Source organism: Oryctolagus cuniculus, chromosome 1, assembly GCF_051225735.1.
Source record: "Oryctolagus cuniculus isolate XC-2025 breed Fujian yellow rabbit chromosome 1, ASM5122573v1, whole genome shotgun sequence".
In the NCBI taxonomy this organism is placed as follows: Eukaryota; Metazoa; Chordata; class Mammalia; order Lagomorpha; family Leporidae; genus Oryctolagus; species Oryctolagus cuniculus.
This window is the reverse complement of record NC_142867.1, coordinates 230,525,743-230,665,485: the sequence shown is the minus strand read 5'-3', so window position 1 is coordinate 230,665,485 and position 139,743 is coordinate 230,525,743. Positions and strand designations below refer to the sequence as shown.

Sequence of the window (139,743 nt, the reverse complement as noted above, 5' to 3'; positions counted from 1 at the left end):
AAGCTGACACTGTGTGAGTCCCAGGCCCGGGCAGCGCCTGGCACGTGGGGAAACGCCTGGGCAAGTGGAGGGCGAGGACTCTCGTTTTCCCTTTGGTTCCTGCCGTCCCGGCCCCCAGGAACGGAGTGTGAGCTCCTGGCATGGGTACAGCCCGGACTTTTCTCTTGTGAGCAGGGTGCCTTGCCCTGGTGACAAGCGGCTCTTTCAAGCTCTTGGCTGCAGATGACAGCAGATGAGGGCTGTGAAGCACCTGTCTTGTCAGAACTGTCCTGTGACCCCTAGGGGCGAGCCCCCAGGCCCTGTGGCATGTGCACCGGGCAGAGCTGATGGCACCAGACTGGCCCCAGGAGCCAGGCTGGGCGGATCACAGTCTGTCTGTGCCGTTTGGAGCCCTGAACGAGAAACCAGCCTCAGCCGGCCTCTGAAGGGGTAACTTGTAACGGTAGGACATGCCCTGTGCTGTAGTGTCTGTGGTTGCCTTGATTAGGCTGTGAATCCCGTCTGCCACCATCTCCTTCCGGGGCAGAGTTGACCACGAGGGGAAGTGGGGTGTAGGAGGCGCGAGGGGGCGCAGGACCCACCGCCGCTCTCTCGTCCTCTGTGGTTGTGGGCGTGTGCTGAGGTGCCCAGCGGGTCCCAACCCGTCTTTTCTCTCTCCCCAGAGCAGCCCCAGACCCACCGAGAGAGGCTTAGCGGCAGACATCCGGAGGAGCAATGGCGTCCCGTGGACCGGTCTGGAAGGCCGCCCCTGCGGCTGGATGCGCGCGGCCCCCTCGATTCCACCCGGGCCATTGCATCGGAGCGCTGCTTCGTGACCTGGCCTCTGATCCCCCGGCCCGCTCTGGGCCCTCACTTCCCCGGCTCCACCCACAGCTGTGTCAAGCCTAATCCCCACAATAAATCTGCATCCCCTAGCGCTCCCGGTGGCCTTGCTGCCCTGACCACGTGCATTTGCAGTTCAGGTGTCGGTGCACTGCCAGGGGAAGAGAGCGTGGGGGACGGGAGCCCGGCGTGGACGTCCACTCTGAGCAGAGCTGGAGGAATGCAGGAAGCTGTTTCCAGGGGGTGAGACGAGACTTTGGTGCCCCAAGGAGCCCCTGCCGTAGAACTTCTCAGTGGACAGCTAAGGCACAAGGACCCAGGGGTTGCTGGCTTGCTTGGTTGGTTGCTTGCTTCCCGGTGCACTGGCAAATTTGGAGAAGGCAATGAGTTCGGGGCTTGAAATTCTCAGGTCGAGAACTGGGTAAAGAACCAGGAAGCGTTTACGCATGCCCAGAATAACTTACCCCCCAGAGCTGCCAGCTGTGGTTTCTGAAGATGAGACCCCAAATCCAGCCGCTGGGTGGCTGAGTTACAATGCCCGCGGATTCACTGCTGTGCAGAGGCGCGGTTCAGACATCGACAGGGAAGCAGCAGGACCCTCGAAACTGGGTGGGGGGCGAGAACCTGGAGCCCCAAGTCCTGCCGGCCTTTTTTGCCTCCTGAAGAGACCACCGACCCCTGGCCTGGAGACCCCCATCTCACGGCCTCTCCTGAGATGGTGGCCTTGCAGGGGAGCGGGGTCTTCCTCAAGACCCGCCCCTCCCCTCGCAGACACACTCGAGACCCACCGAACAGGGGTCGAGGACACAGAGAGACACAGGAGACCTGGTGCACCCCAGAAGGGCGTGCAAGGTGTCCCCAACTTCTCCCAACAAGAGGGTGGGCCCTGACGGCACCATGTCTGGGTTCTAAATGCATCGCGGTAGCTCAGGGGTCGGGAGTGGCTCTCACGGTTTTCTCAATTGATTGAAACCTGACTCTGAGTGTGGTCCACGCCGAACAAGGTTTTTAAATCGCTTCCTTGATATATCATGCGGGGAGGTATCTAAGGCTTAGGGAAATGTTGGAATGGATTTATTTATTTATGTTAAAGATTTTATTTATTTATTTGAGAGGTAGAGCCACAGACAGTGAGAGGGAAAGAAAGAGAGAAAGGTCTTCCTTCCGTTGGTTCACTCCCCAAATGGCCACAACAGCCGGGGCTGCACCGATCTGAAGCCAGGAGCTTTTTCCGGGTCTCCCACATGGGTGCAGGGGCCCAAGGACTTGAGACAACTTCCACTGCTTTCCCAGGCCACAGCAGAGCTGGATTGGAAGAGGAGCAGCCAGGACTAGAACTGGCGCCCATATGGGATGCTGGCGCCACAGGCGGAGGATTAACCCACTGCGCCACAGCGCCGGCCCTGGAATGGATTTACTATTTAAGGCCTGTATGGGGTGGGCCTTTGGCATAGTGAGTTAATTCGCTGCTTGGGATGCCTGCATCCTGAATCAGAGTGCCTGGTTCAAGTCCCAGCTCCTCTGTTTCTGATGCAGCTTCCTGCTAACGCGCATCCTGGGAGGAGCAGATGATGGCTCAAGTTCTTGGGTCCCTGCCGCCCATGTGGGAGACCCGGGTGGGGTTCTAGGCTCCTGACGTCGGCCCTGCCCAGCCCTGGCTGCTGTAGCCATTTGGGGAGTGAACCTGCAGGTGGAAGATCTCTGTCTGTCTCTCTAGTAACATGAAGATAAATAAATAAAAACAATTTTTTAAAAAAGACTTGCTCACCTATTCCTTTGCCACGTCCCCGGGGAGGGCCCAGAAGACCTTCTCACTGTGCTCTCTCTAGCACAGACTCTGCAGTACAAGGTCCTAAGCAACAGAGTGAAGCAGTCGTGTCCACAGCACCCACCTGGCACTGGGGGTTGTGAGTAACCTCGAGACAGTCTCCAGTGTGGAGGAGGAGGTGAGCGGGTGCCTTGCAAGCACGGCGCCACTGTACAGAAGGGGCTTGAGCATCTGCAGATCTGGAGGGCCCCGAGGGTCCTGGAACAGGTGAGGGAGGTCCAGCTGTGCAGGTTTGAGTCCCTGCTGGAGTGGGACAGGAAGCCATGGGACTGAGCTCCCTGGATTCAGGGGACCGCGGGACATGGGGGTGTTTCCCAGTGACCGGTTAGCCGAGGAGGGAAACATTCGGAGAGGAAAATTTGAGTTCTGTGTGCCATGCTGGACCCCCCTGGGGGTGACCCCTGCAGTGCCAAAGCCACACTTGGAGTGTTCTGGAGGGCGGAGGGAGAAGGGAAGGCTGCGTGTGTCCGGGTGAGCAGTGCAGCTCATCTCTCTTGTCTGGAGGGGCAGAATTCACAGAACGGAAGAGCCGTCGCAGGAAGCGGCTGATGGCCCCACTGCGTGGCCAGGGACTTGGGAAGAGCAAGATTGGAAAACCGATGGCAAAAAGGTCTAGGGAAGAAATATGTGAACAAATCTCTCCCAATTGTCACGCAGTGTGCAGAGTTTATGTCTCACACAGGTCTCGGCACAGAGCAACCTTAAGGGAGAGATGTTTTCCTTTAAAAATATTTATTTATTTATTTGAAAGAGTGACACAGAGAGGGAGAGAAGGAGAGAAATTTTTCGTCTACTATTCACTCCTCAAATGTTTGCAACAGCTAGGGCTGGAACTCCAGCCAGGTCTCCCACGTAGTTGGCACGGGCCCAAGCACGTGCATCGCTTCCCAAGGGCATTAGCAGGAACTGGGACCGTAAGCAGGGTAGCTGGGACTTGAACCGGCATCCACATATGGAACGAGGATGTCCCAGGAGGTGGCTGAAGCCACTGTGCCGCAGGGTTGGCCCCGGAGGAGGATCTGAGCACTCAGGCCGGGGACGGTCAGGACCCGTCCTGGGGGTTGCAGTCAACCTCACTCCACAGCTGCGCCTGCCTTTACTCAGTGGGATTGTGAACACGTGGCGTGGAGACGGGTGGAGGATAGTCACGCGCTCAGGGCGTGGTCTTCAACTTCCCCCAGCTGATCAGACTAAACCGCTGCTGAGTGAGTGCCCAGCCCGCCAACAGCAGAAACCAACACTGAGCCCTTGTGTGGCCCTGCTCCTAAGGGACCAGCCAGCCACGTGGCGGCAAGACGATCACGGGGCACCACTGCCGTCGCCGCGGGGGCTGCCTTCTGTCCTCCCGGGAATAGACGCGCACGGGCCAGACGTGGAGTCGCTTTTCTTGCTTCTAGCACTTCTAGAGAGACTGCCAGCCACAGCGAACCCACCGTTGTGGTATATCACATGGCATCGCTTCTGCCCCGAGATCTAACATCACAGCAAATGAAACGCGGGTGGCAGAAGGCTCACGGCTCGTGGAATTCACCACCCTTGGCATGCTCCCCGCTGCCCGGCAGCAGCTGGCCTGAGAAAAAAGAAAAAAGATGGCTGTTTGAAGACGAGAGTGTGACCCTGTGTAGGGTTATGGCAAAGTCTCCCAGCACTAACCAGTACGTGGGCTCATTTATTTCAGAAACAGGAGCCCAGTCCTGGAATCAGAAGGTGCGGAGGGGAGAGGCTCCATTCCCTGTTACCCGAAGGCTCACTAACTGAACTCTTGCTTCATGTCCCTGCGGACCTGGTTCCCAAGGGAGGGATGCCCCCACTAGTGGGCAAAGCTGCGGTCCCAGCAAACTGGAAGCTGAGCCCGCCCCCCGGCCACATGGGGTTCTTCATGCCCAACAAGTAACAGACAGGGAAGGATTTGCCACATGGTTGGACTGCATGATCCCAGAATCTACCAGGAATTTGGGTTTCTATGATGGGGTAGGAGGGAGTATACTGGCATACAGGAAGTATTTTTTTAAGTTTATTTATTTGAAATGCAGAGTGACAGAGAGGTCCGGACAGAGAAAGTGAGAAGTGATTCACTCCCCAAATGGCTGCAGCAGCCAGGGCTGGGTCAGGCCGAAGCCAGGAGCCTAGAACTCCATCCAGGTCTCCCAAGTGGGTGGGGTGGGGGGCCCAAGCACTTGGGTCATCTTCCATTGCTCTCCCAGGTGCATTAGCAGGGAGGTGGACCGGAAGTGGAGCATCCAGGACTCAAACCGGAGCCCATATGGGGTGCAGGTGTAACAGGTAGAGCTTGATCTGCTGTGTCACACGCTGGCTCCTGAATACAGGAGTCTCTGTGGGTACCTGTTATATGCTCATGTCTTCAAGTAAGTAAACAGCAACCTATACCATCCCAGTACAGCCCAGAAACGAAGGCTCCGCTCACCCTCCCAGGAAGGGAGCCGCAGCGGACGGGTGCTTGCTGAGGGCAGAGGGAATACGAGGATTTCCCGTCGCAGGAGTGAGGACTGGGGTGATTTGTGTATGTGAACACACACACATACTGACTGATTCTTCAGACGTGTTGTACCCTGTGAGGAAATCTTAGGAATGCACCAGGCTAATTTTGCTTGTATTTTCCTTTGATACATGCATAGCAATCATAAACATCTGTGTCAAAATGAGGCTCTCAAGGCCAGCGTTGTGGTGCAGTGGGTTGAGCTCCCACTTGGGACACCCCCGTCCCATATCCGGAGTGCAGTTAGGGTCCCAGCTGCTCTGCTTGGAATCCAGCTTCCCGCTGATGTATCTTGGAAGCAGCAGATGATGGTCCAAGTGCTTGGGTCCCTGTCACCCGTGTGGGGGACCCAGATGGAGTTCCTGGCCCCTGGCTGTTGTGCCCCTCTAGGGAGCAAGTCAGCAGATCGATTCTCCCTCCCCCTCCCCCTCCCCTCCCCTCTCCCTCTCCCTCCCCTCCCTCCCCTCCCCTCTCCCTCCCTCTCCCCCTCCCTCTCTCTCCCTCCCCTCCCCTCTCCCTTCCTCTCCCTCCCTCTCCCCCTCCCTCCCCTCCGCTCTCCCTTCCTCTCCCTCCCTCTCCCCCTCCCTTCCTCTCCCTCCCCTCCGCTCTCCCTTCCTCTCCCTCCCTCTCCCCCTCCCTTCCTCTCCCTTCCTCTCCCTCCCTCTCCCCCTCCCTTCCTCTCCCTCCCTCTCCCTCCCTCTCCCCCTCCCCTCCCCTCCTCTCTCCCTTCCTCTCCCCTCCCCTCTCCCTCCCCTCCCCCTCCCCCCTTCCCCCCTCTTTCTCTTTCTGCCTTTCAAACAATTTGAGTGAGTATTTTAGAATGCACTGGCAGCTTCACTCTTTCTTGTCAAATGCTTTTCTGTATTTATTGCTTGCATGGCTTTGTCTCTGAACATGGTGCATCACAGGGGCTGCTTGTCCTGTGCTGAGCCAACTTGCGTTCCTGCAATGTGACCCATTTGGTCGTGGTGCATAAACCTTTTCAAATGTCGCCAGAGTCGGTTTGTTAGCACGTTTATGTGTATACCGACAGGGGATCGGGGTGTTTTGCAGTGTTGTGTGATGCCTTTGTCTGATCTTGGTATCAGGATAGCATTAATTTCATAAAACACATGGGGATTGCTTTATTTTCTGGTTTTCAGAAGAGTTTGTGAAGAATTTGGGTGAATTCTACTTTAAACATTTGGTAGAATTCACCAGTGGAGCTGTCTAGTCCTAAGCTTTTCTTTCTGGATAGATTATTATTATTATTGTTATTAATTTGACCTCTTTAGTTGGTGTAGGTCTATTAAGATATTAAATTTTTATGTTCAGGTCTAGTAATTTGTGTCTTTCTAGGAATTTATCCATTTCATTTGTTTTTTCATTGTTTTGTTTGTTCACAATATTCCCTTAAAATCCTTTTTATTCTTGTGAGGTCAGTAGGACTCTCTCTTCTTTCCTCTCTGATTTTTGTAATTTGAGTCTTTTCTCTCTCTCTCTCTCACTCTCCATTAGTCTTGCTAAAAGTTGTCAATTTTGGTGATTTTTTAAAAATTTTGGTTTTGTTGAATTTTCTATATTTAAAAAAATTTTAAATTTGTGCTGTATTTATTTGAAAGGCAGAAAGGGAGAGAGATCCCCCATCTGCTGATGTCCTCCCCAAAATGCTTGCAACATCCAGGGCTGGGCCAGACAGAAGTCAGGAACCAGAAACTCAACCCAGGTGGCAGGCACCCAGGCACTTGATCCATGAGCTGCCGCCTCCCAGGGTGGGCGTCAGCGGAAGCAGGAGTGGACGACAGAGGCGGGACTTGACAGCGCTCTGCAGTGGGCTGTGGGCGTGCCTGGTGGAGGCTTCTCCGTGGCACCCAATGCCCCCTCCTCTGTTGTCTTCCTGTGCTTTGCTGCGTTGGTTTCATCTTCATTGTCAGTCTTTCTCTCCTTCTTGCTTTGGGTTTAGTTTGTCCTCTTCTGGTAGTTTATTAAGGTGGAAGATTAGGTTATTGATCTTTTACAGTTTATTTATTTATTTGAAAGTCAAAGCTAGAAAGAGGGAGGGGGAGACAGAGAGGTCTTCCATCCGCTGGTTCTCGCCCCAGATGGCCACAGCAGCCCAGACTGAGCCAAGCGGAAGCCAGGAGCCGGGAGCTTTATCCAGGTCTCCTGCGTGCATGGCAGGGACCCCAGGACTGAGCCACCTTCCGCTGCCTTTCCCAGAAGTGGAGCAGCCGGGACAGGGACTGGTTGCCCATGTGGGATGCCGGCATTGAAGGTGGCAGCTTTATCCACTGCACCACAAGGCCAGCCCCAGGTGATTGATTGAAGAGCTTTTTTCTTTTTTGATACAGGCATGGGCAGCTAGGAATTTCTCTCTTTGTATTGTTTTAACAAGTTTGGTGTGTGTGTGTTTCATTTTAATTAATCTCAAAGTCTTTTCTAATTTCCTTGTGATTCTTTGATCCACTTGTTATTTAGGATGGCGTTGTTGAATTCCACATCTTTGTGAATTTCCAAGCTTCCTTCTGTTGCTGACCTCTGATCTCATTCCACTCTGATTGGAGAAGAGGCTTTGTGTGATTCTGATGTGTTTAACACGTTCAGACCTTGGTGGCCTAACGCATGCTCTGCCCGGGGGAAGCCTCCAGGTGCACTGGCGAGGAGCGCGTGTTCTGCTGTGGTTGGCCGGAGTGTCCACTGATGCCTGTGAGAGCAGTTGGTGCCTCACGTTTTTCAGGTCTTGTTTCCTTGTTGGCCTGTGCAGATGTTCTAGCCACGACTACAAATGATGAAAAGTCTCCGACGATGATCGTCGGCTCGTCCATTTCTCTTTTCAATTCTGGTGCTTTTTGCATTTTGAGACTCTGTTGTGTGTTTACAACATATAATTTATATGTTTATAATAATTATAGCTCCTTAAAATAGTATACCTTTTTATTCTAAAATTTCATTTTTTGTCTCCAGTAACAATTTTTGTCCTAAAGACTGTTTTGACTAATGTTAGTTTACCTATGCCAGCTCTCTTTTGGTCATTATTTCTATAGTATATATTTTTCCAAGCTTCCACATTTAACCTATTTGTAGAAGTATACTTCCGAAAATAGAATTAAAAGATAAGTTTAGTTTGGTGCAAATATTTTTAAAAATCCATGCATTTGATCCAAAAGTTTTTGAAAAATGTTATGAAATAATAAAGATGTATATTATGAAAAACTACACATATACTTCAAATTTCCTGCACCAAAATAAATTTATATTTTAATTTTGTTTTCATGAACTTTTTGAAGTACCCTCATATATTTGAAACTAAAGGTTATCTCTTGTAGCCAGGATAGAGTTGAATCTTTTTTTTTTTTTAACATTTATTTATTTGAAAGGCAAACCGACAGAGAGAGGGAAGAGACAGACACACAGCGAGAGAGAGAGAGAGAGAGAGACAGAGAGAGAGAGAGGTCTTCCATCCTCTGGTTCACTCCCCAGACGGCCACACGGGCCAGGGCTGGGCCAGGCCAGAGCCAGGAGCCTGGAGCTCCATGTGCACCTCCCACACAAGTCTCAGGGGCCCGCGCACTTGGGCGCTCCTCTGCTGCTTTCCCTGTGCATCAGCAGGAAGCTGGACTGGAAGTGGAGCAGCACCCCAATATGGGATGCCAGCGTTGCAGCTTAGCCCCCTGGGTCACAATGCCAGCCCCCAACTCTTTTTGTTTTTTAAAAAAATCCATTCTCCCAATTTTCTGTTTCGATCGGAGCGTTTAAGCCACTTGCATCGCTGTAATTTCTGACAAGGTCACATTCACTCTGCAGTTCACCCGTGTTTCCTTTCTGATCCTGCATTTTTCTTTATCCCTCTATTACCGCCTTTTTCATGTGAAACATATTTTTTCTAGTACACCACTTTCATTCCCTTTATCACTTCATTTACTTATTTGAATTCTTTTCGTAGTGGTTACACTCAGGATTAGAATTAACATCTATCAGGGCCAGCGTTGTGGCGTAGTGGGTTGAGCCACCACCTGAGAGGCCAGCATCCCATATAGGCGCTGGTTCAAGTCCGGGCTGCTCCACTTCCGATCTGGCTCCCTGCTAATGCACCTGGGAAACCCGCAGAGGATGACCCAAGTGCTTGGGCTCCTGCCACCCACGTGGGAGACCTGGCTGAAGCTCCTGGCTGCTGGTTTCGGCCTGGCCCAGTGCTGGCCATGGCTGCCACGTGGGGAGGGACCCAGCAGATGGAAGACCTCGCTCTCTGTTTCTCCCTTTCTCTGTAGCTCTGATCTTCAAATAAATAAAATAAAAAAGAATTAGCATCTATCTTAACTTATAAAGATGTAGCTCACATTAATATCAATTTTAAATTATTATGCAAAAACTTTACCCCTACATAGCTCCATTCTTTTTTGCTTCTTTGTCCTGTTACTGTCATATAAATTACATTGGAAGTTGCCAACATAGATTTATAAAAATTATTGCTTTATGCAGCTGTCTTTTAAGTCATATAATAGAAAAATAGTTACAAACAAAAATACACTTATACTCTTTTATATTTACTTAATTTTTTACTCTACCTGTGATTTTTTAAAAAAGATTCATTTATTTATTTGAAACCCTAAGGCCAGAGCGGGGCGGGGCCAAAGCCAGGAGCCAGCAGCTTCATCTGGGTCTCCCACACGGATGCAGGGGTCCTTGGGCCATCTGCTGCTGCTTTCTCAGGTCATTAGCAGAGAGTTGGGGCAGCTGGGGCTTGAACCGGCGCCCATGCGGGATGCCAGTGTCACAGGTGGCAGCTTTACCTGCACGCCACAACGTGGTCAGCTACTGCTGACTGGCTAAGCAACACATTCTCTATTTGTTCTTTATGTGGGAATGTTTTAATTTCTTCATCGTATGTTATTTATTAAATTTTATTTATTTGAAAAGCAGAGAAAGAGGTGGAGACATCGTCCACCCTCAGGTTTACGCCCCAAATGCCCACAACAACCCCTGCCTGGGGCTGACCAGGAGCTGGCATCTCCATCCGGGTCCCACACGGGCGGCAGGAACGTCACTGCTCCTCTTAGAGTCCTTGTCGGCAGGAAGCCGGAACCAGCAGCCGCAGCTGCGACTCAGACCCAGCCCACAGGGAACGCGGGCATCTCCCCGACAGTCCACCGGCCAGGCCAGGCCAGGCCCCGCCATCTGTTTTTCTAGAATTTCTCTCTTCACCAACAGCCTCTATTTGCTAAGACACGATTCTCACACTCCCCTTCCGTTTCCCAGAGAGGGTTTCTTGGAGCTCCGTGAACACGCAGGCTGACTTTGATCTTCTCAGCAGCCCAGGCTCTGGGTCGACTGACCTCCTTCTTGTTTCTTTGCCCGTCCCAGGCCTGGACCCTGAAGGCTGCAAATGCTGTATTGCAGCAGCTCGGAAACTCCAGCCCCTCAGCCCCCTACCCCTCAACACCCCAGCCCCCCAGCCCCTCAGTCCCTCAGCCCCCCAGCCCCTCAGCCCCTCAGTCCCTCAGTCCCTCAGCCCCTCAGTCCCCCAGCCCCTCAGCCCCTCAGCCCCTCAGTCCCTCAGCCCCTCAGTCCCCCAGCCCCTCAGCCCCTCAGCCCCTCAGCCCCTCAGTCCCCCAGCCCCTCAGTCCCCCAGCCCCTCAGTCCCCCAGCCCCTCAGCCCCTCGTCCCCTCAGCCCCCAGCCCCTCGTCCCCTCAGCCCCCAAGCCCCTCAGCCCCCCAGCCCCTCAGCCCCTCAGCCCCTCAGCCCCCCAACCCCTCAGCCCCTCAGCCCCTCGTCCCCTCAGCCCCTCAGCCCCCCAGCCCCTCAGCCCCCCAGCCCCCCAGCCTCCCAGCCCCTCAGCACCTCAGCCCCCCAGCCCCTCAACACCTCAGCCCCCCAGCCCCTCAGCCCCCAGCCCCTCAGCCTCTCAGCCCCTTACCCTCTCAGCCCCCCAGCCCCCCAGTCCCCCCAGGCCCCCGGGTTTGCTGTGGTGGTCGTTTTCGTCGTCATTGTTTGTTTAGTGAGTTTTCAAAATGAATTCTGTAGTCGGCATTCTGTCACGGTGGCCACCGGAGTCTCTGCTTGGTCAGCTTACAGCTGGGCAGAAATGTCCTCATGTGTCCGCAACCAGTAAGTGTCCTGGTCCTTGCAGGGCCTGTGTGTGTGTGTGTGTGTGTACATGCATGCGTATGTGTGTGTATACCTGTGTATGTGTGTGTATGTATATTATATATGTGTGTCTGCATGGGTGTGTGCATGTGTGTATATATGTGTATATGTGCATGCATACGTATGTGTCTGCATGGGCGTGTACGTGTGTGCGTGTATGTATATATATGTGAACGTATGGGCACATTTGTGCATATCTGTGTGCATGCACATGTGTGTATGTGTGCACGTGCACATATGTGTCCGTGTATATGTGCACATGTGTGTATACGCATATTTGTGTGCATGTGTGTGCATGAATGTGAATATGTGTGCAGTGTGTGTGTGCACGTGTGTATATGTGCGTGTATATGTGTGAGTGTGTTGGGGGAGGGGAGGGACATGCCTCAACTCCCAGGTGGGCCGGCCACAGCTCCACCCTCACTTTCACCTTCACCCCCTGTTTGCACTGAGCCTCAAGGTCAGCCAGAGGGGAGAGCTGCAGGCCTCTCACACGGCCCTGAGCCTGTGCTCGTGTGTGCGTGTGCTCGTGTGTGTGCATGCGTGTGTGTGCACACCTCTGTGCATGGTCTTCGTGATTTCCTGGAGTGTGGCCATCCCGCTCCCCAGTGGGGCTCCTGCTGTCCCCATGCTCCTGCGGCCTCAGGCACCCCGTGTTCCACAGCTGCCTCCACTGGTCTGACCCCACCCTGGAGAGCGGCAGGTGGCAGCGAGTGAGCTCGGAGACCGTCAAACGGACAGCTTCGCGGGTGCCCGCGGAACCACGCCCCGGCAGGTGGTGACGGCTCGGCCATGGCCATCGGGGCCTCGAGGGCCACTCCCGTGCTGCCCCCGGGGCCCCAGCTGCAGGGGGCGGGGCTTCTGCAGACCTGGGAGCGGGGGATGGGGGCAGGGAGCCTTAAATGCCGCAAATCTTACTTTTACTGAGATTCGATTTTTTTTTTTTTTTAAATAAACACTCTCAAGATTGCTGCGAGCCTTTGAATCATTTCCAGGGCTCTGGGCCTATTTTTCTGAGGATTTTTTCCAGGCTTTTATTGCTTTGTTGGCGGAAGGCGTTTTCAGAGGTCCTTGCTCTGCCATTTTTGCTGATGTCACATGTTTTCTTCTCAGAGGTCCGTAAAATCATCGTGTTTCTTACAATCGATGACATCTTCGATTTGATAAAATACGGTAAGGCTGAGCTATGAAACATATTTAGCGGCTAATGGGAGAGTAAAAAATAAGGTGACGCTAAATGCTGGACCATAAAAATATAGGTGATGGGGCTGATGTAAGAATTAAATATCTTAGTCTTTCTACTTGGATTATTATGGAAAATGGTGTACACATGGATTATTAACTCTTTAATTTGCTGTACCAATTACATTAAAATGTAAGAATACTCAAGTAGCATAAATAGAATATAGAACTTATGAGCCAATAGAAGGGAAAAGGAAAATTGATTAATTTTTCAATAAAAGGCAAGAAAGAAGGAAGTAACGAACAAGAAAAAGCACAGATTTAAAAAAAAAATAGGGGGGGGCCCGCACTGTGGCGTAGTGGGGTAAAGCCGCCACCTGCAGTGCCGGCATCCCATATGGGCACCAGTTCAAGTCCTGGCTGCTCCACTTCCGATCCAGCTCCCTGCTATGGCCTGGGGAAGCAGTGGAAGATGGCCAAGTCCTTGGGCCTCTGCACCATGTGGGAGACCCGGAAGAAGCTCCTGGCTCCTGGCTTTGGATCGGCGCAGCTCCGGCCGTTTCAGCTATTTGGAGAGTGAACCAGCAGGTGGAAGATCTCTCTCTCTCTCTCTCTCCCTCCCTCTTTTTCACTCTCTATGTAACTCTGACTTTCAAATAAATAAATCTTAAAAAAAAAAAAAAAGGAGAAAGAAAGACATAGAAAGGAGACACAGGGTGACAAGAAATAGAATGTTGTAAATAATTCCAAATAAATTAGCAGTCACAATAAATGCAATCTGGTTGACCTCACCCGCTAAAAGACAGAGGTTTTAGATTGGTTACACTCAGGGCCCGAGCACTTGACCTATCATGGGCTGACCCCGGGGGTTCACACCAGCAGGAAGCTGGAATCAGGAGTGGAGCTGCGGCTTGAACCCAACCTGCTGGTGTAGGACGAGGGCATCCCAAGTGGGGCCTTGGTGCTCCTGCCCCCCCACCCCACCCCGGGCCGAGACAGCTGGGACACCAGCACTGGGAAAGTGGCGTGAGGAGCACACACGGCAGTCCCAGCCCACTTACCAGCACAGATGCGTGGATCACTGTAAAACGCTGGCAAAACAAATCTTCAATTTCATGTTACAAAACGAAATCCAGTTCCTTCCCGGAACACAAGGATGGCTTAATATTAGTAACTCTGTTGGTCCAGTGCATCGCATTAATACGGTAAAAATTAGAAATCCTTTAATCTCAGTAGATGGGAACACTTGAAATCACAACGCTTAGAAAACTGTGTAGTCATAGAAAAACTGATATTCAATGAAAACTTTTAACTAAGTGAACCTACAGAAAAACCTACCAAAAAGATTACCAGCGGTAGAATATTAGAAACAATCCCTTTGATTTTGCATTGAAACACACACACACACACACACACACACACACACAAAGGGACTAGAGATCAGAAAGGAATGAAATTGACTTAAAAAAAAAAACACGACTGACTGATCTAAGCACTGGGAATAAAACAAAGTTCCCACTCTTGAGGGGGCAGAAAAAAATAAAGGGGTAATTTGTAATACATCAGGTCCAAGAAGAAAGCCCAGGCTAAGGCGATAAAGAGTGTTGTATGTGTGGCATCCAGGTAGCCCTGGCTGGTTGTCCCGTGTTTTTACAGAGACCAGCAGGGTGCAGGGCACTGCACCTTGCACACGTCTAGGGCGGGCACAGGGTTCCGGGCGCAGGGAGAGGCATGCAGGGGCACCTCTGTTGCAATTTTCTATACTAAAGCTCCCAAACAACAGACCTTGTTGGAACTGAGAGGAGAGTGTTGCAAGGTTGCCAGACACAAAGTAAATAATCAAAAACCAGTGGGATCCCTACACAAGGGCAGAGTCAGGACAGATAATGGAGAAAAGAAAAAACATTTTATTCCCAATGGTGACAAAATCAACTAAACATGGACAGGCTTTGCAGCGAGGTGGGTTAAGCTGCCACCATAGTGCTGGCTCCTGAATTAATCTTTATAAAAAATATTTATTAGTCTGATAGGATCTAATATAATAAAGTAACAGCTGATAACATCTACATAAATGGACTGTTTAAGAAAGGAAGACCTTGGGGCTGGCGCTGTGGCACAGTAGGCTAAGCCTCTGCCTGTGTCACTGGCATCCCGTATGGATGTCCCGGCTGCTCCTCTTTTGATCGAGCTCTCTGCTATGGCCTTGGAAAGCAGTGCATGGGAGACTCAGAAGAAGCTCCCGGCTCCTGGCTTCAGATTGGTCCAGCTCCGACTGTTGTGGCCATTTTTGGAGTAAACCAGCAGATGGAAGATCTCTCTCTGTGTCTCTCCCTCTCTCTGTCTCCCAAATAAATAAATAAAAATTAAAAAAATATAAACCTCCATATTGCAAAGATGGTGAATCTCCAGAATTTTTTATTATGTTCAATATATTTTAATATACTGATTTTTTAACTTAAAGATTTATTTATTTGAAAGGTAGAGAAACAGAGAGAGAAGGAGAGACAAAAAGAGATCTTCCATCTGCTGCTTCACTCCCCACATGACCATGATGGCTGAGACTGGGCCAGGCCAAAGTGAGGAGCCTGGAACTCCATCTGTGTCTCCTGCGTGGGTGAGGGGGCCCATGCACTTGGGACAGCTTCTTCTGCCTTCCCAGGCACATTAGCAGGAAACTGAACTGGAAACGGAGCAGCCAGGACTCAAACTGGCGCTCTTACAGGATGCCAGTGACACGGGCAGCAGCTAAATGTTCAGAGCCCATTAGACTGATTTTTTTAGAGCACTTTTAGGGTCACAGCAAACGTGAGCAGAAGGCAAAGAGATTTCCTCCTCGCCCCTGCCCCGGCTCCGTCAACATGCCCCCCTACTCTGGGCGGCGTGAACCTGCGTGGACACAGCTGCCCCTCCTGCCGGGGTCTGCATTAAACGTCCCTCATGTGCGTCCTCTGGGGTTGGCCTAATGGAGAACGACACGTGTCCGTCATCAGAGGATCAGAGAGTGGACTCCCTGCGGCAGAACTCCGTGCTCCATCGCCTCGTTATATTCTGATGTAAAAAGAAATTAGCTCGTGGGGCTGGTATCCCGCGCCAGCATCTGTTTGGAGTCCTGACTGCTCTGCTTCTGATCCAGCTCCCTGCTGATGCACCTGGGAAGGCAGTGGAAGATGGCGCAAGCGCTTGGGCCTCTGCCACCCATGTGGGAGACCCTGGTGGAGTTCATGTCTCCTGGTTCCTGGCTTCGGCGTAGCCCAGCCCAGCCATTTGGGGAGTGAACCAGCTGGGAAGATCTTTCTCTCTCTCTCTCTCTCTCTCTCTCTCATAAGAATAAAAACAAACAAGCAAACAGGCATGAACAATGCCTGGTTTACATCACTTCCCTTCTCATCACTGGCCGGAACTCACATGACCACACCTACTTACGAGAGCAGCTGTGAGACAGAACCCAGCTGTGGCCCTGAGCGCAAGCGGAAACAGGTGCAGAGCACAGCTGGCCAGTCTCCGTCACACCTGCCTTCTATCAAGATTCCTTCCGCAGATGTAAGCCTCAGAACTGTGCGGTGGGGGCACGGGAGGACAGCAGACAGACCCAACAGAGCGCTGGAAACAGAACGCAGGCAGAGCGCGGGGCGGACTCCTATGTGAACGGTAAGACAGCGAGAGTGTCACCATGAGCAGGCAAACGGGGGCCCGAGGAACACACGGTGCTGGCCGAGTGGCTCTCAGGAGGAAAGCCAATGGAGACGGCCACGAATAAAAGTGCAGGCCAGGCCAGTAGGGGCTTTCATGTTACAAAGCCAAGATTTTAAATAATTAGAAGGAAGTATTAATACCTAAGATCCTGGCTAGGAGAGCTTGCTTTCTTTTTAAAAAAGAGATCAAACCTTTATTTAATTTTTAAAAAAATGTGTTTATGTAATTGGAAAGAGATGGGGAGAGAGAGAGAAAGAGAGAGAGAGAATCACCCATATGCTGATTCACTCCCCATATGCTTGCAACAGATGGGGCTGGACCAGGCTGAAACCGGGGCTGGCAGCTCAGTCCGGGTCTTCCCTGTGTGTGGCAGGGATTCCGCTCCTGGAGCCGTGACCCACCCTGTGCTGCTTCCTGGGAGTCAGGCTGGGATTGGGAGTGCGGCCTGGACTCAGACCACGGCACGTTGATATGAGACGCTGGCACCCCCGCAACATCTTAGTTCACCTGCAACTTCTGCTTGATGTCTACATATGTATCAACGTATCATCATCCTTGTTCTCATCCATGTACGTCATCTGCCATCTTTCTACCACCTATTATCTGTCTATACCTACCTACCTATCAGCGTTATCTATCATCCCTCTCTCTGTCTGTCTCTTTCTCTGTCTCAGCAGAGTGAGGATAGAGAGGCAGAGAGAGAGAGAGAGAAAGAGAGAGTGAGAGCGAATGAGCACTCATTGCTGGTCCACTTCCCAGACGTCCTCAAAGGCCAGGCCAAACCCGGGAGCTGGAACTCAAGCCAAGCCTCCGCGCGGGCGGCAGGGACCCATCCACTTGAGCCATTGCCTGCTGCCTCCCTGGGTATGCGTCAGCAGGAGCTTGACCACAGGTGCTCCAGCACGGATGTAAACGTCCCAATGCCACCCTAACTGATGGAACAAATGCTGCCACAGGAAAGCATTTCCTTTTTTTTAAAGATTTATTTATTTACTTGAAAGTCAGAGTTACACAAAGAGAGAAGGAGAGGCAGAGAGAAAGCGAAAGAGAGGTCTTCCATCTGCTGGTTCACTCCCCAGATGGCCACAATGGCCGGAGCTGCGCTGATCCGAAGCCAGGAGCCAGAAGCTTCTTCCAGGTCTCCCATGGGAGTTCAGGGGCCCAAGCACTTGGGCCATCTTCTTCTGCTTTCCCAGGCCATAGCAGAGAGCTGGATTGGAAGTGGAGCAGCCAGGACTTGAACTGGTATCCATGTGGGATGCTGGCCCTGCAGGCGGCAACTTCACCTGCTACGCCACAGCACCAGCCCCAGGAAAAAAAATTTCTTAAGCAAAGGAAAAGAGAACAAGAAAGAGAAAAAAAGAGATCAGAAGAGAGGGAGAAAAGTCCCAGCCGTGAAGAAGACGGAGCCCTGGACTGTGACTGTCGTCTGCTCCATTGTTTGGTCTTTCTCTTTGCAAAGCCATTATATTCAAAGAAGGAGATTGCAAATAAAAAAAAAAAAGACTTTGAATCAAAATTACTGAAGGAGTGGATTTTATTGTTCTCACCACAAAAAAGTATAAAGTGATAGAATTATCAATCAGCTGGATTTAATAATTATATAATGTAAACATATCAAGATATCACATGGTACCCCATAAGTACACACTATATACTATTTCTCATTTTAAAATGAAATTAAAATAAAACTGGAAATAGCAGTCTTCCAAAACGTTTTAAATGACAAAGCGGGAGAAAATATTTTCAAAGTACAGAACTGTAAAAGAACAATATTCAGATTACAGAAGAACTTATTAAACTCAATCAGATAAAAACAAGCAACAAGGACAAAGGATGTGAACAGCTCGGATGCAGAGGAGAGCACAGGGGTTTCTCATAAAGAAACGAGGAGATGCTCCGTGCGCTGGTAATCAGGGGAGACAGATGCGCAATGAGATACCATAGCACATCCTTCGTGGGCCACACCTAAAGCCTGGCCTTCACTCGGGCCTCGGCAGGATGTGCGGACACAACGGCCCTTGCACGCTGCCCGTGGGAGGCTGAATTAGCGCAGCTTTGGGGAACAATCCGGAAAGACAGCTTGACGACAGACACACCCCAGGCCCCAGCAATTCCACGCCTCAGTGTATGCGCCAGAGACATTTGGCTCCTGTACACAAAGAGACATTCACAAGGCGCTCACATGCAGGGTCACCTGCACTGCAGCGAAACCTGAAAACAGTCGCTATTTCTCCCAGAGCCGGACTACGTACAGAAATTACGGCGTTTTCACACGGTGGGCTATTCTTCATACGACCGGGGTCACGCCTATATCAACATGCACACAGCTCAGAAAAGGCTATTGGGTGAGAACAAGTTGAGAACCATCCCATACACACTTCATAGTACAGCTGGCCTTGCTGTCAGCATGAACAGAACGCAACAATTCAACCAGCCGAGGATCAAAAACATTCGAACAATAATTGCATCTGTGCTCAGCATGCACAGATAATTGTTCTCATCGCTGTGCCCTGAACAATGCCGTCTGACAGCCATCTACACCACATTCGGTGTTAGAAGTCATCTGTAGAGATTTAAAGCAAGGGGTGAGGAGCTGGCGCTGTGGCGTAGCGGGTGAAGCCGCTGCCTGCAGTGCCGGCATCCCATATGGGCACTGGTTCTAGTCCCGGCTGCTCCACTTCTGATCCAGCTCTCTGCTATGGCCCGGGAAAGCAGTGGAAGATGGCCCAAGTCCTTGGGCCCCTGCACCCGCATGGGAGACCCGGAAGACGCTCCTGGCTCCTGGTTTCAGATCAGCGCTGCTCTGGCCTTTGTGGCCATCTGGGGAGGGAACCAGCGAATGGAAGACCTTTCTCTGTCTGCCTCTCTGTAACTCTACTTTTCAAATGAATAAGAAAAGAATATTAAAATAAATAAAGCAAGGGGTGATGCCTGGAGGTCATAATTGTTCCGAAGGGGCTTGGGCATCCATGGGTTTTGGGAGTTGCAGGGACTCTGCCCCCCCCCCCCCCAAGGACACCTGTGTTGTTAACGGCTGCCCAAGGTGGTGTCAAACAGAAGGGTTTTGTTACATTCTTCTCTGTCTTCCCTGGGAACGGCCACTTTTGTAATGTGAGATGTCTCAAAATCTTAGGGAAGGGCTCTGATTAGCCTACTCTGGGCCACCTGCCTGTCTCTGAGCCAATCAACTGAGTGATACAAGAGCATGGACCGCTCTCTCCAGCCACGCCTGTGAAGTGGGCCGGCACCACGGCCAAGTGTCCTTGCGACAGGAAGGGGAGCTGCCCAGGCATGTAGGAGCCCAGATGGCAGGAAACGACTGGGGGTGCCTGCGACAGAATCCCTCGGGGGTTGCTGTCAGGACCCCGCCCCCCGAGGTCCTTGTTTCTACAAAGCCCCCCAGTGGGTTTGACAGGAAACCTCGGTTAGAGTCAGGTCACCTGGCCCAGGTACGGGGGCCAAGCCTTTAGCTGTGCAGCACGTGCAAGGGTAAGACCTGCCGGCCCCGCCTGCCCCACAGAGCACAGGCGACAGGGTCCCACGCTCCTGGATGTACATCCCCGGCCTTCGCCTCCCATGCTGGGTGAGGGAGTGAACCCTCCAGGTGTGGCCTCCAAAGGCAGAGGGGGAAGACAAGCACTGATTCTCCCACGCCCCTTTCCATGTGAAAAGTAGCAAGGCATTCCAAAGACTTCCTAAGGGGGCTCCACAGTGCAGGCTCCACGAACCCGAAGTGCCTGAGCCAGTGGATGGCACAGCAGGACTCGGGCAGAAGGTTCAACCCCCAGAAGCCAGGACTCCTGCTTCCTTTTCTTCCTTTTCCCTTTCTTTCTTCCTTTTCCCTTTCTTTCTTTCTTTCTTTCTTTCTTTCTTTCTTTCTTTCTTTCTTTCTTTCTTTCTTTCTTTCTTTCTTTCAGATTTATTTATTTATTTGAAAGTCAGAGTTAGAGAGAAAGGAAGTGGATGTTCCATCCACTGCTTCACTCCCCAGATGTCTGCAATGGCCAAGGCTAAACCAGGCCAAAGCCAGGAGCCAGGAGCCTCTTCTGAGTCTCCCACGGGGGTGGCAGAGGCCCAAGTCCTTGGGCCATCTTCCAATGCTTTTCCCAGGCACATTCGCAGGGAGATGCATGGGAAATGGAGCAACCGGGACACGAACCAGCACTCATAAAGGATGCTGGTGTCACAGGCAGTGGCTTAGCCTGCTACACCACCGCAGCCCCCAGAATCCCTGCTCTTAACCTCTTGCCATGGGGAATCTTGGTCATTCAAGACCCTTCCTGTTGGGCCCCATGGCTGCCTCTCCTTGCTGCCTGCCTGTGGCATCCAGAGTGCGCCCTTCTCTGAGCACACGGATCACCACCAGGAGGCGCTGCTGCTGCTGCTGGCTTCCTGTCTCTTCTGTGCCGCCCTACCTAGCGTCCAGATCATTCTTCCTGACCAGCCTCCACGTGGTAAGGCCTCACCGTTCTTCAGGGCTCTGCACAAAGTGCCCACTGGGGGTTGCTTATCTCCCCGCTCCCACAGATGGCATCCATCTTCCTCTGTATCCCCAGCTGATGAGAGTGAATACGCAGCAGGTGAACGAATGAATGGGAATGGCGATGAGAATCAAAACGTGGCGATGCGGCGCCTGTAACCATGGCAACGGTGATGGTGCAGTGATAGCGCTAGGGAGATGGTAACCATGGTAACACTGATGGCGAGGCTTGTTTGGACCGCGCTGGCCCCTCAGCTGCCCCTTGTCCGTGCCAAGCCTGGACTGTTACATGGCTAGGCAAGAGGGCGAGCACAATGAGCAGTTATTGTCCTGCTCCTTGTTCCAAGACCACCCCCACAGCCAGAGCTGAGCGGCTCAGTGGCCACGCCCTCTTCCTGAGTGACCCCTGAGGCTCGGGTGCTCAAAAAACTCATGGAAGATGGAATTGTTGTGGTGCGAAAAAATTGCGAAATCCATGCCTACTCGCATTGCGCAGGGGACTGGCAACCTGATGGGCAAATGGGTACCGACAGGTTGGTGCCCAGGGCAGGGTCCTGCTCGCGTCTGTGTCGAGGGAGGAGGGACCGTGGTGTGTGCGTGCCGGGGAGGGGTCAGGCCAGCCGTGGGGGGGGGAGGGGCGCGGTGCGGTGTGTGCCGGTCTGTGCGGGGTGTGCGGTGCGCGGCTCTCCGCGCGGGCAGGGTGGGGGCGCTCCGCCTCATCCATCAGGGCGCGCAGCGCGCAGGCGGATATCACGGTGTGGCGGGCGGCTGGGCTGGAAGATCTTATCCTCTTCATTTCCGCCCGCGCCGAGCCCGCCCGCGATGGCTCCCTGAAGGCTCCATCCATCATGGGGGGGAAGGCGGGGGCTGCTCGGGACTGGACGGGGAGGGGGGCTCCGACGACGCGGGGAGGGCGGGCGCGGACCCCGAGGGAGGCGTCAGAACCAGCGGGGTGGGGCGGGCTCGGGTTCCGCGTGGGCAGGCGGAGAGCGACAGGGACCGGCCTGCTGCGACCCAGCCCCTGCGGCTGCCCGGCCTCGCTCCCACGCTGAGGCGCGCGGGGAGGGGAGCCTGCCCCGGCCCCGGGGAGTCGGGCGTGGAGCGCGGGCCGCACCTGGCCCCTCCGGGTGACCCGGGGCGCGGGCGGCGGGCGCCCCGCAGGGAGGCCTTATTTCATTTCCCCGCGCTGCCGAGGCTCTGCGAAGTGTCTCTCTCACCTCTTTAAATTTTACTGCGCTTGGCCCGTGGCCGCCGGGCCCCGCCCCGGGGAGGAAGCGGGTGCCGGGTCTGGGAGCCTCCCCCGGCCGGCGAGGGGCTGCCCCACCAGGCAGGGCGCGGGTCAGGCCCCGGGTGCACGGCCTCTGCGGGGCGCCCAGATCGCGACCCCCTGGGCTTCCCTGGGTCCTTCCCGGAGGGGCCTGGGATGGGGCCCCAAGAGCAGGGCTTGCCTGGGGGGCATCTCAGCTCCCCGAAGAAGGTGGTGGGATGGGGGTGGGGAGGCCAGAAGAGGGAGTAGGGGGCAGAGATGCAGTGGGCCTTGGAGTCCCAGCTGACCTCTCCCCAACTCCTCCGGGGGCAGGAGACACCTGTCAGGGTCAAGTGTACCAGTCCAGCAGGGCAGACCAGCGAGGCCAGGTCACCTGATCCAGCTGCCCCGTCTGGCACCTGCCTGGAGAGCAGGTTGGGGGCTGGAGATGAAGGGAGGGGTCAGGGAGGTCTCTGGTGCCCAGTGTTGCTCCCTCAGGCACCTGTGGGGACTCTACCTGTCCAGTCTGGGGTCTGGGGGCAGGAGAGATGTAGGATCTGGAGGGAGTGAGAGAGGGAAGACAGGAGACCTGTGTGAGCTGGAGGGGCCTGGCGGGGGTGTGCACAGCAGAAGGCACTGGGGGCGGGGTGTGCAGGGGCGGCTGTGTGAGCAGAGGGTCTGGTGTTCCCGGGAGGCCCGGGGGGGGGGGGAGCGCTGCCCGACACACACTGCCAGCGGGGGCAGAGTCAGGATCTGAACTCAGCTCTGCAGGGTACTGGGTACTACTTCAGCACCCCCGAGGTCACACAGCCAAGGGGCCAGAGCTGGAAAACACCCACGTGGTGGTGGGCGCCTGCTGAGAGCCCCAGGCGGAAGAAGGCTCTGGAACATTCTTTATTGACCTGGAGAGGAAGTGTCCTGGCTATCTCCCCCACAGGGAGCAAAACCACAGGCATCCGCAGGAGGAAAAGCGGTCACCTCCACATGACCCAGCAGCCCCTCCCCCGCTCCCCCACCCCCTGCTGTGGTCCCTCACGGGTTAGAGCCATCCCTTCCACATCCACTGTCTAAGTCCTGACCATCTGCATTAAGACATCTCTCAGGGTCATCGCTCCCTCCAGCCCCGCCAGCACAGCTGGCCCGGGTACTGGGTTTATGGCAGCCTCCTTGCTGGGTGGGGACCCTGTCTCCCACCCATCCCTGGGGAACCGTGATGATAAGGGGGTTGCATCATGCCCCCGTATGACCGGTGGCCATGGGTGGTGGGGACCCGTCTGGGCCTGCCTGGACTGACCACTCACCCAGGGCAGGAGCCCTCGTCTATGAGAGGATCCTGGGAGCTGTGGGGGGAAGCATGGGCGGGGCCCAGGTCTGGAAGGAAAAGAAGAACACTGGGGTGGCTCGGGACTTGGCACTGGGCAGTCCCTGGCTTCTTTGTGGCCCCGGGACATAACCAAGGTATGGGAGAGAGGGAGCCAGGGAGTAGTCTGATGGCTCCTGCGAGTGTCACACACAGCCCCTGCCCTTCCAGCCCACCTCACGCCGTCCCCGAGGCTACGGGAGACGCACCTGCACTGCGGACTCAGCTCTCAGGAATGTGCCACGCACTGCCTGTAGTTGCTGCAACTCACAAGGCAGAGGGTGATTGGTTGTCATGGAAACCTGTGTGGGAAGCACCTGCTGGCTCCATCCCTGGGTGGCAGTGCGGGCGGGCTCCCCGCGGGGACTCTGTGCTGTGTGCTCACTGCTCCCCCACCAGAAGCTCCTGGGCTCCTTGCTGAGCCCTGGCGACGCCTGCTCCCCTCTGAACAAGTCTCTTCTCTGGTGAAACACCCAGACTCCGGAGTTAGAGAGCCCTGACGCTTCCACTGGTTGGCTGTGTGGTCTTGAGCAAGGTAGTTGATTTTCTGAGCCTCAGTTTCCTCATCTCGAAAATGGGGATTGGCCGGTGCCGCAGCTCACTAGGCTAATCCTCCGCCTGCGGCGCCGGCACACCGGGTTCTAGTCCCGGTCGGGGCGCCGGATTCTGTCCCGGTTGCCCCTCTTCCAGGCCAGCTCTCTGCTGTGGCCCGGGAGTGCAGTGGAGGATGGCCCAGGTGCTTGGGCCCTGCACCCCATGGGAGACCAGGAGAAGCACCTGGCTCCTGGCTCCTGCCATCGGATCAGCGCGGGGCGCCGGCTGCAGCGCGCCAGCCGCGGCAGCCATTGGAGGGTGAACCAACGGCAAAGGAAGACCTTTCTCTCTGTCTCTCTCTCACTGTCCACTCTGCCTGTCAAAAAAATAAAAAAAAATTAAATAAAAAAAAATGGGGATCACGACTGCATCATGAGGTGTCCACTTTGGGCCAAATGGCGGGACAGCACTCTGAAAGGCCCTCCCACTGGGTACCACTGGATGCTACGTGGATCGCAACAACAAGAGAAGCCGTCATCTCTCATGTGTTGCTGGCGCGCCAGAAAGGAAGGCAAAGCGCTAAGGACTACCTGCCTTCTGCAGCGACCGCCCTTCCCAGACACTGGGGAGCTGAAACCATACCCTGCCGTGTGACGACCAGGGGGGCGTGAAAGCCAGCCAGTGTGGCAGTAAGCACGGTCGTAGGCCACGGGAGGCTAGGGCAGCGCACGGTGAGAGACGGGACCCTGGAACCCCGGCACCGAGCCACAGTCTTAAAGAGGCTTACGGTAGTCCCAGCTTAATGGCAGCCCCTGGCTCTCGGCAGAAGCAGGTGCAAAGACCCTCGCCAGGGACACGCCTCCACCACGGCCCGCAGGAGTCCCACAGATTAAATTCTGCAAAACTTGAGCTCACAACCAGCAGTCGCCAAGCCACAGGGAAACAAGCGGCCGTGAGCGAGTCAGCCGTGAGACAGTCGACTTCGACATCGCCGAAGCTGCTGCGGTGACCAAACGCAGAATAAAGGAATCATGTATAAAGCGTCCAGAGAAGTGCCAGAGGGGGCCGGCTTTGTGGGGCAGGGGGCTAAGCCTGCTTGCTGGCAGCACCAGCATCTCCTAGCAGAATGTCAGCACCTGACAGTAGCTGACGTCAGTCCCTGGACCATTTGGGGAGCGAACCAGCAGATGGCAGATTTCTTTCTGTTTCTCCCTCTCTGTAACTCTGCCTCTCAGATAAATAAATAAATCTTTTAAAAGAAAAAGAAAGCACAAAGTTAGATGGCAGACACAAGTCCAAATTTGTCAAATCTATTGTTAAGAGCTGTAGCTATGCTAAACTCTCTAGTTGAAGGATAGAGATGATTTAACACAATACTTTAAAATGCAGCTGTCTGTTGTCTATAGGAACCAGTCCTAAAATACAAAGACTCCAAAAGGCTGAAAATAAAGCTATTCAAAGGGATATGACAGAAAAAATACCAACAAATTAAAATTAGAGTGGCTTAATTAATATAAGTGAGGAGTCATTAAGTCAAACATTATTGTAAGAGATACAGTTCCTAATGATAACAATTTAGCATACTGAGAATATATAACAATTCGACCAATAATATTGCCTCAAAATGTACAAAGGGAGGATGGATAGAACTACAGAGAAAAAGTGGTAGGTCTGTGCTTGTTATGGAAGATTTCCACATATCTCTTCCAGTTATTGGTATTTCAAGCAAAGAAAAATATTAAGATGGAGACGGTTTGGACTATGCAATTAACAAACGTGAACAAATGGACATACATAAACCCCAACCCTAACTCTGACAATTCAGAACACAAGTGCCTTCCGCGCACATGGGAGTTCATGGGAGGTGACTACGTCCCGCACACACGGGAGTTCCATGGGAGGTGACTACGTCCCACGCACACGGGAGTTCGTGGGAGGTGACCGCATATTAACAGAACGAAGCTCTCAACAATGATAACCACTGGTACCAAACAGCTCACGTTGTTGTCACCCCTTAAAATTTAGTGATAAAATAAGCAGCAAAAAAAAGTCATGGTTCATGTGTTTGTAGGTGAGAGACATCACACTGGAAATTTTAAAAGGACTTAGAAATGAATGAAAATATTACATATTAATCCTCTGCCTGAGGTGCTGGCACACCGGGTTCTAGTCCTGGTTGGGGCGCCGGGTTCTGTCCCAGATGCTCCTCTTCCAGTCCAGCTCTCTGCTGTGGCCTGGGAAGGCAGTGGAGGATGGCCCAAGTGCTTGGGCCCTGCACCCTCATGGGAGACCTGGAAGAAGCACCTGGCTCCTGGCTTTGGATCGGCGGAGCGCGCCTGCCGCAACAGCCATTTTGGGGGTGAACCAACAGAAGGAAGACCTTTCTCTGTGTCTCTCTCTCACTGCCTAACTCTGCCTGTCAAAAAATAAAAAATTAAAAAATTAAATTAAAAAAAGAAAATATTCCATATTAAAATTAATGGAGTGAAGCAAAAGTGGTAATTTGAGAAAAATTAAAGCTTTAAATGCTTACATTTAAAAAAGAAAATTTACCCAATAAACATAAAACATTTTTAAAAAATGGCCGTTGAGGCCATTTGGGGAGTGAAGCAATGGAAAGAAGACTTCTCTCTCTGTCTCTCCCTCTCACTGTAACTCTACTTCTCAAATAAATAAATAAAAACTTTTAAAAAATTTAGAATGTGAAAGGAAATATTGCTAGAGAGAGAGCAAAAATTAAAAAGGTTTTCAAGAAGAGAATACCCTGTAGTGCTTTGTATCAGTAAATTTAAAAACAAGCAGAATGAACACACCCCTTGAAACACATAACTTACGAAAACTGACTGCAGAAGAAATCAAAAGCCTGCGTGGTCTCAGGACCGTGAAGCCCAGCGGACGCGGTCGCTCGAGTGTCCACACAGCGGGCAGAGCCCAGGCGGCTGCCAGCCTTCGGAAGGCAGCCCCTCAACGCCAGACCCGTGCTTCGGGGGAGGCGGATGAGGGGGCGCTGGCTCAGCTCACGCTGTGAAGCCAGCTGAACCCCAGCCTGACCAGGACAGCCTCGGCACGGCAGCCAGCTCCAAACCCAGCGTCGACTGCTGGGGAGCTCAGCGCACGAGAATGCCCTTCAGTACCAGTGCTGTCACAGCATACAGATAGCTTCTAGTTATGTGACATACTAATATACAGTATATTTTATACGGTATAGCATGTTATATGCCATATAATCTATATATAAAATGTATAAATATACATGGTGACATTGACAGGTTAAAGGAGAAAATCTATGCAAAAGCACTTCATAAAAACCAATGTCTTGGGGCTGGCACTGTGGCGTAGCAGGTTAAACCACCACCTGCCTTGCTGGTATCCCATATGGGCACCAGTTCAAGTCCCGGCTGCTCCACTTCCCATCCAGCTCTCTGCTGTGGCCTGGGAGAGCAGTAGAAGATAGCCCAACTCCTTGGGCCCCGCACCCTCATGGGAAGACCCAGAGGAAGCTCCTGGCTCCTGGCTTCAGATCAGCACAGCTCCAGCTGTTGCAGCCATCTGGGGAGTGAACCAGCAGGTGGAGGACCTCTCTCTCTCTCTCTGCCTCTCCTTCTCTCTCTCCGTAACTCTGACTTTCAAATAAATTAATAAATCTTTTAAAAAAATTTTTCATGATTAAAATTCTTATTTTATAAGGAATACAAGGGGATCGTCTTAACTTGAAAAATTAAGCAAAATCATACTCAGTAGTCAGAGGTTACAAAGCGTTCTCTGTGACGGAATACGACAAGGGCCCCAGGTGACAGGAGCCTAATGAACATCCAAGCCCTAGCCAAGGTGTTTAAGACAAAGCGGAGGAGAGATGCAATGATTAGGAAGAAGCCAAATCATCATCATTTCTAGATGATGTGATTATGGGTACAGAAGAATCCACAAGAATCTACGAGAGATTATTAGAATTGATGAAAGGATATATCAAGGTAGCAGAATGGAAGATCAATATTCAAAACTAAATTGCTTTTCTCTACGCTAGCTTCTGAAAGTAAATAATCCAGGAAAATGAAATATTTAGAATAGTGACAGAAAGAAAAGAATCTAAAAATAAATGCAATAAAAGAGGAGTGAGGCCTGATGCAGCGAATGATACAACTTTATTGGAAAACATTAACAGCCTAAATAAACAGGGAGGCTGTTCCTGTTCAAGGAGAGAAAGACTTATTGCCTGCAATGTTATCAATTCTCCCTGCTGATCAAAAGAGTGATTTAATTCCGATCAAAAACCCACCAGGGGTTTTGTAAAGGAACTTTTCAGACCGATGCTACAGCCGGTGTGGACGCACAGAGGCCTGGGGCGTGACTCGGGGCCAGGTGGAGGCCTTGTCGAGAGCCAGTCACTGCCATCATGTGGCGCTGGCCCCAGGCGACGCCGACGGGCCCAGGGCTCAGGGCCCTGGCTGACCCGCGACAGCCCGGGCGACTCAGATCCTGGCCGCCAGGCACCGACTCTGGTGTAAGGGGGAGGACAGTCGGTGAGACCCTGAGTGCACCGTGTCCAAGAGGAAATCACTGATGGATTAAAGATTTGAATGTGGCCTGGCGGGCTAAGCCGCCACCTGTGAGTGACACCCGCATCCCGTATGGGAGCACCTGTTGGAGTCTCGGTTCTTCCGCTTCCAGTCCAGCTCCTTGCTAACAGCCTGGGAAGGCAGCAGAGGATGGCCCAAGCACTTGGGCCATTGTCACCCACGTGGGAGACCTGGATGGAGCACTGGACTCCTGGCTTGGGCCTGGCCCAGCGCCACCTGTTGGCCATTTGGGGAGTGAACCAGCAGATGAAAGTCTCTCTCTCTCTCTCTCTCTCTGTGTTGCTCTGCCTTTCAAATACAGAAATTAATAAATCTTTAAAAAATAAAAGTAGGCCGGCGCCGTGGCTCACTAGGCTAATCCTCCGCCTAGCGGCGCCGGCACACCGGGTTCTAGTCCCGGTCAGGGCGCCGGATTCTGTCCCGGTTGCCCCTCTTCCAGGCCAGCCCTCTGCTGTGGCCCGGGAGTGCAGTGGAGGATGGCCCAGGTGCTTGGGCCCTGCACCCCATGGGAGACTAGGATAAGTACCTGGCTCCTGCCATTGGATCAGCGCAGTGCGCCGGCCGCAGCGCGCCAGCCATGGCAGCCATTGGAGGGTGAACCAACGGCAAAGGAAGACTTTTCTCTCTGGCCCTGAGGCATCACCACCTTCCCCGGGAACTTGGAAAAGGCCCGAGGAGCACGGCCAGGTCCCCGGGGGCCCCACCTTGGCATTGTGCAGCCCCCCAGCCCAGCTCGGGCCCCTGTTCCCATGTCTGGACTCCCACGGTCCCCACTACTGCTCTATGTGGTTTTCTCCAACGTTCTAGGCTCCTGGTGTGGCCGACGCGTTTCCCCAGGGAGGCCTGTGTCAGGGAAACGTGGCTCTGCCCGGTGTCTCCAAACAGCACGAGGCCGTGTGAGAGGGCTGCAGGATGTGCCTGCGATGGCGGCGCTGTGCTCCCTGGCCACCGGTCCCCTCCTCTCCCTGTGTCGCTTGTGCTGTCCTGTCTGAACCAGCCCCCAGGCCAGGGCCCAGGGAGAAGCTCCGGATGGGCCACACCGTCAGCCCCCGAACCCTGGGAGGAGGTCCCCATCCTCTGGGAGGAGCTCCCGTCCCCTGGGAGGAGGTCCCCATCCTCTGGGAGGAGCCCCCATCCCCTGGGAGGAGGTCCCCATCCTCTGGGAGGAGCCCCCGTCCCCTGGGAGGAGGTCCCCATCCTCTGGGAGGAGCCCCCGTCCCCTGGGAGGAGGTCCCCATCCTCTGGGAGGAGCCCCCGTCCCCTGTCCCTCCCTGCCTTGGAGCCTGAGCTGCGGAAGCCCCCTGGCCGCTTACGAAGATCGGGGGACAGCGCCACCTCCACTCCGGGCGGAGCTGCTCGGCTGTCTGTTGCCGGGAGCCCGCTCCCTCCGTGGCCCTCAGCGACTTGCTTCCTCTCTCGGAGCCTCCGGGTCTTCAGCGGCAGGCTGGGGCGAGCAGTCCTTGAAGAGAGAACTCCAGTGGCTGACGCTCGGTGCGCCGGCCCAGGGTGCGTCCGGTGCTGGTGCTGGGTCGCCATGGTTACCCTCCGAGGCTGCCCGTCTTTCTTGCAGGGTGTCATTCCGGCTTCCCGCCCTTGTCACCATCACTCGGCTTGTGGACACTTTTGCGATGGGTATAACCTGATTACTTGCTTATTAGTAACTCAGCACCAGTAATTCACTGGCTCAGTTCTGCTGCACTGCCTGTCCCCGCGGCACAGCCTGCCGGCTCCAGCTGTGGCAGAGGCAGAAGGCTGCGCTCTGTGTGTGTGTGTGTGTGTGTGTGCGGTGGGGACAAGCCAGGGGCTCCACCCCAGGCAGGGGTCACAGCCACAAGGGCTGGGGTGCAGGAGCTGGCACCATCGACGTCCAGACCCGTCACCCTCGCCTCTGACAGCGTCCCGTAGGATGCGGTCTACTGAGAAAATGCCTCTCAAATGACATGTCTTAAACTCACTCAAACCCACTGCACCGGGTGGCGTCTGCACAGAGGACGTGCGGCCATGTCACAGGAGGGCGGAGGGGAGACGAGGTGCACAAGCCCCCGCTGGGCTCCTTGAGAATTAGCTCAGCTACTTTTTCTGTTGGGCACCGGTTTCTACGTCAGGAATCTGGAAATAGTTCATGGAGTCACGCAACGGCTCTGGGAGACAGTGGGGATTTCAGTCGGTGGTGACAAGTGACAGATTCAGAACAGCGTAAGTGATTGAGGGTTAGTTGGCTGTTTACTTGTCAGCCCTGCAACCGTGGACCCCATGGGGCCCTGGGGCTACCTCCCTGTGCACCTGTCCGCTTCCATTCCGGCTGTGAATTGGCCATGGCCTCTAGGGCTCCCCCTTGTGGTGAGGAGCAGGGATGTACATATCCCTGTTTGGGGATCCAAAGAGCAGGCCCCAAGTTCACCCCCTTGGACCAATCATAAGGAAGGGAATGGATACTGGAGCCACAGGGCCCAGGCCTGGCTGACTGACGGGGTTAGTCTCCCACTGCCCACGCCTTGACGCATCCATTGGCATGGCCCCCAGGCCCACGCACCGCCCAGGTGTCGCTCCCCTCTCTGCCACCCACTGGCCCTAGAGAAGCAGGAACGGAAGGCTGGCCTCACAGGAAATGGCTCCTGGAAGCCCCTGACCTTGTCGGGGGTGGCACACCTTGCCATGGCCGGTAGGTGGGTCGCAGGGACAGAAATGGTCAGATTGCAGCCCAGACCCCGGGCAGGGGCTCTCAGCCATGACTTGTGCTCCAGAAGCATGCATGGGGGCAGCACATTAGAGGGTGGACAGGACCTCACTCTGGTCCAGGAGGCCCCCCGACAGGTGCCTAGAGGTGGTCCTGGGGAAGCTGAGGCCAGCCTGGGACCGGGGCGGGGCCACACCTGCTGGCATCCACTCAGAGGGAAGCAGGGGCGGCGGGGCTGGGGGGTGCAGGGAGTGTGGGGTCCTCCCTCTGGGCTCACAGGGCCGGGCCATGGTGGATAAGCAGCCTCCCTCGGCTTTTAGACTCCTTGGAGCTCAGTTTCCCTGTCAGTGAAATGGGTGGGTAGGAGGAGTCAGGGAGAGGGGCTGGAGTGCAGCAAGTGCCCAGGCCAGGTTGCTGTGACTTTTATTCCACCCACCGGCCTCTCACCTGGCCTCGTTTTTCAGAGGCCAGACCCGGGCTTGCCACTTCCTGGCTGTGTGGCCTCAGGCAGGTGACTTAACATCTCTGAGCCACTCTCCTGTTCTGGAAGGTGGGAGTGCTCGCCCTTAGTTCTTAGGGCTGCGGTGGGGAGCCCTGGGGGCCCCTGAGGAGGGCACCCACCCAGTACCTGGCACGCAGCCCCAGCCTCAGAGAAGGGTCCATCTTCCCCAGCGCAACCCGCACCTCTCTGAGCGCAGCGGGGCCCACGCCTGCCTGACTCCCGATCGCCACCTGGTGGCCTGACGAGTGACTGCAGCTGTAGGAGCCACACGCAAGCAGCTCCTGGTCAGTCGAGCCGCAAAGCGCATGGCACTCTGACCAGGGTGGCCAGGCGTGGGTGCTGCCCACGGAAACCCACGCGGAGATGCCCCGAGGGTGGAGATGCACCAGGGCCTCCTGATCTTGTGGCAAACGTTTCCTGTGTGTCATCGTTGCCGATGCCATTTGGGTGTTTCGCAAATGAGGAGCTCCAAGCTCCAGGGGACCCTGGTGCCAGCCCCCAGGGGCTCCCAGGACAGGGGGCAGGTGTTGGGTGTGGCAGGTAGGGCGCCTGCGCCTCATGTTTGCTCCCTGGGCTGGGGGCTCAGATCTAGCTCCTGCCTCTGCTTCCGGCCAATACAGACCCCCCCCCCCCCCCCGTGACAGTGTGCTGGCTTGGGTGGCAGGCACCCACGTGGGGACCTGGGTTGAGTGCCCAGCTCCTGGCTTCAATGCTAGTCCAGTCCCGGCCGTGGGGAGTGAACCAATGGATGGGAGTGCTCGCTTGCTGTCTCTCTCTGTCTCCCTGATTCTCAAACAAGTGAAAGACAAAACAGAGAAGGAGCAGCCAGGGAAAGCCCGGATCTGGTGTGTGGGCGCGGCGGTGTCTGCGTGGGTTTCTCTTCGGGCCGCGGACTCGCACAGCTGGGCCTCTGCACCCAGAGACGAACACGTTCCCAAAAAAGCCGCGACCCTGCTGACCGCGTGCAGGCTTGGCCGCGTGCAGGCTCGGCTGTTGCCACTGCTCCTGGGAGGCGTGGTAAGCCAGCCGGAGGTGGCAGCTAACACAGGACGGTGTCGCCAGATCTATGCAAATATATTTCGTGGAAGGGACCTGAGCCGGCACGGAAACGGGGGGCCGTATCCATGTCCCACAGAGCGCCCACTTGATTCCCAGCAAAACCGGCGAGTGGGGTCGCAGGGGCTCCTCGCTGCCCGACCGAGCCTGGCCCATCTTTGGAGGCTCAGCTCAAATGCCCCCTCCTCCAGGAGGCCTTCCCTGATTGCCCTGGGCACAGCCGGTGAGCCCCTGCCTCCTTTGGCATCCTATACGTATGCCTTTCTTACCATTCCTTCCTATGCTGTGCCCAGGCGGGCTGGGGTCTGCAGGGTCTGCCGGGCCAGGGGCAGGGAGAGCAGAGAGATGAGCGATGTGGGAAGCCTCTCTTCTCCAGCCAAGCTCCAGGGGTTGCTCTGAAGTCAAGGCCACCGACAGAGGGTCTCCCTGTCCACCAGGGCCTGGCGTGGAGTCGGGGACACTCAGAAGCTGGCCAGGGCACGTGGGGCAGAGCGGCACTCCCGGGAGGAGCCATGGGGACTGCCACATGCACAGAATTCATCCTGCCCCACGGGGCTCCCAGGAACAAGCAGAACTCGGAGCACCGCGCACGCCCATCCGAGCCCAGGTCGGCTCTGTGCACCTGCTGGGCACAGCCAGCCTTCTCCAGTCCAGAGCTGAGGGCCCTCGGGGAGTCTGCAGGGGCTGCTGGCTGCCAGGGACCCCAGGGGCAGGGCTGGGGGCTGTGTCCCTCTCCCCAGGCCTCAGACCCCTTGAAGACAGGCGGTGTAGGGTGGGCTCAGAGTCATGCTCCTCCCACACAACCCCCATGTCCCTGTTCAACTGCTACGGGGCCCTCTGCAACACCAAGTTCCTGGATCCGACACCCTGGAGCCAAATTCTTCTCTCTAAGCCTCGGTTTGCTCATCTGTGCAATGGGCTATCCAGTGGCTTGGAGGGTCAGTGAGCTGACCTCTGCCAGTGGCAGGCATGGGCTAGCATTGGTCCTGTTTCGGTCCGGCCTTGTCTCAGGCCCTCTCCAGTCCCCAGAGCCTCCACCCACTGCCTCCTCCCAATGCCACACCTCTGGGCCGGGAGACAGGCAGGTGACGGAGTGAAACGGATGAGCACTGCCCCCACATTTTGGAGTGACAGGAGTTTGAGCAATGCCGGGGAGGGGTGGGGTGTGGGGGCCCCCTCACACAGCCCAGACCCCGGCTCGGATGCTGGCAGCCCCTAGGGTCCTGCCTGGGTGCTGGCTGGCCTCACATCTCGCAGCCACCATGAGGCGCGCTGAAGGTAGGAGAGCGCTGCTTCGCCCCCGGCCCCTGGGCCTGAGCTCGAGGGCCTCCTGGGGCAGAGGTGAGGCCGCGGGTCTGCAGCCAACGCTGCTTTCGAATCGCGGTCCTGCTGCCTCAGGTTAGCTCTGGCATATTGAGCTGGTGACTCTGGCTTCTAGGCCTCGGCTTGCTCTACGGACCTGGGGTTCTGCCTCTCGGGGTTGTTGGGGTGCAAGCGAGGAAATGACCTGGAGGTTTCCAGCATCTCTCCGCCCCTGGCAGCCCAGGCAGCTCTGGGGGTCACCCCGAGGCTTCCAACAGTGAGGCCAGGAGAGGGCGCAGGACGGAGCCCGCCCCTAGGGGGCGCAGGCGTCCCGGGGCAGACGAAGCCTTGGGGTGACGCGGCCACAGGGGTGTGGAAGGCTGACATGTAGCACAGGGTGGGGGTGGGGGGGAGACAGGACACACACGGCATGCACAGACACGCACAGACATGCACAGACGAAGCACGCATACCCTTGTGTGGATCAGCTGCCCGGCTGGCAACCCAACCCGCCACTGCACAGGTACACACGCGTGTACACACACGCACGCGCGCACTGGGGTTGCCCTCCAGGGACTCGGAGGACCCTCGAGACATCAAGCAACGTCCTCTGAGAACCGACGACCATCTCCACCCCAGCACCCCTCGCACCAGCCCCCCGGACCCCACAGCCAGGGCTCCCCAGGTCACCAGGGCTCCACCTCCGCTCTGCGTTCCCCAGGGTGCACTTGCCTGCCCTGCACCGCAGGGACCCTCTGCTGGGACCCTCCGGAGATGCCCGGCTCACCCTCCCGGGGCCAGATCTTTATCCCCCTGCCCCCCAGCCCAGGGACCCGGGGACCCAGATGCCGCCTGGACTCCCCTCACTGAGGTCTTTGGGCTCTGTCCCCTTCTTCCTCCTCGTGGTCACCTCTCACTCAGGTGATGAGCCGACCCCCTCACCTCCACCCAGCCCTCCCGTCCCCGCAGACCCAGTCCTGCCCCCACCTCGGCGCATCTCTCCTGCCTCCAGTCTCAGTTCTCCTTGTGGATGGGAGAGGTACAAGATTTAGCCTGCCCGCGAGGTTCTCGGTTCTGCTTTTATTTATTTGAGCCGTTCAGAGAAAGGAGAGAGAGAGCTGCCACCCGCTGGCTTGTTCTCCCTGTGCCTCCAACAAGCTAGGGCCGGGCAGGCTGGAGCCAGGCATTGGGAACTCCGTCCAGGTCTCTGTGTGAGTGGACAGGGACCCAACAGTTTCAGCCGCCACCTGGGTGCCTCCTAAGGCGAGCGTTAGTAGGAAACCGGAGTCAGAAGCAGAACCAGGTCGCACACCCAGACGTGCTGATACGGGGTGCAGGCATCCCAAGCCGCATCTGAACCACCACGCTGAACGCCGGCCCCCACCCGTGCACAAGCCTAGGACACATCCAGACAGCCCTCCCCACTCTGGGTCCCCACTGAGCCAGGTCTCAGTTTAATACACCACTTCTTCCGGGAAGCCTTCCACGATGTCCTGTTCTCCCAGACAGGGCGATGGCAAGGCTTCACTGGACCTCAGCTGAGCTCAGTTCACACTGTCCGCCTACCTGAGGCAGGAGCCACGGAGCCCCAGTTCTCAGCCTGGTGGCCAGCACTTGGGGGGCCCTTCACAAAGACCAGCTGGCCACAGGAATGAATGAATGAGTGATGGGCAGGGGGACAGGGTGAAACGGAGAGGGGATGAAGGGATCAAAGGCCGGAGAGGGTTCAGGGCTCAGGATGGATGGGGGAGATGAGGATTATGGGATGGGTGCGGCAAGACTTGAACCCCATGCCCTCCCTCCTCCCTGGTGGCCACCAAGATACCTGCCAGTGTGGCTCGCAGGCCCCGCCCCCTGCCCCGCCCCCCAAGGAGAGGCACCACGGGCGCGGGCGCGTACAGGTTGGTTTATTTACAAATACACGACGTCTCGGCTTGTCCCGTGGTTGGTTCCATTTTCTGCGTTTGTGGGAAGAGGCGGAAGGTGAGTGGAGGGCGGGGCGGGGCGGTGATATGGTAAACGCTAATAAATAATTTAACAATGACAAGTTATTAAATAAAACGTGTCTGGGGATGGCGCGTGGGCAGTGAGTCTGTACAAGGAAAACAGGACTGGCCAGTGGGCCGGGCTCCCGTGGGACCCCCTCCCTGGGCTGGGGGAAGGGCCCTCCTGCTCCCCCGGTCCCAGGCCTCCGAGTGCGTCTGGTGTGTGAGCGTGGAGCCCCTTCCCACAGGCAGCAGCCCAGCCCCTCCCCCGCAGCGGGTGCTCAGGGCTCAGGGCTAGAGCCTGGCAGGTGGCGGCCAATGGGCCTCCCCCGAGGCTCCCGGTGTGCGAAGTGACAGGGGCATCATCGGATCGGCAGGGGGAGGCAGCCTCACTGCCAAGAGGCTGCCCCCGGACCTGTGAGGGGGGCTGGACCCTGCTGGGCCCTAGTGGGTGGGATGCAGCTCCAGGGCCTCCCCCTCGCCCCCTGGCCTGCCCCTGCCGGGCAGCCTCCTTGGAGTCCCCCCAGGACAGCAGAGCACCTGGGAGCCTCCCTGGAGTGGGCAGATGAGGCCCCGGCTGGGGTCAGGGCTGGGCTTCTTGTCCCCTGTTCCCCCCGACTCCGTGGTACTGGGGCAGAGTCCTTCCTTCTGGGCCTCGACGTCCCCAGCACGGAAGTAAAACTTGGCATTTCTCCCAGAGTCTCTCTCTCTGCCTCTTCCTCCCCCTCCCTTGGGGCCTCCCACCCTGGTCCCTGGGGGGCTGCTGGGCTCCTGTCCTGGCTCCGCCCACCCCCTCCCCGCCAGTCAGAGCTGGAGGATCTGCCCACGTCAGCTGGCCCCAGATCCCAGATTTCAGCCCACCCAACCCTGTGGACTTCTGCTGGGGGACCCTGACCATGTCCCCCTCCGTCTCAGCCTCAGCGCCCTCGTCTGAGAAACAGGTCCCTGACCACATCCGGGGGTGGAACCGCCCAGGCCACCCAGCACCCAACACGTGCGTCCTCGCCCAGGGCCAGGCACAGTGGGTGTCAGCGCCGGGGAGCCCGGGGCCCGGGAGCCACACGTGGACAGTGGGTAGTCCTGGGGTGGAGGGCTCTCTGAGGTCCCTTTTGACTTCGCCCACCTGGGTCACGTGCTTAGGGGTCCCCACCCAGCTCCTGGCCCTGGGGCAGCATGATGGGGAACAGGGACCCCAGAGCCCAGCAGGTTTCCTAAGAACAAGTCCTGCCCCTACCTAGTGGCCACTCACGGGGGCTAGCAATGGTTCTGCTAACGGGCTGCAGCTCTGGGAGACCCTGGGGCAGGTCCCACCCCCTCCCCTGGCTGAAAGACAAGGGGGTGGACCAGATGACCCACTCCTGCTGCCCTTCCAACAGAGAGCCTGGGGGAGGAGGGCCAGGTCTCCCAGGGGCTGCCCGCAGTGTCTCTGCCTGCCTCAGGCCTGCTCACCCAGCAGAAGGCAGACCCTCCCCTGAATTCAGCACGGCTGCCTCTACAACCCGGGCAGGCTGGGGCTTCGGCCAAGTTCTGTCTGGGACATGAGGAACACAGAGGCCCGGGGGCAACCCTGCCTGGGGAGGAGCAGGGTGAGGGCTGAGAGCTGGGACTGGCCCGGGGCGCTCCGGAGGGGCCGCGGGCTCCCTAGACACCGAGAGGGGTCCGGAGGTGGAGGGAGACACCCCGTCGCTTCTGCTCAAAGGTGGGCCAGGCAGAGCCCAGGGGCGTGGCCTATGCCCCTCAGCTTTGAGGGCCATGGGGCCATCAGCTTGGCTGCATAGGGAGGGTAGATGGGTGTGTCTGGCTTACAGGGCAGGGCACCCAACACACACCTCTGCCACCTGCAGGGACAGGGACAGGGCGGGGCGGGGGTGCGGTGGGAACGCAGCGGGCCCCAGGCCCACACCCCTGACAGGCGCGTGTGCTGGGAGAGCCGCAGATTTGAACCCACTCTCACAAGAGGAGCTGGGACCCAGGAAAAGGCAGGGTTCTTCTGGGGTGTGCCAGCAGGTGCACCGCCCCCCCCCACACACACACAGAGAAGGGCGGTGGCTTAGCTGTCACTTGTGCGTGGGGGCCGGGGGGCCGCAGACGGGCGGGGAGGCTTCCCAAGGCCAGATGTGCATGAGCAGAGGCAGGCCTGGCTGGCTGGTGTCCACCGGCAGGCGGAGTGGCGGCCCTGGCCGTCCCACACCTTTCGGGGAAAGCCAGAGCCCAGCGAGGAGTGTGGTTTTGCCAGGAAGGGCTGGAGGAGACAGTGACTTTGAGACTCAGGGCTGAGAGAGGCCGAGGCACGGCCGGCAGGAAGGGGCAGCTGGCTGGGGGTGGCCCGGGAGGGAGCCGGACATTAGCCGGGGTGCTGCACAGGTGAACCCCGAGGTCCCCTCCACCCAGAGGTTCTGCCACTGGCCTGACCCCACCTGGCTCGGGGGAGGGCGGGGCCTCCCTCTGGGCTGCTACAGTACTGGCTAGGGCTGCCCTGCATGCTCACCCCGCCTTCTCTAACTGCTCTAAGAAGACGGGGGTCCCTGCTCCCCTTGGGCGCCCACTCTCCCTCTGCCTCTCGCAGCGTCGCTAGGATCTGTGTGCGTATTTGCCCCGCTCTGCCTGTGTGCGTGCCTTGTGTGTGCGTCTGTCCCTCTGGGTCTGCCTGGCTCTGGCCACAGCACCCTCCCCCTGCAAGCTGCCGGTGACCCTGTTTCTGGCAAAACATGGTGAGCCTGGCACACCTGCCGGGCTCTTGGCTATTTCTGCTCCAAGGCTCAGACCGGCAGGGGCGACCCTGGGCCAGCTGGAGGGAGGTGGGCACTGGCGCAGGATACGGGAGCGCTGGCTTCGTGGATTAACGGGCACTGCGCCCCAGCATCGGCGTCCTGGGGCCCGTGCGGGGAGGTTGGCTGGACACAGAGAGGACATTTAAAAAAATAGAGAGAATTTAAGCTTCCCAAAAAAGAGACGGGGAGGGAGGAGGCAATGGGGCCGGGGCGGGGCTGGGAGGCGAGAAGAGCGGCTGTGGAGAGCAAGGTCCCTGCGGGCAGCCCAAGCCCCCGCCCAGGCTGCACCCGGCTGCCTGTCTGGCCAGGCCCGGCTGGCCGCGGGCAGGGCCCCGTATGGCTGTCTGTAGCGGATGTCCAGGCGGCTGCTGCTGAGGCCCGCCGGCCCCTGGCCCTGCACCCTAGCGTCCTTGCGCCCTGGCCGGCTCTCAGGAGGCGAAGTAAGAACTCTGCATGGAGTAGAGCCGGTCGATGGGGTTCCCCACGCGCGCCTGCAGGGAGCCCACGTCCGAGGAGCCCAGGAAGCAGTCGCTGAGGCTGGTTAAGGAGGTATCGCTGTCGATGTCGTGGAAGATGGAGTCGCTCCCTGGGGCCGGAGGGGGAGAAGGGACGTCAGCACTGGGGCCCTCCCAGCAGGAGGAGGCGGGTGGGCAGGGGGAGGGGCAGTGCGGGGGTGGCTCACTGTGGGGGCTCATGGGCTCACCTGGCATTTGGGGCGGCGTGAGGCCCTGCTGGAAGGGGTCGCTGCTGCCGTAGGGGCTCTGCTCCATGGCCACGATCTGCTGCTGCGGCGGGGCCAGCGGTGTGTAGGAGGCCATCATGCCCTCCATGCGGCTGGACAGGACCTCTGGGGACAGGCCACGCCTTCACACACCGGCCCTGGCAGCCCCAGGGGGGCCCCACAGGTGTCCCCCGGGAGTCCCTCCTGCTCACGCTGGCTGCGGCTGCCCGGCTCCTTGTCCAGAATCAGCGTCATCCAAAGCCCACCCCGCCTTCCCCAACCCCCAACCGCCCGGCCCTCCAGGAGCTGGGGCCCTCCCGGGAGCAGACACCGGGGCAGGCAGTGGTGACGGCCTCAGGGAGCAGAACCCGGGCCAGAGAGGCCTGGGAGGGCTTCCTGGAGGAAAGGGGCCAGCTCAGTGTGGCTTCAAGGACCAGCCAGGGAGGCGACAGGTGGCCAAGGCACAGAGACGCCGTGGGGGGATCATTCGGCCCAGCCCCGTGGCGGCGTGGGGAGAGGACCAGCCGGTCGTGTGGTTACTTCAGGGGCTGAGCCGAGTCAGGGGGTCCCCCTGAGGCTGCCGGCAGACAGGAGGGTCCCCGCTAGGGCAGCTGTGGGGCGCGGGGCTGCAAATGAGAAGCCCCTCCCTGACTAGCCACTGAGCCTCCACAGGGAGGGCTGCAGGGCTCCTGGCTCAGGTGGGGGGTGGGGCTGGCGTGCCCCATGCACGTGGCAGTGATGTGGAGCATGTGTGGGCTATGTGAGCACGGGTCGGGGGGCTGTGTCCAGGGCGGGGCTGCAGGGCAAAGCACAGCTTGGAGCTGCTGGGACCCAAGGCAGTGGCTACAGCCCCAGGAGGGGGTGGACAGGAGACAGGAAGCGCTGGGGCCTTGGGCCTGGCCTGAACAGAAGGCACTTCCCAGCGTGCCCTGAGCCCCAGGAGCCTCCCTCTCAGCTGGAGCAGGTAGCTCTGGGCCCCACCTACTTCCTTTACAACCATGAGGGCTCTGTGGCCCGTGGGAGGCTGGGGGTCGGCCCTGGCCAACGCAAGTGGAGACAGCATTTGACAAAGCCCGGGGCAGGGTGGCCTGGCCTTTGGCCCCTCACCATCCAGCAGGAGCTCACCTTGGAGTCCTCAACAGCCTGTCTGCCCACGGCAGGCACAAGCGCAGCTGAGACAGGGCACAGGACGAACTCCCCCACCCCTCCACAGGGGACCTCTGGGAAGGGAGCGAGACCAAGCGAGAGCAACGCCGGGAGCAGCCCCGTGCACCCGTGAGCTGGGAACACAGCGCCGTTCTGACTGCAGAAGTCCTGCCCCCGCCCCCACGGGCCGCCCTGCCGTCTCCTGCTCCCCGACCGCGCCCCGTGGTCCCCACCGCTGGTCCCATCGCTTCTCCACATCTCAGCGTGGCGCTTGCAGGCCACAGGGGTCCCGGGCTCCGCTTGCCCTGGCGGGAGGCTTCCTGGGAGTCTCGCTACCAGACACGGCCCGGCCCCTCTGTCCGCGGCCCTGGGGTGCAGGCTCACCTTGGCCCAGCCGCTGGGAGTTCTGCTGCTCCTGCTGCTGCTGGTGCCGCCGCGCCAGCTTCTTCATCTGCCGGGGAGCAGCACAGGTCACCCCGGCCCGGCTCTGCCCCGTCCAGCCCCTGCCCCCACACCAGGCCCTCCTCCCCACCCCACCCCCGCCCCATCCGCTCCCGGCCCCTCCACATGCGTGGCCCTGTGCTGTTAGCCCTGCCCTGGGCCAGCGGGGGTGGGAGGGGCCTCTCACCTTAGCTCTTTGGTTCTGAAACCACACCTGCACCACACGCACGCTGAGGCCCGTCTCAGCCGCCAGGGTCTCTCGGACCTGGGCCGGAGAGAGCGGGACGGGTCAGACCCCGAGGGGCAGGGCTGCCCCGCCCAGTCCCCTGCCCCCCGCCAGCAGGACAGCAGGTGGTGTGGGCAGCCGCAGGGGTGGGGTCTGCCCGTCCCACTCCAGCCGCACCTCACCTTCCGACAGGGCTTGGAGGACACCTCGAAGGAGGCCTTGAAGGCTCGCCGCTGCTGCGTGGTGAGGATGGTCCGCGGTCGCTTGGGCCTCCGCGGGTCCTTGCCGTCATCCCCGCTGCCCTTGCTCTGGCCGCCCTGCCCCTTGGCTGGCTTCATGTCCCCGTCCTCGTCCTCACTCTTCACTGTGGGGACACAACTCGGCTTGTCACGGAGGGCTGAGGGTGGTCCCAGGTCCCAACCTTCTGCCCTGCCCACCCCACCCCCTGTGGCTGACACCTGCTGTGCCTCCCCAGGGCCCCTCCCCACAGGCTCTGCTCGCCTCTGCTCCTGTGCCCTGGTGTGCGAAGAGTCCCCCTCCCAGGCTGCAGGCCCACGCAGGGGCAGGCACACGCTGTCACAGCACCCACAGGCACTTGTGGGCGTGTACACTCAGGAAGGCCCAGGCCAGCACAGGTATGCAGGCCCACGACACCCACTCCCTCAAGGCCAGTCTGCTGGCTTCCTAAGGACTGATGGAGCCCCGGATGAGGGCTGAGGCCACCCTGGCCCTGGGTTTCCCCAAAGCCAGCCTGTCTGGGACGCTCCTTGTCTGGGACACAGCACAGCACACCAGCCAGCCTTCCAGAAAGCCAGCTCCCACTGCGCCGGCCCCATGCCAGCCAGGCTCCAGGGTCCCAAGAATGCAAGGAACCTTCCACTCTGGGGCTCCAGGGACTGGGAACTGACAGCAAAGACACACGCACCAGGCCCTCACACACAGGAGTGTGAGCGACCACAGCGGGCACATGTGTGGGCACGCACACAGCACACACTGATCTACGTGCAAATGCAGATTGGAACGTGGGTCTGCAAAGGTCTGAGCGTGTGCAGACAGCCCACAGAGTGCACTCACACACATGCATACCCACACAGCTGAGTGCTCTCTCACACACGTGCACACACAGGAGCACAGACAGCTCACAGAGCGCTCTCACACACACATGCACACACAGTGCACTCACACACACATGCACACAGTTCACAGAGTGCATTCACACACGCATGCACACGCAGAGTGCACTCACGTGCACACGCAGTGCACTCACACACACATGCACACAGCTCAGAGTGCATTCACACACATGTACGCAGAGTGCACTCACACACACATGCACACAGCTCAGTGCATTCACACACGTATGTACGCAGAGTGCACTCACACACGTGCACATGCACACAGCTCAGAGTGCATTCACACACGCATGCACACGCAGAGTGCACTCACACACATGCACACGCAGAGTGCACTCACACACACATGCACACAGCTCACAGAGTGCATTCACACACGCATGCACACGCAGAGTGCACTCACACACACATGCACACACAGTGCACTCACACACATGTACACACACACAGCTCACAGAGTGCACTCACACACACATGCACACACAGAGGTATAGACAGCTCAGAATGCTCTCTCATACACATGCACACAGAGGCACAAACAGGCAGGCCACAGAGTGTACTCACACACACATGCACACGCAGAGTGCACTCACACACATGCACACACAGAAACACACACAGAGAGTGCACTCACACACAGGAGCACAGACAGCTCACAGAGTGCTCTCACACACACATGCACACAGACACACACAGCTCAGAGTGCTCTCACACACAGCTCACAGAGTGCCCTCACACACACATGCACACACACAGCTCAGAGTGCATTCACACACACAGTGCACTCATACACACGTGCACACACAGCTCACAGAGTGCTCTCACACACACATGCACACACAGTGCTCTCACACACACATGCACACAGACACACACAGCTCAGAGTGCTCTCACACACAAATGCACACTCAGTGCACTCACACACATGCACACACACAGCTCAGAGTGCTCTCACACACAGCTCACAGAGTGCACTCACACACACAGCTCACAGAGTGCTCTCACACACATGCACACAGTTACACAGACAGCTCACGGAGTACCCTCACACACACATGCACACAGTTACACACACAGCTCACAGAGTGCTCTCACACACATGCACAGAGTTACACACACAGCTCACAGAGTGCCCTCACACACACATGCACACACACAGCTCAGAGTGCATTCACACACACAGTGCATTCACACACACGTGCACACACACAGCTCACAGAGTGCTCTCACACACATGCACACACACACAGCTCAGAGTGCTCTCACACACGTGCACACACACAGCTCACAGAGTGCTCTCACACACACGTGCACACACAGCTCACAGAGTGCTCTCACACATGCACAGTTACACACACAGCTCACAGAGTGCTCTCACACACACAGTGCACTCACACACACAGCTCACAGAGTGCTCTCTCACACACATAGCTCACAGAGTGCTCTCACACACGTGCACACACACACAGCTCACAGAGTGCTCTCACACACACAGTGCACTCACACACACAGCTCAGAGTGCTCTCACACACACATCCACACACACAGCTCACAGAGTGCTCTCACACACACGTGCACACACAGCTCACAGAGTGCTCTCACACATGCACAGTTACACACACAGCTCACAGAGTGCTCTCACACACACAGTGCACTCACACACACAGCTCACAGAGTGCTCTCTCACACACATCCACACACACAGCTCACAGAGTGCTCTCACACACACGTGCACACACAGCTCACAGAGTGCTCTCACACATGCACAGTTACACACACAGCTCACAGAGTGCTCTCACACACATGCACACAGTTACACAGACAGCTCACGGAGTACCCTCACACACACATGCACACAGTTACACACACAGCTCACAGAGTGCTCTCACACACATGCACAGAGTTACACACACAGCTCACAGAGTGCCCTCACACACACATGCACACACACAGCTCAGAGTGCATTCACACACACAGTGCATTCACACACACGTGCACACACACAGCTCACAGAGTGCTCTCACACACATGCACACACACAGCTCAGAGTGCTCTCACACACGTGCACACACACAGCTCACAGAGTGCTCTCACACACACGTGCACACACAGCTCACAGAGTGCTCTCACACATGCACAGTTACACACACAGCTCACAGAGTGCTCTCACACACACAGTGCACTCACACACACAGCTCACAGAGTGCTCTCTCACACACATAGCTCACAGAGTGCTCTCACACACACAGTGCACTCACACACACAGCTCAGAGTGCTCTCACACACACATCCACACACACAGCTCACAGAGTGCTCTCACACACACGTGCACACACAGCTCACAGAGTGCTCTCACACATGCACAGTTACACACACAGCTCACAGAGTGCTCTCACACACACAGTGCACTCACACACACAGCTCACAGAGTGCTCTCTCACACACATCCACACACACACAGCTCACAGAGTGCTCTCACACACACGTGCACACACAGCTCACAGAGTGCTCTCACACATGCACAGTTACACACACAGCTCACAGAGTGCTCTCACACACACAGTGCACTCACACACACAGCTCAGAGTGCTCTCACACACACATGCACACACACAGCTCACAGAGTGCTCTCACACACACGTGCACACACACAGCTCACAGAGTGCTCTCACACACACATGCACACACACAGCTCACAGAGTGCTCTCACACACACAGTGCACTCACACACACAGCTCAGAGTGCTCTCACACACACATGCACACACAGCTCACAGAGTGCTCTCACACACATGCACACAGACACACACAGCTCAGAGTGCTCTCACACACACATCCACACACACAGCTCACAGAGTGCTCTCACACACGTGCACACACACACAGCTCACAGAGTGCTCTCACACACACAGTGCACTCACACACACAGCTCACAGAGTGCTCTCACACACACATGAACGCACAGTGCACTCACACACACATGCACATGCACACAGCTCACAGAGTGCATTCACACACGCATGCACACGCAGAGTGCACTCACATGCACAGCGCATTCACACACGCATGTACGCAGAGTGCACTCACACACGTGCACACACACAGCTCACAGAGTGCTCTCACACACACATGCACACACACTCAGAGTGCTCTCACACACACGTGCACACACAGCTCAGAGTGCTCTCACACACACGTGCACACACAGCTCAGAGTGCTCTCTCACGTGCACACACACAGCTCACAGAGTGCTCTCTCACATACGTGCACACACACACAGCTCACAGAGTGCTCTCACACACACAGTGCACTCACACACACATCTCACAGAGTGCTCTCACACACACGTGCACACACACAGCTCAGAGTGCTCTCACACACGTGCACACACACAGCTCACAGAGTGCTCTCACACATGCACAGTTATACACACAGCTCATAGAGTGCTCTCACATATGTGCACTCAGAGTGCTCTCACACACACATGCAGTTACACACACAGCTCACAGAGTGCTCTCACACACACATGCACACACAGGCTCACACACGGCCATGCAGCAGGTGTATCCAACCAGCGACACCCCACCCCCACCAGGTGCACACAGCACTTCCACGCCCTGGAGTCCAGGGTCTCAGAGGTGCCAGCCCAGAGGATGGCCAAGTCTCCCCACCTGCCCGCGTCTGAACTGACTGCCTCTGTCTGTTCCCGTCCTCAGGGTGCGAGCCCTTTGGAGGGGCCGGTCCCCTCCCTTTCCTAGGCCCGGGCTGAACCGGCCAGGGGCACCTGGGCCTCTGCTGGCCCAGAGGGGTCCAGGCAGCCGCAGCACCGTCATGGTGCATCCCTGTCCGGGGAGAGACGGGGACAGGCAGACACCGCCCACCACCTCCACCGCGGGCCCTGGCTGTGACAAACCTTCCCGTGTGGGCAGGCTCCTGTGACCGAGTGGCTCTGGGGGACCCTAAGGACACCTCCTTTCCCTGCTCCCAGCTCAGGCCACTCCCCCCTACTCCCAGCAACCAGGGCGTCGGCTACCTGTGCGTGTGCGTGCATGCGTGCGTGTGTACAGCACAAGCCACGGTGCACTGAGGATGTGCACAAACACGCGTGCAGCTGTACGCGTACCGAGTCTTGCGTGTGCGTGCGTGTGCACCTTAGTAGGGGCTTTTGCACGCTTGGGTTCGTGTGCACATCACACACCTGGGGGTGTGCACGTGTGTGATCACGGGCAGGTCCAGCGGGCACCCCGCTGGTGTGGCTGCGGCCGGCGCGGGCCGGGGCTCACCGGAGTCAGACTCGTCGGGGCTCACGGAGCTGAGCAGGTCCTTCTCCTTCTCGTAGTCGCCCTTGCACAGCAGCTGGCCCTCCTTCAGCACGAACTCGTCACCCTTGCGCAGCTGCCGCTCGCACACGCAGCAGCAGAAGCAGCCCAGGTGGTACACGCACTCCAGCGCCCGCATCACGAACTCCGTGGGCGCGATCTTCTCCATGCAGCCGCTGCACTTGGCCGCGAAGAGCCTGCGGGGCACAGAGCGGCGCGGGTCGGGGCTGGGCGAGGGGTCCTCCGGGGGCAGCTGCCGCTCAAGGCTGCCCACTGGGGCCCCTCTCCTAGGGGTGCCGCTCATAGCCACGGTGGCCACCAGAGGGCAGTGTGCAGGACACCACCAGCCTCCCCTGTCCGTGAGAGGGCTCTGCCTCCTCCCGCACCCCCACTTCCAAGCAGCGCCCCGCTCCCTGGGCTCCCAGCCCCTCCACCCCTTCAGCCTCCCACGCCCATCCCGCAGAGGCCCAGGGCATCTCTCCAAATTCGCATCTCACAACGCTGCTCCCCTGCGCCAACCTCTCCCATGGCTCCCCAGTGCTGCCAGAGACCATGCAGGCTCCCACGCCTGGTACTCAAGGCCCCTCCCTCGGCACCTTCTGCTCCCCCAGGCTGCAGCCCCCACGGAGCAGTCTGCAGGGACCTCTCCGTGCCCTGTTCCCTTGCCCCTGGGGTGGGCTGGCGCCTCCGTAAGCCCCCCACCTTCAGCTGCCACGTGACCACTGGCCCTGATGTGACTGTGCACGTGCAGCCGGCTCTGGGCAATTCAGGGGCTTTCTGTCCCTGCCACGATCTTGGGAGATGAGAGTGAGCATCCACCCCATTTTAGGACAAGGAGACTGAGGCGCTGGCCCAGGCCCAGGGGGGAGTCAATGCTGGCCCAGCCTCGACGGCGTGGTCTCACCTCCCACCCCAGGAGACAAGCCCAGGGCGTCGGAGTTGGGCGCAGGCGCATGCGGGAGGGCCGTCCCCTCCGCCCAGCACCCCGCAACCCCGTCACGTGCCCTGCTCTGTGGGAACTCAGCCTCAACAACACTTTGATGGAAAAATTTATGAAGAATCAAATTATTGCTGCTGGGAGGGAATTAAAACCATTTTTCATCCGCCGCGTCCCCGGGCCACGTCTGCGGGCGCCACCTTGGGAGCGCTGTGCATGTCCCAGCCCTCTTTACAGCCTACCACCACGGGCGCAGATTACAGCTGCAATTCTCTGCTAATCGGTTCTGGAGCTGCGCAGGCGCGCTGGCCGCCCCCCTGCCCGCGGCTGCCATCAGCGCCGCCCACAGCGAGCGGCTGGGGTGCGGTGGACAGGCCCAGTTCCAGCTCTGCCTGCTGCCCTGGCACTGGCCAGGGCACCCCCTCTCTATTCTACCCAGCAGGCTCCTACTCATCCCGCAGTGCCCAACTCCAACACCACCTCCTCCAGGAAGCCTTCTCTGATGCCCCAGTCTGGGGGAGGGGGGCCACCCCTATGCACCCCTGAGCTTTCATCCAGTGTCAGCTCACCAGGCCGTAGAAGGGGGAATGTCTCCAGGAAGTGATGACCCAGGGTGGAGAGCTGGGGGAGGGGTGACAACACATGCACCTCGGGCACCCAGTGCTGCCCGGGGTTCCACAGGTGGGACCTGGCTCCACTTGATCCCCAAGGCCTCGGTGAGTGGGTGAGGAGCAGGCCAGCCAGGAGCCCACACAACACATGGCTTGGCAGGGGTAACACGGGTTGGATTTCAGGTCTGGGCTGACCCTTTCACCGGATGCAACCTGCCCAACCGTCCGCGGCCGCCTCACGTAGAGGTCCCCGGGTTTGCAGGAGTGTCCCGCACTGTGGCCCCCATGCTCCCTCCCCACGCAGCCCAGCCGAGGCCTGCAGCCTGGCCTCTGGGCCACTCCTCCTCCAGCCGGGCAGCCAGGCGGCCTTGCGCGTGGGGGTGGGGGCAGTGGCGAGGCTGACCTGCATTGGTGGCTGACACCGACCTCGCAGCCTGTGCCGGGAACAGCCACGCTAATGCCTTCGCAGCAGGGGGTCGATTGCTACTTTCTCCAAAGTCATCAACACAATCTATTATTAATACTCCTCCAAAGGCTCCTGGCCGCCGTTAGAGGCAGCGCCAGCCGCTCGGGGCGTCATCTGTTATCTAGATTGCAAAAACCCTGGAAATAAAACAAACGGCGTGCACTTTATAAACAGAATGTGCCATCCGCTGGGTCTCCGAGCATCTCTCTGCCCAATAAAACACCAGGGGGGACGCGTGAAATACTCACTCCCAGCCACGGGCTTGCCTTTGTCTACCGGCACAGGCTGAGCACTGCTAATGGGGTGCGGGAGGGGCCGGGGGCACCAGCAGGGCCGAGAAGCAGGCCCGGCCACGGGCAGGTGGCCCCGGGCTCGGACAGACCTGGGCTTCCAGCCTGGCTCCGCTGCCGGCAGGCTGGTGACTGGGCAAGCGATTTTGGCTTTCCGGCCCTCAGCTTACTTCTCTGTCTAATGGGCTTGACCACACCGCCCACCTCTCAGCAGAAAGACACAGCATGGAGTGGCGGGCACAGGGCCACAGCCTGGGCCTGCATCCTGGTTCCGCTGGCTCTGGGCAGGACACTTAGCCTGTCGCGGTCTGAGTCCTGGTCTGTGAGTAGGCGACCGTCACACCTGGCGGTGAGCTTGCTGCAAGGATGCACTTGAAGCCTCCGGTGGCCCAGGAAGGCCCTCCCCAAACACCTGCCACTCTTCCCGGCTGCCCGGAGCAGCCTCGTGGATGCACTGGTCCCAGCCTCGCCTGCCTGCCTGCCCACCCTGGGTCCTGGGCCAGCCCTCCGGTGTGCCGGGCCTTTCCTGGCTCGGTCACCTGGCTCGTTACCACGAGTGAGCCCCGGCAATGCTCTGTCCTCAGGCAGCAGCATCACCTTGGCAAATCCTCACAGGAGCCTGCAAGGAGATGCCCTTTCCACCTGTCCTTTTAAAAAGATTTATTTTATTTATTCGAAAGCCAGAGTGACAGAGAAAGGCGGGGTCGGGGGGAGATAGAGATCTTCCATCCACTGATTCACTCCCCAGATGGCTGCAATGGCCAGGGCTGGGCCAGGCTGAAGCCAGGAGCCAGGAACTCCATCTGAGTCTCCCATGTGGGTGGCAGGGGCCAAGCCCTTGGGCCATCATCTGCTGCTTCCCCAGGCGCATCAGCAGGGAGCTGGATTCAAAGCGGAGCAGCTGGGACTCGAACCACTGCCATCACCCACTGTGCCACAGCGCCGGGGCCCTGTTCTACAGATGAACACACCAAGGTGCAAGGGCAAGTTCTTCATTCAAGGTCACCCCGGATGCCCAAACACCCCCTCCCGGCACGGTGCCCCCGGTACCCCTTCTGGGCACCACGCCCACATCCGTCTGCCCCCAGCAGGGGTTTGGTTCGCCCCAGGTTCTCACCACGATGCATGAGCTTGGTCGCAAAGCCGGGTCTGAAGGTCGTTCCCCCCACCCCCACGTCTCTCCCTGGCGGGATCACCTGTGACCACGGAGGTGGAAAGCGCCTTTTTAGAGCCTCTCTCCCATGAAGAGTCCCAGGCTATGAGAACACGTCTCCGTCTCCTCTCCCTTTTATGGGTTTATTTGTTTAATGCCCAATTTATTACACTCATACAGCTAATAAACGAAACCCTGAAACACCAGTGTTTTTCGGGAGCATCTGAACATGGACCACAAATCTGATGGATTCCCGGAGACCGTCGGCCATCGCGGAGACGGCGATGCCGGCTGATGCTCCTCCCTCCAGACACAGCGGCTCCCTATACCCTGCCGACACTGCAGCTCTGCGAGTCCACGCAGCGGGCACCCGGCCTGGGGTCCTGGCTCTGTCACTTTCCGGCACTGGGACCTGCCCACGTCCCCCCTCCTCCCGAGACTCACGTGCCCACCTGTCCATGGGGCTCACGACAGGGGGCAGCCCCGGGGCTCAGCAGAGCCCTGCGCTGCTCCACTGGCCCGAGGTTCCCTCTGCCTGCTCTGAAGAGCAAATCCGATTGGGTGCTTCCTTGGCCTCTGCACCCAACGGCTTCAGGATGAGACGGAAGAACTAACCCTGGCATTCAAGGCCCCACCCCGCGGGGTCTCCTGGCTCCACCGCCCTGGGCGCAGCAAGCCCCTGCTTGCTGCCTTAGCACTGAACACTTCATCTGTTTCCAAGGCCTGTCTTCCTGTGGAACTCCTCTTCCTCCTCCAAGACCTGATTGAGGTGTCACCACCTCCGTGAAGCCTTCCGTGATGCCTGCAGTCCAAGGCACTCTCCAGCCATTGGTGAGTTGGAAGCCCTTGGGTCTAATTCACCCTGTGGGCTCTGGCAGGGAGAAGGTGGAGAGCGGGTGTTTGCTGAGTGAATGAACAACCTTGTGAGAAATGAACCAGGCAGCCAAGCAGGGCGAGGACAGATGGGACAGTCTGCCTGTAGGGTCTGAAAGCAGGTAACGAGATCAGGGACCCCCTGTCTGGCGCCCCGACTACCTTGCAACCGCACAGCTCAGGTCCAGGTCCCTGCGAGCCAAGTCCCGCCACGCCTCGGAAGCTGGCAGCAGAGCTCCCCACACTCGCTGCACCCCAGGAACAGGGAAGGGCCTGGGGGTGCCATGTCCACACTCGGCGACTCCCTCAGACACCTGCCCTGTGTCCCATGTCCCCTAATCCCCCTGCCCACTGACGCACAAGCTCCTGGCCAGCCCCCCACCTGCCTTAAGAGTGTGGCTTTCCACGTCTCCGGCGCCCGCTGAATGGCGCTGAGTATTTCCCATTCCCGCTCTGGGCCTCAGTTTTGGCTTCTGTAAAAGGGGGTGTTGGCCCCTCCCTCACTGGGCCATGAAGAATCTGATGTGTTAACCCCAGGCCAAGGCTGATTGATTAGCCCAGTGCCTACAGTGTCCGCAGGTGCGCTGCCCACCCCATCTGTCAGGCCCTCACCGAGTCCGTCCTCAGGGGCAGGGGCCGCCCTTCTCTCTCTCACCCGCAAACCACCCACGGAGGTGGAGTGTGCAGAGGGCTTGAGAGTGACAGGGGCTTTGCTGGGGGGGCGGGGCATCGGGGAAAGGGGAGCCCGCTCCAGGGGGCAGAGGGAACGGCTCTGAACCTCCCAGCTGCCTGGCCTTGGGCGCCTGCACCTTTCAACCCATTTCCCACCGAAAATCAAGGAGCCGGGTCCCCACATCGTTAAGGCCCACACCTCCTTCCCAGGTGGGAGGCGGAGCCGTGCTCAGCGCGGCGGCTCCCAAGACCGTCAGCACAGGGCTGAAGGATTCGCACCGAGCACCGGCGCCAAGGGGAGCACGACACCCACCCACCCACCCCCCCCCCCGCCCCCAACAGCCTGGGGGCCCAGCGGCGGCTGCAGGAGCCCGCCTGTCACTCGGGGCGGCCAGCTGCCCGCCTCCTCCCGCAGGCTCGCTGACATCTCCCCCACGTGCCTGCTGCGTCCTTATCATTCCGGGCGTAGCTGTTTTTTATTTTGAGACAAAAAGGGGCCTGTTGGTGGGGCTCCAACTCAAACCAGCTGCAAACATCTGCTTTGATGCGGCGGCGCGGGCCGGGCAGGCGGCGGCGGGAGCCGCAGGCGGGGCCGCTGCGCGCGTCCATCACGGGCTGGAATGCGCGGCGTGGCCGGCGCTCGCCCGCTCGGCGGCCGCGGGCCTCGCGGGGCCTCTCCGCAGCCGCGCCATGCCGCGCCGCGCCACTTCCTGCGGACGGGCGCAGACACAGCTGTGCGGGGCGGCCCCGCGGCCCTTTGATCCGCGCCCCGGGGGCGCTGTCGGGACCCCCAGCCGGGCTGGAGGTCACCGGCCAGGGGCAGGGAGGGGAGCCCAGCCAGGAGCCGGGATACCAAGCCGGGCTGCCTGCGATGCCACGAACACTTGTGTAGCACCTACTGTGTGTGGGCACTGGCTGGGGGCGAGGATAGGGCACGGAGCGATGGGACAGCCCCTCGGCACACCTCTGCCGCCAGCTCCTTCTGCCGCAGTAAAACGGGTCCTGATTGAGCACACGGATAAACCCAGGCCATGAGGGTGACAATCTGGAGAAAAGTGGTGAACTGCAGCAGGGCTGCCGCCGTGGGGGTGGGGGGACACTGAGACCCCCAGGGCGGTGCCCAGCTCCAGGGGACCGGGTCCCTGCAGAGGACACTGCCAGGGCTCTGCCCTGGGGACTGAGTGCATCTCTGGCGACCACCCAGGGCCAAGCTGGGGTAGGTGAGGGAGCTGGACAGGGCTGGGAGGCGGGTCCAGTGACGACACTGACAGCTGGGGGTGGAGGCAGGGAGGCAGGCTTGGGGAAGTGGAGGCTGTGGTCCCAGGAGAGGTGAGGCTGCAGCAGGGGAGGGGCTGAGGCGGCTCCACGTGGACAGGAAGGTAGGCAGAGAGGGAGGGGACAGGAGAGGACGCGCAGAGCAGCAGAGGGGCGGGGAGGTCCGGAGTGGGGTCCCAGCCGCACTGAGTGTGCAGGCGGCTGCACCTGTGAGTTGGGCTCAGGCAGGGCCCAGGATGGAGTTACAGGCATACACACTCGGACACACACCAGGACACACTGACACCCAGAGACACACACGTGGACACGCGGAGATGTGGGCACACAGTGACACCCACAGATACAGACACACAGAGAGACACATGTACGGACACACAGAGATACAGGCAGACCCAGAGACACACACGGAGATGCAGATACTGAGACACACACATACAGACACACACAGACACACAGAGATACAGAGACAGACATTCACACAGACACACAGAGATACACAGAGACAGACATTCACACAGACACACAGAGATACACAGAGACAGACACATATGTGTGGACATTGAGAGAGGCAGGTGCACACACACAGATACACAGGGACACACAGATAAGACACTGAGAGACACACACATGGACACACAAGACACACACACACACGCTGTGTCAGTGGGCTTGGCACCTGACCACTGGCCTCCCACCCTGGGGCTCTGATCCTGGGGCAGGGGTGTGGGCACAGCCCAGACCTCTGTCCAGGTGTCCCTTTGCCATCTGGGGAGAACAGGCAGCCCCTCTCGGTGACAGGCAGGAGCCCTCCCGCCCTCTGGGATAGACGCAGGTCCAGGGCAGGTGGGAGGGGAGCATCTAGGGCCATTGCCGAGCCGGGGTCACTGCACAGGGCCAGACCGGAGGCGCTGTGGAGAGCCAGGCCAAGCCGAGAGCCAGGGGCCCGTGAGCTCCACACCGAAGAGCGTCTGCCTTCACTTCCACTCTCCCCTCTCTTCTTCCTGCCCCTCCATGGGCAAATGTGATTCGCTGTTCACTCACTCACCCAGCATCATGGTCCCACAGAGGAGCCTTCTCCCAGCTGCTCATGCAGCCCCTCTGGGCTGCTCCAGGTCGCCTCTCCCCAGGGTCACTGGGGTCACGGCTCCTGCTGCCAGGTCCAGTAGCAGTTACTGCGCTGATTTCTCACTAAGTTTTCTCGCATGTGCCCTACATGCCTGGGCCTGTGCTTCCTCGAGCCTGGGGCACCACCCTCTCTCTTCACCAGGAGGAAGTGGTGCTCAGTGCCAGGGCCGGAGCTGGGCTGTTGAGGTCACAGGGACTGGGGATGGGGGCAGGTGGGAGCCTCAAGCAGGGGCCAGTGCAGCTGGGAGGGACAAAGACCACACCAGGAAGCACACAGCCCTTGGATCTCTCTCTGGGGTCCTGCACAGCCAGCATGTGCCCAGGGAGGGCTTGCGGATGCAACTCCGCCAGGGGCTGGGCAGGGCCGGGTATCAGGGAATCGGGGAAGACTTCCTGGAGACCGCCCAGGGTTCAGAAGTGGGGCTCCGTGTGGGGGCGGGGAAGCACAGAGGCCTTCCTGGGAGCGAGAAGTTTAAAAAAAGCAAAGCATGAAGAAAACAGAAGCCAACTGTGAAGCAAAGACACAGTGGTCAGGCTGAAGTCCTAGATTATTGGGCTAGAGAGAACAAGTCAGATCTGTTTTGTTCCCATCTAACCATCCATCCAATCACTCACCCAGTCCATCTATCCATCTACTCCCATCCACCCCATCTGTCCATCCAACTACTCGTCCACTCCCCTGTCCATCATCCATCCACTCCAATCCACTCCATCCATCTTCTTAGCAACTCACCCAGCCACCAAGCCGTCTGTCCATCCATCCATCCATCTACCCACCTACCCAATATCCCAACCATCCGTCATCTATCTATTCTCTCATTCATCCATTCATCCCTCTACCCACCCACCCACCCATCTATCCCCTACCCATCCGCCCTTGCGGCTATCTAACCACACAACTATCCATCCAGCCTTCACCCATCGTACTTTAGGCACTCACTCTGTGCTAGAGCCAGTGCCACAACTCCTCCTCTTGGTAAGAAATTTATTAGAGAGAGAGAGAGAGAGACAGAGAGATGGGGGGGGGAATCTTCCATCCACCGGTTTACTCTCCAAATGCCCACAGTAGCCGGGGATGGGCCAGGTCAAAGCCAAGAGCTCAGAACCGAATCTGCATCTCTCACGAGGGTGACAGGGACCCAGGTGCTTGAGCCACCACCTGCTGCCTCCCAGGGCGCACACTGCAGGAGGCGGAATGGACAGTGGCACTATTGGGCTTGAACACAAACCCTTGGGTATGGGATGTGGGTGTACCGAGCAGCCACCTAACCACTGTATCGAGCACTGGGCACCGGCCCTGTGGCTCCGGACCTCTTGCCCTTGAAGGCTTCCGCTCTAAGACCTGCTTGTTCTATCAGCATTTGACAAAATCCCAGCATGACCAAGCTCTGTGATGGGCAACAAGAGGCAGGGTCACTGTCCCCAGGGAGGACCTGGGACAACAGGGGAGTCGGACCTAACACTGGGCACCCCTGGGCCTAACACTCGGGCAGGCTGGTACTTAAGTGCCCCCATCCTGACCCCAAGGATTCGGGACTCAGGCCATCCATGACAAACTTCCTTTGAGCAAGTGTTGCCTGGAACAAAATCCCATTAAGGCAATCTGAATTTTTGATCAATTTGCTTTCTAGTACAGTTAAATAATTTACAACTTTTTTCCATTTTTATTTCATGAAAATTCTTTTCATTGAGATAAATGACTTTTTCATGGGAACATTTCAACAAAGGCTGGCTCCATCCTTGGGGGTGTGCCCGGGGCCGCTCTTACTGATGGACTCTGGTGAATGTGTGGCCAGGGACACATTTCACCGTGGGGCTGCACTGTTACCAGTATTCTCTCCTGGTTATTCCCCCAGGCGTAGGCAGGATGGTTACCAACATTTATCCAAGCTCATTGTCACAGACCATACCAGGAAGCTGGCGGGAACAGGCTTGGGGTCAGGGGTGTGACGTGGGCAGTGGCCTCAGCTGGGAACCCCCCATACTCAGTGCACCCCTTCTTGCTCTCTAAACACCGCCTTGGTTAAGTCTCCCAGGCTCCTGTGCCTGTCTCTGTTTCTCTATGTCCCAGTCACCTTCTGAGCGAACCCGAGTCTGCCCACGTAGTTAGCGTTTTAGGCACAGGGGCGTAGCAGCTCCTGCCTGCACAGGCAGGACCGGCTGTCTCCTCCTTTATTTCCTGTCCTATGCTCCTCTTAATGCAGCCAGAGGTAGCACCAGCTCTGTAGCTTGGTCCTAGCGTGTCTGTGTGTGTGTGTGTCTCTCTGTCTTGTAAGATCTGGACTAAGCCTCTTCCAGCCACCTCCAGCACCGTCACTCACAGTCCTTAGAACCCAGGCTACAAACCAGGCCCACGTGCCTACTAAATGTTGCACTGGCAGGAAGCAGCCCAGCCCGGTGCCCAGAGCCTCCCATGGGCAGGGGCCTCTCCAGCCACTCAGGTCAGCCGCTGGCGAGACGCAGCTCCAGCCTGGCTGCTGACCGCGACACTCCTGCCTTCTCTCCTGAGGCTGGGAGCAGGGAGGCCTCAGAGGTCTGGGCACCCGCGACCTGCCTGCAGCCTGTGTCCTGTCACGGCCCCAGCCACGGAGGCTGAGCCATCGGCAGAGACCTGAGGATGGAGCCCGAGAGAAGCAGGTCCCCATGCTGAGCCCGGGGAGCAGCGCAGCGAGGGTGGGGACAGAGGCGCGGGTGTCTTGCACTTGGCCCCCGGGGCGGGCTCTTTGCTGGGGAGCCAGCACACCCAGGCACTGGGCTGTGGGCGGACGGGCGTGGCCGGGCACACGGCACTCCCGGCTCGCCACCACCCGCCCGTTTAGTGGGTAACTGATCGCCCTGCGCCCCGCCCCAGCCGCCCGCTGCCCGCCCCAGCCGCTTAATCACCGCCCGCCTGGCTGCATTAGCATAGTAATGGCCTTTAAATTGAGCCTCTTTGTTTTTTAATTAAGCTCCCAGCAGGTACAGAGAAGAGCGATTATTGAGGAAGCTGCCAGTGCTAATCGCCCGCAGTCATTTGACAATTAAAAAGCGCCTAGATTTAACCCTTTCCCAGCGCCCGCAGCAGTCCCCCCCAGCATTAATCCTGCGCCAACTGTGTGCGTGCCTTCCCCCCTGGTGGAAGCCACGGCAACCCCGAGAGGTCCCAGCGACACCCCCATTCTGCGGACGAGCGAACTGAGGCGCAGAGACGGAGCTCACCTGCCTAAGACACTCAGCTCGGGCATGGCAGAACCAGGGCTGGCAGACAGGTCGCTAGGAATTCCAGCTGCCTGGTCTTTGCGCCTGGCACAGCTCTGCTTGGATCAGACGACCTCTGGCTCACGAAGTTATGCTCCTCCTTCCTGAACCCGCAGGACAGGGCGAGAAATGGCGCGGCATTCCCAGGCCATCTCTACCCCCCCCTCTGGTTCATCCACTCCCCGATGCCTCATATGCCTGCGGGCCAGCCTCGCTGCTGGGCTCTGCAGACAGGGTGGAGCAAGCCAGGCCTGGGCTCTGCGCACTTGAATTTATATGCCCACCAGGAGGACAGGCGCAATGGGTTCCCTCCAGCCTGCACTGGAGGAGGCCCTGCCAGGACGCACAGGCTGGGGCTCAGACAGGGGGACTCGGCGAGAACCGGGAGCCAGCCGGAGGCCAGGCTGCAGAGAAACGGTGTGTGCAGAGGTCCGGAGACACGAGGACCGAGGACCAGGGGAAAGGTGCAGGGGGTGGCATGCCCAGGGCCTCGCAGACCACCTGCTTGGAAAGTTTGCATTTTAAAAATCATTCCTTTCTGAACAGGTAACACATTCCTCGATTTAACACTGAAATGTACCAAGAGGGTGTCTGTCGCAGCCCTGCCCGTCCCGGTCGCCTCCCTGGAGGAGGCGGGCTTCCAGAGACTCGCGATCCACACACCAGCCGAGGCCCAGCCGCCCTTCCGCTCCTCCGCCTGCTTTTGTCTTTCCGGCCCAGTTTCCGTCCTGCTCCTCCCTCTGTTCTCGCACAAACGCTAACAGACTCCAGGTCTCCTGCTCCTGCCCGCAGAGCCGCGCGCCCAGATTCCCAGCCGGGGTCTGGAGCGCCTGGTGTTGCCCCCCCCCCAGCCCCAATTTATTTAACCTGTGCCCTGTCGATGGCCTTGAGGCCATTTGAAATATCTATGCCTTAATCTCCAGGGCCAGGAGGAGCCACTGAAAGGTTTGAGGTGGGGAGCGGCCCAGGGGACTCACATTTTAAAAGATCACTTTGCTGCAGATCAGGGGACCCAAGGCAGGGCGAGAGCAGGGTGGGGGTGAGGCGCCCAGGGGAGCAGAAAGGTGACATAGGGACTGGGGAGATGGGGCCACGCGGTGGTGGACGGGGCCACCCCACGGACACGCCCGGGTCTCAGTGCACTGACAGCAGCAAGCATCTGACTCATCACGGGTCCGATCTCGCCCGAGGCAGGCTCTGCAGGCACCCAGGAGGAGGCTGATGAGCGCCCCGCTGCCCCAAGCCGGCCCAAACCCCGTTTCTGCCCACGCACCGTGCCTCCTCCCGGCTCCCTCCACCACAGCCCCCAGGCCGAACCGGAGCTGTGGCAGCTTCCCCAGGGCACGGGTGTGGGGCGAGGAAGGCTCTGGACAGGCAGAGGGACAGTCATTGTCCCTGGTCACGACTGGAAGAGACCGCTGTCCACGCCCTGGGCCCCAGCCCTGCGCCTGCCGCACAGCCACAGGCGCCCCCTCGAGAGCAGCCAGGACCACCCCCGTGCTACCTCCTAGCCCAGGGAAGGAGGCACGGAGCGCGCGGCAGGCCCTGCAGGCAGCGAGGGGTTAACCTTCGGCCCACCCCCATCTATCAGCCAGCATCTCCCAAACAGACAGACAGACAAGGCAGCTGTCCAAACAGGCGTGTGTACCTGGCCACGGCAGGGCAGCCGCTGTTTGCTCTGCTCCTCGCCCCCGCCACACACGCACACACACACATGCACACAGTCGTGTGTGCACGCACACACACACTGTCTCCTCCTGGGGCTGTGCCCCCAGCCCCGCCCCTCCCACCGTGCCTGTGTGCGGAGATTGCTGGAGCTCACGTCTGAGGCTAGGATGGCCCTGCTCTGGCTGGGGCGCGGGCGCGGGCGCCGGCGGCTGAAGTGACCGATTGGCCCAGCGGGCACCGCGAGGCTTGCAGGGAACAGCATGCTCGTTCCGCGGTGCTCACTCTCTTCAGGGAGACTCACAGCACCGCGCTCGCCCTGGCAGGGTCCCTGAGGCCCCCTCTCTGTCCACAGCAGAAACCGAGCCCTCGGAGCCTGCGCAGGACAGGGCTGAGTCGGGGGGGCTCTCCGGCTCGCCCACCCTGCCCTCTTCTCACAGCTCCCTAGCTGCCCCACCTGAGCACCTGCCGCTTCCCGGGCTGCCTGAGAAGCCCACCTCACTGTGGGGCCCCAACCAGTGCCACCTTGTCTGCCACCATCACCCTGAAGGCACACACAGTTGTCCTTGGCCCCTCCCTCTCCCCCTGCACCTGTCCCTTTATTTGCCCCGTCATCAGGCTCCTAGGTGCTGCTCAGATCGGACCCTCCTCCCTGGTGGCAAGCTGCTTGTGGGACCTACACAGTGCAGCCACCAGCACCCCTCTGCTGGTGGCTGTCCCCTTACCCGCTGGGTCCCTCCGTGTGTCCTTCTACTTGGGAAGGGGCTCCGGGCCTGGCCCAGCCAGCCCCTCTTCCTGAACGCCTGCTGCGTGCCCGGCTCCTGCACTGATCTCACCTCCCTTCCACACTGGCAGGCAAGGACCGTCCGGCTCTTCCCAGGTCACACATGGGACACTAAGACTCAGAGAGGTCGTGTGCCCTGGGCCAATCCTCACAGCCACCAAGCACCAGAACTCCCACAAAGAGATAAGGCCTGTTTGATTTGGCAAAGGCGGAAAGAGTGTCTTCGTGCTGTGTGTGGGCAGCCTTCCTGGCGCTGTGTGTGGGGTGAGTGGGCGGTGGGAGGGGTGCGGTTTTGACTCAGGCCCTGCCACATGGCACCATGGGTCCATGGGGCTCACCGTGGCCCTCACCGTGGCCAGGCCGGCACCTGCCTCCCAGCTGGCATTACTGGGGCAGGGTGTGACAGGGGCCAACACGCCTGCTTCCCACGCGCTCAGGCCTCGCTCAGAGGCCCGGGGAGGGATGTCTTGCCCAGGCTCGTCCGATGGGGACACGCGGTGGGACTCTGCCCTGGGCTATGAACCCCCTCCCAAAGGGCAGGCCCCGATGGCTCCACCCGCCCGCCCCCTCCATGTGACATCTTTACTGCACATGCTGGGCCTGAGAGGGCCTGGATGGGGCGGGGGGGGGGGGCAGGACACCTCTCAAGTAACGGATTGTAAATTCCTGGGCCCCGGCTTTGCATCTCTAACAACCTCTTCCCGGGGCTCGCCCGCGCCTGTCCCTTCGCAGCCAATTTAAATGAGGGGTCCCAGACCCTGGGCGTAAAACATTCCAGACTCCGGAGAGGGGCAACTATTGTTTCTTTGGGGAAAAAAATAAAATAAAATAAAATAAAATGGGTCTCTGCAGTTTCTAATCACTCTCACATGTGCTGCACGGCTCCCGCCACGGACAGCCCTCTACAGCGCGTGAGCCCCTCGTGGGCTCCTGCCTCCCCCACGGGCCTGCGGGGGAGGCCCCGGAACCCCAGGATCTGGAGCAGAGCATTGAGGCGGGGGAGGGGGGAGCTGCGGCGACCTGGTCACCCTCTGCCCTCCAATCAGACGCCGGCTCCGACTGAATCCCTGTAACCCTGGATGGTGACTGATGATCCCATATCACAGAGGCCACTACTGAGGGCGCGGCCCAGCCAGGGACCTCCTCAGCCACACCGGCCTCGCGGGATCCAGCTCCCCCGCCCAGCTGGCTCCAGAGCTGGAGACCCTGCCCTGGGCAGCTTGGGGTCTGGTCCCAGCAGCCCTGCCCGGGGGCAGGTCCTACCACCACGCGCAGCTGGGGCCCCGGGAGCATCAGGGCTGGGTTTTAATAAGGAAGATGAATTTACTGGGCAGCCCCCTGCCCCGTGCGCAGGCCGCTGGGGGCCCGGGCGGCGGGGGGCCCTGGCCGGGCCTCAGGGAGCTGCTCTCCCCAGTAAGCCCACAGGATATTGCGCCGCCTTTGTGTGCCTGGTGACCCAGCTGCTGGTTATTGAAAAATTCCACCGCTCGGCCCAGGGCAGGCCGCTGACCCCTCATCCCGGGACGCGCCTATCTTTCAAAAGATCCGGGATTAGAGAGCCCGCAGCGGAGCCCATGGGGCGGGCGGCTGTGTTTTCCTGGCCTCTCGGGATCCTGGCTGGAGTGGGCTCTTGGCGCAGGATTTAATTAGTTGGAATCAGCCCGCGATGACTGTGGCGACTATTTACCCAGCCACTCGGCAGCCTGAGCCCGCTCGGAACAAAGATGGGCCCCTCCGCCCGGCTGGCCAGGCCAGGGGCCCCAGCTGAGCCCGGGGCCCAGCTGCCGGGCGGGCTGCAGGCCCAGCCGGGCCTTCTGGCACCGCACCTCATTTAGCCGATATTTGTGGGTTTGCGCAATGCAAAGCATCTACGTGGGGCTTTTAAAAAATTAAAGCATCTCCAGAAATTTACGGCCCACTTCCGAGCGGGGTCCCCTCCCCCAGCTCAGGGCTTGGAGGCGGCCGTGGAGCTGCAGAGCTGGGCGTGCTAGAGTAGGAGTTAATTCCTGCAGCCGCGACCTGGCACGGGAGCCGCGTGCACCCCTTGACCCCCACCCTGCCGCCTCGCACACCCCTGGCTTTGTCTGTGCACCCCAGGGTCCCCACCAGGCGGTCACGGTGGGGAAAGCCGGCGGGGTCAGAGAGACGAGGCCTAGGTCTGTGGGTGCACATGGCCCCTGGTCCTTGTGTCCACTCACGTGGGTTCCCTGTGGCATGTGCTACTGCCCCAGGATGCAGGTATCCTGAGTGCAGACCTACAGGTACCTCCCTGCACCCGCCAACAGCCTACAGGTACCTGCACTCAGCTGCCGGCACACCTGTGCAGGTTGGCACTATCCACGCACGTTCCTATACTCGGGCACATCTAGCTTCCAACACCTACCCATCCACCTGCCCAACCCTGCTGTTGTCACGTGCCTACACGTGAAACAGGGCTACAGATCTGAGCTGGTTCCTACCGTCTGCACACCTATGACCCACAGGTACTTGCACGTGCACTGGCACCTGCTGCTGAAGCCAAAGACAGCAGGCGTGTACCACTCTGTGTGCAGACTGGACTCTGCAGGCTCACACGCTGACACCCAGGTACGAGCGCTGACGCTCCCACGTGTGTGCGCGCGTGCACACACACACACACACACAGACGTGGTGGTGCCGCCGCTGCCTTGGCTCACGTATGCTGATCCGGCTTGCCCTGGGAGGCTCTGGAGCTGCTTTAGAGGTCCCCTTGGAGGGGGGTCCCCCAGACCCAGAGTCAAGTGACTGCTTGGGAGACCCAGCCCTGCTGGCCGCCTTTTTGGGAAGCTGAGGTACAGGCCAGAGACACTCCTGGGAATTCTAGGGGTTAGTGCCTTCCTGGTGCCAGGGGTCTGGAAAAGCCGCGAGGTCAGGACTCAGGGCAGGGCTGTGCAGGTGCCACCCGCAGGCTGTCAATCTCCTGCCTGGGAGTCCAGCCCTCAGCCTCCTCTGAAGGCTTGGTCCCTCTCCCTTGCCTCCCCTGCTGCTGCCTTGGTCACTGGCTCCCGTCCTGCCTCGTGGCCTGGGAGCTGTGGGCACTGGCAGAGAAGCAAGCTGCCCAGATGCAGGAGATGTTGGCCCTGATGACCTCTTTTTGAGCCCTGCCCTGGAGCTAAGGAGCCTTAGGTCTTAGCCCAGAACCATCCTGAGTACTCACAAGCACACAGGGACACACACTGTAATACATACGTACACACGCACTACATGCGAGTGGGCCGGATGTCCACATAGACACACACAGAGTTCACTGGAGACACTCAGAGGCACACACAGACACGCAGGGTGCACGTGGACACACGCAGAGGCACACATGTGGCATGCACAGACATGCAGGGTGCACATGGACACATGCAGAGGCACACACAGACATGCAGGGTGCATGTGGACACACGTAAAGGCACACATGTGGCATGCACAGACACGCAGGGTGCATGTGGACACATGCAGAGGCACACACAGACACACAGGGTGCACATGGACACATGCAGAGGCACACACAGACATGCAGGGTGCACGTGGACACACGCAGAGGCACACACAGACATGCAGGGTGCACGTGGACACATGCAGAGGCACAGATGTGGCATGCACAGACACACAGGGTGCACGTGGACACATGCAGAGGCACACACAGACATGCAGGGTGCACGTGGACACACGCAGAGGCACACACAGACATGCAGGGTGCACGTGGACACACGCAGAGGCACACACAGACACACAGGGTGCACGTGGACACACGCAAAGGCACACACAGGGCGTGCACAGACACGCAGGGTGCACATGGACACATGCAGAGGCACACACAGACACGCAGGGCACATGTGGACACACACAGAGGCACACACAGGGCGTGCACAGACACACAAGGGCACACACAGGTGTACAGGGCCCAGGGGACATCTTGGAAGGGCTAGCATCCCAGAAGTGGCTGCTGGCGCATTGCCAGGCGGGCTGGGGAGGCCCAGCAGAGGCCGGTCAGTGTCTCTGTCTCTCTCGGTCAGCCCGGTCCTGCTTGGGGCCTCACCGCCGCCCCCCCCCCCCCGCTTCTCCGCCCCTCCTCCTCCGCACTCCGCCTCCCTGGGGCTGGGCTGCTCCACACTCAGGCTGCTGTGCTCCAGAGCCCCTTGAGTCCCGGGCCTGGCACAGGCTCTGTTCTACTTCCTGCACCTGGACAGTGGGAGGCTTCTGGTGAGGGCACAAGTGGATGGTGAATGCCGAGAGCCCAGGACAGTGCTCAGGAAGTGACTCCCACACCTCTTCCCAGCCTCACCTCTGCTTCTGCCTGCAACCTGGAAGGACCCTCACCCCAAAGGCTGCAGCCCCTGAAGATCCTTGGCCTCAGTAAGAGCCGCTGTCTCTGAGCCCCAGACACCAAAGACCTCCCTCTCCTACCCTGCAGGGCCAGGTCCCCAACTTGCCCAGCTCCCACCCTCCCCAGCTGCCCACACCCCCGGGTACCACACCCTCACCTGCGCCTGCCATCCTCCATGAACCTGCATCCCTTGCCTCTTTTCCCCAAACTACCTCTCGGGGAGAGCACACCAGGCTCTCCAGACCACGGGCCTCTGTGGTTCCTGTGTGGAGCCTGCTGACCAAAGTTAACTGAGCAGCTGCTGGGCACTGTGGGGGCGCTGCCGTCGGAGCTCACGCCCATCTCTGCACCTGCCTCGGAGCCACTGGAACTCTGCAAGACACAGGGTCTTGGCCTCACTCCACACACATGCAGAATTTGAGATAGTTTGTGGAGGAGCTAGTGTCATGAGGCAGTGGGTTAAACTGCCACTTTTTTTTTAAAGATTTATTTATTTATTTGAAAGGCAGAATTACAATGGGCAGAGGCAGAGAGAGACAGAGAGAGAGGTCTTCCATCTGCTGGTTTACTCCCCAGATTACAACAACAGCCAGAGCTGAGCCGATTCGAAGCCAGGAGCCAGGAGCTTCTTCCGGGTCTCCCACGTGGATACAGGGGCCCAAGGACTTGGGCCATCTTCCACTGCTTTCCCAGGTCACAGCAGAGAGCTGGATAGGAAATGGAGCAGCCAGGACTCAAACTGGTGCTCATATGGGATGCCGGCACTGCAGGCTGCAGCTTAACCTGCTACACCACAATGCCAGCCCCAACTCTGCCTTTCACATAAATCAATCTTTAAAAAAAAAAAGCCTATTTTGGTACAGAAACAATTTTGAAATCCACGCACAGCCTTTCCACACCCCGTGTTTCCATGGACTTTCTGAAGACAGCTCCTATCGCAGCTTTTGGGTTCTGCACCTGCTCTTGCCTGCAGGGCCCCTCAGGGCTCTGTCCTCTCCAGCTTCCAATGTCACTCAGATGCCAAACACCATGGAGCCACCTCCAGTTTTGCAGCACTGACCCTCCTTCCAGCCCCTCCTCCTCCCCGCAGCTCCAGACCCCTTTCCCGCCTGCTTCCTGGGAGGCTCTGTGGCTGTCCGGGGAAGGTCTCTGTCCCACGACTCCTGCCAACACACTGTGTGTGTCACAGCGACTGGGCTGTCCCTGGGCCATTATGTTGTGGCTACAGACACAGGTGGATCTGTGCCCTCAGCACGCTGCCACATGGGACAGGCCAGCACAGAGCAGATCCTGGGGAAAGCTACACAGGCTGGGTGTGCACGGAGCTCACTCCTGTTCCACCTACAGGAGAGGTCTGGAATGCGTGCCCATCAGTCACTGGACAGCCTCTGGGTGGGGGTGGGGGCTCAGGATTGTTCGTCCATTTTGTGTGATGTCTGCCTTGCCTGAATTTACTTGACAGTGAGCAAAAAATGACTTTAACAGTACATATAAGCATATGCATGCATATAAAACACATGTAAGAGATATGGGGCGGGGGGGGGCAGCACTGTGGTATAGTAGGCTAAACGTCTGCCTGCGGCACCTGCATCCCATATGGGCACTAGTTCAAGTCCCAGTTGCTCCACTTCTGATCCAGCTCTCTGCTGTGGCCTAGGAAAGCAGTGAAGAATGACCCAAGTGCCTGGGTCCCTGCACCCACATGGGAGACCTTGGCTCCTGGCTCCAGATGGGCCTAACTCTGGCCATTGTGGCCATTTGGGAAGTAAACTAGAGGGTGGAAGACCTCTCTCCCTCTCTCTGTAACTCTGCCTCTCAAATAAATAAATCTTAGAAAGAGAGAGAGACAGAGAAAGAGAGAGAGAGATGGGAAAGAAGGAAAATGACCCACCTGCCACTTCCCTAAGCTCAGCTCCCTCTGGCCAGCTGTTCTGCAGGTGAGGCCCCTATCCTCACCCCCTGGGGCTGAGGTCAGGACCTCTGACCTTTCACCCACCCCTCTTCCTCTCCCATCACCCCCTGCAGTACCTCTGCAGGCCCTGGTCTCTGGTCCCTACCCTGCTGCCTCCTGGTTCTTCGGGAATCAGAATCTCGCTCTGATGATTTCAGCATCTCTCGGTCATCACAGAAACTGCCCACTTCTTTGGGGCCTGAGCCCCCCCCCCAGCTGATAAAGATGCCCCAGGACACCTGACTCTCCTTCCCCCTCCCCTCTCTCTCTGCCCCCCTCAGACTCCAGCCCACAAGGGCAGCTCTCCCTCCCACACCTGGCCCCGCCCACTTCCTCAGCTCCAGGAGCCTCCGGGGCTCGGGGCTCTGCGCTCTCCCACTCACTGTTCCACTTCCAGGGCCGCCTGGGGAACGCGTTCCATCCTGCAAGGCTACATTCAGTGGGTGCTTCCTCCGGGGAGGGCACCTGTTTCCCACATCCTCCCGGGGGGCTGCCCTGAGACCTGGGCCCTGGGTGATCATGAAGGTAAGGAGTGGGCACCAAATCTGGGTTCAGACCCAGTCTCTGCCTCTCACCAGCCCTTAGTTTTCCCATCTGTGCAATAGGACACAATCAGCAGCTCCCCGGCAGGGTGTTAGCAGGGTACCACTGAGGTGCTGGGCACACCTGGCCTGGGTGCCCAGGCACCATGGCTGTAGGCAAAGGACCAGTTCCACCTAACCTTCACCAGCACAGGCAGCCCCTCAATGTGCATTCCCTCTGCGTTCAGCCACAGCGTCTGCGTTCACCCTGGAGACAATGGCGAGGCCCGCAGGGAGGGCCCAGACCCTGCTATGGGGGTTGGGGGTGGGGTCTCCATGTGGGAGGGAGGGGGCGACACAGCTGAGATGCCCCAGGCTGGCACAGGCCGCCCCACTGAGGAGGCGGGCTACCCCCGGGGCTGGTGGGGGGCAGCTGGTGCCTGCTCCATTCACAGGCCAGCGATTCTCCACGGCTGGTGGGGGCGTCCAGCGGAGCACCCCTTCCCCAGGGGAGGGTGGTGGGGGTTGGACTGGGCGGCCCCGCCCCCTTCCCCACCACCCTTCCCGGACTGTCCCGCCGACGGGCGGCAGCCAAGGCCCGCGCGGGGCCAGCTTTTCTGCAACACTCAGTAAATACGCAGTACTGCATTAAGGCAATAAATAGTCATTTTAAGGAAACCGAGACTCAATTTAGCCGCCCGAGTCAGGAGCGGCGGTTAGCAGGGCTGCGGAATGTCACCGCACAGCTGGCAGCCCCGCCCCCGCGCCCCAGGCCCGCGCTGCGAGGCCAACAATGGGCCCTGCCCGGCCGCCCGCCCCTCCCCCCGCATCGGGTTACGGGGGAGGCTGGGGCAGAGCGGGACGCCCCACGCCGATGCGGGGACGACAACAGCCACCGCGGCAGTCAGGGCGCCAGCGGGTCCCGCGGAGCCAGGGTCCTGTTCAGGGCTTCGGCTGCCCCCACCAGGAGGCCACTGTCGCCCCCATTTCACAAGTGGAGAAACTGATGCTCCCGCAGGCAAAGAACTCAGGCCAAGGTCAGGAAGGACGCGGATAACCTGCACATTTATCAAACACCCATATGGACCACGCGCCATCCCAGTGCCGCATCCCCCTCCTATGCACCCGGCCAGGGAGCCTCCAGGCAGGAGGGGACTCGGAGGCCACACCTCTTGGCTCCCTGCCCAGCGCCCCTGCCTGTCTGGAAGGGCAGGGGGGCTATTGATCCTCTTGCAGCCCCAGGCCTGCCGCTGATGGGCTGGGAGCGGCTGGGCTTGGTGGTGGTGGTGGGGGGGGGGGGGGCTTGGGGGCCTGGCTCAGGCAGGCAAAACAAACAAGGCTCCTGGATGGAAGGCTGGGGGATTTCTGCTCATTGCCATGGGAACCACACAGCGTGGGGGGAGGGGAATGTGGCAGGGCTCCCCGCTACACCCAGGAGACCCCAAAGGCTCGGATCTGGGGCTGGCCGCAGGTGGCCTGGGTGTTGTCAGAGGCAGGGGGGCCTGGACAGGCGTTGCCCTCCACCTGGAGTCCCCGTGGGCTGGTGCAGGAGAGCAGCAGAGCCCTGTCAGTCAGGAAGTGCCAAAAATACCAGGCAGATAAGAGCAGCTACTCCTCTCCATCCACCTGGCTAAAAATAGCCCGCCCTGGGAGGCTGGGAGGCCCGGGAGATTCCCCAGAGGAGGCTGGGCCAGCTGCTCCTGTCCCTGGGTGGCCTGCTCTTCCAAGAGCCCACTGCCCACAAGGTGAGGCCAGGGCCCTGGCATCCCCTGCCAGGAAAGGCCCCGCTGGCTGGTGAGCCACCTACAAGCCCGTTTCATCCAAAACCAGCTGGGAGGAGGAGGCCAGCCAGAATGCAGCCGTGAGCCTTCGCTGCCCTGCGCTAAGCATCGATCTGGAAAGCAGGAAGGGACTGGTGCTGGCCCCATGTCACAGAGGAGGAGACTGGCCAAGGCCACACACCTGCGGGCACGGCGGAGCTGGCATCTGACCCCGGAGTTCTTGAACCCTCCAGGGTGTTCAGCTGAGGCCAGGAAGGCTCAGGGAAGGAGAATCGCCCACCCCGGGACATACAACACCACAGTCAGCTTTGGCCCCCGGGGGTTTTCTGTCTGCCAAATCCAGTTCCTCTCCTGGTCCCTGTCCAGCCTGTCCTCCTCACCAGCAGTGTATGGGCCTCTCCTGACCGCCCCAGCCACCTCTGTCTGTCCCATCTGAGCCAAGGGCACCAGCCTTCCTGACTGCCCCAGGTGACACGGCCCCACCCTTGGGGCTGCGCTGTCTAGACACTTCTCGAAACTCGGCAGCCGTGGCCACGCGCGCAGGCCCAGCACAATGGGGCCTCTGTGCCCAGCTCAGGGCCTGCTCCAGCAAGCCGCCCACCAGCTCCTAGCCCAGCCTCACACACTTCCGCCTGCACCTCTCCAGGCCCCCAGGCCCACCCTGCGAGCCAGGGGTGGGAGCGGCCGCCCGCCCCACTGGACCAGGGGGCTGGTTCTCCAGACTTCTCAGGGCCGTGCCAGTGGGTCTCCAGGAATAGGAACCAGGCAGAGAAGCCCCTGCCCCACTTTACAACTGGGGAGACTGAGGCTCCCAGGGCAATGCCCAGGCAAGGACCCTGTGGAGCTACAGACACAGGAGTGCTTCCTGCGTCGGTCTGGAACTATTACTGTCCTTAGGCTGCCCTGGTCTGAGCGTGGCTCCTGCTCAGTGCCACCCACAGGCCTCTTCCTAGGACAAGGTCCCCGGGAGCCCATTTGTATACAGGAAAACCCACAGCCCAGAGAGGTGGTGTCCCGGGATGAGGCCACACAGCGGGCCAGTGGCACCATCTGGATGGGTGGTAGGATCTGGGTCTGTGGGACGCTGGGTGCGAGGCTGGGAGGCCCTGTGGGGGCTGCTCCGCAGGTGTCCCTGTGCCCAGTGGGCCCCTGGCCGCCATCCTTTGCCTCCACAATCCGCGCATTGTTGACTCATTAGGTAATTCCCTGGAAGCACCAGCTGTTCCCAGGGTGGGGTGATGACTGAGAGGCGCAGGGGCTGCGGGAGCCCACTGGGCGGGGCGCCGCAGGCCTCCAGGGCAGGGGCAAAGGTCAAGCCTGGCCAGGTGTCCTCCCTCCCGCTGCAGGTGACCACACCTTAGAGGGAACCCTGGGGGCTTGGAGGACAGCGAGGGGCAGGCCAGCTCCCCCAACAAGGGGCTTGGCATTCCCAGGTGTCAGCTCAGCGCTGGGGGCGGAGAAGCAGAGGGCGGGGCCCCACAGAGCCCCCACCCTGCGCCCACCCCAGCTAGGGGTGGAGGTAGGAGGCACCTCTCTTGTCTGTGGCTCCTCCAAGGGCCACTTCTCCGTGGCCTCCGGGGCTGGCCCAGCAACTGCTCCACTGCCCCATAAACAGACAGCGACCACAGTCGGCTTCAAGACTCCCACGCCCAGTGCTGCTGCCCTGCTCACAGCCCAGCCTGGCCCTCGTGGTGCTGCTGGGGAGAGGCCAGGGGGCCCTGCGTGGGTGTCCCACTGGCCTTGGAACCGCCAGGGAGGACCGTGAACGAAGTGTCTTACTTGGGGATGTTTCCCCTCGTCCTTCCCTGGCTACCTCTTCCCCCAGATCTTGTCCCAAGTGTTGATTCTGGGGTCCCACGAACTGGCTGCAGGCCTCTGCTCCGACTCCCCATCGCAGCGCCTCCCAGAGTCCCCTGTCACTGCCCGTCCCGTCGCCTGTGACCTCGGTCCTCCCGAGAGCCACAGCGGGCGCTGACTTCCACGGACTTGGTGGTGCCAGGCCTCGGGAGCTGCTCAGGAAACACGGGAACAGGGACGCCGGGGCTCAGACCCCCGAGCTCGCGCAGGCCTCCCTCTGCTGCCACCTGAGCGGCCCACGGCCGGGCAAGGTCTCCACTGCGTAGCTTCCTGTGCTGCGTCCCATGAATGCCCAGCTTTCAGATGAGGCAGAGGCTGAAGTGACTTGCCCAGAGCGTCTCAGTGGTACAGCCGGGCTCCAGCGCCCACGCTAGTGGCAGTCTCCCAAGTCACCACGGAGGCTCGCGCTGCCTGGGCCACACCAGGACACCCTCTGACACCAGTGTGGACACTGCACCGGACTCCGAAGCTAAGCCAGTGCCTGCAGCAGGAGCCCTGGCCTGCCTGTGCGCAGAAGAGGCTGGATGGGCTGGGCGAGGCGCGCTGGGTGTCTGCAGGGCCAGCTGGGGCCCAGGCCGGCCTCCTGGGGGAAGGCGTGAAATTGCCATTCTCTGCTGCTGCGGGGGCCCTTCCTGGGCCCAGCTGGGCGGAGGTCAGCGGGTGTCCCCGAACACCGCCCGCCCAGCCCCGGGACCCTCCTCACCACCTGCCCAGCACTGGTGGCCAGGACAGGAACCAGACGGGCCTGGGGCATGAGTCGCCTGAAGCTGTCCTGCTCAGTGGGGGCCAGGGGTCCATTCAGGCCTGTGACAAGGCCCTTCTGCGGCCAGACAAAAGGCACCAGGCTCCCAGCAACCGCCAGCGAGAAGCGTGCCCGTGTGTGCGGGTGCACCTGCCTGCCTCTCCCTCTGCGCACACGTAGGGGAGAGGACCCGCAGACCCCATCCGCGATGCCCCGGGAACGCACAACTCCCGTCCTGTGTCCAGGGCTGGGCTGGGCCCCCGGCATGGACTTCCCGTCCACCAAACGAGGCCTGACAGGGGCAGGGGCTTCCTCATCTGGATGCCTGGCATCTCTGGCTTCGATGAATGCAAATGACTTTGCGAGGTTTGGGCTTGATAATTTGATTACTTGTTCAGCATTTATCTTAAGCAAAGTGGATGACAAATAACTGCAAACTAATGTGATAAAAACCATTTATAACGCTGCCTCGTTCGGGGGCCTCCCCCTAACTCTTTATGACAAGGTAATAACGCCGCGGCGCTCGTCCGCCTGACTTTAAATTGGTTACTTAGACGCGTGATGGATGAGGGCGAGGCCACCTTCTTCTGGGGAGAGCTCCTGATTTCTGATCTCATTTTGGGAGATAATGAATTATATCTAATTAGTCCTGCCCAAATCAAATCAGGAGGTGGGAATTTGGACCGGAGGGAGGGGGCTGGCAGGCGGCAGGGAGGGCACAGGGTCAGCAGGTGGGGCGCCCCTGGGCCCTGGAGGCCTCGCCGGAGGCCTCAGGCTCGCTTTGAGCCCCCTCGGACCCGCGGCCACAGGATCCAGGGCCGACGAGTGCTCCCCAGCCCTAGACCGTCCCAGACTCTCACTGCACACGGCCTGCTTATTCGGGACTCCTTGACCTCTGACTTCTGACCTCTGCACGGGGCTGAGCATGCCCCCTCTGCTCCTCACGCCCAGGACTCTGCAGCCTGGCTAGCCTGGCTCTCCTGGCTCCGGTCCCCCAGCCCCACTTCTGAGCTCTGCTCTACCTGCCGTCACCTCTCCCAGGTGACACGCTGGATGGCACTGCTCAATGAAGAAAGCACCGCTACTGGCCAGAACAGCCCTGTGCCAGGAGAGAGGGCGCAGGGTGGAGGCGCGCCGCCGTCCCACCTCACAGCACCCCACTCCGGCTCCTGCCGCCAGCTTCCTGCCGACCTGTACCCTGGGAGGCAGACGGCACGGCTCAAGTTCCTGCTACCTATCTGGGAGACCGGATTCAGTTCCCAGCTCCCAGCTTTGCTCCCACTGAGGGCCTCTGGGGAGGGGAGCAGCAGAGGGGAGCTCCTGCTTGCCCTTGCCCTCTCCGCCTCTCAACATTGTGTGCATGTACGTGTGTTTGATGTATGTACTATGTATGTCTATGTGTGTGTGTTTCCAGTGCAAGGTGGATTACAGCTCCCCACTCCCGTCACCTGGGTGCCCTTATACAGTCAGCCACCTGCACAACAGGACGTGCGTGACTAGCGAAAGGTGGACTCAGAACTGGAACTCCCCGAGGTTCCCCTCCTGTCTCTGTATGTTCCACGCCTAACGAGGCGGATGGCACTCTGCGCACCCTCCCTGGCAGCCAGCCGCCCGCCCCACAGGATGGATGAACACAGCACGCTCCTCCCCCTTCCAAGACGCTGTCTGGGGAAGCGGCAGGCGTTCCGCAAGTGAGGATGCGCGGCCGCCCTTCCCAGCGAGGCTTCTGGGATCCTCAGCCCCTGGGTCTCCTCCCCGGCCCCGCCCCTGCTTCCACAGACGGGGTGACCCTGGAAACAAGTCACTGGCGGATGCTCTGTGTGCAGAGAACCTGAGCAGGACCAGATGGCTGGGCGCACCCTGCCTGCCGCGGGCGTCCTGTGTCTCACATCATTCACCGTGCAGTCTTTAAAGATACTCTCCGACGGCTTTTATGCACATGTTTTTTATGATTTTTAAAGATAAGCACCTTTTAAATGTATTTATTTATTAAATTTTTATTTGAAAGGCAAAGAGACCCAGAGAGAGATCACCCAGCCGCTGGCTGACTCCCCAAATGCCTGCAAAGCCAGGGCTGGGTCAAGCCGACGTTAGGAGCCTGGAACTCCACGTGGGTCTCCCGTGTGGGTGGCAGGTGCCCACGGACTTGGACCATCCACTGACTCTCAGGATGTGTTAGCAGGAGGCTGTCTGGGAAGCAGGGCAGTCAGGCGTGGAGCCGGGCACTCCCGCGGGGGACGTGGGTGCTCAGCCCTCCTCTCTCCAGTTTTATTGTCACGAGTCTCACGCCCACGTTATGAAGCCGTGGGAGGGATTTTCTCCTCACCAGAGGCACTGCTTTGCTTTTGCCTGTTTCCCATTTGTTTTACTTTTTAGAAATCCCAGAACAAAATATAATATTTCTTCCTTTTTTTTTTTTTTTTTTTTTGACGGCAGAGTGGACAGTAAGAGAGAAAGACAGAGAGAGAAAGGTCTTCCTTTTGCCATTGGTTCACCCTCCAATGGCCACCGCAGCCGGCGCACTGCGGCCAGCACACCGCGCTGATCCAATGGCAGGAGCCAGGTGCTTCTCCTGGTCTCCCATGGGGTGCAGGGCCCAAGCACCTGGGCCATCCTCCACTGCACTCCCTGGCCACAGCAGAGAGCTGGCCTGGAAGAGGGGCAACCGGGACAGAATCCGGCACCCCAACCGGGACTAGAACCCGGTGTGCCGGCGCCGCAAGGCGGAGGATTAGCCTATTGAGCCGTGGCGCCGGCCCAAAATATAATATTTCTTAAATTGCACAAAATGTTGCTTAAAAAGTGGCAGGGGGGCCACGTGAGTGGAGGGCAGGTGCCAGCGTCTCCCCAGATGATTCTGTCAGTAGGCGAGGGTAAGAGTCTCTGGGCTGGAGGTGGCTTCGGGGTACAGCACATCACGTCCCCAGATGTGGCCACACCAAGGGTAAGGCCAGAGGCCTGGTGTTTCTCCAACTCGGTGGTTCTCCTCCACCAGACGTGCCCGTGGCCTCCAGGGGACGTTCAGCCATGTCTGGAGGCATCTCTGATGGGGTGAGGTCCCGGATGTGGCCCCCACCTGGCCCAGCATGCCCAGGTGCCGGGCTGAGAGACCAAGCTGGTCAATTGTTCCAGATGCCTGCCAGAGAGCTTGGTGCTACCCTGGTGAGGCCGTGGGGACCAACGCAATGGCAGGAGGACGCTGCGCCTGCCTCTGGTCCCAGGGGTTCCCGGGAGCCTCCTATCTCTTCCTCCCCACCCACCCAGCTCCAGAGCCTCCAAGCTGGTCCTTGTCTGCCTGAAACCGTGAGCCCCAGCAGGAGGCGCCCAGGACCTTGGGTAGTACTTCACTCCATCAAAGGATTCCCGAGAGCCTCTGATGGGCCGGCACCGGCGAGGGCTGGGGCTCTGACACCTGCCCGTCTTCCATTTCTCACATGAGATACCCGCGAAAGAAAAATAACAGGACATCGCCTACCACCAACACAAACACACACACACAACCAACCTCATGGGCTCCTGATGTCAGACGGTGTGAACTCTCCACCCTGTTGTGCTACCTGCCCTTCTCTCATGGCTGCCAGGGTGCTCTGTGCACAGCTCAACCCTCCACTTCCGTGAGACACAGGCCTGCAGGTTTCACTTAGTTGCCATGCACCTTCTACTCGCTAGGGATTTGGTCCTCTGCTTTTTAAGAATCTGACTTAGAAGCTGCCTCACACCCTCTCGGCAGGAGCTGGTATGCATCAGCACCTGAGAAATGACTCACAGGCACGGAGCAGCCGTGGACTGGCCACGCCGCCATCACTCCCCTACAACCTTACTCCGCCGATGCCCAGGACGGTGGCGTTCAACTTCATGAGCAGGCTAAGGCCCGCTGAGTGGGGGCCCTAGAGGTACATTTGTCACAGTGCATTAAGCTGCCACTTGAGATGCCCAGAGTGCTTGGGTTCAAGTCCCAGCTCAGCTTCTGGTCCCAACTTCCTGCTAATGTGTCTGGCAACGCTGCCGATGACAGCCCAAGTACTTGGGTCCCTGCCACCCATCTGGGAGACCAGGACAGAGTTCCTGGCTCTTGGCTTCAGTGGGGACCAGCCGTGGCTATTGCGGCTACTTGGGGAGTGAACCAGTGGACAGAAGGCCTCTCGCTCTCTGCCGTTCTGCCTTGCAAATGGATAAACCTTACAAGGGGAAAGCAGCAGTCTACGTCTGCTTCCCACCAGGGCTCAGTGCCCCAGGTCGGTTCGCCCCTCCACAAGTGTTTCTTGAGCACCTGCTATGTACTGGGGCCAGAATAAGTCCCTGAACAAAAGAGCACAACGCTTTCCCTCCCTGCTGCCGGTGGCACGGAGGACGCGGCGGGAGCACAGTCCTGATTCCGACCTGTGATAAGGGGAACTCAGGCTCCCCTTCCTGTCTGTCTGCCCTCACGGGACAGAGTTCTTCTGTGCCGGGCAGGCGACCCTGGCCACCAGCTCTCTCAGCCCTACCAGCTTGCTCCTCCAGGAGAACCTGCCGGAGGGTGACCTGGGAGAGCGAGGCCAGGCGGACCCTCCCGTGGAAGGGGAGGGTGGAGCTGCAGACACCCCCTGACTGTGGCTCCAGGCCAGGGCACCTGTGCGCAAGCTGCCAGTCCAGCCTTCGAAAGCACGGCTCTCCTCCGCCCGACATGCCCCCGGCCCCTCCCCAGAACCACAGGAGGAAGATACGAGCACTACTTCACAGGCCTTCCGCAGGGTCACACGGCGGGGACACAGACCCAGCACGGGGTGTCACAGCTCTCCCCGCTCCCTACTCCCCGCTGACTGCCCTGACCCCCGGCTTGCTCCGGGTGAGGCACCCAGAAGGCACGCAATAGTGGTCTGTCTCTCTCTGGCTGCTCAGACTGCCCGCAAGAAGACTGAGCCACGTGGGAAAGACCCCACTCTGGGGTTTGGGCAAGAGAGAAGCAGTCTCTCCCGGCACCACGCTAGCCCCCTGCAGTCTCACCACCTGGAGAAAGCACAGGAGCTGGCCCGTGTACTGCCACCCACCCATTCATCGGGCGGGCCAACCCGAGCCGGGCGCCCGATCCCCGCCGTGGAACCAGACAGGCTCTGGCTTCACGTTATTTGCCGTCTCTGGGGGAAGGCAGGCGAGTAAACAGAGCCTGACAATACATCGGCTGGGGGCTGGGGGCTGGGGGCTGGGGATGGGGAGCCGGACAAGAAGCGGCCACCCTGGGCAGGGAGGGTGTCCGGAAGGCTCCCTGGACAGGACAGCACTGGTGCTGCAACCCAGGAGGGGAAGCGGAGCGACAGCGGGATGGCGGCGTATCCCTGGCCAGGGAGTGGATGCCGCAGTGTGGACGGACAGACAGACGGGTGGAATGAACACAGCTGGAGGCGGCCGGCAGGCAGGCTAGCTTCTCCCTGAGAGCCGGGCAGCAGTGATGGGGCTGACGCCTGACGAGGGTTTGGGTTTGAGAGAGTGCTGGGGGACAGCATGGCAGTGGGGGTGCTGGCAAGCCCGGGCACAGGGAGAGAAGAGCCAAGGCAGCATGGGGAGTGGGGGAGCCCGGGAGTGCATGGGGAGGTGGTGCCCAGGTCTCCTTGACAGACGGGGAGCAGGGTGCTCTGATGTCCAGCTGGGGTAGGGGGCATTTACCAAGACTGAATAAAGCAGCCCAGGAGGTGGGGGCCGCAGGTGGGAAGGGGTGGGTGTACCCATAAAAGGGCATCAGGAAGAGGTGGTCTGTGGACCCCAGGACCCGTGGACACAGGACCCCACCCCCACCCACCTGATCAAACTGCACCAAAGCACACATGTGCGTACACACACGCGCGCGCACACACACGCGCATGACACCAGAGACACGTGAGCCACATCTGTGTGCGGGGTCTGCATCCAGCTGTGACACTGTGCGAGATGCCACCACTGGCAAAAGCAGACAGGTAAAGGGCGGCTCTGTGACTTCTTTTACAAGGACACAGGAATCGACAGTTACCTCAACCATAAATTCTAATTTAAAAAATATCTCTTGGGAAGGAATCACGGGGTGGGTACCAAGCTAGGTCAACGGGTGGCACCAACAGGGCCAGGCCCACGGCAGCCCCCTGCCGCCCGCTCGCGGTGCCCACCGTGGGGCAGCTTGGCCCTTCCGCTGGACTTCCGTTTGTTTTCCTGCCCGGCTACACTGGCCTCGGCCCTGGCCCCTCCTCATGCATCAGCACCTCCTGCTCCGGGCCACGCCTTAGCAGGAGTCCCTGCTGCACCCACCAGTGGTCCCGGAATCTGATGACACAGGGAGAACACAGGTGGAGCCGGCACGGACGCCAGGCAGGGCACAGTCTGGTCCCAAGGCCACATCTGAGCCCCTTCCTTTTGTCCAGTGTGGGGGACAGGTCTGCTCTGGACTTGCACACATGCAGTCACACACAGACACCGACTGACAGCCTGCTCTGCTCACCCAACACTCGCACCCGCACCCGCACCCGGAGCCCAGCAGCCCAGCGGCTAGGGCAGGCGGCCCTCCCCCCACCTGCAGGAAGCCTGCCCCCGCCAGGTGTGGTTATCATCCCAAACAAATCCCAGCTGATAAGCAGGCCGCCTTTGAACCCGAGCCCTTCCCTCCGCGGAGATCAGATAAGGGGGGGGGGGGGAATCCCCGCTGCTCCTGGGACTCCGGCAGGCTTCGCTGCTGCTGGCACAGGGGCCGCCCCGGCCGGCAGCCCCTCAATCACACCCATCACAGGCACCGTGGCAGGCGGCTCCTCCGGTTTGGCTTTCAACCCCAGCGAGCAGTGGCCTCAGGCAGCCCAGCCGGGGCCCCTACACCTGGCTCTGCGGGGGGGGGGGGGGGGCAGGGGGCGGGAGGAAGAGGGCCCTGCTTGACAGAACCCCTGAGTGTCCCCCACCGCAGGCACCCCGGCTCGGGGCTTTGTCTTAGGTCTCCATGGCCCAGCCTGTGGTGTCCGCCACTCAGGTCCTCCAACCTGATCTCGAGACCTGGGGACACGGCGGTGCTGTGCTCGCGGAAGGTGGGAGAGGAACTGGACAGGGCGGGGGAGGGGTCAGGCAGCGGGTTACAGGGCGGTTCTCAGGACCCTACCCAGGCGGTATAATTAGAGCTCTCAGGTGTGGGTGGGTGTGTGCGCACACGCCTGCAGGGAGCGATGGAAGGGTTTCTCTTTGTTTATCCTCAAAGACCCCCCCCCCGCGGGGGGGTGGGCACTGCCTCCCCTTGGGAAAACCTCAGCCCTCAGCTCTGGGCTGACCCCAGCCCCCTGCACCCCAGCCCCCTGCACCTGCCAGCTGCCTGCTGAGGAGGAAGGCAGCCCTCAGGGGTCTCGGGAGCACAGGGGGCTGACAAGCGAGGCTGCCCCCCACCCCCGGGGCAGGTCAGGAGGCCCCCCCCCCCAGCCTCTCCCTCCAGGTGCCTCCCTGGCTCAGCTGACTCAACAGAAAACCCCATGATTTATTTATGCCCCAGGGCCGCCTCTATGCAGGCTGCAGGATGGAGGAGGATCCATTCAGTCCCCAGTCCGGGGAGGAGGGGGGAGTCAGGAGAGGGACAGACAGAAAGGGGGCAGGCCAGTCTCCGCAGCAGCCCTGGAGCCCCGTCCAGGCCCTGTCCCTGTCCCCACATCTTGAGTTGGCTTCATCTGGGCCTTCGCAGTCCCAATTACTTATAATAAACAATTCCGTTTATCTTTATCAGAATCATTATCTAAATTGGCTACATGACACATACTGTTCCCTAAGTGCGCCCCGGGGAGGAGGGCCGTAAAAGCCGGGTTCTGCACTCCGTAATTATCCCTCTATGGGCCATAAACCATCACACTGGTGTTTAAAATAGGTAGGGCGAGCAGTTTCCCGCAGCCCAGGGCACCCACAGAAAGGAGCTGCTCCAAGTTCTGCTGCGGCCGACAACTTCCAGTGGCTCGGTGGCCCCTGCCGGGCTCCGGCCACTCTGTCCTCGGGAGGGCAAGGGGCTGGGCGGAGCAGCCGGCCTTCTCTCTCTCTCTCTGGAGGCAGGCCCTCCTGCCCCACTGCTGACTTGGGTTCCCAGGCTGTTTGCAGAGGCACCTCCACCGCTCGCTGCGAGCTGGCCTCCCCCTCGCTGTCCCCAGGGAGGGCCGCATCAGCAGCTCAGACGTGATTAAAACAAAACAGGAGCTGCCCCTTGGAGCCCCTGCCTGCCTGTCAGCTGACTGCTCAGAGCTGACGGCCTTTGGGAGCGATGGCCCCGGCTCTGTGTCCTTCCACGTGGCCGCGGGTGCCCTGCTCGACGTGCCCGGACAACTTGCTGACTCCTGGGCAGGACAGCGAGCCTCTCGGCACAACCTTCTCTGCCCAGCCCACTCGTCAATGGGCTCAGGGGTACCTGGCCGGCCCCGCCTGGGGATGCGGGGGAACAGGCAGAGACAGGCAGGGCTGCAGAGGAGCTTGTCCCTCCCCCCCGCCACCCCCAGAAGGGGAAACATTTCACTAGCAGGTGCAGCAGGTGCAGAGGTTTGGTGGTGGGAATGAAATCGATGTCTAAGTGTTCCCTACAACAGCGGCCTCAGCATCACCTGGGATTCTGTCAGATGTGCAAATTCTTAGTTCAACAAGCATCCAGGGGTTTGTTTGATGCCTGCTCAAGTTCCAGAATCCTGGCCCAGAAGCACACACGCACAGAAGACGGGCTGGAGGATGCAGGGAGGCAAGCCAGCAGATATGCTTCCCGAAGGTTCCCAGAGGTCTGCAGTCCCTGGAAAGTGCTAGAGAGGAAAGGAGGGACAAGGTCCGGTCCTAGGAAGTTTGCCCACGGCAGGGTGCAGGGGTACAGACGGCAGGCAAGGGGCTGGGAGGAGGCCCATGCAGTTGTCCAGGGCAGCATGGTGAGGCCTGGGGTGGGGGGAAGCAGAGGGGCACAGCTGAGTCCAACAGCCAGGATGCAGGCCAGGTTCTGAAAGGGTAGGGCTTGGGATCACGCTGACTCTGCGGGAGTCAGCACACCACAGAGGTGGCTCAGGGGAGCTGGGTGCCCAGGCCCCGCCCCCATGGTCTCCCTCCCCTTATTACCTGGTCCCAGCTTGCAGCCCTCTGCAGTGCCAGGCTCCTCCATCCTGGTGATCCCTAATGCCCCTAGGCAGCCCCGTCCCTCCTGCTGTCCCCAGCTGGCAGCCGTCACCTGCAGCAGCACCGCTGGCTGTCCTTGTGTGCATGGGCCCCGCGTGCTGAGGGGCCATCAGGGAACACCAGGACGGACAGGCCAGGTCACCCGCCTGCGGTAGCAGCACACAGGAGGGAGGAGCTGGGATTTGAGCCCTGGTCCCGCCCCCCTCATGAAGGGGCTGCATTTTTCTTCAGCTGCAAAGCCCACCTGGTTCTCCCAGGGCGGGCAGACCTGTGGGGCCTCGAGGCCTCCTTAATGTGCCCATAACTCACGCCCTGGGTTCACTAATGTTCCCGGCTATTAGTGCCGAGCACAGCTAAGCAAACTACAAAATATTCCTCTGGCTCAACAATCAATTTCCATATTGTTACAAATGGAGTCCGCGTCTGCCACGGTTCATTTTTCTCCACCGTCCCCTCTGCCAGTACAGCGAGGAGGAGGTCATTACTGGGCATTAGGCATTTCACAACGCTCCGAGAGAAATAAAAATGCACTGCGCCCAGAGCCTGGGCCACACACTGGAGAGCGGCCTTCCCAGCCCCTGGGGACCAGCCAGAGTCAGGAAGGCAGGAGGGGCTGGGCAGAGAGGGCAGCTTCCAGGCGACCAGGGGATAGAGGGCTGGGGGCAGATGCGGGCTCTCTGGGGAGAGCAGCCTGCGTCCCCATGAACCCGTCCAGTGCATGCCCGGAACTGCCCTAGGCTGGCCGCTCCAGAGGCGGGAGATTTCTGGGGGGTACAGTGAGGGCTTGTGGAGCCGGGCCTACGGCTGTGCTAAAACCTGTGCTTCCCCGAGCGGTGGGCGGCCTTGGGAGTGGCCCCCGTTTCCTACGGCCCCGTGCAGGAGCTGCAAGTTGCAAGTGTCCTCCAAGCAGGGATTCCCGAAGGAGCCCCTGGAAGGCACACAATGCACCCACCGGAGCCGCTAACCAAACGGCAGATGGGAGCGCTAATCGAGGGGTCAAGTGGCCAGGAGTAAACCCTGCTGTCGGTGTTGTCAGGGCACCAGTGTGGCAAAGGCTGGGCCAGCAGCGAGGAGACCCTGGAAGGGACTGCCCCGAACAGTACATGCGGTACACACGTGCACCACGCCCGAAGTCACGCGTGCAGAACTGAACGGAAGTGTGTAGAATGACAGCTACAGCTGTCCCGCCTCCACTGGAGTTTAGCTTCAGGGTCTGGGCTGGCCTAGGCGGTGTGGTGGGAGGGAGCGCACACATCCTTATTTGCACAGTCAGTATATGCTGAACTTTCCCTAGCATGTATTGTTTTTTTTTTTTTTTTTTGAGATGTAGAGTTACAAATAGTGAGAGGCAGAGAAAGAGAAAAAGAGAAAGAGAGAGAGGGAGGTCTTCCATCTGCTGGTTCACTCCCCAAATGGCTACCAACAGCCAGATCTGGGCTGGTCTGAAGCCAGGAACTTCTTCCAGGTGTCCTATATGGGTGCAGGGGCCCAAGCACTTGGGCCATCTTCCACTGCTTTCCCAGGCCACAGCAGAGAGCTGGACTGGAAGAGGAGCAGCAGGGCCGGTGCTGTAGTGTAGCAGGTAAAGCCGCCGCCTGCGGTGCCAGCATCCCATATGGCAGCCGGTTCGAGTCTTGGCTGCTCCACTTCCTATCCAGCTCTCTGCTGTGGCCCGGGAAAGCAGTAGAAGATGGCCCAAGTCCTTGGGCCCCTGCACCCACATGGGAAATCCGGAAGAAGCTCCATGCTCCCAGCTTCGGATCGGCCCAGCTCTGGCCATTGCAGCCATCTGGGTAGTGAACCAGCAGATGGAAGACACCTCTTTCTCTCTCTCTGCCTGACTTTTAAGTAAAATAAATAAATAAATCTTTAAATAAATAAAAAAAAGAAGTGGAGCAGCCAGGGCTAGAACCGGCGCCCGTACGGGATGCCAGTGCTGCAGGCAGAGGATTAACCTACTGTGCCACAGCGCCGGCCCCAGCATGTATTGCTTTTGTAATGGCGGTTTTCTAAAGCTGTTGTCGGGTTGGGTGTTTGGGGCAGAGGTTAAGACGCCTCTCAGAACACCTGCGTCCCGCATCGGAGTGCCTGGTCTGGAGTCCTGCTTCTGCTTCCCCACCCAGCTGCCTGCTAATATGCACCTGGGAGCCAGCAGGTGGTGGTCCAGGGACGTGGGCCTCTGCCACCTGGGTGGGAGATCTGGACTGAGCTCTGGGCTCGCTCTTGGCTTTGGCCCAGCCTAGCCCTGGCGGTTGTGAACTTCTGGGACTGAACCACAGGATGAGCGAGCTCCTTTTCCTCTTCAGCAGAGGTTTCCTTGACCACCAGTGTCCACCACCAGTGTCCAGTAGCCCCAGCGCCAGAGCGCAGTCACACCTGTCCCTGCTCCACCCACACCTCCTCGATGTTGGAACCAGCGGCTTATCTACCTGGGCAACTCCACAGCCAGCACAGGTCGTGCAGCGTGAGGTCCCCCAGGCGGGGACCCTGTCTGCTGGCCCCTCAGCAGGTCTGGCCTGGGGGGAGCACAAGGAAGACCTGGTGACCGGAACGAGGGTCTGCTGGGCAGCGTGTGTGTGGACACTGTCAGTAAGAGCCGGACTCCACTCACCCTCCACAAGTGGAACCGGGGGCTGAGGGGCTCATCTCAGAGATGTGCAAACAGCCCTGGCCACGCAGGAGGGGGAGTGCTGTACCTGCCACCTCACCCTGGGAGGCTGCACCCGACCCCACTGGGAGGCACAGTGGGCATGAGGAGGGTATGTTCCACCTGCAGGCTTTACTCTGTGACTTCAGGTGTCTAACACGGCATGTGTACGCAGTGGAAACCCGGGGATACCGGAGGGAGGGAGCGAGGGAGGGGTGGGCAGCTGAATGTGTGGGTGTGTGGGTGGGTGGATGGATGGATGTGAAGGTGGGTGGGTGGGTGGGTGAGTGGGCAGGTGAATGTGTGGGTGGATGGATGGATGTGACGGTGGGTAGGTGGATGGATGGATGGAGTGGGCAGGTGAATATGTGGGTGCGTGGGTGGGTGGATGTGGGGGTGGATGTGAGGGGGGGGGTGGATGGATGTGGGGGTGGATGTGAGGGGGGGGTGGATGGATGTGGGGGGGTGGATGATGAGAGGGTAGGTAGATGTGAGGGGGGTTGGGTGGATGGATGTGGGGTGGATGTGGAGGGGGTGGGTGGATGGATGGATGTGGGGGGGTGGATGAGTGTAGATGGCTGGAGCGGTGGGTGGGGGAAGGTGGGTGGGAACACAGGTAGATGGGGGATGGATGAAGAAGAGCACCTCAGGGATCAGCACACCTTCCTGCTTTTATTTTTTAAGATGTGTTGATTTATTTGAAGGGCAGAGACACAGTGAGGAAGGGAGAGAGGTCTTCCATCCCCGGGGCGTGGGCAGCACTGCACTGCACCTGCCCTGTGACGCATGTCGGGCGCCATCGCTCTGGGGTGGCTCCCGGGACTCTGACAGTGCTGGGATGAGCTCCACTTCCTCACTAGGTGCTCCTGGAGGTGCTCCTCAGTGGCCCCTGCCTGCCCTGCCTGGGGGGGGGGGCTCAAGGCCCCTGCATGGAACACCTTCCGCCCTGCAGCCTTGCCGGTGCTACCTCCGACTTAAGGGGTCTGCACAACTGTCTCCTCCCAGGTTGCTCACGGAACAAGATGCTCGTCAAAGGGATAAACGGTGCCAACCCTGTACCCCGCCGGGGGGCTGCGATAGGGGTGGCCCTGCTCCCTGCAAGGCTCTGGGATGCGCTCCAGCACAGCAGGGCTCACGCCACATCTGTCTGTCCCCCTTGTAGGACTGGGGACGGGGCCAGGAGCAGGGCTCCCGGCAGGTGCTGGTGAGGGGTCCGCGGAGGGCCGAGGGCAGAGTTCTGGAGAAACCCGGTGACACGAACAGAAGTCACGAGCAAGCCGGAACAAGGCAGAGGCAAGAAGCCTGCCGCTGCTGGGGCCAGGTGGGAGACGGGAGCAGCAAGACTGACAGCAGGTGGGCTGGGAGGGCAGCGGGAGCCCCCAGGCCCTCTGTCCCTGTCAGCGCTTGGCAGGAATTCTAAGGAAATCAACAGCAATGCTGAAAGGGCCTGTCCTGCTCCAGGGACTCCCAAGCGAAGCACGCCCGTCCCCCAACAGCCGCTTGGGGAGGGCGGACTCCTCCAGGAACCTCCCTCTGCATCCACTCTGTCAGAGGACTGCTGGCCCCAGGGGACAGGGGACAGGCTCGGGAGGGGCAGGCCCGGCCCCAGGGGAGGCGGCGGCTTTCCCCCTCAGTTTAGTTGGAGGGCAAAGACCTTTCTCTCACCTGCTCTGCCCAGCTCACTCCACCCTCCCACAGCGCAGGACCAGGTGCTGGGGACGGGGGCAGGGGCTCCCCAGAGACAACTGCCCTGAGGCTGGGTGGAGGGGCAGACCTGGTGGTGCTGGTGGTGGGGACAAGTTATGGGGGGGGGGAGTAGGATGGGGTGCTTAGCATTGGGCTCTCCCTTTCCTTGCCTGACCCCACCATCCTCTGCCGCCATCACCCTAACCGCTAAAGGTGAGGTGGGCGGGGCCCAACCTCCATCAATAGCTCACCCATCAAACAGGTTCTGCAGAACCGCAGTTGGCGGCTCACTCTTCCCAGCTCCGTCTTTAATCCACACAGCTGCTGAGCTGTTGGGACAGACTCTAGCCTGGGAAGCCGCTGGTGGGGCGCAGGACACCCAGGCCCGCTGGGCCTGGTTACCTGGCAGGGCAGGAGGACCCCCACCTGGCCTCCAGATGGCCCTTTATCAGCCCGGCCTCCTCTCCTCTCTGCTGCCCGGCTGGCAGTGGCCGGGCAGGGGCAAGGCCGGCCAGTGGTTAAGTCTCCAGCTTGGGAGCTGATCAGAGCTGCTCTGGTTCTGCTGCTTCCTGGCTATGAGATCTGGGCAAGTCAGTTAATCCCTGGAGCCTCAGTACCCTCATCTGCAAAATGGGCATAAAAGTAGAGTCTACTCGCAGGGCTGTTATGATGCTTCAGTGGGAAAACACAGAAACTGGCCGAGCAGGAGGTGCCCCATGCATAGAGCTGTGTCTACGAAATCCCATCACAGACCCCAGGAGCTGAGGAGAGACAAGGGAGGCCATAGGCACACCCTGTCGTGCCTGACCTCAACCCGTGGGAATGGACAGGGGACTGAAGACCCCAGGAGGCCCGGGGTACGCCTGCGGTCTCAGCACAAGGCTCAGTCGCACCCCTTCCACTCTGAACGCGTCCCAGTTTGGGCAATGACTGCGTGGTCACCTAATCTGTGGGGCTGTCCCGCTGTGTCCTGGACAAACAGGATATCGCTACATCTCACCCACAGTCCAGGAGGGGGGATGGTGCGCCCCAGCGAAGAGAAGGTGGTGCAGGTTCAGAGAGGGGGTAGGACTGGCCCAAGGACACGGGGCAGGTGGGGACACTGCCCCCGCCCTGCCTGCCCCCATCCCCTCTGAGCCCACCCCCCCACCCCACCCCCCGTGAAAGATGCAGCTGAAGGCTCCAAGGCAGACGGCTGGCGCTGCCAGGGTCGGACACGGCCGAGTCCCCACTTCCTCCTGTGCCGTCTCCAAGAGCACTCGCGGCCCCGCACCCTCCCCGGCCCCCCAGCTGTGCACACAAGTCCGCCTGCCCAGGACAACAAGCTGTGAAGATCCTATCAGGCCCCTGATGGCTGACCCCGTGTGCAGGCGACTGTCCCCTGCGCACCCAGGCCTGGGGTCCTGTTTTCTTTCCTAAGTGGACATCAGATTACTCGGCTCTGATTTCACTGCTGGCTGGGGGTGGGGGGCGGACAGTCCACTTAACACCTAGACACAGCGTGGGTCGCCGGAGGGGGCTGCTTGTCCATCACCTGCTGACAGCACGCCTGTCCACATTTCAGAAGGAGCAGGAGGCCAGTCAGTGTCAGACCTCCCGGATGAGAAGGGACTGACCCGAGATGACCCCAGAAGCGCTTCCTCCCCATGTTTCGCTCTGTTCTCTCATTCATTCATTCCAAGACCTGGCCCAGCGTCTAGGCGAGGATGGCACAGTCCCGCCCCCAGGATATACCAGGGCAGCAGGTGATTGACTGGCAAAGCGATGTGGCGAGCTGAGGCTGCCCAGGGAGTGATGGGGAGGCTGCACTCGGGTCGGGGGGTGGGGAGGCCCAGAGCAAGCAGGGTGCGCCTGAGGACAGAAGCAGAAGGCCCTGGGCAGGGGGAGCAGTGTGGACGCAGGCAGAGCCAGGAGGAAAGTGGGGGAGGGGAGAGGCCCAGGGCACAGGCGGAACTGGGATGGGGGCCGAGCCCGGGATCTCAGAGTTGGCAAGGAGAGGTCGAGAGTGGGGGCTTCAGGGCTTTCCTCCCGCAGGCACGCGTGCCACCATGGGGTATCATGTGCAGGAGTCTTTCTGGGATCTGGCGTGTGCCAGGCCCTCGTGGCAGCGGTCAGACCGTGAGCAGGACAGACCTGTCCCTGCCCTGTCGGGCCTCCCAGGCGGGCTGGGGACACATACATGAACACATGGCCATGGTGTCAGGTCCCAGGGGACACACAAGGAAGCTGTGGGCGAGGGCGGGTGCTGTGGCGCAGCAGGTTAAGCTGCCACTTGCAAAGCTGGCATCCCATTTGCGAGGGCCGATTTGAGTCCTGGCGGCTCTGCTTCCAATCCGGGGTCCTGCCGACGCACTTGGGACGCGGCAGCTGATGGTCCAAGTACTTGGGTTCCTGCCACCCATGTGGGAAACTGGATGTAGTTCCAGGTTCCTGGCTTTGGCCTGGCCCAGCTGTAGCCGTTACAGGCCTCTGGGGAGTGAAACGTAGATAAAAGCTCTCTCCCTCCTCCCCCGCCCTCTCTCCCCCCATCCATCTCACTGTGTCACTCTGCCTTTTAAATAAATCAGTCTTAAAAATAAGATAAGCTGGTGTGGTGGCTCAGCAGGTTAAGCTACCACCAGCAGTGCCAGATCCCACATGAGCACCGATTCAAGTGCTGGCTGCTCAATTTTAGTTCCTATTCAGTTCCCTGCTAATGTGCCTAGGCCCCTGCCACCCACGTGGGACACCTGGAGTTCCAGGCTCCGGGCTCTGGCCTGGCCCAGTCCTGGCCACTGTGGCCATTTGGGGAGTGAACCAGCAGATGGCAGACCTCTCTCTGACTCTTCCCCTCTCTGTTAACTCTGCTTTTTAACTAACTACATCTTTTTGGAGACTAGCTACAGGTGGAATAACTGCTTAGCTGGGGGAGCCCTGGAGTCAGGCAGGATCCCAGAAGGAATGTGTCTGCTCTGCACCTCAGTTTCCACATCAGTAAAATGGGCTGAGTGTGCACCCTGCAGTGGAGCTGTGAGTGGAGTGTGAGGGCGTGGTCTGGAGGGGGCTCCGTGAGTGTGTGCTGGTACTGGGACTGCTCACACTTGAGGACAAAATGCAGGGTGGGACTGGGGAGTCCACAGCGGCTCTGTGGGAGGCACACGGGACACGGGTGAAGCCAGGGAGATACGGCGAGACCAGGACCCCCAGAGGGTGGAGAGGGTGACCAGCAGGTCCAGAAGTCTCCCGAGACACACACGACCTGCTGCAGCTCTGCCAGCAGCGTGGTGGCCTCCAGGCTGGGACTGGCTCCAGGACGGCCACTGGGGCCAGGATGCTGGAGAGAGCAGGGGAGGTAGGAGAGGAGGCAGTGAGGGGCGACCGTCTCTCCCCGAGCACCTCAGGCCACCACAGCCACTGAAGACCACACTAGAAGCCCACAGTCAGGAGCAGGAGCTGTGCAGCTACACACACCTGGGTTCCTGTCCTGCCACTAGCTGTGACCTCAGACCGGTGACACGAAGCTCCCAGAGCCTCAGTCTACACTTCCGGGAAATGGGGATACCGACAGGCTGCAATGAGGGGCCGCATGCAGAGCGCGCAGTCCCTGTTCTGCACACAGTCTGAGTGCCCCGTAAGGGGCAGTGCCACTCACTCGCCAGCCCCAGAGCCCCGGCTCCAGGAAAGGGACCCTTGGAGACCTCGAGTTCCCAGGGGAGCCTGCTCAGAGCCTGCCAGGAGGCCTGAGGGGGCTCCCCACTGCTCCACACCAGGTCCCGAGCCTGCCCCGCCCAGCAGCCTGCCCGCCAGGGCGGGGGATCCAGGGCCCACGGAGTCGCTCAGTCCACCTGCCTTCCACCCCTTGCCCTGCTCACTGGCACGCAGGTCACCGGAGGAGCTTGCTCAGCCTTCCGGACTCCTTTTCCTCAGAGAATGTTCTAGAAAACCCACCCTCGCTGGTCACCAGGCCTGGGCTGCCCTGCCACGGGCAGGGGGCTCCCGTGCTAACCCTGCTGTGCTAACTAAAGGACTCCCCATCAGGACGGCAGGTAGCTCAGCTCAGGGGAGCTGCTTCAAGCAGGTGGGGACCTTGACCTCGCCTGGAGGCTGGCATGGCCTCCAAGAACCCAGGGCTAGGGACGAATTGGCCCTGGCCTTGCCCCCATGCTCAGCCTTGCCAAGGAGGCCAGGTCAGGCGGGAGAGGTTCAGGCAGGAGCAGCAGTGGCGCCATCCCTGACCTGGGGCTTGGGAGAGGCCACACTCGGTGAACGTGGCAGGGCTCTGCCAGGACTGGTCACACAGACGCCAGGCACGTCACAGAATCACCTCCAGTCCCAAAAGCTAGCACTGGTGCAGCCCCGGTTCTCAAGGGCAGGCCACAGACGCCAGTGGCGGTGGCCAGAGACTGGCCAGGACCTGAAGCCACTGGGAGGGGGTGGTGTGACAAGGCCTGTGGAGCACAGAGCTCAGGGAAGGCCCACGAAGCCCCGCCCCGAGGCAGGCAGCCCTCCCCGGAACACACACCTTGACATCCACGCCAGGGTGTGTTCTCTTGTCTTCCCTCTGCTTTCTTCCATACATTGGGCTCTCAAATCTGGGCCATCCCGCCACCCGCATTAACTGTGTTAAGGAGGAATTATAAAAAGAAATCAAATTTCCCATAGCATTTGAACGCCATTAAAATGCCAAACAATAAACTACCAGGCTGCAAATTAGATCAGTAGAAATATCAAACACATTGAGGTATAAAATCCATAATTGCATTTAGTGGTAGCCGTCCCTGGAGAGGCCCTGCTAAAGATCATCTCAGCCCCACATATGAGAAGCTATTGACAGAAGAATAAAAATCGACAGGCCAACCAAATAAACCGCCCAGGCTTCATTAAATATTCAGCAACGGAAATTTGACTATCCCGGGCCTCTCCCCTCGGTCCCATCCAGAGCCCGCCAGGCCCCAGCTGGGGGCTCAGCCCTGCCCCTCCCCAGGAGTCCCTGACAGCTTGCACAGGCAGGGCCTGGGAGGGGGCCGCCCAGGGCGGTGGGCAGGGGGCGAGGCTGCAGCAATAACAGGGGGCTCCGCAGGGACTGTGTTATTAGCTTCCACCCTGGAGTAGGTGGCCCTGAAGTCTTTAATTAGGTCATTACCGGGTAATTTCCAGGGCCATTTTAACTCCTTAGCAGCCGAAGAGCCGGCAGCCTGAGCCCACACTCCCAGTGGGGTGCAGGGCCGGGCCCTCCAGGTGGGAGAGGGGCTGGGGGCGGGCCAGGGTGGGGCTGGCCACGCTGTGTTCTGGGCCGGCCCCCTGCAGGATCCGATTCACCTGCTCCAGGTCAGTCGGAAGGTGGAGGCGGCACAGGCCAGCCAGGGGGCGCACCCCTCCTCCGGCCCTGGGGACTTCATCGGGAGCCTCCTGAGCCGAGCTGAACCCCAGTCCCGTTGGGCTCCAGCCCCTTGGATCCTCCTCTGTCCTGCCGGGGGCCTTAGCCGGCTCCCCAGCGGTCTCCTCCCGGCCTCTCCCCACTCCCTTCCCACCCCTTTCCTCCTCTCTCCTCCTTCCCTCCCCTCCTCTCAGCTCGGCTTCCCTACGACTCCCTCCACCCTCCTGCCCCTCCCGCCCCCTCCTCACCTAGGCGCATGTATAATGCATGCAGTGGAGGCACCCAATAGGATTAGGCACCTCCGCCCGGCTTGGCGGGGAGAAAGTTTATGTAAATGACTGATGACAGCGCTATTGTGCGAGGAATATCAATGGAGTAATTACAGTTACATCGGGCGCCCGCGCCGCCGGCCCGTGTTAATTTTTCACCGGCTCCCCCGGGAGAGATCGCGGCGCGCTCCGAAGAGCACAGCTAATAATGGGAGCTCGGAGCCGCCGCTGCGCCACGCGCCCTGAGGTCTTTCTGAGCAGACTGCTAAGCACTGGCTGTCTCCCCGGAGAGCCGAGAACAGAGATAAAATGATTAAAAACTGCCAAGCGGGCCTGGCAATCACTCGCTCCGCTGTCAGCCCACGACAAGACAAATCTCTGCGATTTCTCTCGTCCCTCCTCTCCCTTTGTGAGCCCCGAGCTGGGACGTGGGGGGTCAGGGTCAGCTCCCCCCAGGGGGAGGGGGCAGAGCTGCGGGCAGGGCAGCCGGCGGGAGCCGGGAGGGTGCAGAGGCCCGGCCGCGTGCCTCGCTCCTCCCAGCGAAACTCCACCAGGGCACACCTGTCAGGGCACACCTGTTGGGGAACACGGGGCGGCACACCTGTGAGGACATACCACAGGGGCACACCCACTGCAGCACATGTGTCAGGATCCACCTGCCAAGCCTACCAGCAGGGAGGGGCTTCCTGGGACCGGCCCCCCTCTCTGCATGACTCCCTGGGTAGCCTGAGCCTACTCGGGCCCTGAGTCCCCCACCTGGGCGCCTTGACGGGGTTCCTGACTACGGCCCCAAAGCAGCCTGCCAGGTGGGGGCCAGAAGCGGAAGGATGGAGGGTCTGCCGCCTCCCACGTCAGGGAGGGGTCTTGGGTGGGCCTGAAGCCAAGTCTGGCCCCAGCATGGAGAAGAGACCAGAGGGAAGAGCTGCTGGCTGCCCCCACCTGGCCCAGCCTGTCACTCCCTTGCACCCTGCGTGCCCGCCTGCCTGTGGCCACTGCAGCTGCGATAAAGGTGAGAGGAGATTCCCACCAACACTGGCAAGAGCCGCAGAGCCTCGGCCACAGACGTCACAGGCCAGGAGGGGCCACGTGCCCAGCGCCTGTCACACCCTCCTGGTGTCCCCTCGCCACACCCTGCCACAGCCCACCACCGCCAACACCCACACAGTGTCCCCAAGATGGCACGCGTGCTGCACGTGATGGCCGCTCCCGCATGCTGGGACTCACAGAGCATGGCCACCTGTGCTCGCAGCGGGGCCACACGCAGAGGGTGACACGCAGGCGTGTGCACACACATGTGCACACCGACACAGGCAGCGCCCGGCCCCGTGCTCTGGCATTCGATTGCAGGGGAGCAACCAGGTCCCCGAGGAGGCGCTGGGCCTGCCCCTCCAGATGCTCCATGTTCCGAGCGCAGCGCAGCACACGCCTCCCGCCACCTGCCCGCGTGAGCCGGCTCGGCACTGCAGCCATGAGCTGGGACGATCTGCGGCAGCAACGCCTCTCACAGCACCGGCGTGAAAGCTCAGCTGAGCCCGTGCTGGTGGCCTCTGGCCAGTCTTGGCTCTCCAGACCAGGAGCGGTCTTATGCCAGGCTGGGCTGGGCCACAGCAGCCCAACAGCTGCCTGCCCTCCCGCCCGTGGTTCCTGGGCTCCCTCCAAGGCAGTGAGGCTGGCCAGGGGCTGCCACCCCAGGATTCGCCATGCGTGTGCACACGCGCGCGCACACACACACACAGACCCAGCAAGCACCACCCCTCCATCATGGATGGACTCAGGTGTACTCACGTGCACGCACTCACAGGCATGATGCCCGGCACCCACTGACATTCACCTGCACGTATGCACGGAGCACCCGCAGTGGGTGGGGCCCCGAGGACAGGGTGGAGCACCCACGAAGCTCCTGACACGCGCACACAGGTGCACACACCTGAGCACCGCCTTGCAGCGCCCCCTCCGTGTCCGCAGCCCCTCCCCTGCATCCACACAGTGGTCAGAGTGTGTGTCCCACACCCCACCCACCCCTGCCCAGACTCCCCTACCCCCTTCCAGGGGCCCCTGGAGGAAAGGTCACTGTCCCAGCACCACCTCCTAGACCATGCACAATCATTGCTCCCTGAAAGCCACTCCTTGCTTTCTTTCCCTCTGCTCTCAGCCTGAATGGCTCTTCCTCCAGGAAGCCCTCCTCCATGCCTCCAGTCTGTTCCCCAGGGACCACAGCACCTGGCCTCCTCCATCAGGGTGTCCTCCAAGCCACTGCCAGACATATGTTTCTCCTGAAACGGGACACTCTGCGGGGGGCTGTGTCTGTCCTCAGCAGGCTCAGCAAATGCCAGAAAAAAGGGAGAGGCGAGGCCCCACGGGGGGCCCTGGCTCCTAAGGGAGACGTGGCCACCAGGCTGCTCTGCGACACGGGGGCTGTCACTCCCGTCACTCCTTGTTCCTGTGCCCATTCCTGGGCTATGGGAGTGGGATGCCCCCCAGCACTGCCCACCACTGAGGGACTGGCTCAGACTGCACAGCCCAAAGCAGGCTGCAGGCCCCCCCCCGCTCCCTCCTCCCCAGAGGCAGCAGCTCATGGCGCCCACGTGGTGCAGTCCTCCGACTCCACACAGGCTCAGAGCAAAGCACGCACTTCCCAGCTGTGCGACCACCAAGCCGCTGCTTAACCTCTCTGAGCTCTCTTCCCCGGTTGCGCTTTATGAGACATTCCCTGTCGTCATCACGAGCAGATATCACAGTTCCACTGCTGGAAGTTCCGATCTGGGTTTTCAGAATGTCCATTTTACAGATGCAGAAACTGAGGTTAAGTTAACTGAGGTTAAGCGGCAGAGTGATGGGCCCAAGGTCAGGCCCACAGCCTGTGACCCAGTCACCCCTCCACGGCCGACCGTGCGATGGTGACGTGGCACACAGTCGTGGCTGGAGATCCGGGAGCGCCGTCTGGGCTTGGCAGCCCTGCGGGAGCAGACGCCCAGCCAGCAGTGCCGTGCCCCAGCGCCTCCTCTGCAGCCACCTCCCCAGCCCAGCCCTTGCCTTGGTGAGCGTCGGGTGTCTTGTTCTGGCATGACAAGGGGACACGGAGCCAGTAGAGGACAAAGAAGCAACTGGAAGAAGAGCGGGCAAGACGAGGGAAGGGGGTCAGCCTGCCGGTGCCAGGTTCTGGCCTCAGTGTCCCCATCTGTAAAATGGGAACAGCACAACAGACACATCCCGGGCACCTCAGGGGCTTCCTGAGAGGCGGGGCTGGCACGTGGCAGGCGCAGGATGCTGGCTCAAACCTGCCGGGCTGTGCGGCACTGACCTGGGACGAGAGCAGGGATGGGGCAGAGGTGAGGGTGGGGGAGGAGCACTGAACGCTGTGCACGTGTTCCCTGCCGGCCGCAGCTCTGGGGCCTCCCCAGCAGCAGTCTGCTCTGAGTCCAGCAGGGCCAGGACGGTCCAGGTCTCTGTCCCCTGCTCCCTCGGGGGGGGGGGGGGCCGCTGGCGGGAAGGCAGAGGAGGGGGGAGCAGGAGGGGTGGGTCAGGCTCTGGAGGGCCTGGCTCTGATCCGTCCCGTGATGATTCCTTTAACGAATGCATTAAGTAACATATTTGGGAGACAGAACGAGCGCCCATCTACCAGCTCACCCCCAAAAGGCCCACAAGGGCTGGGGCTGGGCCACGCCAGCGCTGCCTCGTCACTGTCCCCGCCGTGACTAAAGGAAGAGCGGACGCCACATAACGGCAGCTCTACAGGAAACGTCTTTCTCCCTCGTTCTTCTCTGAGCTTTGCGCTGAGTGTCTCCACATCCTTTTCTAGCTAATCTCTACAATGACACGGGACGGTCACTTCACAGAGAGGGGAGACCTGGGATTAGAAAGGGCCCAGAGCTTGACGCTCTAGGGTGCGGATTAACAGGGGCTGGTGCAGGAGGTGGGGACAGTCCCTGGGCTGGGCCATGCGGCTGGGCACCCCACAGCAGGGCCGGCGTCCAGCTGGCCCCCTCGCTCCTCCCCAGTACCCGCCCAGGGCCTGCCTGAAATGGACACTGTCTTCAGACCCGGATCGCCAAGGCCCCTCCTGGGCACTCCAGGCCCTCCTGGGCAAGGGAGCTTGCTCCTGCACCGGGCATTTGAGATGCTCCCTGGAGCCCCTCCCACCCGATCCTGCCAAGGCCAGGGCTTCTCCTCTGGGCCCCCCACCCCTCCTCATCCTGGCCAGGCCAGGCTGTGATGACCCCGGTCCTGCCTGGTCAGGTGGGCAGACGGGGCCTCCCCGCTTCCACCCTCCTCCTGCCTTCCTCAAATGCTTGCTGAGCACCTACTGTATGCCAGGCACTTCCCTGGGGCATCAGGAACGGGCACTGCAGGGGCCAGCTGGTGCAGTGCTGGAGCTGCCATGTGAGCTTGGATAGCTGACACCCCTGCCTGGGCCTCAGTTTCCACATCTCTGAAATGGGGCTGTAACAGACCCTGCCCATAGACCTGTGAGGGTTTAATGAGATAATACAAGTCCTTGGCAATGCGGCTGAGCAGTGCAAGAGGAGCTGGGAGGAGGTGAGCTGCTGGGGGCCTTGTGGCCTTGCCCCTGCCTGCTCCCAGGGACGCTCGCTTTGCCTGGCATGTCCCTGCCTGGCCCCAGCGTCCTGGGCTTTCAGAGGGAGGGAGAAGAGCCTGCCCCGGCCAGTCCCCAGGACTCCCAGCATTGTCCAGACCTGCACCTGCTCAGTCCCAGCCCGCGCTGCCACTCCGAGACGGCCAGGCAGCCACAGCTCATTCTCATCCACTCACAACCACACGACTCACGGACACCGAGCACCTGTTCAGGGCCGGGCGCGGTGCCAGGCTCAGGGGCACCTGGACAGCGGTTCTCAGACCTCAGCGTGCACAGGCCTCCACCAGGGGCCGCCCCACCCTGAGGAGTCCAGTCCTTGCACAAAACTAGGAATCCACATGTGTCGTAAGTGCCAAGGACAGACCCGGCCTAGGGGTTAGGGTAGAGCCAGGGAGACGCCACGGAGCCCGGGAGTCTCGTGTAAGGCCTTTTCCAGAAGCAGGAAGGATGATGGAGGCCAGGAGACGTGTCCTGGGTGACCGCCACAGCCTGAGCAAGACCTGGGTGAGGACAAGCGTGTGAGCCACGTGGGAACACAGGTGAGCTGCCGGCGCACAAAAGGCAAATGCAGAGCCGCCTGCTCCACAATGAAGAATTTCACTCACAGGCCCCTTGCCCACGAAGTCTCTCGCCCATCCGGGGATCTGGCTGAGCTCAGGGTCCCAGGGCCGTAGCCAGGCACCCGGGGGGCTCCAAGCCCCAGGCCTCTGCGAGCCTCCCTTTGCTCTGCGCCCTCCCCTCAACCCTCCGAGCTGCCTCTGGAAGTTGGCTCAGACCTACACCCCCCATGCCCCTCCCCTGCCCTCCTCCTGCCAGTCCCTAACCCTGCGCACAGCTGTCAGTGTCATCTCCATAAAGTGCCTCTCCAGTCCCCGTCACTCCCCTGCCCAATAACCTTCAATGGCTCCCTCCTGCCCACAGGATGAATTCCGAACCCTGCAGCACAGCTACTGCCCCTGCCTGCTCCGCTCCGCAGCCCCAGGTAGCTCCGGCCACACTCACTGTCCCCGCCCGCCCTTCCCGGCTGTAGGCTTAACCCCTCCTATTCCTGCTGCCAGTGTGCCCACCTGGAGTGCCCTCCCCAAGTCCCCGCGCTCAGCCTCCCACCTGCGGGCTGCTGCCCTGGTGGCCAGCACAGACTCTCGCTGCTGGCCTCCTGGGTTACTGACCAGGGCCCTTCCCCCGAACAAAACAGCACCTGCTGACTGGGTGCACATCCCACTTATCCTGCTGACAACCACGGCAGCCAGGTCCTCTGGTCATCCTCATTTTACCATCCAGGGAAGAGGCCAAGCCTGCGGTCCAGCCTGGCCTAGCTCCTGCCCTCGTCCCTTTTACTAAGCACCATCTATGCCCTGTTCCAGACAAGGCCTGGTGCCTTCGACACCTGCTGAGGTCCGGCCCAAGGGACCACGGGAACATCGTCACCCCCAGCAGGAGGACCACGCCTGCCCACTCCTTCCTTTCGATCTCAGCCCTCGTTGGGCTTTGAGGGAACTGAGGCACAGAGAGGTAAACCACTGAACTCATGGTCACACAGCCAGGAACTCAAACTCTGAGGCCCCGAGCTCCAGAAGAATCTAGTTAAGGAATCAGGTCTGAAGCCACAAGACTCAAGATGTCTGCAGGCACAGGGGCTGTGTCGCAGCCTGCACTCCACTCCCGGAGCCTGGGAGCTCCCTGACGGCAGAGTGAGCCCACCCCATCCTGGCTCAGCTTAGGGAGCCCAGAGGCCCCACCCCACCCACAGTGGGTTCCTGACTATTAGCTGCCCCAGCCTCCTACCTACACCCTCCTGCCGGCCAGGAGAGCATGCACCCCGTGCGGCCCAGGGGCGTCCCTGATGCTCCCCGAGCTGCAAAGCATGCCGGTGCGTCTCAGATCAGTATTATCGCCACCGGCACTGCTGTTGCAGTTCCCATCTGTGCTGTGCAGCAGCGACGGCCTGTCTGCGGGTGACTGCCTGAACTCGGCCAGCACGTGGGACGGGCTGAGCCGTGGGCGGCCGCCCCGGCCCCCTCCAGGGCTCTGTCGCTGCTCACTTATCAGGCTAACGTGCCACAGGGGGGCTGCTGCCTTGCCCGCCCCTCCGGCTCCAGGCCTGCCGGCTGGAACAAGATCTGGAGGGGTGGGCAGGCGGGGGGCACATGGGAGGAGGCCAAGCCCTCGCCACAGGCCCCTTCTGCAGTTCAAAGTGACACACGCAGGCGGCAGTCCCTTCAAAGGGCAGGCAGCGCCTGCCCAGTGGCTGCTCCGGCAGCCCGGAGCCAGGAAGGCACTGCAGGAGCGCAGGTGGCCCTGGGAGGGCTGGCTGTGCTCCCGTGCGCGGCCAGGCCTGCTCCCCTGCCCCCTCAGCCTCCGAGACCCCTGAACAGGAGGGCAGATCGTGCTGTGCAAGCCTGGGAAAATCACCCTCCCTCTCTGACCCTTGGGGCTCTCACTGCATATTTGCAAAGTTCTCAGGGGATGCTGCTGACAAGGTTGATGGTGATGATGATTTAATCTCCCTGGAGAAGCAGCACCTGAAGCCAGCAATCCTGAGCATGAGGCCCATCAGCTGCTCAGCGGCTGTGCGACCCGGGAACATCACTTGCGTGCCCTGGGCCTCGGTCTCCTCATCTGTAGAGTGGGTCTCTGAGGGGATGCAGCTATGCCCATCTGGCAGGTCATGGGGCACCTCTGCCCTCACCTGCTGCCAGGGTAGTTGCCCAGCCCAGGGGAGACCCCCCCACCCCGGAAGGCTTGGCCCTAGTTCCCTGAGGCTGAGCAGCGGTCAACAGGGCAGGTCACTGGGGCTGGTGCTGTGACGGAGCAGGTAAAGCCACCGCCCTAGACTTGCTGGTATCCCATATGGGTGCAGGTTCGAGTCCTGGCTGCTCCACTTCTGACCCAGCTCCCTGCTAATGGCCTGGGAAAAGCAACAGACGGTGGCCCAAGTGTTTGGGCCCCTGCACCCATGTGGGAGACCTAGAAGAAGCTCCTGGCTTCAGCCTGGCCCAGTCCTTGCTGCTGTAGCCATTTGAGGAGTGAACCAGGAGGACCTCCCTCTGTCTGCAAACTCCTTCAAATACACAAATAAATAAATCTTAAAAAAAAAAAAAAAAAAAAAACAGGGCAGGTCATGGCACCCCCAGGTGCTGGCTCTGGCCGTGCACCCCTAGTGGCTGTGTGATCCTTAGGGTATGGCTTCACCCCTCTGTACCCCAGTTCTGTCAGGTGGGCACCTGGCTGTAACTGGCACTTTCAGGAACTCTCTCCAAGACCCAAGGAGTCAGGGGCTCAGCCCCACATCTAGACACAACCCTGCCCAGGAGGTGGCAGCCCGGGTCACCGCCATCTGAAGCTGTGTGCCCTTGGGGACAGCTCCAAGGCCAACCTTCCCCGATGGCAGGATGGGAAATGAGATTAATGAAGCCTGTCCCCAGGCCACAGGCAGCCATGCACACCGGTCATTCATTCAACAGGCGCTGAGCTCCAGGGCCAGGCTGCCACGGGAGCACCAGTCCCAACAAGAGGCCCGCACCGGCCCTCCCCAAGGACTGCTGAAGGGTCTCCCCGACACACGATGGCTGGGCTCCAACTCCCACTTCGGCCTCCTAGCTGTGTGACCTTGGGCAAGCGACTCAGCGTCTCTGTGTCCCGGCCCCCAGGTTTCCCCGCAGACTACCAAGTGCCCGGGACGAAGTGCTCACAAGCAGCAGCTGTGACGGTCCTGTTGCCGCGGCTGTGTGAGCTCCTGGCCTTGCCTGCCCGTTGAGAACCCCGTGCAGCTGGGGCCTCCGGGAGCTCACACACTCGGGACACGCTAGCTACCGCGAGGTGCCCGCGCACCCTGCAGATCTGGGGCTTCCTCTCGGGTCTGTTTCCCAGGCAGCTGGAACGCTAAGGGAAAAAATAAAAATACAAAAAAGCACCCAGCCTGCCGGGCCTGTCGAAGCAGGGCTGCCTTTACTGGAACCAGGCTTGGATGGCAATTTTGCGGTCGTAACAACTATTTTCTTTACACACTGCTATAGAAAGGGGAACTTCCCTTTACTTTTTTTTTTTTTAACCTAATTGAAGACACTATCAAGACACTGGCGTTTTTAATAAAAACACGATGAAGGAAAACATCCAAAGCTCAATAATCAGAAGCAATTTGCGTCGCAAGCAGAGATGTGTCAACTGCCCCCTCCCCCACCCGCCCCACTTGGCCACACTCGGCAAGGAACCCGCTCAGGATGGCAACTCTAGACCTATGGCAAAACTAATGAACAGCAGTGAGCCTGGGAGATAGCCTGAAAAATATCCTGGAAAAGAAAAACATATGCCAAAGAGTGTGGTGTAAAAGCCATATTTCATGGCTGACTTTAGAGAATGTTAATAAGGATTAGAACCATACTCCAACAAAACAACTATCAGTCAAGGCGGAGTAATTAATTTCGCTTCAGATCTCTGCTTGGGAAAATGAAAGCGGAAAGTGTTGTTTCACAGCGTGGAGATTCCAGCGACCCAAAGAACTTCTCCAGAGCCGCGGCCCGAGCCCAGATGAGACTCCCTGTCGCTGGCGGTCTCGCCCCGCTCTGTCTCTCTGTAGTCTTGGGAATCTTTTCCGAATCATTACAATATCAAACTCTTTTCTTTTCTCAGGATTGGCTAATAAATACGATTAAGATAACACGTCCCAAACCACATGTCCTCCGCTCACCTCCGACATGTGCAGGGCAGATGTGTCTTCCGTGCCCAGATGACCCAGCCGGCTGCTCCCCCGAGGCAGGGACCCTGGGAGACGCAGCCTCCAGAGGTCTCGCCAGCCCACTGGCCCTTCATGGCCCTGGCCACGCTGCTGGCCTCCCCATGACCCACGGCGCAGAGACAAGGCCAAACCCAGCGCGTCTGGGGAATCAAGAGGCCGGAAGGATGGAGGGAAGAGGACTCGGCCCCGGGCCCGGCTCACCTGGCTCTCGTCTCTCAACATCCAGCCTAGAAGATGAAAGTCCCAAACCTACGTGGCTGCAGGCTATCCAGAAAACTCAGAATCACACCTGGGGCTCCCTGTTAGGAGCCACGCTCCAAAGACCCACCCTTCCCAGAGACCCCGGCCCAGGGAGGACAGAGTCAGCCAATGTTAAAGCCAGAGTCTGAGTCCAGGAGAGAATTCTGGGGAAAAACAAAACAAAACAAAACAAACAAACAAACAAAAAACCGTGGAGCAGCCTGGCAGCATGCTTACGGGGTTCCCATCTCCACCCTGTTACAGGTCCTGGCTACACCTGGGCCTCACCCTGCAGGCAAGTGGCTTCCAGCTGGAACCTTCTAAATCGGCCTCAAGTGGCCGTGGGTGTGGCCCGGCTGCAGCCTGCTTGTGGTCAGGACCCCTGGAGGCTGCAGGAAAGCCAGGTACCGGCCATCAGCTCTAGGCAGGGAGGGGCAGCAGGCTCAGAGCCCAAGGCTGGTGGGGAAAAGAGCTGCACCCTCCTTGACTGGGCAGAGCCCCAGCCCCAAAGCAAGGCTGTGGGCCAAGGTAAGGGACTCTTCTGCTCAGCTCTGCCCTGGGGCTGGGAGGGAAGGAACCGAGGTCCCTTGGGGCCAGGAGCAGGGCTCAGGGGGACCCGCAGGGGCAGAAGCGTTCTACCAGTGCAGAGCAAGCAAGTGTGGGAGGGAGGTGGGGGCTTCGCAGACCCTCAGCAGCAGGCAGGCTGAGGGCAGGGCACCTCCCTGGGTAAAAAGGCCAATAAGGACCCTCGGGGGAGGGGCGTGATGACGTAAACCAGCCCCAGCTGCCTGCAGGGCAGGGGTGGGGTAGGAAGCTGACGCTCTCCTTTCCTGCCTGGTGCCCACTCCAAGGGTGCTCTGGGCAGACGGGTGGGGGGGGGGTGCCAGGCTCCTCCAGAACCGGTCGGCGTCCGGACCAGCTGCAGGAGGCACCCTGTGTCACCGAGGCCGTGGACTGCACGCCCGGGTAGCAGCCTTCCCGGAAGACCCGGGCTCTTCCCTGTCCCCAGCAGAGGAGCCAGGGCCGCCGGGCGGACTCTGCGGGCCCAGGGTGCGGCCGGCCCGGCTGATAGGAACCATCTGCGTTGTCTTAGGCCGCCCCCTGCCCACTGTCCCTCTGAACTCGGCCGGTTCCCGCGGGCCGTTTGATGCTCACGGGGTCACAGACCCCCGCACACAAATCACCGCCGCCGGGCTGGGGGTGGGGTGGAGGCGCTGAAACCTAATCTGCAAAGTTTGCCCGGCCGCCGGCCGCTCCTTCCCGCTCTCCTCGAAGGACCCCCCCCCCCTTTCCAAACAAGGCTTATTTTTCTTGCCAAAAAAACAAAGTTGGTATCAAGTGTTTGGAGGGAGAAAGTCTCTCCCCCGCCCTCAGCCTCGGCTTAGGAGGAAGGGCTGGGGTTTGTCGGGTGAGCTGGGGACCGCAGAGGGGGCTCGGGCAGGGGCCGGCGGGAGGTGAGCCTGGGACTCGCGGGTCTGTCCCGAGCTTAATGGCTCTGCCCTGTCGTCCTGGTCATCCCTGCCTGGATCGGGCTCCCTCCATCGCAGCTGCACTGCGATGGAAGCATCACTTCCTGCCCCTTCTGCCTCTCCATAAAACAGCCCTTGCCTGTCGCTTTTACGAGGTGACACGGTGCTCTCAGGCCGAGCCTCCCCTGGGCTCAGGGCAGGAGAAGGCCTCGTGCAGCCAGGCGTCCTGAGCACAGCCAGGGCCCACGGGGCTCCCCGGAGCACAGTCTAGGCTCTTTTAAAGCCGACCGTGGAGCCCGGCAGATCAGAGAATTCCCCCAGAGGAGTCCTTCCTCCGGCTCAGGCGTCCCCGACTCGACTCAGGGGCCTTTGGGCTGCCAACCAGTGCCCCCAGAGGGTGCTAATTACAGCCCCAGTACCAGAGGGCTTCCTCTGCTGGGTGTTGGTTTTGCTTTTGGTTTTTGACCCGAAACCGGGTGCTGCCCCCGGACACCCGCAGCTCCCCCACTGCGCACAGAGGCGGCTGCCGGCAGCTAAGGTCCGCACACCCGTGCCAACGCCAGGGCTGGACCTCCAGCCGCGCCAGCAGGCAGCCCAGCCTCAGGCAGGGTGGCGACATGCAAAGGGATAGTCTGCGGGACGGTGGGACGGCGGCGGCCACATCGAGAAGAAAGGCGCCAAGGCCAGCGAGGAGCGGGTTTCCTCGGGGGTCGAACAAAGGAATTCGCCCTCTGAAGAAAGGGGCCCGGTGCTTGGGAAGGGTCGGATCGCTGGGGCTGTGACACCCGTCCCAGGGAGCCAACGAAATCTGCCCTGGGGAGGAGCCCAGCCTGGCATCCCCAGCCGCCTCCCTCTCCATCTGAATCCCGCTTTCACGGGGTGGGGGTGGGGTGGCGGGCGTGCTCCCCGTGCGCCACCTCTTCCGGGGAGAGGAAGACACAGCCGGGCCCTCACTCCGCACTGGCGGAGGCCAAACCAGCCCTCCCCAACTCGGCTCTGCTCTGCTCCTTGCCCCCATTTTACAGGCACTGGCAACTGAGGCTCGGGCAAAGCCACCTCCCCTCCTGCAAGACCGGGACAGCTCCAAACGAAAGGGGCCCCCTCCTTCCGCCGCCGCCCTCGGCAGGGGTGGAGGGGACATGGTGTAAGGTGCTCCGCTCCTTTTCTCTGCTTGACATGAATAAGGGGATTAGGCCGGCAAGTTTCCGTCGTTCACCCGGCCGGACAAAGGGCCCCGCGGTTCGAGCGGCGCGGCCGCTGATTAAACGACAGAGCCCTGTCACTCAGCACCATCCTAGGTACTTGTGTCCGTGACATAATCTTATTAGAAGATAAAACCGGCGAAATCCTTTTCATAATGAAAAGTTACATTTAATGGCCGGACTCGCCCCCCACTCGCTCTGCGGACCCTGCCCGCCTTCCCCCGTTGCTGTTGGATATGGCTCGGCTGTAATTGGCATTTAAAGCACCAAGTCCGGGGGAAAAACGGGGTTTAGGGTTTTTGTAATCCCCCTAAACTGTCTTTGTTCGAAATCTCCACAGATACAAGTCTGTTAAGAGTAAATATTTGTGGATTGATACAACCACATTTCCCCCCTGCAAACCCAATCTGGGAAAAAAAAAAAAAAAAAAAAAACCCGCCCGCCCGCAGCCCCGGCCGGGACGCACGAGGGAGGGCGGGGGCTGGGGTCTCCGGAGCCGGCGCGGGGCTCGGCTCTGCGGCCGCGGCGCCGCCACCTCAGCCCACCTCGAGGGCCGGGTTCTCGCCTCCATAAACTGATCTCGGGCCTGCCGGAGGGGGTCGGCGGCAGGGCTCGGGGAGGGGCGAGGGGCGAGGGCCTCGCTCCACCCGGCACGGAGACGCTCGATCTCCCCCGCCAGCCCGGGGCCGCGGGAGCCGCTCCCTCCGCACCCTGAAAGGCGAAAGGAGTCCGGAGGCTGCTGCGGGGCCCTGGGCTCCCGGCTCCAGCCCAGCCCGGCCCGGGATCGGATTCCTTCATAAATCAGCGGCTGGGTGAAAAGGGCTGCGCTTTAGAAAGGGCAGGACCGTGTGCGCGTATTAGAGCGCGCGGTTCCCAAATCCGGGCTAAACCCCTGGTGACACCGAAATTCATCAACCGCCACCCGCGCCCGCTCACGGTGCGGCCCCGCTCCCGGGAACGGAGGCCGAGGAGCAGGCACGGCCGAGGGCCGGGCGCGGGTGGAGGCCGCCCCGCCCGCCCGCGCGCCGCGGCCGGCACGGCGCTCATCCTAACCCCCTTCGTCCTGAGGCCAGGGGGCGTTCCGTGCGGGAGCGCACTGACGGCTCCAGGCTGGGCGCCCTAGGGAAGCTCTCGACTGTCGGGAGGCAGCACCCCGGGGCTTCTCGAAGGCCCAAGGGCTCCCGCCAGGCTTCAGAAGTTACCGAGTTGGGGGGGGGGGTCAGCTCCGCAGTAGCCCTGGGGCGGGGGAAGCTGTTTAACCGCCCCAGCCTCAGTTTCCCAGCGCAACAATGCCAGTGACCTCCGCCGGCCCCAGCACGCGCCCATGTGCTTTCCTCCCAGATGCACCAGGGTGGCCCCTGGGCGGCATTACCCATGCTCCACGCTCTGCTGGGACAATGGCACCACCTTGCCTCGGTGGCTGCTGGGCCCCTGCACAGCCCAACTCTGCCTTCGGGTTCCCTTCTCCAGAGAAAAACGGAAAAGAGGGGCCCCAAAGCCGGGTGCAGAGCAGAAGGGTGGCCCAGGCTCGTTGGAGAGGCTGCACTTGCCGGGCCTCCCACGCAGGGCAGACAGGGCTGCTGGCTGCTCACTTCCCCGCAGGAAGGAAGAAGACATCCACAGGGGGTCGGGTTTGTCCTCCGGAGTCCTCAGAGCAGCGACATTGGAATTATCACCCCCATTTCACAGAAGGGGAAAGAGAGGCTGGGGAGAGCCATCAGTCCTCCCCTAAAGGCACACTGGGAGACCGACAGGCTCTCCACTCCCCATCGGTAAGGGCCAACGACCTTGCTCTTTCTCTGAGAAAACGTGCCTTGCCCAGGGCCCTCCGTCTGGAGGAGGTGGCGGGGGGGGGGGGGGGGGGTACTTGGTCCTCTTCACCTCAGCAGGCTTGGGCCGCCCCACCCCCGGCAGCCCTGTAAGTAGACTACGTGAGGCGGGCATCCCGCGACTAGACCAGAGCCTCCCCCGGAAAGCAGGAGGCTGGCGGAGCGAGCAGCAGTCACACCCAGCTCGTCCCAAGCCGGCGCTGCTGCTCCTCCTGTGCTGTCCGCTGCGGCAGCATCCCGCAGGGCGCCCGCGGGCTGGGGAGGGACCCCCTTGCAGCCCCCTGTGCTGGCACGCTCAGTTCCTCCTCCTCCTCCATCTACCCGCAGCTCGGTGGCCCTGCTCACTCCTGCCAGCCCTAGTGGGCACCTCTGTTGTTCTGAGCAGCCCTGGGACCTTCCACCTCCCCCCACCCCACTCCCCAAACCCTGCCGGAAGCCGGGAAGCAAACAGCTTTGTTTCTCCTGGAACCAGACTGTAGGAACCGGGTTTCTCCTTTGCAGTACTCCCCCCAGCTCCCAGCCAGGTGCTCTGCCATCAGCCTGCACACACACTTGTCCAGGGACTCCTCCAAGCCGGGCTCCCAGCTGAGACAAAGCCCCGCTTTCCAAATATGCCTGCACATCCCCAGACCCCTGCCTCCTTTCAGGGCCGGAATGGATCCATCGAGAGTGCCCAGGGAGTAACAAAGGAAGGGCCCGAGCAGAAATGCATCTGTACTGGCCGGGCAGGCAAAGGTGAGGGCATCCAGGAAGTGCTGTCAGCCAGGCCTGAAACCCAAGAAAGCTGCCACTCGGAGCACAGTGGCCCCTTATGTCCCAGCGCTCCACACCGCAGCAGTAGTTAAAGCAAACACGGGCCCTTCACTGCCCTGTCAGTTACACCTTCCCCCCAAATTACACAAACTTTGAAACATTTTTCTGGGAGAAGATGGATGCTTCAGGAGACTTGAGGTCAGGGCTGGGCTGTTTAAAGTATATTATTAACAAATAAACATTTACTACAAAAAAAAAAAAAAAAAAAAGAGGGCAGAGAGAGAGAGAGAAAAACCCTATAGGCCACCGGGGAACCAAATCGTGTTGCTTTTGGCATCAAATGACAGGAGACATTTATGACATGAATGGGGAGCACCAGCGGCCACTCCGCTTCCTCAGCCTTCCTGAATCAACTTCTTCAAATACGGGTCCGCCTTCACCCCGCCCTCCCCCGCAGCACCTCCCCACTTCTGACTGCAGTGGCCACGAATGTCTGTAATTTTGGTTTTGCTCTTTGCTGCCATCAGCACAGAATCTCGGGTTGGAGAGGGCTGCAGGAACTTCCGGCTGGGTCAGCCAGAAAGCCACGGGCTCCGGGCCGCTGGCACCGGCGTGACTGACAGGGCACACGCAGCGGCCTGGGTGAGCGGACCATCCCTCCCTTGCTCCCGCCCCCGAGCCGAGGCCTGCCGGTGGTGTCCAGCAAATTGGAAGTTATAACTCATGTCACCGAGAGCATCCTCCTTCCTTCTCCCTAACTGGTGCCAAAGCACGGCTGCTTCCCCACCCCCGCTCCTTCTCTAAAAACCTACACAGCCACAGGACAAGAGGAGGCTCTTTGGCCATGCACTTCCAGCCTACCATTGGCAAAAACCTCACCAGGCCATGGAGGCTGAGCCGGAGGGCCCTCCACCCGACGTCCTGGAATGGTTTCTTTTTAAACCTCATCTTTCTCCGAGCTGCACAGACCCCTGGATCTCCTCGCCCCGCTCACACACCCTCTTCCTAAGCCCACTGGCAGCCACAGATGTGCGTTGAGTTCTATCTTCTGTCATTCGAATCACAAAAACCAGCACGCACGATTCTTCAAATATGAAACTGTATTACTGAGAATGGTTTTCTCCAAGCCATCCGGAGACCTCGGCCACACTGACGGCTTCCCAGCATAACACGGCTGCCCCGTACCTGCGCTCCCTGACAAAGTGTACTTGGCACCTCCGCCTTCCCGCAAGGTCAGAAGGATGACTGACGGATCCCTAGGAGACTGGAACATTCACTAAGACTCCACCAGGTGCGCCGGTAATCCTCCGAGGGATACCATCACCCTCCTAGTTGGCTGAAGGCGAAGTGGGGGGCTCAGAACGGAAGCCTCTTGGCTGAGATCACACACGGGGGGGGGGGCAGGGAGGTGAACCCAGGTCTGACTCAGGGTCTAAGGTGCTTTTCACAGCCAAGGCAAGCAGGACCCTGCCCATGTCCAGCTCAGGCAAAGCAAAGACCCTCATAGCCCTTGTCCTGCCTGGTGTGGAGCGGGCTTGTGGCAAGGCAAGCCCAGCAGGCCAGCTGTCCTCAGGACAGGACCTGTTGGCAGTCTGGCGCGTACCCTGCCACGCGGAGGGTGATAACAGACACAGCGATGATTTCCAGGGCTTTAACAACACGCCAGGCAGGGTGCCAGGCCCTTTGGGGTGCCTTATTGGGAGCCCTTATAAGAGTGCTTCCCCCAGGTGGACAGGTCCTCCTTGTAGAGAAGAGAATCAGGTGGATGCCAGGGCTCTGATGCACCATGCACCGGGCGGGGGTCGGTGGGGGGAGGGCTGAGAGCCACCAATCACACTCCCTCGGAGACCCCCACAGCTTCCCCGACTTGAGAATAATCCGGGAAACAAATAAGGTCGCAGCAGCCCAGGAGTAGGAAAACCGCGTTTGCTCAGCAGCAGGGTCGGCCTGCGTGTGGCAGGTGCGGGGGGGGTGCATGGGGAGGCGCCTCTGAGGGGTCCAGGACTCTCGGGAGCCAGGCTGGCGGAGCGAGCCCTAGAGCTCCCAGGGCAGGCACCCCGGGAGGCAGAGTCCTGGTTCCTCCTGCGAGGCAGACGGGGTTTCCAGGAAGGGCCCTCGCCCCGGGGCTGTGGCAGGGGCACCAGTGGGGAGCTGTGCAGGCTGGGGCCCTCACTGGGGAAAAGGAGGCAGCTGGTAGGTGGCACCCTGCCGCCAGGCCCGTGGGAGGCCTTCCCTGCTGGCGGGGGAAGGCTGGGAGCTGGCTCTGCTCCCTCCTGGGCCACGGTGCTGCGGGAGAGGAGGCCCTTCCCGGTGTAAACACTTCTAAGGAAAGGAATGTGCCGGGAAGCGCACCGCAGCCAGCTGGGGGAAATTAAAAAAAAAAAAAAAAATCACCCCGGGGACTCAGAGGGCTTTTTGTGAAGCTTGATCAAAGGCTGGCTGTCCCCTTCCGGCCGGCCGGGATGGGCGCATCCTACCTGGGCAGGGCCGCCCGGGGAGTTCGGGGCAGCCCAGAGGCAGGAGCCGCCGGCAGCCTTCCCGAGCCTGGGACGCCGAGGTGGCAGCACCGCCCCGGCAGCCACCCCGCGTCTGGCGACGCACAAAGGCTGCGGCTCGCACACCAGCGCGGCTCGGTCGCCAGACCTCGGAGCTGTCTTACAAGTGATTAGACTCCATTTTGTGACAGATTTTTGGACTCTCCCCCTTTCCGGAGCCTCCTCCAGGAATTGGCCACCTCCTCAGGATAGAAACCCTTTCCAGACGAGAGGCAGACCGGCGAGGAGGGAGCGTTACATAATTCTCTCGGGCCAAACCGCCAAGGGGAAAAAAATAGTGCGAGGGGGGCATGTTGGCATTTTTTGTTTGTTTGTTAATAATTAAAAAAAAAAAGGGTTCTCCAGTGGACGGCAGAAAGCGGCGTCCGTGCTTTTGCGCTTGCCCTCGGCTTCCGAGCAGGCTCTCTGTCTGCACCGGGGCCGAGGCTGCTTCCGAGTCCCAGCCAGGAGCAGAAGAGCCGTGGCCCGCGCTCGGCTCTGCTCGGCCAGCACGCCCCGCTGGGCTTCAGCGGGTGCTACAAATCACCCCCGTGGTGCGTAAAGTAACTCTGCACGTCTGGGCGCCCGGGGTCTTGGAGAACAAATCGAAAGGAGGAGGAGACGCTCGCTAAAAATGGCAACCTCTGTGCAAGGACCGAAGCCGGCCGCTCCTCTGCGGGCCGAGGACAACGTCTTCAAAAGTTATGGTGGGGGGGTGTTAATTTCCCAATACGGCTGCCGCAGAGCCGGCAAGATCGAGAAGGCACGTTTCCGCGCCCGCTTGCCTGGATCCTCGTCTGAAAAGCATTTGCGAGCAGATGAAATAAATATGCATTTGCGCTTCACAAAGGAAAAAAGGGATTTGTGAATAAAAAGATATTTTCATTGTGCAGAGAGAACACTGCTTCCCAAAGAGGTCCCGCCTGCTCCTCCGCCTCGCTCTCCCCGGGAAACGCTGATTCGAGACCCGCGGGGTATTTGTCCCGGGATTGTCTTGACAACAACCCACCCCGCCCCCCGCCCCCTGCCCCCAGCACAGCCTCGAGGCCCGCCTGGTGCAGATACCTAATTGGCATTATTGGAAGAAAGAGGGGACAGGGGAGGAGGAGGAGGCGACTGTGGGCTGAGAGAATGGTGCCCCCCAAGAGGCTCCAGCCCGGCTGGACCCAGACTGGGACTGGAGGGCACCAGGATTCATTCCGGACACCCTGACTGGGCGGGAGGCAGCGGGCTCCCGCGCGACCTTCTCCTTTCCTTTTTAAAACAAATGCACTCTGGACAACGCAGTCGAAAACGTTTTGTTTTGTGAAATGAGTGGGTTAGTCGTTCATTTCCAAGGCGACATCCGGCTGAAATGTGGGGACTTGAGGGTTCTGGGTCTGGAGAACCAGGGGCCGCCCTTCCCTCTTTTAAAGAGGGGCTCTGTAAGACGACGGCTACGGTGGGTGAGGTTGAAGAGTCTTTCCAACGCACTTAAAAATTTTTTTTCTTAATCACACAGATGACTCAGGAGCCCATTTCCAGTTTTCCAGGCTTCCCGCCCCCACGTGTTGAGTCCTTGAGGCCGGTGAGTGACACTGCCGGACCGAGCTCAGCTCCGGGAAGCCAAGAGCGCAGGGCGTGGATGGTTGGAGGCTGGTGCACCTCAGGGAGGTGCTCCCTGGACTGACCCAAAGCCCCCAAACACTTTTGTCCCCCCAAACCGGCATCCCCAATTTTTCATGTCCTGCTGCAGCTGATGGGTTCAGCGTGCAGCAAGAGCCCAAATCAACAGTGTGGTGCCTAAGCCCGGGGTGCTCCACACTCAGCGGGCGGCCTCAGCTACGCTCTGGGGCCAGCAGAAGAGCTGACCCGTGGAACCGACCCCCAACTCCTACCCGCAGAGCCCCCAGTCAGCAGGAAGAACAAGGCGCAAAAAGCAGCTCCTGTCCCTCCCCAGCCTGGGAGGGCAGGACCAGAGCCTATAGGGATAGAACCCAAAGCCCCTTCCAGGACTCCAGCCTGCAGCCCCCCGACCTCCAGGCCCCAGTGAAGCAGTCAGGCCCCGGACTTGCGATCTCTGGGCAGAGCAGGCACATCTCTGGGCACAGCAGGTACGCTGCACTCACCCCTAGGCAGCAGCCTTTCCCCAAAGCGTGGGCACACACAGTTCTCCCAGTCTCAACCACTGAGCAGCTTCCCCACGCTGCAGCCCCATCCACGCCTGCTTTCTGGGCACCCCCAAAAGGTTCTCCCAGGCCCCCGCTTGTCTGCAGCACCACTCCTAGAATCCCTGCAACCCTGCTCGGCTGCCGCCTCACGCGGCCAGGCACACGACCTAGCAGGTCAAAACAAAAGGCCTGCGCCTACTCTGATCCGTCCCGGGCGCCCGAGCCACACAAAACCATCATCACAGCTAAAGACAAAAGTCAGCACGCAGTGATCAGCTCACGGGCTCTGGCCTACACCAGGGTCCTCGCCCAGCAGGCAGCAGGAAAGGAGGCCTCCGGTGGAGGGAAACGCAGACCACTCCCAACTCCCGAGTGCGAGTCTGGCCATCTCCAGAGATGCATGGAACGGTCTCAAGGAAGGAGACACCCCTTTCTCTCCACCAGGGAGGCGGCCCGCTGGGGTGGGGGCTCCCTGCTGCCTGGGCTCCTCAGAGCCCTGCACTGCGCCTCTGCCCGGGGGGTACCTGGGCTGGAGAGGTGCAAACGCCCGGCCTGGCTCCCTACAGCACCAGTTTCCTTTAAAGTCAATTCGTGGTCCCCAAGTCAGGCCTCAGCGAGACCCAGGCACCCTGTCGGCCCACGGCTTTGACTCGCTCCCCAACTCAGGGCGCAGCGCAGGTTTCCGGGACAACAGATGGCAAGGAGCAGCCACGGACCAGGACGCCGCAGCCGGAGTGGCGCAGCCCGCAAGGCCCTCGGAGCGGCCCCTGCCCGGCAGGGGGCCGGCCCGGGCTCCAGGGCCGGGTGGCGGCGGCGGGGAAGGGGAGGACGAGAGGCGCTTACTGTTGGTAGTCTTGTTTGCAGTAGAGTTTCCGATCCCGGAAGTAGCAGCTGGTGGTGAGGGCTTGCTGACACGCCGCGCACTGCAGACACTCCTCGTGCCAGGAGGACTCGTTCACTCTCATCAGGAAGCGGTCGGAGATGGGCCGCTGGCAGCCCTCGCACACGGCGGGATGCGGGCAGTCCGAGCCTGCAGCGCACAGGGCGACAGCCCGGTCGTCAGCGCCGCGCGGGCCAGCCCCGGCGTCCCCGGCGCGCGGCGCCCGAGGTCGCCGGACCCGAGGGCGAGGGCAGTTCGTCCCCGCGCGCGCGGGCTCCGGCGCTGAGAGGCTGTGGCCTCGGGTGCTGGCCGGCCGCTGCGCTCTCCGCTTCTCCCGGGAGCCGGCGCTGGGCGTTCATGGAAACGGCCAGGAGCCCGGCTGGGGACCCAGGCAGACGGGCGGAGGTTGCGGCGCTCGCTGGCTGACACGCCCCACGGCCCCGGTCGCGGTCCTCCGTGTCCTCATCGCCCCTGAATCGGCGGTGTGGGCAGCCCGCGGGACATTTTCCTGCCAGCGGCTCCCCCTCCCCAGGTGCCCTGGCACCTTTCCGAGGCTCGCCCAGGTGGCCGCTTGGTCCCCCATCGCCCCTGCCAGCTGCCCCCTCCCCCGCCAGGAGCGGTCACTCTAGACCGGGGCCCCGCAGAGGATGGCAGGCGGCGGCTCTAACTGTCCTGGCCCCTCGCCTGCGGGCGGGTGTCCCTGCACACCTGTACTCCCCCCAGGATGCCTGTCCGGGCGGTCACTCCAGGAATCCCGCATCTGCGCCCCTACACCGGGTCCTCTTGCAAAAACACATTTCCTTTATCCGCCAACGCCTGTGCCCCCTGCCCGTAACCCTCCGAGCTCCCCACCCCGCACTCACCCAGCAGCACCCCAAGAGTGGCAGGTCCGGGGCGCAGCGCGTGTTCTTCCATCTTGATCCCGTCCAGCATCTTGGCGCAGTCCGTCTGCCCGCGAGGGAAGCACCTCTCCAGCGACTCGGGACCTGTTGCTATATCCATGGGACGCGGGGCGCGCTGCGGACCACGCCGGCCGGGCTGCTCCCTCGCCCGCCGCCCGCCGCCCGCCGCGGCCCTGGAGCCGGCAAGGCACGGCCCCCGCGGGGCTGGGGCCGGGGCCGGGGCTGGGGCTGGGGCCGCCCGCTGCCCCCGGCGAGCGTGCAGCGGCGGCGCGCTGGCCCCGGGCCCCGGCGGCGGGCGGGCCGGGGCAGCTGCACCCGCGCCGCGCTCTGCGGGCACTCGCAGCCACGCGCGGCTCCTCTGTCACCTGCCTGTTAGCGCCGGAGCCCGGCGGCGGCAGCGGCGGCGCGGATCGAGCCACGGGAGGAGGCGGCGGCCGCGGCGGTGGCGGCGGCGGTGGCGGCGCGGGCGGGGGAGGGGCGGGCGCGGGGGCGGCCCTGCGGACTGGGGGGGCGCGGGCGGCGCAGCGGGGTCCCGGGCGGGGCGCAGCGGGCCGCGGGCTGCGGGAGCGCTCCCCGCACTACTCCAGTGCCATGGTGCGCCCGCCGGGCCGCTCGGTTTAGAGCTGGGGCTGGCGGCGGAGGGATACCCCGGCCGGGGCCGCCTCACCCTCCCAAACTTCCTGACATTTGAACTCATTGGCGCGCCTCGTATCCCTGCGCCGGGACGCGCCAGCCGCCCCACGTCAAATAGTGCCGCGCCGCCCCCCACCCCCCCCTACCCCGCGCCCGGCCCCGCGCGCCCCGGGCCTGCGCCCCGCGCCGCGCCCGGCCCCGCGAGCGGGCCCCAGCGCCCGGGACGCGCCGGCCGGCCCGCCGGTCCTCGCACAAGTCCGGGTCGCCTCCGAAACAAATCCCTCTGCCCCACCCCCTGGAAAAATTGATTTGGGAGTTGGGGAGCGAAGGCTTTCTTTTTCCTCCCGTGCCTTCTTTATTATTAATATTTTGTAAAAAGCTGCCGCGCTAAGAGGAGTGGCCCCGAGCGAGGCCCGACTGCGCGGACGGCGGGGTGCGCAGCGGCTCCGCCCGGGGACCCCGACCGTCGGCCGAGGTAGGTCGCGGGGGCTGGGGCGGCGGCCCCCGCGGAGAGCGCTGGCTGCCGGGGCCTGAGGGGCCGGGCGAGGACTGCGGGCCCCAGACTCGCGGGACGGGGCGGCGGCCCAGGGACTGGGGTCCGGGAAATCTTCGGGCCTGGCGGAGATCGGGCCGGGGAGCGAACTGGAGGGGGTGCGGGCCCCCGGACCCAGAACGCGGGGCATCGGGCAGGCCCAGGCTCAGACGACGGGAAGTTCCGAGGCTGGGAGAGGGGCAAGGGGGCGAGAACCGGTGCTGCGGGGCTGTGGAGTGAGGGGCGCGGCGAGGGGGCGGCGGCCCCAGGGTCTGCGGCTGGAGGCCCGGGGCGGCGGCGGGAGCCTTCGGCCGCTCCAAAGGAGATCCGGTTGGCCGCGCTGACGGGCGCCTGTTGGCAGCCGAAGAACCCGGCCAGGGGACGGTAGGGACAGCGCTGGCCAAGGACGGTGCCTTGGCGAGCCTGGGGAGAGGCCGAGCTGCAGACCCTGGGCGCCAGCCGGGCCCGGCCCCCTGCCTTGGGCTGCAGGACGCTGCGCCCCGGGCCGGCTGCGGCTGCGGGCCCCCGGGTCCCCACCGAGGAGCCGGTGTTGCCGGGAGCGGGAGGGTAGACGCGGCCCCGGGCAGGCGCGGGCTGACCCCCGTGAGCCGCGGCGGGGCGGCCCCGGCCCCTCCAGGAGCGGAGCAGCGGCGCGGAGCGGGGCGGGGGCGGAGGGCATGGGAGGCGGGTCCCCTGACCCCGCTGGAGGCGAGAGGGCGGATCGGATTTGAAGCCCGCGGGAGGCTGGGTCAGAAGTGGCCCCCTTTGCCGCGGGGCCCCACAGCGGGGCCCGGCTTTGTGGAGGATTAGAGGCTCCCGCCCCACCCCAGTACCTGCGTGTGTGCCGGTGGGTATCTGTGTGTGTCTGTGCGTGTCGGCGCGCCCGCCTCCGGGGCGCCGGGATGCGTGCACCGCGGCTCTGCGCGCTCGGTGCTTCTGCGTTCCCGACACTTTCTGGGCTCCGGCCGCGTGCATCTGTGAAGCCGCGTCCGACTGCCCCGCATCCGTGCGTTCGTGCCTGCCTGGGTCCAGGTGTTGGGACGTCTTTGTGTGTCTGTCGCTGCGTGGTGCCGCAGGCTTTGTGTGCCAGCCTCTGTCCCGTGTCCGGGGACCTTTCTGGTGTGCGCGCGTCGCCAGGTCACCTGTGCGTGTCTGTGTGCCTCCGGGTCCCTGAGTGAGCCTGTGCCTGCGTGTCTCCCAGAGGTGTGTCTTGTGCGTCTTTGTGTCTCCGTGTGTTTCTCGGCGCCTTTGTGTGTCTGGAACCCGGAGGGTGCGTGAGTGCCTGTGGGGTTCCTCCTACACTCTTTGGCCCGCTGTGTTTGCTCAGCTTGCACACTCCAGGCTTTGAGCCGCCGAGGTTGGACCTGGGCCTGGGCCTGCGCGGGGTCTCCGGGTATTCGGGGCGGGGGGCGCGGCCGCTGCCGTTTCGGGGAGAAGCCGGGCGGGCAAGGCTGCGGCCCGCAGAGCCCAGCGCGGGGCCGGCGAGCGGACCGGGTGCCTTCTGCCCTCTGCTGGGCGCGGTGCGTGTCTGCAGCCTCGGCAGGGCTACGGCTTGCAGACCAGGGTCTTCGTTCCAGGCCCAGACCCGCACCGACTCCCTCAGTTCGCACGCGAGAGCCTTCCTCTGGTCACAGGCCCCGCAGACCCAGCTGTACCCCAGCAGCTCCCCGTGCCGCGTTCCAGTCCCCTCGCCCTACTTCCACTGTGCCCCCCTACCCCTGCTCCGGTGCCGGCTTTTCCCTCTCCTTTCGGCTGAATGGGGACACCCACAGCCTGGCCTCCGAAGTTCCCCAGATCCTGGGGCGGGCGCTCAGGGCCCAGCAGAAACTGCTGACCGCGGCCCGCGTAGCGTTCCCCCGACACCCCCGAAGGCTGGGTCTCAGCTCGGGAGGACGTGTCTGCCCGGACTCTGTAGAATCTCGGCGCCGGGTCTCGCGCCGCTTTCCGGGTGGCAGCCTGCACCCCCAGTGTTGAGCTGGGCTGGCGCCGAGGCGAGGGGCCTGCGCCGCATCGGCGCTCTCGCTGGGCAAACGGTGGAGCCGGGCGGCCCCCTCTAGTCTGGGGCAGGTTTGCTGAGCCCACAAGCTCGGCCCCCATCCGCTTCTTCCCCGCCATGTGTGCGTTCCCTCCCTGCGTGTCTCCCGCCCCGCCCCGCAGAGGGCCCATTCCTTGCCCTTTGTCCGGCTCTCCGGGCTGGGTCCCTGGCAGAGCTGGCTAGGCCCGCGAGCTCCAGGCCCTGGGCGCCCTCGGACCCGCGGCTCCGGCGGCTGATCCGGGTTGTGCTGAGGCTCGCACCTCGAGGCCCCGATCTGCCTCCCCTTTGCTCCACCTGCGCTGTAAGAGACCGGGCGGTGGCTGGGGAAGCCGTAAGAAGGAAAATGGGGCAGGAGTTGGGGCCTCCCCAGTCCCACGGAGGCCCCAGTCTCTCCTGAGCCCCCCTTGCCGCTCCTCTTAGGGCCTTGCAGCCCCTGCCGGCTGCTCCCTACCTCCTTGGAGCACGGCTCTGGACGCCCCGGACCCCGCGAGTACAGCCCTGGGCCGTTTTGTGCCTTCCCGGTTGACACCTCTAGCTGGAGGAGCCCCGGGGGCAGGGCAGGAAGGCGCTGAGGACGAGGAGCTGGGAGTTTCAGAGTCCCTCTGCCTGAGCCCCAGGCCGGTGAGAGGCAGCCACATGGCCGCAGCCGTCCTCATCCCTGGGCCTGAGTGGGGCCGCCGTTCCTGGGTGGCGGCCTGGGTCCAGGGTCCTGGGAGAACTGCACAGACTCTGGAAATGGAGCGGGGATGCCTGAGACCTCAGCGGTGCCAGGCACTGCGAATTTCCCAGCCTGCGGTGACCACGCTGCCTTGGGTGGACCCCAGCCAGTTTGACCCCAGGCCATGTGGATCCGAGGGTCAGCTAGCAGAGACGGAGCTGTGTGACCATCAGAGTGACGTGATCGCCTTCCCTCTGTGAAGTACAAGGTGTGGTGTCCCTGGGCCAGTGTCCAGTGGAGGCCCCCAGAGCAGGGAGAGGCTGGGGAAGAAGGGTCTCCCACGGGTCATTCCACCCCATGGCTAGGAGCTGATTCTTCCTCTCCCGGTCTGTTAGGAGAGGGGTGACCAGGAGACGGCCACGTGTGGGCACTGAAGCTGTGTGCTGGCATGTCCCAATGCACAGGCCCCAGCCACGTCCCTGGCACCTCCCGGCCTCCCAGGGGCTCCTGCTCCTGCCCTGCAGCCCAGCACAAGGTCTGGGTCATTAGCCGGGAGGTCAGCCTGCCGTCAGGGAGAGGGACAGTGTCCTGGCCAGACAGACCCCTTTGGGAAAGTCAAGAGCAGGTCTCAGGAGTGGCGGCAGACCTGGGTCAGGATCTTTGGGAGGTCCTGTACGTGTGCACCGTAGCTTCCTGACCGTAAGGAGAGCATCGTGGGACACGGGGAAGTGCACCACGGCGCCTGGCACATAGCAGAACTCTGTATATATCTGGTGAGTGATTAGATGGCGGGGGGGGGGGGGAACAACCCTGCTACTAGGACTTGGGGGAAGCACAGCTGCCCCCTCTTCCTCTACCCAGGGCCTGAGGGAATACAGACCCGACCCAAACTCAGCCAGCCCCTGCGTTCAGGACAGGTAAAACTCAGGGCCAGGAGCCGGCCCGGCCTTGCCCACACCCAGAGGGGACAGCTCAACCCTTGCCTGGTTGGTTGGAGCTGTGGAGCAGGGGGACCGAGCTTGGAAGTCGTCACCTGGACGCGGACTGCGGGCGACTCCCGGGGTGTTGTTTATGTGTATTTTTAAAGGGCCACTTTCCTTTTAAAAATCAGTCTTTGGGTTTTGTGCAAATGGATGGGCTGGGTTACTTCAGCCGCTCATCCCGAATCACCATGGCTTCCCAGAACAAAGAGCAGCCAAGGCCCTTTGCGAAGCCATAAAAGCCGCATTAAGATACTAAGAATAACTCGCAGGAAGACATTTTCTATGAGTTGGACCCAAATTTACAAAAGCCAGAAAACCCGTTGGCCTGTGCCCCAAGGGTCCCTGACTGGGGAGGGGGCTGGGCGTGATGCTGGGGCTGTGCCCGCCCAGTCCGATCTTTATCTGCAGCCACTTCAAAACGCTGCGGCTCAGCGGAGTTGGGGTTCACCCTTCCTGCAATCACTCGGGTCTCGTAAAGTTTTTATGAGTGTCTGTGCAAATAAATGCATGGGACCGCGCTTGTTTTGCCGAGTGCCACTGTATGGAGGAGGTGTGCGCGTCTCCCGTCGGCCTTGGGAAAAGAACGACAAAGTGGACGCACAGAAGGAACCAGGGCCTGCACATCAGGCAGAGGGGTGGAGCTGGGCAGCCCCACTGCTGCCCCCCCCCCCGACATGGGTGGGGGTGGGCCCCAGGGATGCTGCCTGTCAAGTGTGCAGCTTTGGGGCTTGCCACGTGGGGGTGCTCAGAACTGGGAGATGAGCTTAGCCAGGAACCTAGGGGCCCGGAAGACTTGTGCAGACAGCACACGGGCCTACCTTCTGAGTACTGTCCTCTGGGTTTCCTGGTGAGGTCAGAAGAATAATAAGTCAGGGTGCATTTCGGGGGGCTCACTTTATCATCTCTGGCAGAGTGGGCCTGGCCTTCTAGAACATGACCTCAACAGTGCTGGCTGAGAGGCAGGGCTGAACAGAGCCACGGCACCCCAGCTCTCTCCCGATGAAGTGGCGGGGGCAGGGTGGGCGTTTCTCCTGTGTGCTCAGAAAGTGGGGTGCTGCCCCACAACTGCCCCCTGAGGGTAGGGAGCCAGTGCTGGGAGTCAGGGCGGAGGGAACCCCTGCAGCCGTCCCCGGTCCTCCCTGAGCAGCCCGGGGCCGTGAGCACTGTGGCCATGCTGCTCTCTCTTCTCCACACCAGTCTTTTTTTTTTTTAACAGTATGAGCTTGAGGAAAATTCTTTTTTTTTTAAAAAAGATTTATTTATTTATTCATTTGAAAGAGTTACACAGAGGGAGGAGAGGCAGAGAGAGAGAGAGAGGTCTTCCATCCGCTGGTTCACTCCCCAGATGGCCACAACGGCCGGAGCTGCACTGATCTGAAGCCAGGAGCCAAGAACTTCTTCCAGGTCTCCCATGCAGGTGCAGGGGCCCAACGACTTGGGCCATCTTCCACTGCTTTCCCAGGCCATAGCAGAGAGCTGGATCAGAAGTAGAACAGCTAGGTCTCAAACCGGCGCCGATATGGGATGCCAGTGCTTCAGGCCAGGGTATTAACCCGCTGCGCCATAGTGCCGGCCCCTACACCACAGTCTTGATTTGTTTGCTTTCAAGTTATTTTAGCAGTTTATTGACACCTCATGTGAGTATAGAAAAATACACAAAGCATAAAGTCACAAAAGTGACACACCCCTGCGCCCAGCACCCAGGATAAGAGACAGAACGTCTCTGGCTTCCCAGAATCCCTCCTCCTGCCCCTCCCAGGCCCTGCCCGCTCCCTCCTGCAGGGAAACCACTGTTTTCATTTCCATTGCCGTGTGCAAGTTCCGCCTGGGTCTGAGTTCTTTTTTTTTTTTTTAAGTCTATTTATTTTCATCTTCTCGAAAGGTAGAGAGAGAGCAAGAGAGAAAGAGAAAGAGAGATCTTCTGCCTGCTGATTCACTCCCTCAAATGGCCACGACAGCCAGGGCCCGGGCCAGGCCACTGAAGCTGGGAGCCAGGAGCTCCATCTGGGTCTCCCCCATGGGTGGCAGGGACCCACATATTTGGGCCACCTTGCACTGTCTCCCAGGCGCATGAGCAGGAAACGGGGCTGGAAGGAGAGGAGCAGAGCCTGGAGTCTGCCATCAGATCACTTTGAACCTCAGTCCAGTGGGGTACCCTCCCACACCCGCAGCAAGCAGTTTGCCAGGGGGTGTTTGTGTAGGCAACTCCTCCTTGTCCCCTCTGATCTTCAGTCCATCCCGTAGGCGTCACTGTGTGATACACTGGGAAGGGCGTCTAGAATCTTCTCTCACCCTAGTCTATGCATCGCATCCGGAGATAGAGAGCGCTGACTCTTTATAACAGGTGAGGAAATCAGTAACTCAGAGAGGTGAAGTCACTTGTCTGGGGTCACACAGCATTGCAAGGGTCAGATCATAGACTCGAGTCCGACTGGCTTGACTCCAGACCCCAGGCTCTTGTCACCTCTCCACGTTGCTCCCCTGGTGTTCAGGCCCAGGCGTGAACAATCCCCTCCTGCCTCCTTCCAGCAGGGAGGAAGCTGGACCTTTTCCAAAGGAAACGCTGGGAAACACAAAACCCAAAACAGAAAACAGGGCAGGGATGGTTCCCAGGCCCTGGCTGCCTAACCTCGGGGGATGCAAAGCGAGCCTGCGCTGGGCTGGTGCATCGTGGGAGAGCGGCATCAGGCCATTGCCGGAGTGTCCACCACACCAGGTGCTTCAGTGGTCCTCAGTGCTGACGCTGTGCCTGTGAGGGAGCTGCCGCTTAACCCCACTTCCCAGATGCGACAACTGAGGCTCGGGTCAAACGCCCTGCCTTAGACAGCAGCATGTGAACCAGGCCTTGAATGCTTTGATGCCTTCGCTCTGTGCTGCCCTGGCCCCGGTCTTCTCCTTGGCTCAGTTATTATCTGACCCACCTCCCTTCTCCTGTTGCTATGGAGACGTGGCCAGATGCTTTCTCTTGGGCACTCAGAGGTCCTGGGGTCCAGCCGGCTTGGCTCGAGGCTGGTCCGCTTGGGTCTCGTGGCCTCGGTTTCTTCATCTGGAAAGTGGGGCTGTTGCAGCTTTCTCTTACTCTTCAGGAGGTCAGCAAGGTCTCTGTGAATGTGGAGGGAGGAGGAGGCTTGGAGCCAGCGCACAGGCCCTGATGCAGGAAAGAACCTGCCCCACTGGATGCCTGTGTGGCCGGGTCCCAGCGAGGCTCCGGTGCGGCAGCAGGTGGGAGCCGGAGCCTGACCGCAGGGCATTGTAGGTGATGATGAGGAATGTGGACTTGAACCCAAGGGCAGCGGGGTGCCGAGGGAGGGTTGAAGCAGGCAATGCCACGGTCAAGTTTGTTTTCTAGGAGGATCTCTCTGGCTGCGGTGAGGCGAGAGGCCAACGCCGAGGCCAGTGCCGAGGCCTCTGGGTTTCAATATCCCTTTTGTATGGAGTAAGGTTGGGCGGTCCGCAGAGCAGACTTGATCCTCCAATTTCCCATAGAGGTCGCGTTTCCAGATTCAGGGTTTCATGTTACACAGAGTTATTCTTTCTGGAATGTGTCCCCCGAGCAACCCCCAGGACCCCGCATGGAAGGAGGGGCCCCTCTGAATGCAAGATGCACATGGATGCAAAGCAGCGCAGCGTCCCGGCCCCCAGCCTGGCCGGCCTGCCCCCGGCGTGGCCCGGCAACCAGCAGGCACGGCAGCGCACCGGAGCTGGGCCGGGCGGCAAACGCTGCTCACAACCGTGACGGCCGTCTGCATGTCCACTGGTGACCTGCTAGGCCAGGCCTCAGCAACAGGCCTCTGATATCAGTCGGCTCAAGGAGTCTGAAAATGAGCAGGGGAGGGAGCTGTCATGATACCCATCACACAGATGAGGACAGTGAGGCTGGGCGGAGCCCGTGGGTGGACGCTGCCCTCCGGCCGTGGCCTGGGGGTGCTGAGCAGCCAGGGGTGGGGGTGGGGAGCAGGTACGGTGTGTTGTTGAGCTCAGCTGGACCCAGACAGCCCTGCCACTGTTCCCAGGGTGCAGAGAAGCCAGCGAAGTCAGTCCCGGCGTCCTGGCCTCCACCTCTGCTCCAGCCCACACAGCTGCACGGCAGTTACCCTCCCTGGAAGAGCCCGCTAGCTCAGGCTTTTCCAAGCCCAGGGAAGGGCTCCAAGCCCAAGAATCCTCTCTGTGGCCCCTCCCTGGCCGCGTCTCATCCTCCCGCCCCTTGGCTGCCGGCGCTGTGCTGGCCTCGCGTCAGCTTCCCAGGCTTGGGACGGGCTGTTCCCTTGGCTGCAAGGCTGTCTCCACTCCCTTTCCCTCGCTCGCTCCTGCTGATCCTTTCCTTCTCAGTGAAACGTCACCTCCTCCCAGAAGCCTTCCTTCACCTCCTGGACCGGTCAGGCCTCCCCAGCTTGTGCTCTCCTTCATGGTGCGAGGGAGCTGGGTGTCTTCCTTATCCCAGTATTCCCTGCAGAAGGAGTGGTGGGGAGGGTGCCCTTCAGCGTCAGGTTGCGCGGGGTGTGGGGGTCTGTCACATGGAGGGGGCCCCTCAGAAACAGATTAGGTCCACGTTGGGGCTGGCGTGGTGGCGCCTGGGTTAAGCAGCCACTTGCAACACTGGCATCCCATGGGAGCTCCAGTTCCAGTCCCAGCTGCTCCATTTCTGATCCAGCTCCCTGCCAATGCGCCTGGGAAGTCAGCAGAAGATTGGCAGGGGCTCCTGCCTTCCACCTCGGAAACCTGGATGGAGATCCAGGCTCCTGGCTTCGTCCTGGTCCAGCTCCAGCCTTCGCGGCCATTTGGGGAGTGAACCAGCAGATGGATGACCTCTCTCTGTCTCTCCCTCTGTCACTCTGCCTTTCAGATAAATAAAACAGATCTTAAAAAAGAAAAGAATGTGGCCCACGTTGTGCTGGCTCGCTGGGTGGGGAATCGCTGAAGGCGGGAAGCCCCTCCCCATCCTGGAAGACTGCTGACTGCATGCACTGAACGGAGTCGCCCCGTTTCCCTCGTCCCCTCCACCCCCTTCCCCTTCCCTCGTCCCCTCCGCCCCCTTCCCCTTCACCCAGGAGCGCCTCGCTTCGGGAGAAGCAGGCGTGGGCTCAGCACCCATGCTGGGAGGATGCACGTGCAGCCTGGGACTGGCTGGGCTCCAGGGGAGCAGGCAGTGATCTGGGGAACCAGGGCAGCAGGTCTTCAGGTGGAGGAGGGAGAAAAGGTGCCTGGGAGGTGGTGGATGGCACAGGGCGAGGAAAGAGGAGGCTGCTCCCTGGATTTTTTTTTTTAAGATATATTTATTTATTTGAAAGTTGAGTATTGGGTGCGGTGGAGTGTGTTTGAGAAAGAGAGATTGATCTTTCATCTGCTGGTTTACTCCCCAGATGGCTGGTTCAAGCCGAAGCCAGGAGTCTGGAACTCGATTGGGTCTCCATGTGAGTGGCAGGGGCCCGGGTGTTTGGGCTGTTGTCCGCTGCCTTCCCAGGAAGCTGGATCTGAAGTGGAACAGCTGGGACTCAAACTGCTGCTCCAGTACGGGACACCAGGGTCACAGTGGGCAGCTTAACACCAGCCCCTTCCCGTGGATTCATGGTAGCAGCTGTGGAGACAGCTCCTGGGGGCGCGTGATGGCCTTACACAGTGCGAGGGGACAGAGGGTTTGGCTGGAAGTCTGGTGGCATCAGAAGCATCCAGTGAGTGCTTGTGACTGTCAGGATTCTGCCCTCCAGGCCTTGCGCCCGGGCCTGCGGGCCTGCTGCCCCGGGGAGGGCTCCTTGTGTGGGAAATTGGGAGGCAGCAGGCCAGAGGGGACCCTGTGAACGCAGAGCCGTTTCAGGGAACTGGGGTGCAAGAGCAATTTAAAAAATCTGCTTTTGACCATTTCTTTGAGCAGCTCCTAACTTTTAAATAAAAGAATGTTAAGCACAATCAAAACACAGCCTTGGGGTGGGCATTTGACCCAGCAGTTAAAGTGCCAGTCACGCCCAAGTCCCACAGCGCAGGATCTGGGTTCAGTCCCTGGCTCCGGCTCCTGCTCTTGCAGACCCTAGGAGGAAGCAGGGTCCCTGCCATTCATGTGGGAAACCTGGACTGAAATCTTGGTTCCCGGCAGCCACTTCCCAGCAGGCCTTGCAGGCATCTGGGGAGTGAACCAGTGGATGAGTTCTCTTTCTCTCTCCCCCTCTACCTCTCAGATAAAAAGTTTTTTTTTTTTAATTTTTAAAATATTTATTTATTTGAAAGAGTTATTGAAGGAGGGAGGGGGAGAGAGAGAGGGAGAGAGGGATCTTCTGTCAACTGGTTCTCCCCCCATCCCCCCAGGTGGCTGCAACAGCCAGGGCTGGCCAGAGCCAGGAGCCAGGAGCCAGGAGCTTCCTCCAGGTCTGCTGCCTTTCCAGGTGCGTTAGCAGAGAGCTGGATTGAAAGTGGAGCAGCCAGGACACGAACCGGTGCCCATATGGGATGCTGGTGCTGCAGGTGACAGTTTTACCTGCTATGCCGCAACACCAGCCCCACCCCCCAAAAGTTTTTTTTTTAATGAGCTTTTTTTGTTTTTAAAGATTTGACTTATTTATTTGAAAAGCAGAGTTACAGAGAGAGGAAGAGACAGAGAGAAAGGTCTTCCATCTGCTAGTTCACTCCCCACATGGCCACAACTAGGCCAGAGCTGAATCCAGGAGCCAGGAGCTTCTTCCAGGTCTCCCATATGGGTGCAGGGGCCCAAGGACTTGGGCCATCTTCTACTGCTTTCCCAGGCCATAGCAGAGAGCTGGATCGGAAGAGGAACAGCTGGGACTTGAACTGGCGCCCGTGTGGGATGCCGACACCACAGGCGGAGGCTTAGCTTACTGCAGCACAGTGCCGGCCCCTCGCCTGGTTTTTGAATGTTTCCTTTGCCATTACCAGGGCACTTTTGCAGAGGCTCAGCACAGTTTTCTAGCACACGCTCCCCACGTCTAAGGTGTCTGATTTACAAATGCCTGTGTAATTATCCGTGGCACAGATACCTACCTGTTGAACACTAGCCCACTAAGTTACTTTTATTCTCCTCATACGAATAAATTCATCACTCATCATTGGCTCAGCATTTGTAGTGCGTTAGAAAGGGGGCCGGCGCCGCGGCTCACTAGGCTAATCCTCCGCCTAGCGGCGCCGGCACACCGGGTTCTAGTCCCGGTCGGGGCGCCGGATTCTGTCCCGGTTGCCCCTTTTCCAGGCCAGCCCTCTGCTGTGGCCAGGGAGTGCAGTGGAGGATGGCCCAAGTGCTTGGGCCCTGCACCCCATGGGAGACCAGGAGAAGCACCTGGCTCCTGGCTCCTGCCATCGGATCAGCGCGGTGCGCCGGCCGCAGCGCGCGGGCCGCGGCGGCCATTGGAGGGTGAACCAACGGCAAAAGGAAGACCTTTCTCTCTGTCTCTCTCTCTCACTGTCCACTCTGCCTGTCAAAAAAAAAAAAAAAAAAAAAAAAAAAAAAAAAAAAAGAAAGGGGGCTGTAAAAGGCTTGCCTGCAGCTGTATCCAACACCCCTGAGGGTAAGACCACACTCCCAGAAGTTCTAAAACTGTAACAAAATTACTTTATCTTCCTTTTAGCCTGTTTACCAAGTTACCGTGATTAACACCCAAAAGGAGCATGGAGAGAGGTCCTTTCAGGCTAATGTATCTTTCCCAAGAGACTCCTGTTGGTCAAAACGAAATAATGGGGGCTGGCGCTGTGGCATAGTGAGGCTAAACTTCCCCCTGTGGCACCGATGTCCCATATGGGCACCGGTTCAAGTCCCAGCTGCTCCTCTTCTCATCCAGCTCTCTGCTGTGGCCTGGGATAGCAGTAGAAAATGGCCCAAGTGTTTGGGCTCCTGCACCCACGTGGGGGACCCTGAAGAAGCTCCTGGCTTTGGATTGGCTCAGCTCCAGCCATAGTGGCCATCTGGGGAGCAAACCAGAGGGTGGAAGACCTCTCTCTGTCTCTCCCTTTCTCCGTTTGTAACTCTACCTCTCAAATAAATAAACCTTAAAAAAAAAAATGAAATAATGGAGAAAGTGTCCCATAATACAGCACATTCTGCAAGGAATCGAGTATAAGGGATGATTTGGGAGAACAGCCCTGCTTTTTATTCTGGCTAAGAGTTACAGCCGCAGAAACAGCTAGCATTTGAGTGGGCCTTGTGGCGCCCCAGCATCCCCTATCAGGCTGGGATCAAGTCCCGGCTGCTCCGCTTCCAATCCAGCTTCCGGCTGATGCATCCTGGGAGGCAGCAGGTGATGGCTCAAGTGCTTGGGCCCCTGCCACCCATGTGGAAGACCCGGATGAAGTGCCAGGCTCTGGGTTCCTGTCTGACCCAGCCCTGGTTGTTGCAGGCATTTAGGGGAGTGAACCAGTGGATGGAAGATTCTTTCTCTCTCCCTCTCCCTCTCCCCCCCCCCTCCACCCCCCTCTCTCCCATTCTTGCTGTGCCTTACCAGTACATGAAAATAAAAACATTTTTTAAAAAGGAAGCAAGAAGCTCAGTTGGTCGGGACCCACCCCAGCCCGGCACTGCACTCTTTACTTCCCACGTGCGTTCACGTGACAGCCTTGTGAGGAAGGCTCACCTGTTGTTCTCAATCTACAGACAGTCTGCGGCAGGTGCACACACATGCTGGCGGCCACATGGGTATTGGTAGGTGGATCTGGGATTTGACCCGTGTCTCCTGAGCCCAGACTCTTAATCACCATATCACTCAACCCTGATCTGCCGGACTCACGGCTGCTGGGAGTGCCCTAGCCTGCCTGGTAGTCAGGTTTGCTGGGTTCCTACCTTGCACCTGCCAAGGTGCCTGCAGCACGGGGGCCAAACCCAGCTTGGTTCGCTCTTCCCAGTTGGTGGTCCCTCCCAGGGTGCAGGCTGAGGCATCACACCTGGCCCCTCCTCACCCCTGCTCGGGCAGCTTACAACCAGCTTACAGAAGAAAAGCGTACTGGCAGGAAAGTGATCTCTTCTTTGGGTCTCGTTTTCCAGCACAGGGGACAGCGTAGACGCCAGGCACCAGACACTGGGTTGCCTCTGCCTTTGCTGAGCAAAGAGGCTTCAGAAGTTTTTATTTTTTTAATTATGGAAAATCTCAAACATATATAAAAGTAGGAGAACATACCCATCACCAAGATTCAACAATCATAACTCATGCCGAGTCTTGCCTCTTCCTTATCCCGCCCCAGTCCCCCTTGCCTGGTGCATTATTTTAAAGCAAATCCCAGACACTGTACATTTCAACTGGAACTATTTCTAAAGGAAGAGGGAATCTTTGTTAGAAAGTAGCCAGGAGGGAGCCACTGGCGTAAGCATTCTCTAGGCAGTGTTCCGTTTTCTCTGATTGTCTCCGAAGTGTTTTTCACATCTTACAAAAGCTGGGGCCAGCGTCGTGGCACGGCAGTTTACTAAGGGTAGGACTGAAGAATCTAAAAGTTTTAAAGATTGAGGTCGGTGTTGCGGCGTAGCGGGTAAAGCCGCAGCCTGTGATGCAGGCATCCCATATGGGCACTGGTTCGAGTCCTGGCTGCTCCACCTTTGATCCAGCTCCCTGCTAATGCACCTGGCAAGGCAGTGAAGATGACGCAAGTGCTTGGGCCTCCTGACCCCCTGCCCATGTCGTTTGTGAAGGAGACCTGGTTGGTTGTGCTATGGCGTGTCCCCCCGCCTGAATTCCTGGCTTGTATTCCCATGAGTCCTTAAACTTGCTCCTCTGTCCTCTGTGTCTCCTGCACTCAGATCTGGACAGTCGGTCAGATTCAGGTTCAAGTTTTGGCAATAGGTGCCTCACCTAGGTGTTGTGTCCTCCATCACGGGACCCTGAATGTTGGGTCTTTTTGAAAAGCCAGCAGTCACTGGTATTCATGGCCTCAATTTAGTATTTCATTAGGAATTATAAAATATGATGTTCTGGTTTTCTCTTTTTTTTTTTTTTTAAATGGTTTTATTTGAGAGGTAGAGTTACAGAGAAAGAGAGAGTCAGAGAGAAAAAGTCTTCCATACACTGGTTCACTCTGCAAATGGCCACAATGGCTGGAGCTGGTCCGATATAATCCAGGAGCTTTCCTAGGTCTCCCACATGGATGCAGGGGCCCAAGCACTTGGACCGTCTTCTACTGCTTTCCCAGGCCGTTAGCAGAGAGCTGGAAGAGGAGCAGTCGGGACTCAAACCGGCGCCCATATGGAATGAAAGCTCCACAGGCAGGAGATTAACTGACTTTGCCACAGCGCTGGCCCCGCTGCCTTCCTTCTTCACTTGCTATCTGGGATACTTTTTTTTTAAAAAAAGATTTATTTATTTGAAAGAGTGACAGAGACAGAGAGGGAGACACACACACACACACACACACACACACACACTTCCATTTGCTGGTTCTCTCCTCAAGTGGCTGCAACAGCTGGCACCTGTCTGAGCTGCAGCCAGGAGCTGGGAACTCCATCCGGGTCTCCCACATGGGTGGCAGGGATGCAAGGGCTTGGGCCATCCTCTGCTGCTTTCCCGGTGCATTGCAGGGAGCTGGGTCAGAAGCAGAGCAGCTGGGATCAGAACCTGCACTCAGATACGTGATCAGCATTGCAGGTGGCGGCTTAACTTGCCGCACCACGGTGCTGGCCCCAGGAGCTGGAATACTTCAAAAAGTGCACCTTCTCACGAACTCTTTGGTAAGATTTCATTCAAAATGTACTCTACGAACAGTCCAAAGGCTTGGTCCTTAAGAGCGCCCACGAGTTGGTTTCCTGGCACCTAGGAGTTCTGTGTTGAGTTATTTTTAGTGCCATTGTGTACATGGGGATTTGATATAGTTTGATGTGTTTCTTTTTTTTAAATAATTTTTTATTTAATAAATGTAAATTTACAAAGTACAACTTTTGCATGTTGTGGCTTTTTCCCCCATAAACTCCCTCCCACCCACAGCCATCCCATCTCCCACTCCATCTCCCATCCCACTCTTCATCAAGATTCATTTTCAATTATCTTTATATACAGAAGATCAACTTAGTATATACTAAGCAAAGATTTCAACAGACTGCACCCACACAACCGCACAAGATACAGAGTACTGTTCGACTAGTAGGGTTTTTTTTTGTTTGTTTGTTTTTTGTTTTTGACAGGCAGAGTGGATAGTGAGAGAGAGAGAGAGACAGAGAGAAAAGTCTTCCTTTGCCGTTGGTTCACCCTCCAATGGCTGCTGCGGTTGGCGCGCTGCGGCTGGCGCACCGCGCTTATCCGATGGCAGGAGCCAGGTACTTTTCCTGGTCTCACATGGGGTGCAGGGCCCAAGCACTTGGGCCATCCTCCACTGTACTCTCTGGCCACAGCAGAGAGCTGGCCTGGAAGAGGGGCAACTGGGACAGAATCCGGCGCCCCAACCGGGACTAGAACCCGGTGTGCGGGCGCCGCAAGGCGGAGGATTAGCCTAGTGAGCCGCGGCGCGGGCCGGGTTTTGTTGTTTTAAAATGATTTATTTGAAAGTGAAAGAGAGAAAGATCTCTGCTCATTGGTTCTCTCCCCTAATGGCCACAACAGCCACAGGTGGGCCAGGCTGAATCCAGGGGCCAGGAACTCCGTCTGGGTCTCCCCTGTGGGTGGCAGGGCTCAAGTCCTTGGACCATCATCCTCAGCTTTCCTAAGAGCCTTATCAGGGATCAGAATTGGAAGTGGAGTAGCTGGGACTTGAACCAGCGATCCCATAAGGAATGCTGATGTCACAGGTGGAGGCTTAACCCACCGTGCCGACCCACTCCCCCACCCCCTTTTTAAAAATGAAGTACATCCTAAGTCATGTTTGCTAAACTGGACAGCGACCAAGCTGTTCTTCAACAGGTGAACGGATGAACAAATGGTGACCCATCTGTATGGTGGAATGTAATTCAGCCACAGAAAGAAATGGGCTTTCAAGCCATGAACTTAACTCCATAGTGCCGGGTCACAGAAGCTGACCTGAGGAGTCTAGACATGAGCGATTCCCACAATGGGACGTTCTTGAAAAGGCAGAGCCGTGGGGGCAGTGGAGAGACCCGGGGCTGACAGGTGCTGGGGAGCTGGCAGGGCGGGGGCGGGGGGCACAGAGGACTTCTCAGAGCAGTGAAGCCCTTGGTGCTATAGCAGTATCAGTAGTATCCTCGTCCGTGATTTCATTTGTCACAGCGTCAGTGACCTGTGGTCAACCACGATCCAAAAATATTAAATGGGTAATTCTAGAATTAATTCTGGCGTTCTGAGCAGAGGGAAGAAATCTCTCATCATCGTGGCCCACCCTCCCCTGCCCCTGGAACGTGAATCTTCCTTTGGTCCAGCGTGTCCACACTGTATCTGCTACCCACCCGGAGGCACCCAGCGGCCGCTGCGCTCAGATCAGCTGTGGTCGTGTTGCTGGCCTGCATCCTGCATCGTGTGGCTTGTCCGGTCTCCTCGGGCGGGCATCACAGTGAACGTAAAACTGCTAAAAAAAAAAGTATTTTTTAAAAAAATCATGTTTTTTTACAGACAGTTCTAATTTAGACTCGGGATTACAGCCTTTTTATTGGCCTCGTCTGTCTTACATCTGTCCTTTCTTGCGTGAGAACTGTCCCTTATTCTCAGTTCCCAGTGAGAGGTTTGCCACATGCACCACCCACCCTGTCTTCGCTGTTCACGCCGCTGTGACAAAATGCCTTAGACTGGGTCACTTACAAACAAATTGACTGCCACCATTCTTGGAGGCCAAGGCCAGGGCACCAGCATGTTTGCTGGGTGATGAGGACCCTTGGCTTCCTAGCTGGGCCCGCAGCTGGCCAAAGGCAAGAGGGACAGACAACTCCCATAGGCTCCTCCTCCTCCTTCTTTTTTTAAAGATTTTTAAATTTATTTTCCTTCAAAGTCAGAGTTACACAGAGAGAGAAGGAAAGGCAGAGAGAGGTCTTCCATCCACTGGTTCACTCCCCAGATGGCCTCAATGGCCATCTTCTGGGTTTCCCACACGGGTGCAGGGGCCCAAGGACTTGGGCCATCTTCTACTGCTTTCCCAGGCCATAGCGGAGAGCTGGATCGGAAGAGGAGCAGCTGGGACTCAAACCGGCGGCTATATGGGATGCTGGCGCTTCAAGCCAGGGCGTTAACCCACTGCGCCACAGCACCGGCCCCTCCCATAGGCTTCTTTCAATTGTTTTCAAATAAAACTTTGTGGGGCTGGTGCTGTGGTATAGTGGGTAAAGCCACCGCCTGCAGTGCCAGCATCCCATATGGGTGCCAGTTTGAGTCCCAGCTGCTCCACTTCCGATCCAGCTCTCTGCTGTGGCCTGGGAAAGCAGTAGAAGATGGCTCAAGTGCTTGGGCCCCTGTACCCATACGGGAGACCCAGAAGAAGCTCCCAGCTTCTGGCTTCAGATCGGCCCAGCTCCGGCTGTTGCGGACGGTTGGGGAGATGGAAGACTCTCTCTTTCTCTCTGCCTCTCCTTCTCTCTGTAACTATTTCAAATAACTCTTTAAAAAAAAAAAAAAACAAACAAAAAACAAAAAACAACAACAACAACAACAAAAAAAAACCTTGGCCGCAGCTCACTAGGCTAATCCTCCGCCTTGCGGCGCCGGCACACCAGGTTCTAGTCCCGGTTGGGGTGCCGGATTCTGTCCCGGTTGCCCCTCTTCCAGGCCAGCTCTCTGCTGTGGCCTGGGAAGGCAGTGGAGGATGGCCCAAGTGCTTGGGCCCTGCACCCCATGGGAGACCAGGATATGTACCTGGCTCCTGCCATTGGATCAGCGCGGTGCGCCGGCCTCAGCGCTCCGGCCGTGGCGGCCATTGGAGGGTGAACTGACGGCAAAGGAAGACCTTTCTCTCTGTCTGTCTCTCTCTCACTGTCCACTCTGCCCGTCAAAAAAAATTTTTTTTAATTATTTTTGTGTTTGCTTATTTCATTTATTTAAAAGCGGAGAGAGAGAGGTTTCCCATCTGCTAGTTCACCCCCAGATGCCCACAGCAGCCAGGGCTGGGCTGGACTGAAACCAGAAGCTCAGAACTCATTGTGGGTCTCCCCTGGGCCGCAAGGACCCAAGCACTTCAGCTGTGACCTGCTGCCTCCCGGGCTACCATTCGCAGAAGCTGGAGTCCGGATCACAGCCAGGACGCGACCCAGGCACTCCGATGCAGGATGCGGGATGCAGGATGCAGGATGTGGGCGTCTCCCGTGGAGTCCTTCCAGCTGCCCACACGCCCACCCCGGCCCCTTTTGCAATTCTACTCGTGAGGGTGGGGCTGTCGAGACTCAGTCACCCTCCGCCAGCCCTTCCTCCGACGGCCGCATCAGAGATGAGGTGGCCACATCAGAGATGAGGTGTCCACATGGATTTTCGGGGGGGATGCAAGTGTTCAGATCATGGTGCCAGAATAAGCTATTTATTTTTTTTCTTCTGAAGTTTATGTATTTATTTTGGTTTTGCCTTTAGGGACTATTTTATTAGGAATGGACGATCAAAATGACTGTGCTTTGGCCACTTGCAGTAATTCTTCTCTGTGGGGTTCTGTCACCAACTGGCCGTAAGGTAGCTTATTTTATTTTTCTGTTTTGCTTTGGATCTTGGGTGTTTCTCTCTTGGACAGCTCCCATTATTGCATGGTTTTGTAAAATATTACTCTGATTTCCAGGTCAGGTCCACAAAGAGGGGGCAATGTGGGTCCTCTCTCTTCCCATACACCGGGCTCTGCACCTCTTCCTTCAGGTAAATTGTGCTGCTCCAAGCTTTGGGTTTGTCCTTCCCTTTTTATTTATTTTTTATTTTTTCAACAGATTTATTTGTTTATTTGAAAGTCAGAGTTACACAGAGAGAGAAGGATAGGCAGAGAGAGAGAGAGAGGTTCACTCCCTGGTTGGCTTCTATGGCCAGAGCTGTTCCGATCTGAAGCCAAGAGCCAGGAGCTTCCTCCAGGTCTCCCATGCGGGTGCAGGGGCCCAAGCACTTGGGCCACCTTCCACTGCTTTCCCAGGGCATAGCAGAGAGCTGGATCGGAAAGTGGAGCTGCCGGGACTCGAACCAGTGCCCATATGGGATGCTGGCACTGCGGACGGCGCTCTACCCACTACACCACAGCACCAGCCCCTGTCCTTCCATTTTTAAAATTTAAGAGCTCCACTCTTCTTAGATACCTGGGAGTATAATTTACAAACTCTCCCCAAGTTAGAAACCCGATTCCTTTGTAATCCAGCGCCAGATGTTCGCAGAGAGAGGCCTGACCTCAGACTTTAATCTACCCAATTTGAAATAAATTATTTCTACTTTTTGTCGAGGGTCCAGGGCTATTTCCAGGCATTGTACAAAGAGCTTTCCACATGTTGGCTGCGCTTCAAGCAACCCCGTGGGGGTAGGGATCATCCCCGCACTTCACAGCAGAAACCAGCGCCGAGCCGAGTCGGGATTCGAGCTGGCGACTCCCTGATGTCACTCACTGGCTGGTAACTGGAGGATCCGCCGCTGTTTAAGACCCCACCGCAGAGATGGGGCGTGTTGGTCAGCTTTTAGTTAGCACAGTGAAATGCCAGAGCCGACGAACGTTAGCAAGAGAAATGGGCTGTTCAGCGTACAGTTCTGGAGGTGCAAGTCCAAGACCGGGCGGCCCTGGTGGTTTGGGCTCCCGCGAGGACCGTGGATGGACAGGTGCAGGAGAAGAAGCGTGTGGCAAGCCAGGCAGTGACAGCGAGAGGCTGGGACCAGCCCGGCTTTGACAGCCAGCTTCTCCTGCAAGCCCCTCGTGGCCTGAGCCTCCCCACCATGTCCACCTGCTAAACACCCCACCTTCTGCGAACCGAGGCCGTGTGCTATGAAGTACTGCCTGAGCTCACACCTCGGCTGAGGGGTGCAGAGGTGACCCCGACAGGGTCCTGTCCTCTCGGGGCTCCCGTCCGGCGGGGCTCCCGTGTCTGGACTGATGGTTGTCGCGTAGGACTCTGTGTATATCTGCAGAGGAAGGTGCTCCATGGGAATCTGCATCCAACCGCTCTGAGCAGGATCCAGCACTGCCAGCACCGCTCAACCACCTGCCATAGCTCCCCACTGCCCGGGGGCAGAGCCCACACTCTGGAGCTGCCTGTGCTCCTGCATGGCTTCACCCTGACAATGACCCTGAGAAGTCGACGCTGCACTCCCTCTGAGCCAGAGCCCAGCACAGCAGCAATCACTGGATGTTTGTTGAATGAAAAATAAAGTTACATGCTTGAGGTTGTTGTGGAAGTCTTATGCCTCATGGACTCAGGAACCTTTGTAAAAGATTAATAACTTTTAAATGACTATAATAACCCTCATTATAGAAAATTTGGAAAGCATAGAACTAAAACAGGAAAAGTAAAAACAGGAGGAGGATGTATCATTATATTCTTAAAACTGTATATGAAATACATGAAATCTGTTTTCTTTATATAATAAAGAACTTTATTTTAAAAATGAAAATAAAAACAATCCATCAAATGAACCCACAGAGTTATTCTTCTTGCTTATTCCTTTGGTCATTTTTATATGTGGGTAGCCTCTCTTTAAAGATTTGTTCATTCAAAAGACAGAAAGAGAGAGGTAGAGAGAGAGAGAGAGATCTTCCACCCACTGCTTCGCTCCCCAAATGGCTGCAAGAGTCAGGGTTGGGTCAGGCTGAAGCCAGGTGCCAAGAGCTTCATCCAGTCTCCCACGAATGTGGCAGGGACCCAAGCACTAGGGCCTTCTTCCACTGCCTTCCCAGGTGCATGAGCAGGAAGCTGGATTGGAAGAAGGGCAGCCCACACTCAAACCAGCACTCCAAGACGGGATACTCGTTGTTGTAAGCAGTGGCTTAACCCACTGTGCCAGCGCCAGTCCCGAGTACATTTTTTTTGGATCATAGGTATCAGTGGTTTGCATTTTAAAACATAAATTTAGCAATGGATCGTGAACATTTCCCTAACTGACCATCCCTTTAAAAACCTAATTGCCTCCTTAAGGATTGGGTTTATCTGCCGGTGATGAGATCCTTTACCAAAGTCATTCTAAACCCAAGATTAAAGCTGAACTCAACAGGGAGAACAGTTAGCAGGCTTTGAGGTTGCAGCACCGACTGCACAGTCCTTCCCCAGCGAACGCCCAGGGAAGTCCAGCAAGGACATCAGCAAGAGGCACCAGCCCTGCTCGGTCCTTTCATACTTGGAGTTGTGTCACCAGCACGTTGTGTTTCTGTGGTTCTGCTCGCTGAGAGCACCACAGAGCTCTGTCTTGGCTGCAGAGAGGACCTGTCCATACAGGCATCACAACAGGCGACTCCGGCCGGCTCTGGAGCCAGACCTTAACTTGAGTCCTGCTCCACCCAGGACGGCTGTGTGACCTTGGCATGGAGTGTCACCTCTCTGCTTCAGTTCCCTCACCTGCCACATGGGCAGCGAGTATGCCCACCTTTCCAGGCGTCTTGAGGGATCGGTAGCCCAGTGCCTGATCCACGATCAGCCACCAGAAGCATCGGCTAGTATTGTTACCACCACCCCTGTGTGACTGAAACTTCCTTTTTATTCCCCTGAATTGCACTCATCATCTAGGGTGTCAGGGTTGCCCTTGGCAGTGAGCCTGGATAGGAAGATAAACCAGGCCTTATGAAATACCTGGATGGCTGCCCCCTTCTTGGCTGGACAGACTGGGTACAGGTGTCCCAGCCAGGCACCACAAACCCATTGGCAGGAGCTTAGGCTTATTGTTTGGTCTCCAGATGAATTGAAATCATGTAAGTGATCATGGAGGGTGGTCTCCTGCACCCATACATTTATGGTCTTTGGGATAGAGTGATGGGGATTCACACCCCCACGGGCTTGCCTTTGACTTTGAACAAACTAGTTCCCGTCTCTGGGCTTGAGTGTCCCTATCAGTGAGCTGGAGATAGTTGTGGCGATGACTTCTTCCCCCCCCCCCCCCCCAAGCCAGCATCCATCACCTTGATCTGATTATTGCTTTGGGATGGCTGACTGGCTCCCACCCTGAATCCTGATTTCACTCTCCAGCTCCATGATTGGGTCAGGGGACCCAGGCTTCAGCCAATCACAGCATTCTATCACCTGCCACGGAGATTGGCTGCGGGGTGGTCATGTGACTCAAACCAGTCCAATCCCCGAATCTCCAGGCTTTGTCTTGAAGCCACGTGTTTCCCACGCCTTGCAGTGACCAGGAGGTGAGGAACCATGTTGCTCCCAGATGACGCTGGTTGTCTGGGGTTCCAGCTGTCCTGGAGGAGGGACAGCCGCGAGAAAGCAGACTGCTGGACAGCTCTTCCGTTGGCGGGACCAGCTCAGTCCCTTCTTCGCTGCAGCTGGTTGAGTTGGGTGTTGCTGCTCTCAGCTCAGCCAGTCCTGCCTAATTCTCCCTCAATTGTTACAGAGATTAGCTAAGAAAATATACACAAAGTCTTTGACACAGTGTTCGGCACAAAGTAAGCCCTTAATGCATCTCATTGTTTACATTGTTTACAAATTCACAAATGTAACAGTAGAAAAATGTGACAGCGCAGATAAAACAGAAAGGCACTCAGGAAACAAAAAACACACACAGTATTCCTAGGTAAATATTTTTCTTCAAGACATTTTCATATATATGTATATATAACCTAAAACAGGATTACCCTCTAATAACTCATTTGTAACCAGTTTCACTCAGGTATAAACCAAACGCATCATGAAGGCAGGCTTGCGTGTGCACTGCACGGTTGTTTGTAATGGCTACATAACATTCCATGTTTTCCTTGAATAGTCAGATGACCTGCAAGTTACTTTTGTAGTTACTCTGTACATAACACATTGGCATTCTCCATCAGATGTGGCCAGTTCATTGATATCTTTGTGCATTTCATAGTTGCCTAATGATGAGCTTTTTTTTTTTTTTTTGAGATTTATTTATTTATTTGAAAGTCAGAGTTACACATAGAGAGGAGAGGCAGAGAGAGAGAGGTCTTCCATCCAGTGATTCACTCCCCAATTGGCCATAATGGCCGGAGCTGCGCCGATCTGAAGCCAGGAGCCAGGAGCCTCCTTGGGGTCTCCTACGTGGGTGCAGGGGCCCAAGGACTTGGACCATCTTCCACTGCTTTCCCGGTCCACAGCAGAGAGCCGGATCAGAAGAGGAGCAGCTGGGACTAGAACCGGTGCCCATATGGGATGCCGGTGCTTCAGGCCAGGACTTTAACCCACTGCACCACAGCGCCAGCCCCTTCTTCTTCTTCTTCTTCTTCTTCTTCTTTTTTTTTTTTTTTTTTTTTTTTAAAGATTTGTTTATTTGTTTGAAAGGCAAAGTTACAGAGAGTGAGAGAGGACAAGACAGAGAGAGAATCTTCTATCCACTGGTTTATTCCCCAAATGGTTGCAACAGCCAGGGCTGGGCCAGGCTGAAGCCAAGAGCCAGGAGCTTCTCCTAAGTCTCCTACGTGGGTGCAGGGGTCAAGCACGTGGACCATGTTCTGCTGCTTTCGCAAGCAGTGGCTTTACCCACTATGCTACAGCTTTGACCCCTAATGATGAATTTCTAAGGGAAGAATTGTGGAATCTAAGAATTTAAATATTGGGGCTAGTGTTGTAGCATAGTAGGTTAAGTTGTAGCCTGTGACCCCCGCATCTCATATAGGCGCTGGTTCAAGTCACGGGCGCTCCACCTCTGATCCACCTCCCTGCTAGTGCACCTGGGAAAGCAGCAGAAGATGGCCCGAGTACCCCTACCACCCATGTGGGAGGCTCAGCTGGAGTTCCAGGCTCTGGCTTCCATCTGGCCCCAGCCATTTAGGGAGTGAACCAGTGGGTGGAGGGTCTCTTTCTCTCACTCTCCCTTCCTCCCTCCCTCCCTTCCTCCCTCCCTCCCTTCCCCTCCCTCTATCTCTGTAATTCTGCCTTTCAAATAAATGAATCTTTTGAATATGAAAGTTTTAAAACTCAAAAAGCTTACATTGTGGTTTCTATTGAAATGTTTAAATTTTGAATCAAATGTACTATTAAGGATTTAGGGGGTGGGAGGGACGGTATGGGGGGGGAAGCCATTGTAACCCATGAGTCGTACTTTGGAAATTTATATTCATTAAATAAAAGATAAAAAAAAAAAAAAAGGATTTAGGGGCTGGCGCCATGGCTCACTTGGCTAATCCTCCGCCTACAGCGCCGATATCCCGGGTTCTAGTCCTTGTTGGGGAGTCGGATTCTGTCCCGGTTGCTCCTCTTCCAGTCCAACCCTCTGTTATGGCCCGGGAGTGCAGTGGAGGATGGCCCAAGTGCTTGGGCCCTGCACCTGCATGGGAGACCAGGAGGAAGCACCTGGCTCCTGGCTTTGGATTGGCACAGCTCCGGCCATTGCAGCCATTTGGGGAGTGAACCAATGGAAGGAAGACCTTTCTCTCTGTCTGTCTCTCTCACTTTCTGTAACTCTACCTGTCAAATAAATAAATAAAAATCTATTAAGGATTTAAATGCCTTTTCAAGACAGCAGGGAGTCCTGATCCATGGGCCCCAAATCTGCTGCAGCTCAGACATGTCTCAGTTCTGCTGTCACGGACCATGTGCTTGAGGGGCAGGGCCTGTGCTGGCCAGAGCTCGGGCATCACCAGCCTGGGGTGACAACGGGCCACACCCTGCCAGCTCTGAGCTCCTTGCTGCGCCCCATTCCTTCCAGCTGTTTCGTGGAGACCCCCAGGAGTGTCCAACTTGCACCTGCAGGTAAGGCCTGGTTGCCATTTTATTTTGAAAGAAAAAAGAAAAATTGTATTTGTTTGCAACTGACACGGTCATCTATGTAGAAAATCTAATGCTGCAAGAACCAGACAGTGAGCTTAGTCGTGTTGCAAGATACAGGATCCAAATACAAAAATCAATTGCATTTCTAGTTCCGGGCAATGAACCATCCCAAATAAAGTCATTTTAAGCAACATTAACGGAGCTATCATTCACGGGGGTCCCGGTGGCCATCTGACAGTTCCTGCACCCTCCCTCACCTGCTCTGCCATTGCACGGCTCAGCCAAGTCCACCACCGTGGCCACTGGCCGTGCCAGAATGCCACTGTTTCTGGCTGCCTCTGAGCCTCCTGGGGCCTTCTGGGGACAAGCGGTGCTGCTTCTGCCATGACCTCGGCGACTAATCTGCGTGGCTCCCCTTGGCCTCCTGGCCACACATAGCTGCTCTTCCCTGTGCCCTTCCTGTGCCCCGATGACCTTGGAGGAGAAGATGGGGTCACTCTCTGGCTCGTGCTCCCTGTGGGCCCCGCAGCAGGGTAGGTGTCTGGTTCATTCCGCGCAGCCCCCGTCTCCCCAGAAAGCAAACACATTGTCAGGGGCCTGTGCCCGCGCTCCCCTCTGCCACCCGAGTTGCCACACTGTGTACACGCCCCACCCAGCTGCCATCCCTCCGGCCTGGCTCCTCTCGAGGTGGAGGGGGAGGATTCTCTCTCCTGGGGTGCAGTTGCGGCTCCTCCCCAGCCCTGCTCTCACATTGCCCTGCCCCCCAGGCACTCACGTGGGGACCCAGCCTGGCGCCACCCAGTCCTCCATGAGCTCAATGGCTCCTGCTGAGCAGAACTGGGCAGTGAACTTGGATGTGGCTGCCCCTCCGCCGCAGCCAGGTGGATACAGGTGCAGAGACAGAGGCCCAGAGAGGCCCCCTGCCTGCCCCAGGTCTCATAGCAAGCCGGGATGGAGCTGGGATTTGAGCTTGCTGGTTCCCCGTGTCCCCTAGGGCCATTTCCCACCAGGTCCTGACACCAGGGTGTAAGAGGCTGTGGACTGGGGGCTGGTGGCAGAGGGGACCGAGGAGGGTGAGTGGACTCAGGCTCTGTGCGAGGATAGCCAGGTGCCCCTCGCCCCTCATCCCTGCACCCCAGGCCTCGCGCCCTCTGTCCCTGGGAACATCTCTGGGCACCCTCTCTCCTGGAATCCGCTGCCAGACCCAGCCCTCTGGGATCGGGGGTCCCTCACCTGCCTCAGCCCCCTGGTGGTGGGTGGGGGTAGGCTGGAGGGAGCTGGGGTTTGACAGGCGCCCCACCCCCACCCCAGCTGGCTCCCGAAGGGAAGCGGGGGCGGGGCACCTTCACAGGGAAGCTTTTGTTCCTGTCTAGAACAGACCCAGGCCGGGGACCTAGCTTCCCCTTGGCTGCCACGGAGACCGGGGCCACTTGAGTTCATGTTTATTTTCACAGCGTGGATTCCATGGAGATAATAGTCCCTGACAGGCAAGCCCTGGGAAGAGGGCTCCGGCCCCTGTGGAGCGCCTACTGTGTGCTAGGCCACAGCAGGGGGGGGAGCGGAGACAGTGGTACCCACAAGACAAGCCTGGGCCGCACTTGACCGCAGAGGAGGCAGCCAGGGTTCAGAGAGGGGAAGCCACTGGTCCAAGGACACACAGCAGATGAGCGGCGAGCCGGGAAGGAAGCCGCCTGCTCCCAGGCTCAGTTTGTGAGCAGGGACCCTGGAGCTGGGTGGATGAGAGTGAGGGCACCTCTTCTAAGCTGAGGCCTCGGGGCCAGCAGCATAATCCCCCAGCCTCAGCCGCCTCCGCTGTGGAACAGTGCTTGTCTCGTCAGAGGGCTGTGCGGTCGAACCAGGAGCCTGTGCGCAGTGAGCGCTCCGACACAGCCATCGAGAGGGTCGGTGTAGTTCCTCTTCTGTCTCACCGAGTCCTGAGCTGGTGGGCTCACGGGGGACCCAGGAGTCCGTGACAAGAAGTGCCCATGCCCCTCCCAGCGGAAGCTCTGAGTGAGGTGGACTGAGGGGAGACCCGTGCCCGAGGCAGACAGGGCCTCTCACCCAGAGATACCCCCAGACCCTCCGCAGGGCTCCCACCACCCCTCGCTCGGCCCCGGCCCTCCCCCCCAATCCAGCTTCCCCCCATTTATTTATTTTTCTGCATTTATGTTGCCCACCCCTTTCTTTCACTTCCGGAACACTCCACGCAGCCCCACCAGAACCGACGGCCCTGCTCAGGCCGGCCAGGGCCAGTCACCAGCACACAGGCGGCGAGGCCGGCGTGGACGCAGGAGGATCCGAGGAAGCAGCCAGATCAGAAACCAAGCATGGAACCAATAAAATCTTGAACCTGACACTACAAACTTCCCACAGACTTCAGAGAAATACCTCGCGGAGTGCACGACCCCTGGGTTCCCCCTGCGGTGGCCTCCTCCTCCTCCCGCGGGCTCCCGCTACAAGGCTGACTTGACCTTGTCACTTCCCGGCCCCAAGACCCTTCCGCGGCTCCTCCTTAGTTACTAGTCTCGTTGGCTCGTGTTTGTGGAGGTCCTGTGGGGAGCGCCTTGCGTGCGTGTTTCCCCGCGGGGCAGGCACCAGGGCTCTCCCTGGGCCGGGGACCAGGGGACGATGCCAGGGGCGTGCACGCAGCGGGAGGAGAGCCCAGGCCGCTCCGGGTTCAAAGCCAGCAGCGCCTTCTAGAATCCTCGGCCTGCCCTGGGGGATGTCCTCGGCCTTTCTGGGGGGACCCTCCCCACCCAGCACTCCTGTCCCCCACTCTCAGTGCAGAGGCCCCACCAAGCCCTTGGCCTGCGGGCCTCAACCCCAGCGCCCTTCACAGAGACCGCCCTGCCTCCAGGAGCCGTCAGCTCCTGGGACTTGAACTTCTGGGTCAGCAGCAACCCTGCAGCTCTCCCCGAGCCTCCTGCCGGCTACCATCTCCTCTCTGTCTGTTTCCTGCCGAGCTTCTCAGTGCCCCGGTGCAGGCGGGTCC

General features: G+C 59.4%; 1 protein-coding gene and 2 long non-coding RNA genes across 9 annotated transcripts; 2 read left to right on the top strand and 1 right to left on the bottom strand.

Annotated features, from left to right (window-relative positions):
• Window positions 1-35,775: 35,775 nt before the first annotated feature.
• LMX1B (LIM homeobox transcription factor 1 beta) lies at window positions 35,776-114,936 on the bottom strand. 4 transcript variants are annotated; one of them, XM_089320072.1, is made up of 9 exons: window positions 113,244-114,936; window positions 111,207-111,335; window positions 110,307-110,493; window positions 46,589-46,821; window positions 41,356-41,537; window positions 41,135-41,212; window positions 40,891-40,957; window positions 39,343-39,486; window positions 35,776-39,225 (listed from the first exon to the last, which is right to left on the bottom strand). In XM_089320072.1, exons 1-9 carry the CDS (start codon window positions 113,383-113,385, stop codon window positions 39,068-39,070), a joined length of 1,320 nt encoding a protein of 439 aa, XP_089176198.1. In that variant the 5' UTR covers window positions 113,386-114,936; the 3' UTR covers window positions 35,776-39,067. The 4 variants fall into 4 exon arrangements, with proteins under 4 accessions (XP_089176198.1, XP_051692060.1, XP_089176203.1 ...); XM_051836100.3 differs by lacking the exon at window positions 113,244-114,936 and having other exon boundaries at window positions 111,207-111,480; XM_089320077.1 differs by lacking the exons at window positions 110,307-110,493; window positions 111,207-111,335; window positions 113,244-114,936 and adding an exon at window positions 99,239-99,673.
• Window positions 99,760-110,259, top strand: LOC149128899 (uncharacterized). 2 transcript variants are annotated; one of them, XR_016225200.1, is made up of 3 exons: window positions 99,760-100,054; window positions 104,674-104,761; window positions 108,815-110,259. It is a non-coding gene; the product is annotated as an uncharacterized LOC149128899 (long non-coding RNA). The 2 variants fall into 2 exon arrangements; XR_016225199.1 differs by lacking the exon at window positions 108,815-110,259 and adding an exon at window positions 105,307-107,444 and having other exon boundaries at window positions 99,763-100,054.
• LOC149128898 (uncharacterized) lies at window positions 112,025-132,508 on the top strand. Of its 3 annotated transcripts, XR_016225204.1 has the most exons (5): window positions 112,025-112,353; window positions 121,447-121,594; window positions 130,492-130,587; window positions 130,691-130,764; window positions 131,331-132,508. It is a non-coding gene; the product is annotated as an uncharacterized LOC149128898 (long non-coding RNA). The 3 variants fall into 3 exon arrangements; XR_016225205.1 differs by lacking the exon at window positions 121,447-121,594 and having other exon boundaries at window positions 112,035-112,353; window positions 131,338-132,508; XR_016225203.1 differs by lacking the exon at window positions 121,447-121,594 and having other exon boundaries at window positions 112,036-112,353.
• Window positions 132,509-139,743: the final 7,235 nt, after the last annotated feature.

Excerpts from the sequence above, each read along its gene's own strand:
- LMX1B (XM_089320072.1), bottom strand. The coding sequence starts at position 113,385 with ATGCACGCGGCCGGAGCCCAGAAAGTGTCGGGAACGCAGAAGCACCGA. Across the intron at positions 46,822-110,306 it reads TGCAAACAAGACTACCAACA|GCTCTTCGCGGCCAAGTGCA; the intron begins GTAAGCGCCTCT and ends TGTGCCCCGCAG. Across the intron at positions 41,538-46,588 it reads CCCCGACGAGTCTGACTCCG|TGAAGAGTGAGGACGAGGAC; the intron begins GTGAGCCCCGGC and ends GTGTCCCCACAG.